This window comes from Lampetra fluviatilis, chromosome 13, assembly GCF_964198595.1.
Source record: "Lampetra fluviatilis chromosome 13, kcLamFluv1.1, whole genome shotgun sequence".
Taxonomy (NCBI): domain Eukaryota; kingdom Metazoa; phylum Chordata; class Hyperoartia; order Petromyzontiformes; family Petromyzontidae; genus Lampetra; species Lampetra fluviatilis.
Window position 1 is genome coordinate 8,130,333 of NC_136287.1, and position 144,179 is coordinate 8,274,511.

The 144,179-nt window shown below is 43.3% G+C and overlaps 2 protein-coding genes across 2 annotated transcripts; one reads left to right on the top strand and one right to left on the bottom strand.

Moving 5' to 3' along the window:
* Window positions 1–240: 240 nt before the first annotated feature.
* On the bottom strand, window positions 241–71,812 carry NTRK2 (neurotrophic receptor tyrosine kinase 2; the record flags this gene model as incomplete). The annotated part of the gene is made up of 18 exons (XM_078862437.1): window positions 241–1,879; window positions 11,580–11,738; window positions 24,851–25,091; window positions 26,915–27,087; window positions 32,962–33,092; window positions 36,548–36,739; window positions 48,732–48,831; window positions 50,653–50,708; window positions 51,236–51,268; window positions 54,518–54,811; window positions 56,918–57,053; window positions 58,779–58,918; window positions 62,879–63,036; window positions 63,831–63,899; window positions 65,519–65,590; window positions 65,880–65,954; window positions 70,328–70,597; window positions 71,685–71,812. Coding segments are annotated over 18 exons (2,613 nt in total), but the record flags the coding sequence as incomplete, so codon positions are not given.
* Window positions 71,813–87,267: 15,455 nt separating this feature from the next.
* On the top strand, window positions 87,268–111,834 carry SLC28A3 (solute carrier family 28 member 3). Its single transcript, XM_078861892.1, has 17 exons — window positions 87,268–87,428; window positions 88,826–88,896; window positions 89,721–89,812; window positions 92,679–92,868; window positions 95,108–95,252; window positions 96,854–96,967; window positions 97,759–97,836; window positions 99,332–99,412; window positions 100,672–100,752; window positions 100,862–100,987; window positions 103,447–103,577; window positions 104,515–104,683; window positions 106,580–106,777; window positions 107,645–107,726; window positions 107,809–107,907; window positions 108,026–108,143; window positions 111,062–111,834. Exons 1-17 carry the CDS (start codon window positions 87,285–87,287, stop codon window positions 111,177–111,179), a joined length of 2,037 nt encoding a protein of 678 aa, XP_078718018.1. The 5' UTR covers window positions 87,268–87,284; the 3' UTR covers window positions 111,180–111,834.
* The last annotated feature ends 32,345 nt before the right edge of the window (window positions 111,835–144,179 follow it).

Here is a 144,179-nt window from a genome sequence, read left to right on the forward strand (position 1 = left end):
GCGACACAATGCGGCGGGCATCTGATTATATTATTCGCATATCGGATGTCTCATTGCGTGCCCTGGGCTCCTGCACGTTCAAAACGCTCGCGGTGATGGCACGGCCGTAACCCAAAGGGCGAGCTAAGCCACGGCCGCCGGCGTGCCCACGCCCCACGCCGGCGGCCTCCTTGCGATGGCACCACCACCACCACCACCCTCCCCACCACCACCACCCACCACCACCCTCCCCACCTCCCCCAAACCGAACAGCCCTCACGTCGCGCGGCCACCAAGATCCGCGGGCGGAGAGTCGCGCGACATTTGAGTCTGCGACGCGGTGCCAAAGCGCACTCTTTTACGAAATAAAACCAATCGATAAATATATGCAGGGCTTGCCATCCTCCCACCACCACATCCCCCCCCTCCACCGCCGCCCATTGATCTGTATGCATCGGCGAGCGAGGTGCAGTCGATTTGGCTGGCTGGCTGGCGCGCACGCTAAACGGGGTTCTCGTGTTTGTCACGAGGGTGGCACGGGGAGCGAGGGCCTCCCCCACGCTCGACCATGACCGAGGGGGCAGCCGCTTGCTTTGTAGAACATCTCTACGAATGCTTTGCCGTTCCCGCTTGGTGAACGAGGTCACCCGGGAGAGGTTTTTTTGTATCGACTTTAGATACTCATGGATGATGACGGCGACGATGATGATGACTATGCCCAAGAGAATCGGACTGATTATGCGTGATGACACTGATATTCTCAACGCATAACTTGTCTCTTAACAAATATACACGAGAATATTTTTTGTTATCTTTTGTGCATTCATATCGATATATCCAATCTGAAAATGAAGTTTGCAATCCTACACCCACCCAAACACACCTAGTTTGATCATTTGCTCGCCTCAAATTAGTTGTTCTGATGAAAGTGGAGATCTAACGATGCTCAAAGTTCGATGACAATGACCTTTTGCACCGATGTAGATAATGTGTGCAGGAAATTAAGCCTGATGGTCCAAACTCTGGCGAAGTCATTTACCATCGAGGATGGTCACTGTCGACAAACAGTGACTGCTTAAATACTGACGGCAGCAAGTTTGAGCAGAGAGGCTTGCAAAGAGAATTCACGCTGTCAAGTTCCGTGCAGTGTGGTGCCTGCAATGGAAATTTAAATTTGAAATTAAATCCGAAACACTGCGTGCAGCAAAGGTATTTTGCTCTAACGTAACATTGGAGCAAATACCAAACCTTTTAAATAAAGTCATATAAGGCTCGTGAAAATGAGCCTAAAATCTGCCCAAACTTGTCTCCTGCAAATTATGTAACCGTAATGTACTTGAACATTTTAAAGATTTTTTAAAAGGAGGGGAATTTGAAATGTGATGACAGCATTAATATCTCATGCATCGTGCCTCAACGTTTGACCATTCATAGCTTCTCCCAAGAAGCCCGTTCCCCTTTTTTGGGAAATACATTTTAGGGTTACGTGTAAGATGATCGTAATATGTACTTTCTTTTACCACATTCAATTCTAATTCTCTTACTCTCTCACCCTGGACACGACGAATGTGATTACCGATTCCGCACAACAACAGACTTTACATCCCTTCACAATCAACAGAGGGAACCCATTTAAAAAAAGAAACAAACCCCCCCCCCCCCCACCAATAAATACAAAAAAACACATTGCGAAGCGAAGGCGAGAGGGCACTGGTCACCCCAAGATATCGAGATAAACGGGGGACATCTTGGCCAGGCTCTCGAGACGAGCCAAGATGTCCTTGATGCCCAGGCGGTGCTGGGGCTCCCGGTGCCAACAGCCCAACATCAGCTCGTACACCTCCATGGGACAGCTGCGTGGCCGCTCCAGAACGCGGCCCTGGCAGATGCAGTCGATGACCTGTGTGGCGCGCGGGGAGAGATGCGCGCACAGCACAGCGCACCTCCGATTAGCACAGTTGGCTACGTACGGTGCGAAAGAAGTTCAACATACAATACATGAGACTATCCTGGTCTCTTGAGTTCTCATCTGATGAAACTAATTAAAATTGACGAAGTGGGAAAACTTTTAGGCATTATCTCTGTACGTCCGTATGTCCATGATCGTGGGGGGGCGGGGGGGGGGAGTGGCAGGATGGGGAGCGGGAGGACCCAAATTCTTGTAATTTGATAACGAGTTTCTTTAGAACTGCTTTTTGTGTTTATTTTGTTGTCCTCCTGCATCCTCGATTAGCGCGGTTGGCTACGTACGGTGTGAAAGAAGTTCACCATACATACATAATTGTGATCCAATACGAATGCATTTTTAGAAGGTTGTGTCTCTGTTAGGGATATACCCAATTGAAAACCGGCCAACTTGATGAAGGTGTTGACAAAACCTTGGATACGCAAATCAGAGTAAAAATAACTGCTGTATTTGCAAATACAAAAACACGAATTTATTTCCCTGCCAGCTAGCCATCAGATTCCATGCCGTAGATTAAATACTTCCAAGCACAAACGCGTTTGCGTGATTTATCCAAACTCGTTTTGACTCGACCAGTGACCACTGCTCTGACCAGCAGGGGCAGAGGCTTTGATGTGTTTTGTTATGTTAACCACAAAGCCACCTTCAGGTCACTCCATTACAAACGCATCCCACCGCACACGACAAATTACAATAATTGCAATGCAATACTCGAACAAGTTCGACCAAGACATTTGAACAGCGTGGAAGAGTAGGCCAAAAAAACCTCGTAGAGGAGCTCTCCACCCTCTAGCGGAGGCCCTTCTTCCAACGGAGGCGTGGGCCAGAAATTACAGAGCTGCGCCTTTTCCATTTTTGCCCTTTGACGATGACAGTAGCTCAGTGCGTACGTTCTCTTGACTAGCCCCTTCATTTTCCAGTTGGCGATGAGACGGCTGTCTGCGAAGCTGCCCTCTGCCTTCGGGTGTCACCTGGAACGCTGATCAAACGCTGAATCAGCCCCATTGATCCGAGCATCGGAAAGGCTGGATTAGACAGGCCTGATGCGAGCGGGTCAGAGGCCCAGGGTGGGCTTGACGGGGATGGCTCGCTCAGCAATACGGACACGCTGCAATCGTTGCTCCAAGCTTTCAGTCTTAATCAAAAGACTTGTGCCATTTTTGCCTACAATTTCGGAGATTTTATGGATTCTCTCCGTCATTGCACAAGATGTAATGGCAACGACAGCAGATATTGAAAAAAGGCTTCTTTTCCAGGTATTGGCAGCATTAAAAGTGAATTTTCATGAAGTGTTGTTGGTACGAATCGGCGTGTGTAAGAGTCTTTGGGCTGTGCACAATTGTGTTTGATTACAGCTAAAATGGAGCTATTGTAGCAACTTGAATTGAAGATCATGAAGTAACAGGCCTTGCTGGACCAATATGGACTAATGAGCATAGCAAATGTATCATGCAGTTACTCTAATAACTGGGTATATTGCTATTTAATGCAAACGTAATTGCCAAATAAGGCACAGTTTTTTCACACGCATATTTAACATATCAAGAAGCTGTATGTAAACTCATGGGCAATGCAGCGGTGCAGTGGTTAGCACACTATGGTGGCTAACATACGTAGCGAGTGAGATCTGAGCCCGTCCTGGTCTCACCCCTTAACCTACACGCATTGACTAGCATGGTGAAGTATGGTCAAACATACCTATGACCGAAAAGCATTGGGAAGCTGTTATCCAGTAGTGGATTGAAAAAGCGCTGTAAATTACGACCATTATTCCGTCTAGAAAAATCTCCCTGCCAATGAACGCATTCTGTACCGATCAAAACATTTAGTTTCCCTTTTGCATCTCAGGTTATTGTGTTTACATGACGTCATGACATCTCCATGATAATTAATAAGGCAGCGTAAAGAATACCCAGCGCAGGGCATCTTGACAAAAGCTCTGATGCTCTAAAAGCATGTGGAGCCAATTCAGTGTAAAGTGTCAAACAGAGATGAGGCAGCTTCATTATTTATGACATTTGGCTACCGTTTTTCCTCCGCGTCGCCTTGGCATGAATTCCCCTGCACCATGTGGTGTTTTTAGACTCCTGCAAATGCATCAAGAGGACCCAGGGTCTGGTTACCATCACTCTATCGGTCGTTTTAAGAGAAGCCGGCACTTTTGCTGATGGATTAAGGAAGCCCAAATTCTAGATTTTGTGGTCGAACTACTGGACCAGTAACAGCTGATTTTCCAAGGCTTAAATAGCTCAGGACAAATAAGACGAAGACTGCCATGTAGCCTCAACATACTTTTGTGACAAGTGCTGTTTGCGAGCACCTATGAAGGCCGGCACGGTACACGAGGGGGTGGGTGACCAACACAACACCCGGCCACATTTGTCTCCCGAGTGGCAATATTTACACACTGCACCAGGTACTCATTTGAGGCTGAGTCGACCTAGGGGATGCCCATGACCCGTTCAGAAAATCGCCACTGATGTCGGCCATAAGCGGGAATCGAACCCGGGTCGCTGGATTCGTAGTGCAGCGCGCTAACCAACACACTTCCACTCCCTACACACACACACCAATAGGCTATGACTAAATCACCTGTAATCTGCCTGATTCCATCCTGAATTTGACAGCTCAGCAAACTTGAGCCTGGATAGTTCTCGGATGGGCAACCACTATGCGTGAAACAGGTGCTGTTGGCTGCTGCAGGGCTACGTTGTCAGCAGATGGCAGTGCAGCAAACTCCACTGTTGTACTCTACTGTGCTCTGATGTCTACGCTCCCCACCTTCACCAACCGGCACCGATGAAGTGTGGTGAAGCACGGTGAAAACCCCCCAACGACCCAGGCGGCCGTGGGGCGGCCCTCATCCAGCAGCGGACTGGCAGAGAGGCTGCGCGAGGCGCAGTCCGTGCAGAGCGTGCGGGCAGTGAGCGGTGCATAAGCAGGTGGTGGCGAATGATGCACGCGCCACCAAGGGCGAACGAAATCCCGAGGTGGAATCCCGTCAGCGAGGTGTCAGCCAATGGGCGCATGTCATTGGAAATTTGGTCAAGGAATGACTTTTGCATGTGCTTTGTTATCTTCTTAATTTATTGCTGACTCAAATGCTATTCATATGCAGTTCAAATTAGGTTGCAAAAAAAAATAGATATCACGTGCACTGAATTTGAAGGCATTTGCAGGGCTACACGTTTTCATAAATAGGTGGTGCAATGTAAACCTTAGCAATAACATTGGATTGTATGTAACTTTAAAATGATTACATAAGCCTCATGCACACAACAACCCAACAAAACCAATGTTTCCGTAGTGCTGCTTTATGATCCCAAACCAATGTATTCCATGTCATATTTACTGTAGAGCTGCATATCATATCGGCCGCACGTGTTGGCTAATGAACTCTCCAACGTGCACAGTTAGCACGGTCCTGCGTTGTGTCCGTGCGTGTGACTCGGCAGGCGTGGTGGTGTAGCGCTTAGCGTGTTGCGCAACAACCCGAATTCGATTCCTGCTCATGGCCAACACCAGTGACGATTATCTGAACCGGTTATAGGCATCCTCTAGCTTGACTCAGCCTCAAATGAGTACAAGGTGCAGTGTGTAAACATCGCCACTGGAGAGACAAAGGCGGCTGGGGGTGATGTTGGCCACCCGCCCCCTCGTGTGCCGTACCGTCCTTCATAGGTGCGCTCACTAACAGCATTCGCCCCAACAATCTGTTAAGATTATACAGGGGATCTTTGTCTGACTCGGGGTGACCTGGCTGTGGACATCAAGGTGACTCGCCCTGCCATGTCTACCGAGAGCCCAGCTCCACTCCCCCGGGGTACGGTGCTCCCACGCGGGTTACGGTAATTATTACCGACTGCTACAAGAATTCCATCCATTACACCAGGAGCCCTTTCTTTCCTGTGACCTCGACAGGAAATAATACCGCTTCTTACATTGCTACACCAGATACGAGTCCGAAAAGCCTGGTTATTGGGGGGAAAATAAATGACGTTCAAATTTATTTTAACACAGGAAAATATTTTCCCTCCTACAATGCCCATAGCTAGACTTGAGTAGATTTAACAAAATACACACAGGTACTGTATATGTGTGACCGTTATCGGATAACGCAATGGAAAAAAAAACTAAATTCATAGAAATATATATTTAAAATCTCTTTCTGAGCCTCACAAATTAACATTGCTGCATGGATGTGGGTAGTAGGTACGGGGGTCTTCTCGGGCTGCTCGTGTGGTTATTGGAGCCCTCCCCAGTGTGTTATACGATTTGACAGCATTAGTGGATAGTGATGTTTGACAGGGGTTTATGGAGGGATTGGCCAGAATTTCTGGACATTCATTCCCTTGCAATTAATGACGACAGCACATCTGTGGGAATCACTCTCCCCTCCCCCCTGTAAGTGAGTGTTGGAGGCAAGGGGTCTCGTCCCTGATTGATGTTCTAGAATTTTAATGATCAAGTTATTAGTCATACAAGTCAGACCACAATTACCCTTGCCAATATGAGATAACGGCAATCCCCGTCCCCCTTCTTTATTGCAAGTCTTTGCGTATGCATTTCCCCGGAGGTGCTCTATAATCCTGATCAGAGAGAGTTTAAAAATATACCTGCAGTGCAGGTAACAGACTGCATAATAATCGGGGTTTTAATATTAATCGTGTCTGCTTTTGTCAAGTTGTCTCTCTGCAGTAGCGAGGGAGCGCTTTGCTAATGGGTGGCAAATGGTCAAAGGTATCCAGGGTGTTCGTCGAATGATGCAGATGGAAAATCCCACGACTGCCAAGCGAGTCCCTCCAGCTCTACTGCCATAGCCATCAACCTTAATCCACCACACATTTAGAATGCAGCATTTTAAAATATCCTCATTGCCGTATCAACCAATATGGCACTCTGTTTGGTGACATATGGCTACATATTAAAAAGGTAATTATACTGCCCTGCAAATTGCTTGCTTATGTCACTGCTGGCAGATGGGCCTACACTAGAGAAACCTTTCTATTTGATCCACTTTTTTCCACGTTGACCGGACTTATTGGAAGAGGTGGGCATACCCACACTTCACCCCACCACACGCAATCTACTGATCGACTAATTTTAGTGTACGCGTACATCGCGATGGACAGAGGTGGGGGGAATTTGAGAAACCCCGGCCCATTGTTTTTTTTTCAACTGTCATGCCAGGAGATGAGATCGAACTGCCGAGCTCTGGATTGCAAGTGCAGTGTGCTGGATTTGAAGATTTCGTGACTGCAAGGATTCATACTCTTAGGTTTTTTTCGGTAAAGTCACGTAGGTAAAATTTTGTAAAAAAAAAATTACTGAAAGTAATAATAGAAATAAAATAAAATAATAAATCACGACGTTTCGGAGGCAACACAAGTCTCCGTCATCAGGTGGGACCGTCACAGCTAGATTAGCTGTATCAATGATACATTTTTTTACCTACGTGACTTTACCGAAAAAACCTAGGAGTATGCAGTGTGCTGCTATCCATTACGCCATGGCAGCTCACTTTCTACATATTGTTGCACGCTTAATTGTGCCATTTTGAAAGCTTTAAGTGAAACTTTGGCTAAGGGCGGGTACACCCATCAGAGCATGACTAATACGGCCAAGGCGACGTTACGTTTTCCACGTGTGTGCTGGCTGCACTCTACATTGGCCGTGGCCTGCATTGTTGTGTTGTCTGTTTGTGTTGGAAAATGACGTGTTCTCAGCTTCAAATTGTAACTTTAATTTTGTTCGCACCGTACGTAGCCAACCATGCTAATCGGAGGTGCGGGGGAAAGACAACAAGCAACAGCAACAACAAAAACTTCTTCCCCACTGTACATATTTTCAAATTGTAGTTTATAGCTCTCGGCTTCTGGTTATATAAATGTGTCCCATGACATTACGGAGTGGAGCCGCGGGCGCGGTGGCTTGCGCGCTGTGGGATGAACTCGGCGACCTGAGCTCTAATTCCGGCCACAGCTGACACCAGTAGCGGGCTGGAGGGTGCCAGGTGCCCTCGCGGTAAATCGCTGTCACATATTGCTGGCTGCTGAAGCTGCTTGAAGGGGGGGGGGGGATCTGCCAGGGACATCTCGGATGGATTAGCACAATTAAAGTCTCTGCAATTATTTTTTTGAAGAGTTGTTATTTTGTGATTTGCTTGTGGCGTACACAAGAACAATTATCACCTTTTAACGGCCGTGTCTCCCATGGGACGAATCAAAGACTGTGGCCACCTGGCCTCAGTTCCATTAGGCGCTCTGGTCCAGATTGCCGATGATGATGATGATGATAACGACATAGATGCTGATGATTATAATCGTGGCAATGAAGGTGCTGTGCGTGTACAGCCCTTTTGACTATCCACTGCTGGGTGAGGGTTTTATCACTTTTTGTGGTCATGGGGGGTTATTTGACCATACTTCACCACGCTGGTCAGTACGGGCTGGTGAAGGCGGGCAACAGAATTGCTTTATTCTTTAGAACTGCTTTTTGTGTTTAGTGTTGTGTCCTTCCCCCGCACCTCCGATTAACATGGTTGGCTATGTACGGTGCGAAAGAAGTTCAACATACATACGTATGTATATAACACTATATTATAACTGCATTATGACAGGGTAGTCGTGTGTGTGTTATGTAAACACGTCCGTATGGGTAATTACAAAACTCGTCACAATGCACAATGTTTCACATTGTATGTACTGTATACTATAATGTAGTCTGAATGCAGAACTAACTAACTATACTGCCAAAGACTCATTTAGGGATTTGGCCAAACATTGCAACACACCGCCTACTGAAAAAAACATTGGTTTAAGTCGCAGTGAGTTCAACATACATACATTACATACAATGGATGTTACTGCCACTGCCCTTTGCTGCCGACAACATAACCAATGGCTAATTTAGCACTGTAATGAAGGTGTTATGACAATAATGAGGAAGGAATGATGGTTGTCGCAGCAGTCCATTCGGCCTTTCTTTCATCTGGAGTTCATACAATAGGTATGTGGGACGTTAACAGTTGTTGTCCTGTTTATAAATTCACCCCTGCCAGCGGAAGTTGAATTTCCAGCACTATTAACGTGAGATTAAACCTGACACTTGCTTGATTGTGCAACACAATACTGTGACGGTATACGTGTAAAATAACCAAGTTGCAAATACATTGCTTAGTTTAGAAAATGTAAGAATATATTTCGAAATATTGTATCGCATATATCATCGACACCACTTTGTAAAAGGAAATTATACCAGGTTGACATTTCGGATTAGAATGGTCATTAACTGAAAATTAAGTATGTTTTATATATGTATTTTGATCATATTCGAGGTGGGCTTTTTTATCTAAGAAATATATATTTTGACCAATTTTATTCCAATCGTGCGATGGTGCCCCGTCATAAGATGAAGTCATTTTCATTTTGAGCAGAGCATCATCCTGTCAGGGAATGGCTTTGGAAGATGACATCAATGAACTTCTGTACTTGTGTAGCCCCTTCATTAGACCTCTTTATTCACACGAGAGACACACCTTTTAATGTCTTGCAGAGTGTCACGTGTGGATTAAACAGATTTTTGTAAGCCTCAGAGCAGGGATAAGCCAAATAAAGTGAAACGCTATTTTATGCAGTTTTACTTTTTGAGAAGTCAGTGGTAACCAGGTTGATACTCCGTCCACTCACTACAATTGAGAACCCAGTTTAATTGTGGGGAGTTGCCCAGATTTGCTCCAGGCCCTTAGTGATCCTGGATTGGTATTCTGACCTTTGAGCCACCCAGCCACCTTCAGGGTGATGAAACAATACATTTTTTAAAGAATGTTATGAATTTTGTTGTTGTTCAATCAATGGTGAGCACAATGCACTACAAATCTAGCCACCTGAGTTCAATTCCTGACCGCAGCTAATAATAATGGCGAGAAATATCTGAACTAACCCGCACTGACAAACGTGGTCGCATATGGTCATGAAACTGCCGCGACCTGCATGGTGAGGTGAGGCCTTCACCCAGCAGTAGATTAAAAAAGGCCTATAAATTACAGTCAAACTCCGTTTATCCAGGATAAACATGGGAGACAGGAGCTCCGGTTCCCAATATATGGGGTCCCAACTGGATAATTGGAAAAAAAACGCCGAATATCTCTGTTCATCCGTGGCCCCGGACCCTGGATATTTGGAAGAGCCCTGTCTACGCGTGACACGTGACAAAAACGTCACTGAATGGGGCATGGACCAGCAGGCAAAGGCGTGGGGACACCTCGAGGGCTTTCTGTGACGAAGATTTACTATCACGGGAGGAGGTCGCCATCATCATAAGGCGCTTGCCCCTCAGGCACCAGACCTACGGGGTATAGCCTACCATGAGATGGGTAGGTATAGGAAGGGGGCTTGCTTGCTTTTGTGTTTGGAGAGACGCCCCAGGGCTAACACTTCAACAATGCAGTGCAGAAAGCGCCGTATCGACATTTGCACCCTAACTTGATTTGGTGTTCACCCACTTTACTCTGGATAACGACGGATATTTGGAATTATTTGCCAAATAACCTCCTTTAGCCGTGGTCTGAACCTCGGATATATGTATGGCCACATCCCCCAAATATTTGGAAGAGAGAACCGGGTTTTGCTGGTCCCGGATAAAGTAATTCACGCATAATCAGTTTAACTATACTCTAGTGTTGTGTGTTTGTTATAGTTGTATTCCCACGTGTCCAATATGTGAAACTTTTGTATTTTAAACGAGTCATGTTTATTTGAAATGTAAATGATCACCTCGGAAAGTAACTGGAAATTAAACTGAGGGAAGTTGCGACAAATTAACTTCAGTTAGAGCAAACTTTTTGCAATATTTCAACCCAATATTTAAAGAGCCATTACGTACAAATAAATACACGTGATTATTTTTATTATTTTTCTATCTACGTGGCTTGACCGAAAGACCCATAGAATATAATACACATACAGTATGTTCCAACAACATGTTTGTTTAATAATTATTTTAATAATAGTAACGATGATCAGATCACCTGTAATTCGTCCGATCTCAGAGGCTAAGCCAGCTTGAGCACGTATAGTGTTTGGATGGGCGACCACCATGCATACAAAAATTATGTGTTAGGCTGCCGCAGGACTAAAATGCATTAAAATCCATCGTTGTACTGTACTTCTATGCTCCCACGTCTATGCTCCATGCTTTCGACATCCAGTAACGACCAGCATTGGTGAAGTAGGATCAAAGAACCGCCACGGCCTGCATGGCGCGGTGGGAGGGGGTGAGAATACTCCACAGAGACCAGGACAGTCCCATTTGCAAGAGTGACTGCAGAGACGAATTTGCTGCGAGAGTGGTGACGGTTGTGGGAAGTCTTCTTGGTTCTTTCGGTGAAGTCACGTAGAAGGGAAATAATAAAATAAAACATAATAAAATAATTCTCACGACGTTTTGGCTGCTTGCGTTGTGGCCGAAACGTCGTGAGAATTATTTTATTATGTTTAATTTGTATTATTTTATTATTTCCCTTCTACGTGACTTCACCGAAAGAACCAAGAAGATGAATCCCTGCAGTCAGGAAAGGTTGTGGGAAGGTTACGGTGGCGCAGATACGCGCAGGCCGGTCGGCCGGCGAGCTCACCTCCGTGTTGGAGAGCTGGTACCAGGGCTGCTTGCCGTAGGTGAAGATCTCCCACAGCACGACGCCCAGGCTCCACACGTCGCTGTCCGCCGTGAACTTGCGGTACATGATGCTCTCCGGGGGCATCCAGCGGATGGGCAGCATCGTGTGGCCGCCCACCTGCGCATCCCACGGACGGCGCAAGGTGTTCGGATTCACGTTGACAAATGATCGCCCGAATAAGTTTGCCACCTGTCCTGGTTTTCCCCACGATCATCTTCTCTTTGGAGGTAGCTTTCCTGGGAAATCGGTAAGTCTTCGCTGGACATTAAACATGAAGTCAGTGTTTGTCGGTCGCATGGAGGTAGTTATCCCCTCTTCTGGGATTGTGAAATATCCGATAACATGTCCTGCTTTTGGACCTGAGAGGTGGCAACTCTAACCCAGAATTTGACCCAGGTGTGTTTTGGCATCATAGAAAAGGCTGGCGCGGTGAGGACTGCATGTGGCGCGAAGCAGAGGCGGGGAATGCGAGTGGGCAATGGCAGAGCAGCGAACATCAGACAAGTAATGAAATGCTGAGATGCAGCCAAGAGCGCCACCAGATACACCACTGATTCATATTCACAAGTTAACATGCAGAAAAGACAAAGTTGCCCTGTATCACTGTATAGACCACAGAGGCAAGTGCTGTTAGCAAGCACATATTAGGTGCGGGCATGGCACACAAGGGGATTGTGGTGCGGTGAACACCGCGCCCGGCAATCTTTGTCACCCCCAGTGCCGATGTTTGCACGCTGCACAGGTGAAGTCGGCCTAGGGGAGGCCGAGGACAAAGATTTTTGCCACGCTCGAAAACTGAACTGTACAACCGCTTCCCACACGAATACGCACAGAGACAAATGCATGGCACAAACACGGGCTTCGCTGGAATGTGCGTGGCCTCGGTCCTGTGAATCAGGTGTTCTACAACACAAACGTTTACAATGAGACTCGATAACTTTTTGACAACACGTGCGTGGGTTGTAAGGCGCGAGCAGTGGAGAGTGCAGAGACTGTGACTCATGTGATGAGTCACCAGAGTGAAGGGGAAGGCATCACGAGGTCAAGTGCGAGGAATTGCCGATGATCATTGGCATGAGACGTGACTTAATAGTGCGCTCATTGCTCCGTAATGCGGTGTGCTCCAGTGCTCCCTGCGGTGTTACGGCAGATGTATGAAGCGGTTTAGCAGCGATGGGTCCTGCGGTGTGCGATGCGTGTTGGGATAGTGGCACCACTGGGTTCTTTTGTGCGTGATTTATGAAGTGTTTTAACGCCTATGGGTTCTGTGGTGGCTGACGCGTAATAAAGTGATTGAGCGTCGTGTGGTTCGAGTGGTGTGAGGTGGCTGAGTGCCAAAACCAACGGTCGCATTTTTTTTTCCACAGCGGCCACTGTGGCCATCAACTCCGAGATGAAGCAGCTTGTCTTGACTGCACGCAGACATTTGGGGCTTGTAAAGAACAACATCAGAAACATTCCAGATGCACTCCATGCAAGACTGTAACTATTACCGTCAACGTGATTCGTGCAAAAGTGTACAGCTTGGCTGAGTGGTGCCATGGGACAGTATTTTACGTACATTTCGAAAGTTGGTAATTCAAATCCTGGTTTAGCTCAACTCAGTCGAATATTCCTCTGGGGTTATAATTTTTTTGTTAAATCTTATTATAAGATTAACTTTTTTCGTTTACCTAATCCATACTGGTATTATTATTATTGGCACTAATCATGATCATAATCATCATCATAAGCTTGCGGGTTTAATTTTTGGAGAAAATCTTCTGCCGCGAAGATGGAGCAAGTAAATCAGCTCGCGCGCAGAATCCCGACGGATTTCTGCATCACCCAGCAGTGGAGAGACGCATCGAGGCTGTTGATGGGTGATGATCACGGAGAACATTTAAACCGTAAACAATGCACTTCCTACGAAAGTCATATATATTATTTTATTATGTTATATTTTTATTATTTTATTATTTCCATTCTACGTGACTTTACCGAAAGAACCAAGAAGATGAATCCCTGCAGTCACGAAAGCTTTAAATGGAAATTTAAAGTCACTCCACTTGTTGCTGACGATGCAGGAGGAATAGATGAAGGATGAATAACAGTCGCGAGCAATGCGGGGTGAGCGAGCCCACGTGGCCGCGAGCGAGCCGCACGCCACTGGCGCCGAGCAGGGGCGACAGCGCGGCCTCGTGCTCGCTGCTGCTGCTGCTGCGTCAGAGGTCGCAAACGGGTTTTGATTCCTTACCCGTACCCGGCCGCACCAGGGTCGCAAATGGGTACCCATACCCGTACCTGGCCGGGTACGGGTAGCCGGGTATAGGGTAGGGTACCCGTTCCCTACCCGTACCCTACCCGAAATGAGTGACAAACGGTGACTCACCAGTGACTCACGGCCTACCCGTACCCGGCCGCACCAGGGTCGCAAACGGGTACCCGTACCTGGCCGGGTACGGGTAGCCGGGTATCGGGTAGGGTACGGGTATCGGGTACCCGGTTGCGACCTCTGTGCTGCGTTGGCTGCCTCCACGTGCGAGCGTGGGGGACAGCCAGCACCGCACGCAGAGCGCCGTGGGAACAGCAGCAGTAGCTGTGGGGGGTGGGGGGGCAATGCTGCGGAGTGGCGTGGAAGGTTGACGCGCCGCGCCACGAAATCCGGCCACCAGGGTTCCATTCCCGCTCATGGCCACCAACCAGTGGCGATTATATTCTTAGGTTTTTTCGGTAAAGTCACGTAGGTAAAAAAAAATAAAAATTAATAAAAGTAAAATAAAAATAAAATAAAAGTCTTCACAGCACGATAGCTGTATCACTTGATACAGCTATCGTGCTGTGACGGTTCCACCTGAAGACGGAAGCTTGTGTTGCCTCCGAAACGTCGTGATTTTAATTTAATTTTTTATTTTACTTTTATTAATTTAAATTTTTTTTACCTACGTGACTTTACCGAAAAAACCTAAGAATATGAATCCTTGCAGTCACGAAAGCTTCAAATCTAGAATCAGTGGCGATTATTTTCACCGGTCCTGGGACTCCCCTAGATTGACTCGACCTCAAATGAGTACTTGGCGCGGTGTGTAAACATCGCCACTGGGGAGACAAAGGCGGCCGGGCGTGGTTGTTGGCCACCCACCCCTTCGTGTGCCGTTGCCGCCCTTCAAAGGTGCTACTCGCTAACAGCACTTGCCCCAACAGTATGTTAAGGCTATACGGGGGATCTTTGTCTTTGTTGTTGGAATGGTGGCGATGGGCGAGGAATTTGCAAATAACGGGGCAACAACATCCGTCCGCAAACCCCAACGAGGCCTCTCTCGTTTGAACAATTCACCGCGTTCTTCATGAACGTTCTCTCATCAAAACGAATGCATGTTCGGTTGAAAGTTGGGGCAAAGGTCCTTTATTCATAGAAGGACTGACTCTCGCTGGATATTTCACTTAAAACTGTGGTGCTCCATCAAAACATGGCACGTTTTAAAAACGTTTACGAATAAACAGTTATTTTCTTGTTGTCATGAGCAGGTTTCTCTTAGGAGATGCTGCTAATTAATCAAATTAACCTTTAGAAAAGTAAAATTACATGTGCAGACTGCATATACATTAAAATGATCGAGCGTGAATGTAGAACTGCATTGTGGTAAAGCAAGTTCCTGGGGCCGGGCCCGTAAAGATGTTAAATCAGCTGCTTCCGCGCAAAGTTCGACGTCACTGCACATCATCGGCTGCGAAACGAACCAGTCGGTCTTCATAATTCCGTGAGATTTACCAGTTTATGACGTTTATAAAGGCTGAACAATTTTTCTTTCCATGTAGCTGAGCGTTTGCTCCACATTTTTATTTCTTTCCGCGAAACAAAATGTACTTCAGCGAGGAAAAACAAAAACCTATCTCGAGTGTCTGTTGGGAAACTCACCAACTTTGTGCGGAGCACCGCGGGTCATCCGATGAAACCGCCTGACATTGCAGGTGGTTGTTTGAGATTGAGTGCTCTGAAGAAGACCCACTGGCCAGCAATTAGCAGCAAAGACTGATATGGATATTCATAACGGCTGAATTTGTTACAATCTGATGGGCGGCGCAATACGAGTGCAGGTTGCATGGAGCGATGCATTATACAAATGTCACACACCCATGGAGCAGGTCAAGAACGTCATATTTCAATCGTTATCAGTGGACGTTTCGTGTCTTTTATGTTATGCACATTGAAAATCGCATCACTTCAATGCATCTCCATGCCTTCTCCGTAAACATACTAATTTTGTGTTGTTTGTTCAGATATAGGTTAGAAAAAAAAATCTAATTTTTTCGTGAAATGAGTTAATGTGGAAGAAGGCTTTGGCTAATTAAAAATTTACCAGTTTACTCAGACTCACACAGCTGCCTATGAGACTCACTTCTCTCCATTTCTTGGCCGTCAAATATTAATGAAGCCCATCTCTGAGACGGCCTTGAGAGCGCACCGTGGAAAATGGTTTCCTGCTGCTTCATTATTAATGAGGGCGACCGAGCGCTGCGCCTTACATGACTGTCTGACCCTTAAAAACGCACAGGACCAGGATGATCCATATTGTGCATGTTGCATGAAAAAAAAATCTACTCTGTATCACATTACACCACAAAAGGGGTGGTCAGGTTGAAAGACGGCTCTGAAATGATTCTCTAATTCATGGCAAAACTTCACTAGAACTGAACTTTAGTTAGTTTTTTTTTGATCATGGTATTATTAAACCTATACAAAGGCCTTATTTTAGCTTGTATGAAACATGACTTTTATTAAAAAGGTAGTTTTTTTAAACATATGGTTTAGGCCTGTTTGTGTTTCAAAAAAAATTGATTTATGATTGAAAGAGTCACTGAAATGCAACTACCTCTTTTAATGGGGACATCCAGCTAACATTTACAGAGGGGGAATTGATTTTGTTTGAATACAGCAGGTATGGGGGTGGGGGGATGTTGCCACGACAGGAACTGTAAGTGGATAATATTGCACATTTTGTAATGCGAGATTTGTTGTTTTTTGCCTTCTGGATATTCCATCGTTATTTCGCGTAGCAGTTGGCACATATATAACCCACTTCTCTGGTTTGCCCAAAAATTTTAAAATAAACATCCAATACACGGCGACAATTGTACCAGATCATGACGAGCAACCCCTTAACTATGACAAATAAACATTTAGGAGAGACTAGAGTTGCCACGAGTTGGTGATACTCCAATAAATCAAAGGGTATAAGATCCACGATAATCCCATCGTCCATTTTGAACAATTCCACCATATTGTAAAATGTAACATAGTATCATATCTTATCATGAAAAATGATGCTACAACCCGGTTAGGATACCACATGGAATGCACCACAATTTGAAATGTCTTTGTCTGCGTTCAGCATACGAATTCACCTTCAAACACACGTACCATCATATGTTTCACCCATACATCGGAATGTATAGTTCATTGTAATTTGATGGAACTCACTTTCAGGTAGATCTTGTCATCTGTCTAGCAAATGATCCAAGGTGATGTATCCACCTTAGATGGATGCTGCGTTTCTCTCTCATTATTTGTCATAACAACATCGCGCAATGGATGCTAGACTTTTCAAAACATGCCTCATGTTTTCGATACTGCTATTAGCACTGAATCAGCTCGTATTTATGTGTCAGGCAGAATATTACATTGCAGCATCATTAGAGATGGCAGTGGCTTGCCGATGTTTTCATCAGCAGTGGATTAATCACGGCTGATGATGATAAATATCCCTAATCTCAGCTCTTTGTAAAAATCTCAACACATTCGTCGGAATGTTCGCTAATATGATAAGGCTAATTCAAGGATGCGAAATGCTCGGTCGTCGGTAGAAATGTATTCTCTCCTTTTTTACTTGAATCTGTCGGCTGTGCTATGTAGCCCTGTGCTTTGTGGTTTGTTACCTGTACTGGGAAACCATTAAATATGATAAAATAAGCAAAAAAGCACATAAATCATCACGCCCTGGCATACAAATGCATCGCAGTTTAACACGTAGGCTTTCGCGAGCAACATAATCCATAATAGAGTTATTTGTGGGTTAGATCGCGTAAATATATAAATGTGTCGTTAAAACCCACCACCACCCGACACAGCCAACTAGTAAGGGTTGTCACGTGAACAGAACATGACAATTCGTCACGAGTACAGCACGCCGGTTGTGTGTTGGAGAGCCAAGCCACAACAGCCAAATTTGACTGTCGCCTGATGAAGCTGGTTGCAATTACTGGCGAAACGTCGTACTCAGATTGAAAATGTATCACGCAATAATTATTTGTACCTACGTCGTGCTTGCTATAATGAATTTGCAAATCTTTCGAGCCGTCCTTCTGCAGGTTAGTTGTGAGTCCTCAAATAGTCTGGCGTTGCGATGTCCCCAGGCAAATCTGAAATTGTCAACCCAATGGTGAAATAAAGTTCACGAAAGTAATTTTGCAACTGTAATTCTATGCCATGGAGCAAAGGAGGTGGCTGCAGTGACCCAGAACTTAATGTGCTCTGCTGTCGCATTTACATTGGTCCTCATGACCATTTCTCAATCGAGCATATGAAAATGTAAATAACTATGCAATAAAAGAAAATCTAAATGTACAAATATTGTCGAGTACGGGTACTACTGGGTGTTAGAGTGGATTAAACATTCTTTGATGTGTAAATGTTGTATTTAGACTGTATTCATGCACACTGACTCAGAGTGGAATGGTGGTGCGGGAGGATAGCGAACTGCACGGCGGACCGAGTAAGCCGAGTTTAATTCCAGGCAATGACTCTCCCCAGTGATGATTGATGTATTTAACTCGTTATGGGCTTCCTTTTCGATTTAAAGCTTTCGTGACTGCAGGGATTCATCTTCTTGGTTCTTTCGGTAAAGTCACGTAGAAGGGAAATAATAAAATAATAAAAATAAAAGATAATAAAATAATTCTCACGACGTTTCGGCCACAACGACGTTTCGGCCACAACGCAAAACGTCGTGAGAATTATTTTATTATGTTTTATTTTTATTATTTTATTATTTCCCTTCTACGTGACTTTACCGAAAGAACCAAGAAGATCGTTATGGGCTTCCGCTACTTTCACCTGCCCACTTCGACCAGCATGGTGTAGTATGGGCAAATAACCTCTGTGATTGAAATGCACGGGACGGCCTTTAGCCAGCAGTGGATTGACAATAGGGCTCTGTATTATAATTGTTTAACTAAACTTAACGGAAGTTAACAGAGCTGAATTGTATAAAATATACGTATTCTGATATATAATGGTAAATATAGTAACGAATGAAAAATCATGTAATTAATAGATTCATATTGCTACGGTGAATACCTCTTTTAGTGTTGCATTTTCTCTTTAACATAAACCCAATTAACACCTGCCTGGTGTTCCCAGCCACCCTAGGGTTATCATTCTACATATATCAGAAAAAAGAAAATACATTTCCCACATTGATCATTAATGTGTAGTTGTCTTTAGGTAAAAAAAAAATATCTTCAAAATTGATAACTGTAAAAATTTACTTTCAAATAATAATTTTGTCGCTAGGGTTTTAGATGTATCCTTTTACTATTTTCTCATTTCCTTTTTGTTTGTATTATTATATTTTTAATTGCCTTTGTAAGATGACTGATCCAGTCACCCAGAGTGTGCATACACGTGTGTTTCTATATATGTCCTTGTGCCTTTTTGGGGGATATTTTTTCTCCTATGCCTGCTTGTAAATGATTTCTTTTGATGCAGTAAACATTGATAATAATAGTGTGCTGGCACTGGGTGGAATGTTGCATCACGGAATCAGGAGAGGTGGTGTCAGCTTGAGGAGGTGTTTATCCAGCAGCGGATTGATCATGGCTTAATGGTGAATGATAACACTGATCAACACACTTTTTCTGGCATAAGGTATTCTAACGGGTTTAATGTAATTTTGGGGTGCTGATTCCAAATCTGGCATCAGTTTTTGTCTATCACATCAGGTATTTGAGATATCAAATATTGCATTTTCAATAAGAACTGCAGAAGAAAAATATTAAATATATGTGGATATCTACATACAATGATATTATAAACACACTATCCTAAAAATACAGCACCATATTTTAACACTAAAGCAGTCACTGACTCGCAACAACTTGCAATCATAAGTGACGGAGTTAATTTCGGGTAAAATCAATGAAAATGGGGTATGCCGATAGCATAAAAATGAGATGTGATAGAGCAAATCTGAGGTCAGATTTGGAATTAGCACCCTGAAATTAGTCTAAAACAGCTGCAAAAGTCCAGGCCAGAAACAAATGTATTCTTTGTTGTTGACCAGTGTAATTTGTCAAGAAACAGCCTCATTAAGTTGCAAAAACTCCACTTCAGCCGGGAGGGGGGGGTGCTGCATTTGGATATGTCACACATAACTATGCTCAATGTGTTGTGTCCATATTGTTGCTCTCGAAATGTTATTCAGCGTCAGATTTCTAGTTTATTGATTTGTTTTAAGGAGTCGACGCATTGCACGGCTACCACTCCCCCATTGAAATGGATTTAAAATCTACCTTATACATCATCGCCATTGAGATTTTAACAGCACTAAGGTGGCAAAGATCGCCAGGTATGATGCCATAACGGATGAAACGTGCCCGAATTATCCCGTTGTTTTCTCCGATTAACATGGTTGGCTACGTACGTTGCAAAATAAGTTCAACATACATAGACATATACGTTTAAAGATTGAGAGGACATCATGACCAATGCCATCGCTTCCTTCAGTTAGATCCCGTAGTTGTAACACGCCTGTTTTAAAAAGGAGGATGTTATTTGGATGTGTTATCAATATTATAAAAATCGATGCCGTGCAAGAAGCATCGTCATTATTATCGTCGGTATGTGACGTATCCACTGCTGGATGAATGCCTCGCCAAAATTCTTGCCATCCTTCACCGTCTTGTGATGCAACACTCCATCGAGCTCGTGCGCATGAGCCACTCTCATCGCTCATCTACGCAGTCGCTGTCTCCTCGAAGGTGAAGAACCCTCCCGAGGCTGCAACTTCATCTTCACCAGCCATTGTGCCTCCTAGCGACGTGTCCTGCCCAAGCCGTCTTACTTATCTGACCAGTCAACACGATGTCTCTAATTTGCGTTTGCTCTCATCATCATCCCACGTGCTCCTCTCCCCCGTCTCCCGGTGCAATCCCGAGCGTGCGCCGGCCCCATGCTGCTTTGGGCAATTTTCAGGTTGTCTCCCCGTTGTCAGCGTCCAACATTTCAGGTCCAGGTGTCGTTGCCTCTGATGTGCGCCGATTGACTAACATCTGCAAATTATCACGGTTCCTGTTGCAGACGCGTGCGGCGGTGCTACGTTCACGCGTCTGTCTGTCTGCCCGCGTTAGGAGCTGCCAGCCGAAAAGTATAAATAACGTAGGTGTCAGCGATCCACCCCACACAGCGGAATGACAGGGGTCAACGATCGTCCGCCGAGGTGCCCGTGCTCTGGAACGTAATTGTCCTTCTTTCGGAAGCAATTATACAAATCAAAGCGCTGGCCACCGCAAGATTTGAACCGATCTAAATGCTGTCAAGTGGAGGCGGTGGTGCATGCGTGTGAGTGACTGAGCGGGGTTAATGTCACGTCGGCAAACTGAGCTGTCAGTCTGGACGTCTGGGGTGAAAACCTTGCGGCAGTGATAAACACGGCACTCTCTGCCTTGAATGCTTTGTGTGTGCGGTGAATCTGATGGTGTCAGCGAAGTTTTCTGTTGGATGTGTGAGACAATAACTACTTTTAAACCTGACGCTGGCTTTTGATTTGGCGGAAATAGCTTTTGAGCATCGTGAAATGTCCACAGCGCAGACCTCTGCCGAGCCCAGTGAAAGCTTCAGTCTGGCTGCACGGATCAGGAGTATTACCAGTGCAATCTATTGGTGTTGCCCTATTCTCAAGATTGTATGATGCATTTTTTTTAAAATGACCTCAAAGTTTGGGGGTGCATTGTATGGTCTAGAACATCTTGTAATCTGGAGAATATGGTACATGCGTGTGAAATGTATGTATGCGTATGCATATATGTATGTTAAATTTCTTTCGCACCCTACGTAGCCAACCATGTTAATTGGAGGTGCGGGGGAAGGACAACAAACTAAACATAAAAAGCAGTTTGCAGAAATAATTTTTCTATCGAGATTTGAAAGTGGCTTACTAGGAAGAGGGATCCAGACCGCCCTTGTGAGGATGACCGGAGTTTGCGTGATGGTTTATGGTCCTTGACGAAATCAGCAAGGTGTTGTGTCATGAGAATTGTATCCTTGCCGTGATATTTTTAAAAAATAAAATGAATAAGCAAACTTTTTTTTACATCCGTCCATGTAAATATGAAATTATGTTTTAGTCAATTCGGAATTCAGTCTTCCAGACTACGGTGAACCAGCAGCATTTGGTTCAGCGAGTAAACTCTGGACTGGTTTCAACCTCCCGGTCTTATCTTGCTAATTGCTACTGTGTTGTAAGCTGTAATATATTTTGTTAACAATCAATAAACAGACCTTCATTCAACAGCGGATTTACAAAGGAGCTGTAAATTACCATAATGCTCTGCAACAGGGCATAATGCGTTTTTCATACAACATCCTTATTTGACATTATTTTTTTGGAACAGGTTTCTCTTGCGATGTTATATTCACGAGTCCTGCGTTTTTTTTTAGACCGGGGGTACTATTCATCAACATTAATTAATGCAACGATGATGCAAAAATCACGCAGAGATCTTTAGCGTCCAGCAGTCATGGGGATGAGACAGTTGGCGAGGCATTGGTAACTTTTATACCTAAAGGAGAAGAGTTTTTTTTTTAAATCAAAGCATTAGGGCGTGCATCATAAATTCGACATGCTAATCTGCAGCCCTACATGCGCATGACTGCACAGTCGAGTCACAGACTCAAATATGACGCTCAATATATATGGTAATTGATAAACGCAGGGAAATGTTAGCGCAGTGTTGAAAACGCTGCACAATAATCGAGTGACTTAAGTTCGATTCCCAGCCAAGGCAAACATCAGTGGCGAGTGGCATTTCCATCCAGCAAACGGCCTGGTAACAACATCCTCCACTGTCCAAACCCGTACTGCCCAGGATGGTGAAGTATGGTCCGCAATCCTCATAACTGCCATGGCATGTGGAGGCCTTCATTTGGCAGTGTATTCATGAAGGGCCTGTACATGACGATTGTCATCAATGTCTATACATGCATGCGTGGTTGTCAAGCTCACTAAAGTGCCAACACTGACGTCAAGTTTGATTTAATGCTCCATCTTTCAATGATAAAAAAGATATAATATAACAACCACATTCACGTTGTATATTATTCTACTGAAATGTAAAGTATTAAATAAGAGACCACGTGTACAGTACTTTAATATCCGTTCTGGGAAAAAAAAGAGATAATTCTATATATATTAAAATAACTATCCTCGTGCATTTCTTGAGAAATGACAGCTGGGAATTATATGTAGTCCCAGGATTAAGGTTGGATCAGGGGTCAAAACGGACGGATTCAAGCTGTTGGAGAGCATTACACCAGAGCTTGCTGTGTGTGGACTTGGTGTGTTATTGAGATCGCCTGCCCCAAATGAGTCCATTCACCCACAACCAGTTTCCCCTGCACCTGCTTTGTACATCCGCTCGCTGTTCTGCATTTGGCTTTTTTGAAAACCCCCGTCAGGATATGGCGTTCCGATAAAATCAAAATAATAAACCCAACATGACCGCCAGCATTATGAGTGGGAAAACAAAATGTATTCGTTTTTTATGATGGATTCGCTTTTGAATGTGCTCTGTTTTGTAAGCGAAAGATAACGCTTCTTTTGTGCGAGTGTATCCACTGCAGGTTTGACATTTGTGCAAAGGTAGTTAGTTTATCTCGTTTAACCAGGCGAGAACGCAGAAGATCGGGATAGCGTCATTTGACCCGGGTCACCGAAAAGACAAAGAGAGAATAAAACAAAATACAGCAAAGGAAATGAAACAAATCAGAGAAGAACAACCGTATTAAAAATGAGAAAGAAAAATACTGCGCATATATATCAATATCAAATGAAATAACATTGCCTAGAATATAAGTTGACTGTAAAATTATTTCCAAAGCATTCATAGTAATGCAATTCTGCAAAGCTACCTGGGCATATATGATGTGTTAGCTCATGACCAATCAATACTCTATTGCAATATAAAGCCCATGTAGTGCAATTGCGTTTCCTTTTTATTTCAAATGTTTCGTCTGATGTACCCGTTTCACTAAAGTAACCAGAACCAAACTGCTACTAAGATATTATGTTTAATATTTACTGTATTTGTGAAACAATCCTTTTCATAACTTAAAGGCTGTTCTAAATATCAGAGTAAATCAAAACAAAGCAGACTTCAAACACATAACCAGACAGCCGCCGTCTGTTTATCCACATACAAATGCAGGTGTTTACAGACACATCTGTTTTAGCAGACAACACTAAGGCGCACTTGTAAAGGGAAGAGCAAATAAGATAGAGATGTTTTTTTTCCACGCGGTGTGGTGTAAGTGGGTCTTCAGTGTGCATCGCGTAATGGTTCCAGCACGTCACAATCAGAATCTTAATCCAGAATCAGAATCCTGATTTATCCTGGAGGATTCCGATAAACGACGAAGCTCTTTTTTCACCGATGTCCAGTGCGTAATTGTGCGGCGCGTGATTGAGCGCTCTGCAAGCATAGAGCGCACGCACCTGCGGCGTGCAGGGGCGCAGCACGTAAGGCTGCTGTGTCACTGGGTAAGCGCGCCTCGTGTGTCGGAGCACGTAACTGTGCAGCACCCAAGTGTGCAGCACACACAACCGCAGCGCGTACTGTGTAAGTATACGCATGTCGCACCCTGCGTGCAGTACTTAGTGTGCAGCACACACAACCGCAGCACGTACTGTGTTAGACACACACGTGCAGCACTTAGTGTGCAGCACACATCAACTGCAGCGTGTACTGTGTTAGACACACACGTGCAGCACTTAGTGTGCAGCACACATCAACTGCAGCGTGTACTGTGTTAGACACACACGTGCAGCACTTAGTGTGCAGCACACATCAACTGCGGCGCGTACTGTGTTAGACACCCTGCGTGCAGCACTTAGTCTGCGCCACACATCAACCGCGGCGCGCACTGAGTAAGCACACCAGAGTAAGCGTGCGTCTCTTCTCCCCCGCTCGCTCACCCTGTAGTAGTCGGTGCTGTAGACGTCGCGGGACATGCCGAAGTCCCCGATCTTGACCACAAGCCCCGCGCCCACGAGGCAATTGCGCGTCGCGAGGTCTCGGTGCACGAAGTGCTGCGACGCCAGGTACGCCATGCCCGCTGCGATCTGGCTGCCCATGTTCAGCATCTGGGCCTGGCCGAGCAGCCGCGGCTCGGCCTGCGGGGCGTCCCCCATGAACACCGCGTCCGGGCCACGCAGCCTGGGATGGAAAAAATCAACCCGTAAAAACAAAGTTTTTCACTATAAATCCTTTATATGCGTGGCATCGGTTTTATTTTATTATTCATTTCTGTTTTTCTTGAGTAAGAGTTTCATTTTTATCACATTGGTATTTGAAATTAAATATGAAAAAAAATTTTCCCTAAAAAGTGGAAAATTTTGTAAAAAAATTTTCACGAAAATAAATTGTCACGCACAACGAGTCTGTGTGCAAAATGTCAGCTCGATTGGATCACGGGAAGTGGGTTAAAAAACGACCGAAAGATTTGCACGGTCGTAAGCGCGCAAGCAAGCAAGCAAGTGAACTTAATATAAAGGATTTAAAAACCCCAGGGTTAGGGGCATTCGCCGTTCAAATTGCCACGGTGGCGAGATGTTAACTACCTCGCCCGGTATACAAGAGGTCTTGGCTTTGATCCCGAGGCTGACGCATGCTGTATATTTGGAGTTTGCGTGTCTCTCTCTCTCCGCGTGGTTGCGTGGATTTTTCTGCAGGTACTCAGGGTTTTTCCCTCCACATTTAGAATCAACGTCATGCGTTTAGAGTATTTGGCTGCTATACATCTACACACGCCTTGGAGTATACATTAGGTGCAAATGCAATATGTACTGTGCTATTGCCTCAATTTAAACGAGCATCTTGCCAAGACTGTTTGTGTTGTTATCCCACCATTGCTATGTTTAGTAACTTGCGCAACTGTTTTTGGTGACAAGAAGGTAACAAAGGCATGGCGTGGTTTGGCTCCTGTAATAATACTCTTTTTTTGCCCATGTTGTATGGGGAGTGGCGGTATAGTGGTAAAGACACCGTGTTATGAACCTGGTGATGGGAATTGAATTCCCAGCCATGCAAAACATCGGCAGTGAATGGTATGAACACCAATTCTGGACGCCTTCACCAACCCACAATGACCAGTGTGGTGAAGTATGGTCAAACGATCCTCATGAGCGACATGCCACGTGGAAGCCTCCATCTATCAGTGGATTGACAAAGGGCTGTGAAAGCTGGCCCATGAAAACCTCACAAAGCTCAATTCCGGGAAGATTCTGCTTGGATCTGAATCCAATTTCCCGATTGAGAATGTTTCCCTTTTGTGTGCATTAATGGAATTATTAAATCCATCGTTCACCTACTATATATACAATCGGAGTCAAATACGCTTCTGAACATAAGACGAATGTGTTTTTTTAAATCTTGTAGCATGATTGTTCTGCTCTGACTTTTGTCTATTTCCCTGCCGGATTTCGTTTTTACTCATTTTTTTCTCTCATATTGGTGACCCAGGTCACTCTTGCAAACGAGACTCACGTCCTGGTCTCTTGAGTTGTCACCTGGCTAGAAAAAAGAGTTAACTGCTGTCCACTGAAACGAAAAGCCACGCAGGTTTAGGCCTTATACGGCCAAATGGAAGTTTCAAAAGCTGCCCGCATTGTCGGGGCGTTGGGGGGGGTGTTGTTGGAACGTGCATTTGGATCGTTCAGATGCTTTGGCTGCTATAAATGTCCACGTGATGATGAGTCACGACGCTGAGCTATGATTTGTCACCAGGTCGCTGCTGAAAAAGAGACTAATAGCTCAGTGGGCTTTACCTGCTAAAAAAAAAGATATATACTGCATAGCGATGTGCATACCTTTCCTATACTTCGCACACCTATCGTGTTTTCCCATCGTTGTAACTTTCTGACCCGCCCCCCCCCAGACTGGGCATCTGTGAAAAAAGAGCTTTATCGCTCATCGGATTCCTCCGGTAATCAATGAACATTCCGATTCTGTCGCGTCACGTTCGTCGAGAAGGTTCGCACCTGAGGAACTTGTTGAGGTCGCCGTTCTTCATGTACTCGAACACCATGATCAGGGGTTCCCCCTCCACGCAGACGCCGTAGAATCGCACGATGTGCTCGTGCTGCAGGTTCGTGAGAAGCTCCGCCTCGCGGTAAAAGTCCTTCCGGGCCCCCTCGCTCAGGTCTTTCAGAGTCTGCCCAGCGGCAAGAGTTTTGTTTTTCTTTAGTCGCGACAAAAACAACACATTGAACGACGGCGAAGACAACAACAGACCTCCGATTTCCCCGCATGCACGTACGTATGTTGAACTTCTTTCGCACCGCACGCAGCCGACCGCGCTAACCGGAGGCGCTAATCGGAGGTGCGCACCTTTTGACTGGCACAGTTGGATACGTACGGTACGAAAGAAGTTCAACGTGCATACATATTGAACGCGGCAATAAACAACAGCAAGCGAACAACATTATGAATGACAAAAACATCAACAGGAACAAACTACCACAGTGGACATAGCGTCAAAACGTCTTAGGATGCTTTATGAAAGTACAACAGTGAAGTACGTGAAGGGTAGAAGAAGAGTTGGGGAGTCGGGGCAGGAGAACCAACTCTAAATTATATTTCATGACTTTCATTGAACTGACCAAGATTCCAATGGAATTAGGATTTTTTATCACACAGTGAGATGTCGACAGATGCGTGTAGATCGTAAATACAGTTTTTTTTCGCCTTTAAATTATTTTCCAACATTTTCATCAATTGGGATTTAAGCTGTGGCACACTAACACAACACTAGCTTCGAAAAAGATAGAATTGCCAGTGTCTCTTTTCTATTTATACGGGACAGATTAGCAATCCAAGGGGGTTTTCGGGTTGTTCGGCGTCGGATGTTTCACTCCACGTTCTGGGGGGCCTTTTTCGCGAACTGAATATTTCATTCGTGCCGAACCACACGCAGTCTACAACCAGTAAACACATCGGCGATCTCATCCAGCACAACCACCGACACACCGCGCAATGGACTCGACGATTCCAAGTTTAAATCACTGCTCACTTCCAGGAACCGAATTGTTTGACGCCGTCCGAAATTGGAGGCTGAACGTTCCACACGTCGCAACGGCGGCAAGTCTCGTGATTCCGGGCACGTGTTTGTAATTACCCGCGAAGAACGATGCGTTTTAATGGGAAGACTGTCATTACATCTGCCATTGGGGTTTGACTTTATCCAAAGCCTGGCCATTGTTCAGTCCTGGCTGATGCAAGTGAGTATTGTTACTGCCAGCAAGCTCCTGGCTGCTGCTTTTAGCACTCGTTTCTTTGGTCGCCTGCCGTGGAAACAAGACGTTGTCTCGGCGCGCCTTGCAAATGCCAATTGTGGAATGCAACATTGTCGAATCTAACATCGTCGAATCTAAAAACCGGAATTTCTGATGCCTCCTATGGGATTTTCTTTAACTACAGTGTTAATATAGTCAGCGTTTTCATTGTATTTTAGTCATAGTCTAAATCTAGTTAATAACAAGCTGTGGATGTTTATTTGAGTCTTTGTCTGTGGATATCATTCAGTCGTTCTCTTAATCCAGTCAACATTTAGCCAAACACTCTTAGTAAAAAAATGTTGGTGTGAGGGGAATGTAATTTGCCCCCTCCAATATAATCAGGAGACAGCTGTCATTTCCATGCTCTTGTCACGATTGTGTAATCAAAGCACCCAAACTAATCTCGGTTTAAAGTAATAAAATGTCAAGGTAATGCATTGTGAGTTTTTATTTTAATATCATCTAGAATTTAAAGAATATTTTGGCGAAATAATTACATTAACAGGAACATAAATCAAAAAGTTATAGCAACCGTGTTCGCGTACTGTTCGATGTTGCAAATTATTACACGTCTTCCGGACGTCTTCCACCGTTTAAAGTAAATCCAATGTTTATTTGTTACACGGACAATCCCGTGTAGTCAGTTACCCAACTAGTTGTTTCGGTGGCAACGGCCCCGCAGCCACTAACAACAGAGTTATTGTTGAGGAGCCCAGCCAGCAGCCAGCCAGGAAACTCGAGGCATAGAATATATAATTTTTTTTTATCATAGTGTGAGAGATATATCTATCCTATTACCAGTGTTGGTCTTTCTTAGGGCAGTGCAGCATCCAATAACGTTACTAATGTATCTTCATTCCTACCACTGTAGTAACTTCTCGTCGTGCTCAGCCACGCTTAGTTCTTAGGTGGCGGTCGCAGTCCTTATCACGACCCCGCAACTTCCCTTCGCTTGCAGTCGTCGTTGGCTAAAAGAAAATAACAAAAAAGGCTAGATTTGAAGCTTTCGTGACTGCAAGGATTCATATTCTTAGTCACAAACCGTACCTCTCCATAACAAAGGCACAGCCTCTTAAGCCTCACCTTACCATATTAATAATAAAAAATGTGCCGTACTTGGCCCTTCCCCCTCTTTACTTGATACAGCTGTCGTGGCTGTGACGGTTCCACCTGAAGGCGGAAGCTTGTGTTGCCTCCGAAACGTCGTGATTTTTATTTTATTTTACTTTTATTAATTTTAATGTTTTACCTACGTGACTTTACCGAAAAAACCTAAGAATATAAAAAATGGCCTTCACTGAAGATTATTTTCGTCACTATTTCTGTTCGCAAGATTAACACTGCCGCGATGCGATTGTGCACGGAGTGCGTTGAGACGATTGAGCGATTCTCTGTGAACACGTGGCTTGTGGTCTGTTGGTGGTCTGCGATGTTGTGGAAAAGTAGTCATTGGCGCTGTTCCATGTAAAATACTTTTGTTCCAATGTTTTCGCTCGTACATGTTAATTTTACTATTGTAGTGGGCCTGCTAATGTGTGCATCCGCTCATCGGGTTTCAGTTTCATACATGGACCCTTGTATATATGTACCATCCTTATCAAAGCTACACATGATATTGTTAATCCACGAATACGCTTTTAGATAATAAACTATATATGTGATTGTCAGGAAATGTAGTTCTTAGCAAACATATTGTAATTGGCTGCATATATCGCGCATTTGTGTTAATCCACGGGTCGATGGAGTCCTCCCCCGCGCCGTACGACTTTACCACGCTGGTCAATACGGTGAAGGAGCAGTAGAATCACAGCACAACAACATTGCACCACCCTTCTACTTGCCCGAAATGTAGCCCAGCCTCGAAACTACCTATGGCAACCTGGCACGCACGCTGGTTGTCCATCCAAGCATTATCCAAGCTCAAACCTGCTTAGCTTCGGAGATATGACCGAGATTGGGCGCATGCCCTGTGATTTGGTCAACCTTGTTGGTCATATTTCAGAAATGACGTTTGTTAAAAGCACAAGGTGCTCGTGTTTTATAGTACAGTGCTGTAAAGGAGACTTGATTAGAACGAGGTTGGAGCGACGCTGCCGGGTATGACTGCTGCTGTGGTTATAACTCTTCCCTGCCCTGGGATCGTAGCACGGGGTACTCCGTGCCACTACTGTTTGTTCGCTGTTCGCGAGCAGCTGCAGACGGGAGGAGCCGACGGTGTCTCTACTCTGCCTATTAGGGGGGGGGGGGTGCAGGCTTGGCTGGAGCAGTGAAAGCATCTCGCTGGTTGATGGACGCGTTGCGATGTTGTGGGCCGTGGTTACGGGATTGCACCTGTGGCAGCGCTGCAAACGGGCAACACAAGTTCCAAAATCCTTTGACACGATCTTTCGATTCACCATCGTTACTCAAATAAACAGAGCCAAAACGTGCGTGTGTTTTCACTCCAATCGGAAAAGGAGACGTAATCCAAAAATAAGAGACCGCCATTACGTAAATGAAACATTCTACTAAATATGCCGAATGTTGTTCAGAATTCTCGCCAGCGTCCGAACGGGGCACGCGGTAGATCTTTCTTACTGCCCCGGGTTCGAGAGCGTGCGTACATCATGCTGGCTATTTTACATTCAGTCCTCTTTATTGTTTTCATTAAAAGGGTTCATGTGGTGGCTTTCAGATGCCTCAAATGGTCTTTTAAGTAGGGGTAATCAGATTTGTATTGGCTTTTTTTGTATCAATGCCACAGTAAGTGTATTGGGTATATCATATCGCTATAATTAAAATGTTTGTTTTGTCAGACTTCTGTTGACAGATGTTGTTTGTCTGCGGTGCTCTATTTTTTTGACAAAGTTCACAGAGTGAATTGCATTGTTATAGTTTGATTCCCAGACACGGATAACATTCGTACTATCCAGCGCAGTGAAGTATGGTCAAACAATCCCCACGAACAAAACAGCACGGGTAGGCCTTTATTCAGCAGTGTATTGACAAAAGGCTGTAAAATGTTACATTTGTCATCATAATCAAGCCAAGCTTATTTGCTTAACCAGAGTAAACTGGGTAAGGTATGGCAAAGTGGTATGCCGATTTGTCCCATCTTTAGTATTTCCCACTAATCGTGTTTATTTGAAATGTCAGTGGAAATGATCACCTGGCAATGTGACCGGGAATTAAACTGTTGCGGAAAAATGTCAAATGCCTTCAGTTGGAGCAAATATTTTCGTTAACGGGAACAGTCACATGCAGTGTCTCAACCAAATAAACCCATCATTTCTAAAAATACACACAGTATGTCCAAGAACATGCTGTTTGTTTAACAGTGACTTTGTTGTGTTGTCATCAGTTTTGTTAGGGGGATAACGTTCAGGATGACGAAGCGGCCGGTCGGTTAAATATTGGATCGCAAGAATGCTAACGCTTATCATGCCTTGCTTTTGTTTGCGAAGCAGTGCTCTGAAGTCTGACATATATCCAAAATGGATGTTGACTTGCTAGTCACATCGTCTGGAATAACAACAAAGGAGAGGGTGGTGGGAAAGATACTCCCACAGAAAACCAAATAAATAAATGGATTCCATTTAGTTTAGAAAAAAATAAGATCAGACGGAGAAAATGCAAATGTGAAAAAATGTATCATGTGTCTCTCCAACATTAATATGCAGGCCTGTGAGTACACATCCATGTTTATCTGTTGTATGTGTATTATTGTATCCTGTGTTTTTATTTGTGCTCCGCAAAAAGTGGTAAAATGTATTACCCACCATGACATTCTAAATATTTAGAACAGCACACTTATCCATTTGAGCACATGGTGTCGATGTATTTACATTAATTCTCAGCTCGTATGATCATATGAACCCTCTGTTAGAATAATACACCACTTCTCAGGGATCCAAGAGCAGAGGTCAGAGGTTGTGCATGGAATTGGACCTGTTCATAAAAGTTTTTCTTGATGGATCATGTGCTGGGCTCCTGCGCCAAGTGTGCTTCGTCTCAGAGTATTCGAGATACCTTTAGAGAATTGTGCCAATGATGAGTACTTAGTGTATTGCATCCGAATAGGAAGTTCTGAGTGTGTGTTTGTCCTCGTATGTAGTTTATGACGAATTGTCACATTGTTTGGATTCCTCAAGCAATGAAAACCCCAGAGCAACATGAGAATAAATTATGATTTAGAATTGTTTTATGATTATACTTGTTCACCCAGTTATCCAGGAAAGCCTCACTAAGTCTCAATACTATTTTTCAGGAGGGCCCTGCAAAAATTTCAGGAGGACCCTCCTGCTATGTGCCATCACAATTGAGTAATTTATCGGTAATTCTTCAGCATTGGGATGTTTAGCCAATACCAATTACATTGTATGTTTCAGCTTATGGGAGGAAACTGGAAAATCTGGAGGAAAATCGCGCAGAACCGGGGGAAAACGTACAAAACTCCACGCAGAAAGGCGCTTGAGTTGTCCATCAAACCCAAGCCCTTCTTGCTGTGAGGCACAAATGTTACCACTGCGCCACCCTACCGATGAACGATCGATTAGTCAGTAGTAACAAGTTGTGTGTGAAGCAGACTCCCTCCATTCAAAGTGTTCGTGCCAAGCGCCATTCTGGGCACGCATGTCGGCACGTGTGCTTGCGTTAACCGCGGTGACGGTAGCCCATTGTAGCGAAGGCAGGAGGAGCGCGCGGTGCCTCCACGCGGCTCGTTGTGGTGGGAGAAAACTGGCAACGTAGCACCCCTCCGGCGGTGGGCTCACCTTTGCGGCGACGAGCATCGGCTCCTGGCCGACGTCCAGGCTGGAGCACTCGGCCAAGTACACCTTGCCGAAGGCACCCTCCCCCAGCTCGCACATCAACGCGATGTCCTGCCGCTTGATGTGCGGCACAACTGTGGCGGGCAGGGAGGAGAATGGAGGCGAATGAACAGACATACGTAGACAATAGTGAACACAAGCTCATACGGTCGTGTGTGTGTGCGTGTGTATATATATTGTATGTGAAAATAAGGACGATTAATAGCTCTGCAATATTCATGACATGCGATTCTGCTCTGGACTAATTGTCACCCTGCCAAGTTTATTGAAATGCTAAATGCAGCTTCGCTTGAACATCGATAATTGGCACCACAACACACGGAGCTTGGCTTGCAAGGCGTGCATCCACAGTAGTTACAATGGCCGTAGTCAACGTGTGCACAAGATGGACTGCTTTTTGCATGACGTATTGCCTTTTGTGGTAAACCAGGCTAAACCATTAGCTCTCGTTAAGTAACCTCACAATAGTGCTGTAATTCCCACCAGCGTAAAAAAAGAATCGAGTGGAGGTCGAGTTACGTCGTAAAGTTTGCGTGCTGTCTGTGCGTTGCTTGTGGGTTGACAGGTTGTGTGGGGAATACAAAAAAAAGAATGGCTTGATCTCACGGACCTCACGAGTGGGATTGCTGTGGCCACGGTGTAATTGTGCGAGTTAAGGGAAAGGCCCCCCTGTAGGTCTCACCCAGGCTGAACCCATGCAGCTTCAGCAGTCTGGCCCCAATGCCCTTTCCCCCAAGCCCAAAGCCCCCAAAGCCTCAACCCTTAATCAATGGCTGTGGGCCCGTTAAACCACATCCCTGGGCTCTCCAGTCTGTACCTGCCACAGTTGCTCAAGGTTGTGGGGCATATACGCGTTATGTGTCACCACTTGATTCTCAGCAAAAAGGAGCTGCGGCATGAATTGCAGTTTTGGGGAAAAAGCGCACTTTAAAAAAAAAGTTGGATTTGTAAATCCAAATCTGGACGATCGCCTCCCCATACTATGTTGTCCTGGAAGATTGACCATACTTCAACAAACTGATCAGTAGTAAAAATATTGATTTGCGTTAGATTGCGTAAGCATGAACGTGTCGTTAAACCCGCCACCAATTAGCCAGGTTTGTCACGTAAACAAAACGACACATTTATATTCACGCGATCTAACCCAACACCCCTCCCCCCACCCCCTTTTATTATTTACATATATTGGGCACGAAAGCTTACGACGCGTTGAACGGACGGCTCGATTGCAGGTTGCTGGCGTTGGTGGCCAGTGGCTAGGACCACTCGCCGCTGATGTTCATTGCAACCAGGAAATGAAAGTCGTCGTGTCGTTTGCTTTTAGAGTGCATCCAAAAAAAGACGCCGTGGACTTTCTTGTTAATATGTTTGATTGTTAATAATCCTGTAAATTGTGAGTCAGTGTGGACTTTCACATCTCAAACTCATTTTGACCTTCCGGCATACGTGTGCAGTGTATTAAAAAAGCAATTGTAGCGCCTCCGTCTGAAGCCTAATTAAAAATAAAAGCTTTTGCCTTGCAAAAAAATACTCAAAACTCAACAGTCATTAGTCTCAACGCTGGCTCATAATGTGTTAATTAGAGATGCGGAGCTTGTTACCACAGAGACCGCAAGCACGGTGCCATGCAGTCTGACGCGTGCGCTATTGTGAGGTTGGTGGAAAGTGCCAGGCTGTCGGAGATGTTTAATCACGACTGTATCAGCTTCCAGCGCGAGAGAGGCGCGCGTGCGCCGATATAAAATAAATGACGTCTCAAACCTGTTGGTTTCTTTTGCCTTGCGATATAACCCGGGTTGACAATAAAGCCATCGCCTTCATTGTTGTGAACGCAAAAAGCACACTCGAGGGTTTGCTGACCAGTTATTTTGAATCACCGTTGTTGATTGATAGTTGTTATTACTGAAAACCTATTTTTTTTGGGATAGATTTTCTCGATAAAGCGTTCAATATCCACTTAAAAAGAGTTCACTTTAAAAGCACCGCCACCTTTTAAGCACTCACGTTCAACCAAACTCCAAAAACTTACAACCACTTTTTAAAAAAATGCGATGTCCTACTTGATCCATGCCACAATCACACCGACATGTAGATATTGTTTGGATTAATTTCACATTCTGTTGCACATTCCTAAGGATCATTAAGTAAACCCGTGGGTTATTAATAACGATTCCTCTCCACCCGCATCCATTATCACAAGAAATATCAGAATCTTTATCAGAATCCTCGACTGCAGGAGGAATCCGATGAGCTATGAAGCTTTTTTTTTTCACAGATGCCCAGTATGGGCGCGTCAGCAAGTTACACAAATGGAGAAAAGGGCAAGCAAGTCACTAAATGTAAAAAAAAAAGATTAAATTATATAAGTCCGATTTATCAAGCTTGGGGAAGGCAGCAAAACAACAGAACAGTCCCTGGCCACACCAAGATAACACGAAACATTTATGCACGTGGAATACGAGATACCTCTTGAACGTTCAGCAAAGTCGATGCAATCGTGCGTGTTCGGGCGCGCTTGTGCCTGCGCGTCCCTGTGAAGCTGGGCGTGCGTCGGCTTTTTCACTTGTGCAACGTGAACGTCACTTAAATGTAATTTGTAAAAATACATTCACTCCGCAGCAGAAAATCTTGATGCAAAAGGGTCCCATGGCGTGTGACAATTAAAAAAAAAATTATTTATGAATTAAAAAAAAACTTGAGAGCCCTTGGGTCTGCTCCCTCTGCCCTCTGATTGACTTGGCAGTCTGCTAAACACATCATATGCATTTGTAAATTAAAATTATGGCACTAAGTTTGAGCGTTGCCTGTGTATCTGCCCGATGCAAAGCCCTTGACGCAATTCTGTTTTTTACGTTACGTTAATTTCTATCAGGAATTTCGGCATGAATCTCTTCTTCGGGTGCACGTCACCTCCTTATTACTCTTCTCACGCTACTACCGCGGTTACCGTTCCCGTGAACTTCACTCAGCGGTCGCACTGTTTAGCCACCACAGTTGCGGCTCAGCACCGCACTCACTCTTCGCACAGCAGCCCACAACACACACCTTTCCGCTTCTTCCCATGCATTGCACGAATTCGCCCTCCCATAATCTCCTATCACCGAGTTTGTACAACATTACTAAAATTCAGCAAACGTATCAATTATACTCTTTGGTTCTTTCGGTAAAGTCACGTAGGTAGAAAAATAATAGATCACGACGTTTCGATCGCAACACAAGCAATCGTCATCAGGTGATCTATTATTTTTCTACCTACGTGACTTTACCGAAAGAACCAAAGCGTATGGATTCATGCAGTCACGAAAGCTTCAAATCAAGATTGAAACGTATCAACTGTTTCACCTAAAGACGGCTGCTTGCGTTGTGGCCGAAACGTCGTGAGAATTATTTTATTATGTTTTATTATTATTTTATTATTTTCCTTCTACGTGACTTTACCGAAAGGACCAAGAAGATGAACTGTTTCAATCTTACACCTTCGACGGCTCCCGCTTGTTGCGCGCGTGCACGCGTTCGACAAACAACTCACACATGTGCGCGTCCTTGCCGGGGCCCAGCGAGTCGCTGAAGTACTGCGGGTTCTCGATGACGGGGATGCGCGTCATGCCGATGAGCACCGTGTCAGAGCCGCCGTCTCCGGACGACACGGAGCCGCCGCTGCCGTGAGCCACGTGGTGCAGGGGACTCGCGGAGTCCTCCTCGCCCACCACCATGCTGGAGCCTGGGCGGGCGAGCCGGGGTTTGGGACGGCGGGGAAGGGGACAAACGCGCACCCGGGGGGAACAGGGTTGGAGGGGTAGGACCGGGGAAGCGAGGGGTGATGGAAGGGGAGCGGTTTGGGGCAGGGGCAAGCCACTGGGTGTGTCGCCAGGTGGATGTGAAGGTGCAACCGTGGCGGCAGAAGATGCGGGAGCCTTTATCGGTCATCTCCTCCCAGGGTGACGTGATTCCACTTTACAGGCGGGTTTCACGCGCAGTTGCTGCATCGGCAGTTGATTATAGTCAAAATGTGCCTTCATGACGTGATTGGGAACAGTTTAGAGATGGTAGGGAATGCAGTGATTCAGTTCTGATAGGCTAGGCATGGACTAAAACATGAGAATGCTCTCGAAGCACAGCATTAATGTATTCCTTAAATCACTGGACATCTGTGAAAGCATTGGACATCTGTGAAAAAGAGCTTCATAGCTCATCGAATTTCTCCAGGATAATTAAAGATTCTGTTTCTGGTACTTCTAGAGGACTTTGCATTCATGCTAATTTCAAAGCCGCAATTAGATGAAAGGGAGGCAACGTCAATTGCTAATGACCGAGGCCATGGCTATTCAGCACTAATGTTGGCCTCCTGTTACTCTTACTCTCTCTATGGTTATTAGTACTTATTATCATTAGCCATGGCTAGGTGGTCCAGAGGTTTAACCTGATCAAATACAAATTCCCTTGGCAAAACCTCTGAGCATCATACTATATTAGAATAAAGTTTTATGGCTGGCTTCCTGCCTGGATTCCTGGCTGCGTTGCGTGCATGCTGACATCACACTCTCCCCCCCCACACACCCTCCCTCACAGCCGTAGCACTCGCGCAAATGCGACAGAGATAGAGGAGAGAGGTGAGGGATGGAGATGCATAATGGAGTTGAGGGAGTGAAATACAGGAGGAAGAAAGAGAGGGAGAGCATAGGGGTAAGGAGAGTGAAAGGCCACGAAAGGAGAGGAAAGATAGAGGGAGACGTTGAAGAGGGGACAGAGCAATCGATAAACAAATATATAAACAAATAGATAAACAAATAGATAAACAAATGTAAACAGACAAAGCCAGAAAGTTAGATAAATTGGGATTTACAGTACAGAGAAGGTAAGAAAGAGGTGGAGAGAGATAGGGCTTTATATAATATTCAAAGTTTTGCTGGCTGGCTCGGAGGGACGGTCACGTCCAAAGGACATGGAGGTTGCTCGTCTAGCAAAATATTTCACCCTCTGCTTGCTGGGCAATGTTAAATACTATACGTACTGAATCAATCGGGGGATATTTAATCCCAACATTATGAACATACTTTTCTCCCTAGAGGAACAGGACCTAATAACTCAACGCAACGGGGGAATTTATATGAGAGATATAAAATCCCACCAAGTTTAATTTACCCACCACCTAAAAAGTTAATAAATTAGTTGTATTTGTGACATGGCTTGTTGTTGTTGTTCTGGTGTTGCTTTGTGCCGGATGACAGAAACAATTGTCTCTTTGTGCCGGCATCGTCTCCTTGCGATCGAAGAGAACATCTCATCAGGAGTTTGGCATTAGCGCTAAGCTCTTGGGGGACGATGCTGTCCGTGCAGCAAGGGGACGGATTCCTCCCAGGAAGGCCGTGGGAACCGTTGACGAGCGGGGGGGGAAGGGGGGGCCCCCGTGGCTCAAGTGGATTGGCGGGCTGTGGCGGCGAGGGTTAGTGGGAGGTGATGTCTACGGGTGACGGGGGTCAACCCCTGTTTCCCGTCACCGTCCCATTCAGCAACAGAATGGTGTTGGCAGTTGCACAAGGATGTGTGTGTGTGGGAGGGCTCACCAAACGACGGAGCACAGAGTCTCCTTGTCTTTGTCGGAACTACGGAAGCTTTCAAAGAAGAGCTGCGCCCCAAATACTAATCAACATTTCCACAAGGCTGCGACAAAACCTCGCTTTTATACCGTGTTAAGAAATTGACCTTTGGATCCCTAATTCTGTTTTCTTCCAAAATACTTGTTTTTATTATTATTATTTGTTTTAGCAATTTCATTCAACAGCGTGTTAGAGCCTCTGAATTCTAATGCAAGTTCTGGGGGGAAATGTTTTATTCTGTCCGTTTTCACCGCGAGTCTCGTTTAATGATATACAGCGATGTGAAAGAGGAGGGCACTTCAATAGGTACAGACACTTAATAGTGTTGTAACCTGTCAGTGTGATTTCAGTAAAAATTGCATCGTGAATGGGGCTTGACCCTCGTGCTGAACTGCAATATTATTCTTTGAAATGTCCAGGATATGTGATAGAAGATGATGACGACACCCAAACGCAACTTGCACGAGGTGTTATTTTTCGCATCTCCTGACGGTGGAAGTGCGAGTCAAAGCGATCACGGAATGAAGCTGCAATCTGGTGACACCTAGGCAACGTTTAGAAATGGGTGTTTTTGTTGCTGTTGCATGTGAGAATGTTTGTGAAGATGACAGAGTGGGGAGCGGTGGCGGAGTGGGCTGTGAACCTGACGACTCTCGAGCCGATTCCCGCTCAAGACCAATAACAGTGGCGAATATTTGAACCAGTACCTGGGCATCCTCTAGGTCGACTCGGCCTCAAACGAGTATATCGTGCGGTGTGTAATCACCAGCACTGGGGAGACAAAGGCCGCCGGGCATGGTGTTGGCCACCCACCCCCTCGTGTGCCGCGCCGGCCTTCGTAGGTGTTCGCTCAACAGTCTCTTAAAGGGTATACGAGGGATCTTTGTCTTTGAGGATGACAAAAGTGGCAGGCAAAGCTGATGCTTTAATCATCGCATTCGGGTAGAGTCATTTGTATTCTTGGCCCGCGCTCAGCGACGTTGGGAAACGTTTGAGAATTATTTTGAAAAGGGCAGCGACCGTGTGGATCGGCTGGGCAGCTGGGTTTGAAGCTCTCCTGTTTGGGAGAGCAAGGTGGCACGGCCCTTAACATCTGACACGAGCAGAGGCTGCCGAAAGCCGTTTCACTCTGGCGGCTCCAGGAGGATTTATTCATGCGTTACGTTCGACGGCCAACGCGTCTTTCACCCACGCGGGCACTGCATTCCCGTGACACAAAGCCATCGCTTCAATGTAACGCAGATAATTTGCTACAAATCCGCAGCTGGGAAGGGTTTTATAAATAAACAATGAAGGCAAAAAAGGGAAAAGGGATGGCTTCAATTAAGCGGTCCCGCTGACCTCCGAATGAAGTTACAATGAAAAGCTTTTGGTGCAAAAGTACTGAGCTGGAAACGTGATGCAGTTTCTTCCCTCGGACAATATTATGTTAGTGGCCATGGAATAGTTGTTCGCTGCGTCAGTGCTTTCATAGTGCATATCAATAAATATGTAAAACAATGTTGTTGCGATGTACAGGGTTGCTGATCAAGGCAAATTATCGAAGGCTGCCTGGCAATTTATATTTGTTCCCTGCCAAAACAGTCACGATTTGCTGTCAGCCTGGCTAAATGTAATGGAGTCATTTTCCTTTGTGCAGCTCCGATATTATATAAGCGTGTTCGTTGCTAATGCATTGTTGTGTTGTTCATTAATGCAATGTTTTCTGGATTGTAGTATTTTTATTTTATTTTATAATAGGTATGTTGCCAAATGGTACCCATGTAATGGACGATCATTTTTCTGGGATTTCTCTGCACAAGAACAACGCAATCAGTGTTCGACTGCCAGCATTGGTTGCAATGCAAAACGTGAAAACGTTTGTACTGTTATTAGTGCGCACACCACAACTGGCTTTTCTGTTACGCTTTCGAAGTGATTGTTGAATGGCTTCATTTCACCTATGCATACCAATATGCACGGGTAGTACACATTGAAGCCTGGGGAGGGAAAGTATCCAGTTTCTTCCACGCATAATGAAGCCATATTTATGGTAACTCAACATTTTGAATGGATTCGTTATTTTGATTGTGTTCAACTAATAATTAATTATGATGACCTTTTACAAGGACATCAATGCCTTTAAATGTGCCATGATTATACACTCGATCCTGTTTACAGATTGTACAGATTTTTACTGCATAATTTTACCAGCACGTTCCTCCAAATCAGCAAAGGTCATTGGTGCTGCAACCACATTGAAAACGTGGGGACCGACTAAGTGTCTAGGTGGATTTTCTTACCGTCTCGTAGTTTGCAATTCGCAAAAGCCAGGAACGTTGAACTTAGTTCATAGCAATTTTTGTTTAAATACATTAGGATACTCTATAGCCCTTTGCCAATTCACTGCGGGACGAGGGTCTCTCCGTCCTATGTGGGTTATTTGACCATACTTCACCGTGTTGGTCAGTGCTGGTTGGTAAAGGGGGTGTGCTCATGAGCGTTTCAGATATCACTCGACACCGACATAAGCCATGACCACGAATGGCACTCAGGTGCCCAGGATTAAAGTGCTATTGCACTAACCACTGTGCCAAGGCAATGTAATATTGAGCAGGAAAACAATATCTACCAATATGACGTTCATAGCAGTCTACCATAAATCTCCGCACGATAACAGCGTGTCATGTCAGTGACTAACTAAATCTTACACAAGCTGAATGTTAATATAAATATCATGATTCACTTTGCATTTGTGTTCTTTGCACAGTCATCTTGCCATACCATTAGCTACAGTTAAACCTTTGCGCGCAGTGTCAAGCATGTATCGTCTCATCCTACTGTAACCATTAACCATTCCTGGTGCATATTTAAGTCATTACCGCGTATTGATTGACACCCTCCTCCGATTTGAGCGTAAATATTTTTTCCGCAGATTGTCACTCTCATTAACTCCTGTTTATGTTCGAGGGAAATTAACCTCTTGGCCCACAATCACGAAGCGATTGCAGAGAAACGATCTCCACGGCCACTCCACCCTCCCCCTCCCCCTTCCGATGCTGCCCCTCCGTTTAACCTTGATGGGGCTGCCGAGTGGCTGTCGTTGCTGACTCTCAGAAATTCAAGCCCCCGGCAGTGGTTGAGCCTCTGCCTTACGGCCGACATGTCCGATAATTCTTGTTTGCATCATCCACTCTCATCGCTCTCCGCCCCCGGAATTTTGCCGTGCGGGCATATTTTCTGTGTCACTTTTACAAAGAGGCCGGGCACTCGGCTGCCGACAATGTCAAAAGGACTCCAATGTCGCCACTGCCTTTTTGCATATCCCATCCGTATCGATCGTGGTGGCGGAGGTGAATACTTTTTTCAAAGTGGATGGAATGGAATGGGTAAAGTCTGGACGGCACCGATGTCTGACATCAGTGCGGCATCGTAGCGCAAGTCCGGAACGATTTTTTTTATGAGAATTAATTCTGTGCACTGATCTGTGCCGTTAATATTTTTTCACAATTTATTTTCAAGTACCCAATTTTATATGTTCACACTAAATTGATGTATATCTGTAAATTTTGGGGAATAGACCCAGCAATTAACTGTTTATTTTGGACAGTGAATGGCTGTGCAATATTGCATTTTCTGCTAGTTGCAGAGGTTCGTGGATCGAGATCAGCGGCTGCCCTAGTTAATACTGCGGGTGTATTAACCAAACATTTGAGACATCTGCTTCAGAGTAGATGTTAGAGATTGCGTGACATTAAAAAAAAGTAGTCGCCCATCTGTGCCAACGTCATGATCCACATAATAAAAAAATATCATTATTACATTGGGTAACACCATATAGCAACATTGCCTCTTATTGGCATAACTTACTCATCTCTCAAACATAGTGCCGTTGTGATAGCCTGTGTGCAATAAGAATGGTGCAAATGATCCTTATGGTGGTACCCTGGGGTACCAAATAATACAAAATGTCCGAGGTAATTAAATATTTTATTTCTGGGACACTTTTTTCCAGGGGTGTACTTAACTCCGCGACTGGGGTACCAATCAATCCGAAATCAGTGCCACTCCGCGATGTCGAAACGCAGCGATGAAACCCTGAACGCTCGCGGTACGCACCATAGTGGTGCATCGTGTACAGCTCGTCGAGATGAGTCGATTGCCAAATCGCCGACCATCAACAGACTAAAAATTACTGCATCACGGACATTATGCGAGAGCCGGGGTACTATGGTACCCCGGGGTACCGCCATAAGGTTCAAATACCAAATGTACAATGTTTCTTTTATATTTTTTTGTTCGGAAAAATTGTTTTAGAATTTTAAATCTGGCAATGTGGATAGCTGTCTTTCCACTTTTAAATTAATCGCTTGAAATGTAAAATTAATATGCAGCTTTATTGAACACAAACAAAATATTGTACATATTTCGGTGTTACAAAGACCATAAACAATAATGCACTATTTTTCAATTCCACAGTTATGGGCTGAAGAAGCCGCTCGTGTTTTAAAATGGCAGAATAAAATAGACACAATTTGGCAATCATTCAGAGACTGAGAGTGTTAAGAATATACATAGCTAATGCTCCATCAAGGTTAATAATGATTTTTCCATCGATTTTCACCTCCTACCTTCCATTTGCTCCCCGTACCTTCAGAAGGCACTGCGATCAGAGATGCCCAATGAAGTGCAAATATCAGCTGTTGTTTTAAGGAAAGTGCCCCAGCTAATGCCAAAACTCACATTTCCCCTAAATATCAGAAAACTAGCCTCGAAAAAATACCACTTCTTATTACACGTGTATTATTACATCTGATTGGAAGTGCAGTTAGTAGAACCTGTTCTTGATTTACTAGAAGTGTTTGAATGGGTACTGATTGAGTCTCTGTACTTTGTGCCCCAATTAATTAATTTGAAATTACCAAGTTTTGCATCCGTCGTTGTAAATCTGTAACTTTTTTATCGTGGTAAACCTACATAAACGTGACCTTATTAAGCAAATACACGACTGATTTATGAGCATAGTTTTCGCGAACATACCAAACTGGAATATAATTCCAGTGATAACCTTGGAAATCCAATGCGTGTGCTTACTTTGAGATTTGCATGCGTGCACGCATTAATCCAGGCTCGAGAATCCGAGTTAAATTGTGAAATTAATGCATTCATGATGCTGCACATTTAATAATATCACATTTTATTATGCTAATACTATCAGAATAACAAATGTAAAAAACACATTTTGCCTACTTTTATGAAAGGGCTCATTATTTTCTTTTCATTACAGATGGGTTTTTTTCTTATACTAGAAGAAACCACATTACATGCCTCAGTTGTTCGCCTTTGGAAGTGAATGATACAAAAATCACTGCTGATATGTGTGGCATTCTGCAGTCCTAATTAAGACTCCATCAGCTGATATGTCAAGCAAGTCCCATTGTCTCATTTTTCAGCGTCATTTTAATTTCTTGGCATTTTTGCCATTTCACGCCGAAAGCTGCTGCAACAGCCAGGGATACAATGTGGGCGCGTGCAGTGCACTACAAAAGAAGGCACAGAAATGCCATCACAATCTCACTGTGCAGTCCATCGTGGTTCGTGCAATGAGTGAACATGCTGAGGTGGGGGGGGGGAACGGTGTGAAGATTAGATTTATTGCCTTCAGAATTCGTGTGATTTGTGAAAATTCCTTAAAATTGCCTTCCAAAGTGTGGAGCCCTGGTGAGACAATAGTGCTGCTTGTTTTTACCCAGCCGACTGCTCTGAGTTTATGCTTGCCTCTAATGCCACATTGGTCAGATTGAGTGATCCGGAAGGATTTGTTTAGATAGTGTAAATTCTTTTTTTTCCATCATAAAAGCTCATCGTCCGAATTTGTTGGGCAATTATAAGTTTCGTGCTTCACTTATTAACCTCCAGCCGATACATCGCACCCATGAATTAAGTATACGGCAGATTCACGTTAAACTGGTTGAAATGCTTCAAGGCATTTGGGCTGGCTTGTCCGTGCCTGTCCTGAGCGTCTCACGAGCCTCTGAGCGTTATTCATCGTTTTGTTTACGACAACTGTGACTAATGTGCGCCTACAAAGAGACGGGGGGGGCTGGCTGGGGGGGGGGGGTACACGCACCCTACAGTTGAAGCTCGCCCGTTATGAATCCTCAGGGGCTTGTAGAGGGTGTTGCCTTCATTAGCAAGAGAGATGTTTTGTGAAGATGCACCAATAACGTTGCACTCCCAGCCGTGGCTGTGAATCATTTCCCCTGTTGGCTGTTTCACCGTAACGCGCCGTTGAGTTTGGTCTCTTTAGGTAATGAAAATCTAACGCGCACGGGAACCGGCAGGTCCTTTTTGTGCATTTAATTACAGCTTCAGGCTTCATTAATTTACTTGTAGAATGAAACACTGGTGAAGAATGGCTCAGGGTAATTCGTTTTTTTTTTAAATAAATGTATCAAAATGGAAAATAATAAAACTACAGCACAAAATTTTAGTTGTCATGCAAATAATGTACATTTTAAGACTTTTTTTTTTATAGCACATTTGATTTGCATGGTTGATTTTGTTTAAATTTACTCTGTAGGTAAACTAGGTAAATGCATGCTGGTGTCAATTTAGTTGCATCGCTTTTTCAAACATCTTTCAAATTTGCCTTGTGGTCGAGGGTTCATTTTCTTTAAGTTATTTTAATTAGTTGGCCATTTAATGTTTATATTGCTGCAGCGTTAGCAAACACGAACAAAAAGCAAAGCAATTTAAATATTGACTTAAAGCTTTCGTAACTGCAGGAATTCATATTCTTTGGGTCTTTCGGTAAAGTCACATAAATAGGTTCAAAGAAACAATGAATGTTTGTTATTTGTTTGTTATTGTCTTTGAACATATCTACGTGACTTTACCGAAATACCCAAAGAATACAAAGCAATTTGTTGTATTTTCTTTCACATCTTAGGTCAACCTTGCCCACCATAAATCAAAGCTTCAATTATTGCTCCGAGTTTAATTCTGTTAAGTGAATAGCCAAAGACATATGGCTACCTGCGACACAGATAAGTTGAAAGCATTTTGGCCACGCAAATCCAATTTTGTACAGGGCCAATTTAGCTCTCCTGGCTCCTGAGCTGAAATCCGCTCGCCTCGCATCCCTCCCTCACCGAAGCCCTCCGCTCTGCATTTAAAATCCCTGGGCTAACGCCGCTGCCTGCCGCGGGCAAAAGTGGAGATGCCGGCACCAATGTAATGCCTGAATCATTTAAATCCTCCGGTTGATTGGCACCGTTGGAAGCCAATGATAGGATGTCTCCCAGTTGGGAAGGGGGAATATTTGAGGGGAAATGTTTAACGGCAGTTCTAGTAGCCTCAATGAGAAACAGACGCCACAAGTAACTAAACATATTTAACTCTATTTGGGTAATTATTATGCTTCCAAGAAGCTTGTGTTTCATTAGCTGTATAAATATCTTGGGGATTATTGATCAAATTTGCAGTAAAAACGACTTGGAATTACTGTATGTGCCTCCAACTCAGAACATCAAGTGATACTTTATTAATAATCAGCTCATGTGGTAGTGGTAAATGCAGTGTAGTGAGATCATTAAATGTTCCACAGGTTTAGTCTTTATCTCAGGATAAACAATACAATACAACTTTTATTTATATAGCGTTTAAATGCAACTGCATCTCAAGATGCTGTACCAAAAAACACTTATCTGTAACAGTATAGTTTGGAATGTTCGGGACAAACTATATTTTAAAATTTATACAAACCATTTCCCCCAAAATTGTAAAGTTATTTGTTACAGAACGCTTGTTGAAATTCTGTAAGATGATGGCTGTTGTTTAGAATTAATATGTTAATATTGGATATTTCCAACTGCCTCACAGCTCAGATCGTTTTCATAAATTATTCTATTGGCAGTGATGGATACAAAAATTAAATTGCATGTCAATCACACTGTATAACCTGACGCGCCTAATTGACAGTTATTTGGTCTCATATGAGTTTATGCATTTGCATTGGTTTATAATAATCTACAAATTCGATCTTTTAAATTAACATTCTAAATTATAAAAAAAATATCTGGACAAATAAAATAAAAATCAAATCGTGATAAAAAAAGTCTTTATTTTATTCAACTTATTAGATGGAAATCAAAAATAAAACAAACATCTACAATTCGTAAACATCAAATACAGTTTTTATCAAATATATATGAAACTTATTGGGCAAAATAGGTCAGACAAATTAAATATGAGACATATAAAATTAGTTCTTGTTATATATTATATAAGTATGCATAAACACCATGTGTGCGTTTAGCTATACAACCCAAAATATGTTCAATTACAAGCTGGATAATACATGGTGCATACACAGGAGGAAGATGGGCATTGCAATCATCATGGCAGCCTAATACATCTCAGCGTTTATAGATGATTTGACACATTCTCAATTTGAGTACCGTACAGCACGATATAGGTCACAGCTACGCTCCGGTGCAAATCGCCACGTTATTTTGATGAGCCTCTTAATTGCTGTTTGACAATAATAATTAAGAATTTGCGTGGTATTTTTGACGTAACATCAACTTTTTTTGTAAATTCTTGTCCTTGTTTAAAATGTTACGTGCGAATGTTTACGCAGGAAAAAAAACCACGGATAATTGGGCACACAATGATACTGAGTTAACGTATTTTGTTCAGGGTATTATACACACGTGGACAAATTAGACGTAAATATGCACCGTCTACACTGAGTGCAAACCCATAGCCTCTCATATGCATTCACCACAACATTAAATGACTGATGCGCTATGCAGTCCACACAGCCTGGTATTCGTATTGGTCTCTATACATCATTGCATTGGTCATGAATTCACAAACACACAACTTAAAAAAAAAAAACTTTTGTAATGAAGATGCAAACAGTAACCATATGCAAAAGGACGGTTTAAACTGTTGAGCGAAGGTAAATGCATTGTACCAGCTTGCGATATCACAAACGTCTGTTGTAATGAAAATCTTGATAACCTGCATGCTATGTTATTGGATAAGGCACTCCGACATTTAATACATATATTACTGAGATAATGTGTCTTTAAATTATAGTATATCCATTCACTTTAGGTCTGGTGTGTATTTGTGAACAATGTCTGATCAGGCGTTACCTTTATGTGTTTGTATGACTTTTGTTATATATTTACACACACACACACACACATATGCGAAGACGAAGTTTAAATATATACAATTGTCTTAATCCTAAAGATTGGTACATTGTAACTTTTCTAATACTTAAAAATGTAGTACTGTACATTATTTTAGAAAAAATATTTATATTAATTTCAGCACCCTGGTCAGCAACACTATGTAAAAGCCACCTCCTGCTATTCAATGTAAATTAGCTAATACATTGTATTAATATCACACTATTGTTATCACACAATATAGCACGTATATTTCACAAAAATACGAATGATTAGACGTGCACTCAAGATAAGCTGATGTTTTAAGCGCCTATAGTAGAGTACATGCATTTACGTGTAGACATTAGACACGTATAGATGATTACTTTAGTTTGGGTGTTTAAAAATATTGTAATTTGTGGGACGCAAAATGTTGTAGAATATGGTAGACTGTATGAACTTTTTTTATTTTAGTATTTTTTAAAAATGTAGATCTATACTATTACAGTTTAAAAGTAATGCGACTTGTTAAAAAGACCTACAATAATACACACAAAACAATATTCCTCCAGAAAACCGACATCTATAACGCCACCTCTCATGACATAAATGACATCTCTCACACAAGCCCAGAGCTGCGTTGTCCCTTCGAGACTTTCAACACTGCAAAAAGCAACACATTTTCCTCCACATTTTCCTCAGAAAAGTTCCTTTAGCACGGGGACAAAAAGGAAAATAAAACAGCAACGAGTGTTGGTGAGTAAGCCCTCTCGTGTGCCTAAACCGCACTAGTTGAATTTTTTGTGCCATCACAGTCGGGACAACCACACGATTCGACCTGCTCTGGTTTCTACGGAGAGCAATTATGTCCCGCACTACTCTGCACAAGACGTGTCTTGGGCACCCGCGCCCTTGGCAAAACATGCGTGCATGAATGTCTGAAAATTGGTACCTTTCATGTTGAATTTGGAACGTCCGTACTTGTTGATTAGGACGATCATTCCAGCGAGTACGATGCAAGCAAATGCCGCAATGCTCACTGCCAAGTAAACCTGCGTTGACAAATGCACAGTTAAATTTCGATTGAAAGCTTTCGTGACTGCAGGGATTCATCTTCTTGGTTCTTTCGGTAAAGTCACGTAGAATGGAAATAATAAAATAATAAAAATAAAACATAATAAAATAATATGAGTCACTTAGAATGGAAATAATAAAATAAATAAAAATGCACCACAATACATTTATTATATTATTTTATTATGGTTTATTTTTTTATTAAATAATATTACTATTTTATTATGTTGTATTTTTATTATTTTATTATTTCCATTCTACGTGACTTTACCGAAAGAACCAAGAAGTTAATAGCACAGTTCTTGATTCAATACAAGTTATGAGTACAGTACTGTACCACAGCATTAGTCATTTCAGATCAAGTTTAAGCTCAAGTGTCTCCATACACGGCAAAATAAATTAAGTGGGCACTTATAAAGTTAATCTGATGTCAGCGATGTAAATTGTTCCTTCCCATGGAAGGGACCAGTCTTCACACTGAGGCTGCTTTTGACTTCCCGCAAAGCAGTACCAATGTTATTGACTCCACGGGCATGAGAGGTTGAGTCAGTCACTCATCGGTAACTAACTGACAAGCTTTCAGCTGGCGAGCTTTGGAGGGTCGATTGAGTTCAATCAGCGGCACCACCTAGCCATATCGTAGTTACAGCTGAAAACCCGTCAAAAAATTAACTGCAATATTTTGGTGTGGAAGATAATTGCAATGTATATTTTTTTAGAAATAGTTTCGCAATTTTATTCTTTGAAAAATAACTAATTTCCTTCATACCTTTTTTTTACAACAATTGCTATGATTGCTGCTATCATAATCATAATAAAAAAGCCCCAATCAATATTATTACAAATGACACCCGCTTAAAATGAGAACATTAACCAGTCTACTGAATGACAATGTTGCAATTACAAACTGTTTACATGTTACTCCTGTCTGGTTTTGGTTAAAGAGCCCAGCCAATGAATGCATATCAAGCACCCTGAGTGGATGAATGTCACGCAGTCAATTTATAGGAAGTGATCCTGTCCACACTGCATGTCAGATGTTGAGTGCCAGACTTGCAGATTAATTTGATGCTTGGGGTTTCAAAACATTGCGCATGGCAGTAAGACCACATTTGTATTTCATCATGCAAAGTGCACGCCGTACACATTCTTCAGAAGTGATATAATATGAACAAGTTATCTTCCAGTTTAGTGCAATTTTTTACAATGAAAACAGTTATTGTCCCAAACATGCAATGGAGACATCAGCGTGTATTTGCTAACATTGGTCGAACAGTATCATTTGGCAAACACTGTACATCAAACCTTATCTTTAAATGCGATAAAGTCATAATTGCTGTCGTGATCACCATCTTAATCGTTACAGTCGAAGCGTTCGTACAACGCCCTCACTTACCACTATTTAGCATTTGCATCGAGATGAAATCTGGAGAAAATGTGCATTTTAAGCACAATTACGTTTAAACAACTTTTAATTGCACCTTTCTTTTCACAGCCACCACCAAAATAGCCTGACGCCGCTGTTCATGCGCGCGCTGCTCGGTTCGTGCGCTGCGTGGTACGCGCCAGCGTTAATTAAAACTGCTCAGCTGGCCACATGGCCTCATGTTATCGGTCTCGTGCAGGCACTGCCCCGTGATCAAACCACCCCACCCCCACCCCCCTGCCAGCGATTCTTTTTTTTGTTGTTGCAACCAAAAACCCCGACAGCTTTGTCGACTCTGCACGCCTTGCGGGGAAGCTGAATTATTCACAGAATCCAAAGGGGCCGTGATGCTAAGCAGTGGCAACTCACTCACCCCGTATGCCTCGCCCTCTGGCTCCTCCCGTGTCGCGTTCGGTGAGATTGGCCCGTCTGTGAAATTCGTAATAAAATAAAGAGTGCACGGTGTCACAAAGTCACAGGGCTCCAAAATAACATGTATAGTTTAGTTCTCTTTAAACAAAAAAAATCGTTACCCTCCTGTCTAAAAAGGGCTTGCGTTAAATTGTGTACAGGATTCACTTTAGGTTTGGTCACCGTGTAAGCACTTTTGTTACATCTTTTGTGAAGTATAGTTTTATTTGTGAATAAGGATCTTACAACGCTTTAATTTTGTATACGTGGGGGATGGTTTTAAGGTTATCAAGGTCCTCAGTCGGGGCCCCAAGCAACTGCACACACGAAATATTTTTAATAGTTGCTGCTTCAGTAACTCTCATAAATAAATAAAAAGCTTGTAAATTAATTGCCTATTTGGTTAATCCGTAGCTGTGCATCAATCTGGGACCCCCTTCAGCCACACGGCTCCCTGCAGCTTAAACGTTTAGTTGATGGATGAGATTGCCATTATGAATTTGTGTAAAAAAATGACTAAGTTACAAAAATATATTAAGCATTACCGCTTTTGATGACGACTTCCTCCGAAAGGAAACCTATAAATTGAAAATGCAAATAATTAGACTCAGTTTTCTACATGTCGCTGATGCTGTAAATTAATACGTTTATGTGCATGTGCATGCCTGTGTTAGCATATGGTTATCTTGTCCTGTTCCTAAGACATATACAATTATAGGTAAGCATTTAGAAATATATATCTGCAATACCCTAAAATGTTGTGTAGATCAAAGGAAATAAATTACCTTAACCGACATTAAAATATGCAGGATTGGTGCTTGCCATAACTCTGGTTTTATTTTGCTATATTTTTCTGAAAACTATTGACAAGCTATCATATATATGAGACGCAATGTTTAAATAACCCTTGAATTTGGTAGAACTGAGATGGTGTCTAAGCAAGAGATGTTTCGCAGGTGTGCCTATTGATATTCTTCAACGTGTTTCTAATGCAAAAGGCGGTATGGTGGCCAAAAATGCATGAAAACCAGTGTTGATTTCCCAGTGGTTGATTGCTCAATTGATGGAATCCCAACATTAATACCATGGGAACAGGCTGAGGTTTAATTGAATGTGTGGCACTGCACAAGATACATTTGTTGGAATAGGAATAAAAAAAATCACGTATATATATAGAATGCTATCTTTGACAATTATATTCCAAGTGTGTTGTCTGCACGTTTTAAATTAAAAAGCTCCATTTGGAACTCGCACAGAGAGATTTGGGCACCATACTGTGCTACACAATGGCTCACAACGACTTTTGAAGTGAGCTGTATAGGTCTCATTATCCACAACAGGAATAATTATTTTATATGTCCTGAAAACACTGTTGATCGTACGTTTAATGATCAGAGCTGGAACAATCCAAATTTAGTAAAAAATAAAAATGTCTGATTGTGGCTATTTGTGGCTTCATACAGGTGACTGGGCTGCGACCATCAATGTATAACAAGAAAAACCCAGTTTAATGACAGGGACCTGAGATTTTGCATTAGCCTCTGGAGTCACCCACCCACCTCAGGATATGCACACTTCGCATGCAAATACACTTTTGTAAACTAAAGCCCTGTCGTATCTCACACTATGCATTGCGTTGATAGAATATCATCTATACGTAGGTTTTTGAGTGGACATTTTCCCAAGGTTTTTCATAAAAAAAAATCTGATAAAGTGGCATGAAAGTGATAACATTTACACTGACTCTCAGCACAAGGAAGTAATGTCCACAATTAACACTGAAATTCAATTAAAAATATAATATTATTTGTAGTGTGATTTAGGTGATTTTTTAAAAATTATTGCTCGAATTCCCAACGAGGCATTTTTAGCACAGTGTAATTTTAGATGCGGCTCACGTGTTACAAATGAACAACTACACTGGGGTTGATAATTTGCACGGTTTTAAAATATATATGCATGGCAAATATTTATAAGATATGAAAAGTTGGGAACTTTCTCACTTATTTATGAATATATATGAAAAGAAAAAAAAGTCACGTAAGGGAGAGTTAATTATGAGAAGCTCGTGCTATAATGGCATTCATGCGGGACGTTTGCAGCCAATTGCCTATGCGCGTGCCACACCATGCAGTGTGGCACGATTAACGCATTTATCTCACCAACATTAACTGTCAATACATTTCGATTTAAAGCTTTCGTGACTGCAGGGGTTCATCTTCTTGGTTCTTTCGGTAAAGTCACGTAGAATGGAAATAATAAAATAATAAAAATAAAATACAATAATTCTCACGACGTTTCGGCCACAACGCAAGCAGCCGTCCTCAGGTGGTGAACAGGTCTGTCGGGAAGACAGAGTCTGAATGCTGCCCTCAAACACCTCTGTCTTCTCGACAGACCTGTTCTCCACCTGAGGACGGCTGCTTGCGTTGTGGCCGAAACGTCGTGAGAATTATTTTATCAAGTTTTTATTTTTGTATTATTTCCATTCTACGTGACTTTACCGAAAGAACCAAGAAGATGTCAATAGGTTCTTTCTATACGGATGTCTGCTCACCTCGCCAGTGGGGCACGGCAGCAGCTGCCTGTTCGCAAATAGACGGAGATGGGACTTTTTTTGCATGGTCTCTGAGCTCGCTTTTTGGGGGGGGGGGCGGGGCGGGGGGACCGTCGTGATGAATGTCGTGACCATGACAACATAGTCCAAGTGTGGCTCTGTGGAGCGCACGGGCAGAATAGTAAATCGGCTGCTTGGAATATGGGTGGCAGGAGCTCCGGCGAGATGTTTGAGGGCAGCGTGCACAGCGCAGGCCTCCCTCCAGAGCGATTCATGTAGCATAAGTGACTAGGTGTGCGCGTGTCAACGTGTGTTTTACCCCCTTGAGTTTTGCCCATCAACAAATATGCTAACCGCTCACAAATGCATTGTTGGTGTGCAGTAAATTACTATCAAAACAGTAATTGTGCCTAACATAAAGCTTGGCAATACGCTGCCAAGGAACACTTAAGATAATTTACAATTTATTGGCACTACACTAAATAAGGCCCCGTAGATACATAAACAGCCTCAGGGTGATATTAAATAGGATCTGACACTTATTATCACCTTGTGAATATAAATATAACTCGAGTATAAGATTTAGTGGACACAGCGAGAGATTCAATTATACCCAACATCTGACACCCATATTTTTCGCATGACATTGAGTGCAGTTTCTGGTTTCTACCAATGCGTTGTGTAACAGTGCTGCCATCAGATCTGTTACTCAAACAAACCTAGACACTAAACAATTAATGAAATTTCTATTCTTTATTTGAAATATGCAAATAGTGGTACCTTGAAAATCTAAATATGCCTCCTCACTGAAATTATTTTCTATAGAGTTACAGATAATTTTCCCCATTTCAGATTTGAGGATTGACACCGTGCACACAATTGTCCACTCTTGAACAATATCCTTTTGAAAAATGATACCACAGACTACTATTAAACAGCCAACGGACAGTTTTGTCTAATCTCCTGCAGAAATTACTTAACTGCTTGAAATGAACTCCGACTTTCATGCACACTGCCTTGGGTGACGAAGTCGCTGACGACCAGCTTGCGTTTGCATCGAGTTGAATACAATCAATGCGTTTGATCGCAAGTGTGAATTATCATCATCGCCATTCGATCGCCATTGGCGCTGGCTGTCAATGCGCATCGCATCTCACCCAGCTTTCCCTTTTCGACCAAACGCTCCTCGGGTTCGCCGCTATCCGACGTGCGCCTCGAATGCTCCCCACGATTTGCCCGTTCATCCTCCGCTCATTTCGCGTGGCCTCACCGGAGCTGTTCATGAAGTGGCAGTAGACGGTGCGCGACACAGTGCCCAAGCTGTTGCTCGCAACCAGGGTGTAGTTTCCGTTATTGTGATGGGTGGCCAAGTCCATGTCCAAGCAGCCCTCCATGCCGTCCTGCCCCAGCGGGTGCACGATCAGCGAGACGAAGCGGCTCTCGTTGAGGTCCACGCCCTTGTACAGCCAGCTGAGCGTGGGCAGCGGGTTCCCGCGCACCATAAACGGGATGCACCACACGTGGTACTTCTCTGCCTTGTTCAGGTAGATGATCTTCGGAATGTCTGTGGCAGTTGCGGGGTGAGAATGCGAGACGGCGCGGTTGCCCAATGAGAACGCACACCGTGCAGCGGCGCGTTTCTTTAACAGTCACGTGACAAACGGGCAGGTTGGCACATGGTCACGTGTCAATCTGGAGATAACGCTACCGGGGTGTTGGGATGCTCGGCCTTTATGGATTTACCAAAACTCAATGTCTGTAATTAGGAAATCACTGAACAATATATTGTCCGGTATAGCATGCATTTGTTTAGCCCCTTGAGATTGATTGCTAGCCTTGGCTAACATCAGTAGCGAGTTATATCTGAATTGCTCCTGAGCATCTCTCCTTTAACTTGAACACCCTCAAAATTGTGAAGTATGGTCAAACAACCGCTATGACCATTGCAGTATGGGGGAGGCCTTCGTCCAGTAGGGGATTTGCCAAAGTGCTGTCAACTTATTTTTTCCCAATCAAGTGCAATCTGACAATTGCACATTGCCTTCGACCATACAGCTTGAGATCATCTGCTGCTGCAGCAGCAGTAATGGAGCTGTTCGTGTGTAATTGGAAGAGTGTTCAGGAATGCCAAACTTAGTTTCACAAAAAATATTTTTTTTACTCAAATTTGGCAGTGGTGTGAAGGAAATGGCCAGAGGCTAAAAATTGGTTGGCAGAATAAAAAGAAAACTGTCATAAGACACTTTATTGTCCTGAGAGTGAGTGACGTTTGGTTAAAGGGAGGCATTGCTTCTCAAAATGGCACCGCTCTCTGCTCATTGTCCAAGTAGGTCTGGGCACAGACGTGATTTTATTGTGTGTCTTTCGTGATAAAGACCATCATTCATTTCTAACTTTGCTTCCTCAGCATATGTACAAATTTCGCCGGTCAAATATAATAATATATTCTACATATGCAGTAACAATGACAAGTGCATTGATATGTTCATATAACTTGGATTCAAATTAGAATGTTAATATCATTAATTTAACTAAAAAAAAAACAGAATTCATTATTGTGTATATTCTATGACGACTCATTACCCTTAAAAACTAAATAATTAAGCAACGTTGAGGTTTGTTGGTCCATAATATAGTTGGAGAAATGGTGAGGGTAATGGTTTAGTCAAAAAATGTGAATTTGTGGTTACTTTAAATAAGCAAAGTTGTCTTTAATAACATTCACGGCAAAGTAGGCATAGATGCTCTCTTGGAGGGTAAGGCACCATGTTTTGATAAATCGCACATAAATTGGGAAATAGTATAAAAAAGTTGCTGACATCAATAATGCATAGGGCTTGCACTACATAGCAGTACGTGTGCGTATGTATGTTTAACTTCTTTTGCGCCATATGTAGCCAACTGTGATAATCGGAGGTGATTGTCATTTTATTTTTCGTTCGCCACGTTTTCAAATTTTATTTCAAAGCTATTTTCAAATGTGCAGTAAATATATCAAAAGGACATTAAAAAGAGCCTTTCGAGTTTATTGATGCCTTATTTACAGCCCGTAATGGAGTGTGTTCCATACAAATTATTGGCTTATAATAAATGCCCTTTAATGACATAAGGCCAGGGCCACGCCACTCCCGTTGCTCTAAAATGACAGTGGAATTGCAATATGTGAATTGCAGCTGCGTGCTGTACTGCGCCATTAGGCTTTGAGACATTATGAATGCAAGCCGTGTGGAGAAACATTGCATGCCCTCATAATTCATTGCAACATCCTATTTTCATGTAGACACATTACGACGCACTAGCAGCAACAATGCAGAATAAGCGAAGGGAATGCTGTACGAGTGGAAAAGCTCAGCAGCAGGGTAGAAAAAAACCCTCCCAAAGAAAATATTCTTAAAAGTGACGAAATTGCTTCATCCAAAACGAGAGAGCACGATTGCATTGCTGCTATGTACGTATGGGCCGCTGTCTGATTATTATTCATTCTGAAGAGGAACATATTAGCTGAAACTAATAAAGGGGCCTCACAAGTCATATCTAGTAAGCGGTGTTAAGATTACGGGCATAAGATTGCACGATTGCACAAGTATTAGACACCAGAGATGCCTGTTCGGAAAAAAAAACAATAATCGTGCTTCAAAGGTCTAATGGAGTCAGGGCAAAGCGCTCTTACATTGGACGGTGATTTGCACCGAGACGTTTGCCATTCCCACCGCATTTTCGGCTGCGCAGGTGATGTTTTTGTTGTTGTCCTCGTACGAGATGTTAAATATGCGCAAGGACACCGCCGAGCCCAGCTGACTCTCCTCCTGGGAATGAAACCGCCAGAGCAACGGGGTTAGCGCACAGTTTGTGAGTGCAACACATGGCCGCGTACACTGTAAATATACTCACACAAGATTAGACGGCACTTATAATCTGCAATACAATAAGTCTATAGCACATATATCATTCATCGGTATGAACGTGCACTGCTGTTTAGGATGGTGTTCAACTGGCAAAGGTGATAATTGTGTAGACTCACTAATGAATGGGCAAAACATTTGATTGTTAGATTGATTGAAACAGCCACTGCACGTTAAAAAGCAATTAACTTCAATTCCAATTGGCTTAAAGAAAGTAAAGAACACGGATGGATTTCATCTTGGGAGAACTTGCTTATTGCACTCATGTCCTCGGCATTCCCATCGGCTCCCTCCCTCTCTCTCTCCACCATGCTACGCAGCAGCACATAGTAGCACGGGCTACTTTCGGCTTCCCAGTTTAAAAGCCAAACAATGGACAATAATATTCCCGATGCATCAACGGCGAATTAGTGAGGGTATCAAAATAATGTAAATCAAAATAATGTAATTCATCCATTTGCCAACAGACGTCTCTCGCAAGCAATCACAACCGACAAGTTGTCCTATTTAAATATTGTCCATGCCCTCCAGGTCAGGTCGTGGCCTCTGATGATTGTTGGTGTATTGCTCACCCTTGTACAATTTTTGGTTTTCAAGTGAAAAGCAAAACAACAAGCATCTCTCACTAAATCAACAGGAACGTGATTATTTTGGTCAGGCGCACAGTGAACGGTGTCACTGTGAATACAGCATCATCGTAAACACGATCATTGTGAATGTATTGGATGGCGGGGAGCGGGGGGCAGGGGACAGCCTGGAGACCCCTGCGATGGAGGGGAGGTGGAAGTCGCCCCATCGCGTCCGTGGGAGCTGGAGGGCCCCTCCCCCTGTTGAAGGCTCAGCCCCCACTTTCGAAATTATTGGAGCGAAGTCATTTCATATGCAAACGGTCTGCAGTAGTTGGAAGGGGCTGTACAAAATGAAAAAAAGTACAATTCAGCAACTATGAGAGTTGAAAGCAGAATGAAGAATAGGCAAAAAAGCATATTGTATCGTTACTCATCCTGTTCAGAGTTTAACATTTGTTAAACGTTTGTTTAACAGTGACTGTGTTGATGCCCCCTGCGAGCTTTTGTATGCTCCCAATGTTTTTTTACTTTTTGCTTTTGCCAACACCGCAGGACTCAGTCGGCAAAAACGTGCGAAAAACAGCCGTGAACCCCAGCCGCGAACCCCAGCCATGAACCCCAGCCGTGTACCCCAGCCGTGTACCCCAGCCGTGTACCCCAACCGCGTACCAGACCACGAGCGAGAAGGGGGGGAGGGGCAGCGGAGGCAGGGGGGGTCCGGCTGAATTCACACAATTGGGGAAAGGATCGGATCACATGCGAATCAAGAAACGGGCTACCAGCATAGGCGGAGTTTGACTTCTATATTTAGGAATGCGTATTATTTTTATTTTCATTGAAAACTATTGAAAATAAATGAATAAAGGTGTCCAGTTTGGGTGGGGGGGGGGGACATTGACCCCTCCGTGCCCCCCCCCCCCATGGGTACCGAGTCTTCCTATACCCTGCCAGTGATTTCTGCAACGGAGACCTTCCCACCCTCCCCCCCCCCCGCTGTTCCAAAGTGGATACTCCTCGCGTGCAAAGTCGCGGCAATCCGCGGGTCAGTAGGAGATCTCACCTGCGGCTCACACGCGGAGCTCAGGTTTGCGAACTCCCACCGCAGCAGCGGAATGATGCCCGTGGCGCTGCACGTCACCATGTCGTCCTCCCCCTCGAACAGCGAGATGTTGCTTTTGCTCACGCGCACCTCCGGAGCGTCTGCAGCACCGCCGCCGCCGTCGGAGAAAGGCAAGAGGACGTGGACTCATGACGCGGCGGGGCCAGCGCTGCACTCACACACTGAACTTTGAAGCTCTCGTACATTTGGTGGCTGTTTCCGAATATATTAATCGATCAATCGACCGATGATAATTGGTTTTTTACCGTTCTATCTGGCAACAAAACTGACACCTTTTTACAAGGAGTCATGTTTGCATAGACCGCAATACCTGCAGTCATAATGCAAACAAAAGACATAACTCTGATAATGTGCACTGTCCTTGAAGTTGATTGGTCCACACCCGAGACAGCTTTCCTTGTAAAAAAAGGTGTCAGTTTTGTTGCCAGATAGAAGGGTAAAAAAACAATGATCATATTTTTACTGGCAAATGATGTTCCAATCGACCGATGTTTATTTGTTACACGGAAAGTCCCGTTTAGCCGGCTACCCAGACAGTTTGCAAGGGAGAGCCATGGTGCAGCATCAGGAAAGAACAACAACGTAAAGTTGATGCGTGCCGAGGAACAGGCAGCAACGGAACAAAACGCGTAGCAGGTGCAGGCAAAAGTAGTGCTGAACACAATTTTTTTTACAATGTGAACAATATAAAACGGGTATATTGCATGCAGTCGAAGTAAATTCACTGGGAGGCAACACCAATAATAATACATTTTAAAGAGGTTCCATATTTCTCCGTCAGTGATAATACATTGATGGATGGGCTCCGCCCCTGTGACCAAAACCCGCGAAGACCGTATCGCGAATGTCATTTTATTCCTCTGTTACACGGCACACTTCTGATGAGAGGTGAAAAAAAGGGTGAGCCTTGCCTGTGGTGGTGGGAGGGGGGTTCGTGCTGGCCACAGATTTTTTTAATGTCTCTCTTTAACAATGTTTTGCATTTATATGACTCCCTCGTTCATCTCGAATGGCCTTCCCGCCAATAGCGGAGCACATTTAATTAGTGCCACTCCTGAACTTCTCAAACCAATTCATGTTACATTTCCTTTGAAACATTCAATATATTCTTGAAAGGATACTGATATTCATTGCTGCCCTCCCCACAACCTCATCTTCAGAGATGCTCTATATTTTCACTTTGTGCAGAGGACAGTTTGCTTCTAATGTCAATCAAACACTTTCTTTTGTCACCCCAATTCCCGTCTTCACTCCAGCTCCATGGCCAAACATTTAATCAACACATGCCACTGCCTAACTTGTATAAAGCAGCATCCCCATCTATAATCTCATCACACACGGCCTTTTATTGCCCATTTTTATATTTTCCTTATCCCTTGCATCATGAATTTATCAAATAGCACCATCCCCTTCCCACTCCAAATTTGTATATACAGCTCATGATCTCATCCCTTCGCAGTTGTTTACAGAGCACGCATTTATATCCATTTCTGAACGTGGCCACGTCTTGATAGGACGCAAAGACAAATATCCTCCCCATTGCCTTAACAGTATGGCAAGTGCTGTTAGCGATCACCTATGAAGGCTGGCACAGCACAGGAGGGGGTGGGTGACCAGCACCATGCCCGGTCGCCTTTGTCTCCCAAATGGCGATATTTACACACCGCATTAGATACTCATTTGGGGCTGAGTCGAACCAGAGGAGGCCCAGGACCGGTTCAAATAATCGTCCCTGGTGTTGGCCTGGAGCGGAAATCGAATTGGGGTCGCCGGGTTCGTCGCGCAGCGCGCTAACCACTACACTACCGCTCCCCGCGGTTTATATCAATTTCTGATGGTGGCCATGTCTTGCTACAGCACACACACACGCGCAGTTATTTTTGTGCTGTAAACACTGCATGTTGACCCTGCGAAAAATGTGTATCTGTAGCTTGGAAATGTCTCTTATACAGCACTGCACAATCTCGCAGAGAAAAAAAACAACGGTAGCTTATGCACATCACTCTCGTGATCCGCGAAGCTTTATTGTGCTGTTGTTGTTGCATTGTATACGGCATGGAAGCTTTCACGATTTCTTAGTTAATTTAGTGGTGCGTTTTAAAGCCAAACCACAAAGCAACCATTGGGCTCCAATGTATTTCGTTGCACGTAGTTTGGAGTGGTATACTCTCGACTGCCTCTAAACAACAATTTTTTGACCACCACCCCTGCATTCTAATTATCTTCTAATTCTTATATATATACAGTTTACATTTTCATGAATTTCTTACTTTGTGCAGTGGGATCACCACAAGTGTCAACATACAATAATCCAACAATATGGATGCAATATGAAACTTTGGTTTAACATGAATTATTTTATTCTGGTTTGGTAAAGTCCTTTTCAATCAACAAACAAATATAATTTAATTTATAAATTACAGCCATCTGTCTATCTTCTGCTGAATGGAGGCCTCTCCATGTTGTGTCAGTTATGGAGGTTGTTTGAGCGTAACGAAACACGCTGGTCAGTTTGGTTTGGTAGGGGGGGGGCAGAGACCCAGGACAAGTTACTTCATATATCACCGTTGTCAGCCCTTGGCTGGGAATCAAACTTAGGTCACTGGGTTCATAGCTGAGTGTGCGAACCACTGCGACACTGTTACACGAAAATAATTTGAGCAGGAACAAAAGAGCACAAGCATCGTCAGTTTACTAAAAATGTTCGCATGCCGTATGAAGGGTACAATAAGCGTCACCTTAGAGAGTCACTGCCTCAATTCAGCTCTCTGTTGATTTCCGATTTTACTCCCTAATATTTTAACTCAAATAATCGATTGCAAGTTTTCCACTGTAGATAGTTTACATTGCATAAAAATGTTAAATCAGTATTATTCAAGCGCATGTACATATATAAGTATAAGGCAAAAAAAATTCTGTCAGCGAACTTTTTAAAGTTAATTAAATATAATAACAGGTTTTTGTTAACCATCAGTTTAAATGATGAAGGCCAGTGAGCCAAAACATCAAGATCTTCCTTGCCTGTCAGTGACAGTTTAATTAATACGTTGTTTCACATGCTTCCTCAACACACACATCAACACACAAAGCACATCTCTGTTCGTACAATTTTAAATTAATGGCAGATGGAGGCTAAACAAAGGGAAATACAGTATTAAAAACAGGTATGGCAGTGTTGTAGATCCATAGATATACATCATTATAATTTCACATTATTTTTAACTCCCTGTAAACGAATACTATGCTCCTGCTATAAATCTGCCTCCAATGCAAGTAACACATAAACTGCTGTGCGCGTGTGAGGCGTAGGCTGACAACGTTTCTACGGCAAGGCATGGTTCAAAAGTCAACCAAACCTGACACTTAAGCCCAATCGTTGTACTGCTTAGGCGCGAGTACACGCATACACACAAACTAAATAGATACGAACGATTGCATCATTTACTATTGGGCGGCTGATTGCTTTCGTGGGTTTGAATTGTATTGACTCATAGGCATGAAAGAAACAATAGGAAGAGGAATGTAACTCATTGTCAACAATGCTGCATTCAAGAGAATCACACAATTGATTATGGTGATCGAGTGAGATGGATGACACTTATATAAGCGTGACTTGCCCGGGGTCACTAATAAGCCATGCGCTTCTTTGCCCAACCGCATTATTTGCATTATTTTCTGCAGTGCAGAAATAAACGTTGCGCAATATATTTTTGTTTTACAGAATTACACATTGTGCATGTAGTTTGAATTGGAGTTGAACAAGCATTCACAATGGCATGCGATTATTGAAAGTGCCCTGCACCTCCGATTCGCATGGTTGGCTCCGTACAACGCGAAAGAAGTTCAACATACATACATCTACGGGAAATGTTCTTCCAGGTTTTGCCATTTTTTTTATATTTCCTTATTTTTTGTATACGCTTGTAATGGTGCCGACTATTCCTGTCCTCCGGTTACCCATGGAGCTATTATTTATGGGCCTGTCACAATCCGGCTCCACCCACACCCCCCCCCCCGTATCACACTGGGGTAGCGCTCACCACAGCCCGGGGCAGCCCAGCTCGAGAGAGGAATGACTCTGTCGGTCTCCGCTAATCTGCAGCTGGGTTGGCCCCCAAGAGTGCCCGGGTTTCTCTTCAGCCAGAGCTGCAGCCACCAAATGCCACAAGAGCACACTAAGGGATTCCCGGACAAATTCCTGCGTGGATACAAAAAGAATAGGTCTGACATTGCAGCGATGCAGCAGTGGACGCATGCAACACACGATTAGCGCTTCAGTAGTCAGTAGCGGCCGGTTGGTATCGAGCAGCCTGTTCAATGATAATCTCACCAGGCGCACAGTTTTCAAAGTTTTATCGAAGCATCTGCTTCTAAAGTTGGAATAGATTCAACCAATTACTCTGTTGCTGCACGCCCAATTACGCATCGGCATTGCTGCCAGACTGCTGCCGCTCTGCAGCCACGGTGACTCGTAAACAAGAGTACCTGGTGCCTTCATATCATTATCTCACACAAAACAGCCTTGAATGACAGCTGCGATGGGTGAGCAGCAAATGAGCCACTTATGTGTCCTGCACGTCAGCGTCTCCCGTTCCCAGCAGAGTTGCTCTCGGGAGATGTGCACGAGGCAACGCAGCAGCAACAGCAGCAGCAGTATTTTTATTTTTGGGCCACGGCAGATCGTGAAAGATGTTCAATGCCAATGACGGAGTTTTGTGAAGAGCACGCAATTGTCGCGTAGACGATACATGGCTCTTAAACCAGCTCGTTTTATATTGACCAAGATCAAAGAATAGTCTTAGAACGTGTAGACTCCTTCATATGCCAGTACCTTGGTCACATTAACCACTCTTTTACACTATTGAAAAACATGATATTGTTAATCACAGCAAAGGCTATGAAATCAAGGCGTCGAGTGGATACATGTACCTATTATTAATGGTTTGATGAATGTGATTTATATGTATTAATTAAATTACTTTTGGAACTTACAGTTGGTTGAGCTGAAGCCCTTGGAGCACCTTCCATGAGATGCGAGTCAATTTGTTGTTAGCCAGATTTCTGCGAGGACAACAACAAAAAATAACGTCAATGTTCTCCAGTTAAACCTGTACCCCGGGTTACCGTAGTACCCCGGCTCTCGTATAATGTCCGTGATGCAGTAATGTTTAGTCTTCATAATCAACGATTTTTGGGTTTAGATCGCGTTATTTATAAATGTGTCGTAAATAACGCGATCTAAACCCAAAAATCGTTGATTATGAATAACATTGGTCGCGAAAGCCTACGTGTTAAAATGTTTAGTCTGTTGATGGTCGGCGATGCAGCAGTCGACTCATCTCGACGAGCTGTGCACGATGCAGCACCACTACGGTGCGTACGAGCGTTCAGGGTTTCGGCACAATCGTCCTCGCTGCGTTTCGACGTCGCGGAGTAGCACTGATTTCGGATTGATTGGTACCCCAGTCGCGGAGTTAAGTACACCCCTGGAGAAAAAAATATTGTCCCAGAAATAAAATATTTAATTGCCTCGGCCATTTTGTATTATTTGGCAACCTCAGGGTACCACCATAAGGATCAGTTGATGAAAGTTCTCTCCGTGTTGCAACGCATTCTAGAGCATTTTTTCATGGCAGCTGAGAGCTGTAGAGGTCTTTAAGAAAGTGGTCACCACGGTGCACTTCTGGCACAAAGCCTCCAAGGCGGAGAAGAAATATATAACTGCGTTGGGCTGCATCGAAATATTTGTTCCTGCTTTGTGTATGCACACACTACATTTTTATATTGAATCCAGCTGATGGTTGGATGGCACAGAATGAAAATGTATTGTCGAGATCTGTGTTTGTTCAAATATGTGATCGCATGCACCAACAAGGTCAAATGTTCGACCCATCATAATTGCAGATAGACTGTCTAAATATAAAATAGAGCATCTCTGTAAAGAAATTTTCTGTAGCTCACCAAAAAAAGCTTATAAACGCAGATGAATATATGGGCTCAGCCGCAAATGGTATGCATTCAGTGTGCTAGTATGGATACATGCCATACATACAAACTATCCATGCTAACAAATTACATTGATGCATTTTTTTGTATTTATAATTCTCCATAACGATTGTGTTTAAACAATGCTGGCAATAATTTGTCGTTTATTAAAATCCAGATACATACAATTGGAATTAAAGTTGAGCAGAATCCTGTGGGATTTAAGGATAATTATTTAACCTTTTTTTTCTTACACAAATGGAAAGCTTCCCCTCTCTCTAGCTGTCACACACTTCAATGTCTGAAAAAAAGAGCCACTTTCAACATCACCCTTTTACCGACAACACGCTATATACGGGACCTTTGAAGGCATCTCAGACAGCTATTCATTTCAAGCTGATATTTCAACATTCACAAATGACGATGCTTCAAATGGCTCCAGATCTGTGCATACCATCCACCCATACATGGCAGCCAAGGAGATTTGATGTTGTTGAAATATGCATGCGCACATATTTCACCGTGTAACTGGTAGCTCATCAATTGTAAGGATGCTCCTATAGTGGCATAATTATATGACTCCCAACTGTGAATATTTTAATGGACGTATTTAGGTGCCTCTAATTACAAAACACACACGCACAAATGCATACACACGTTTGGTGAAAAGGAATAAGGAAAGCAAGTAGACTTACATATATTTTAGACGATTGTTGTTTCGGAATGCATCTTGTGAAATACTCATGAGCCCGGTATTGGTTATGGTGCTGTAATAATAAAAATAAAAGGCAGCAATATATGCAATTACACAGGGAAAAGAAGTGACAAACACAACTGTCAGTTTGCAAGATTATCGCGACCGTGTCTGTCGTCGTTGCCAGCGTTGGTCACCGTCATTGTCGTCATCGTCTGAATAATTGCGGTTTAATGATTAGTCTCCGTCAGCAGGGATGAGTGCATGCCAAGGACTTTAGCGTAAAGCATGGGTGGTGCGGTGAGAGCGAGTGACAGTCCCATTAGGTCAGGTAATGCAATCAGTGCGAGGCCCACACTCACAGGTTTTGCAAAACGGTGTATTGCTCAAAATCACTTTGGTTGACGCTTGTTAATCTGGGTTGGTTCTTTATAATTCTGCAAAGGAGCGACAGCAAAAAAACACATCAGCACGGTCATTAATGTGTTAGATGCAGACAGGGCTTAATTTCTCGCTCGATATTTTCTGCAATGCTGCTAGGCCGGTTTGGAGTTACGGATTATCAGCGTAAGGCACTACCACGAGAGTGCAAGGTACACCTATCCATGATAATCCAATATTATTGTACCCTGTAATCTTATGGAAAGGTTTATAGAAACAAAAAATAGATGCATGGACTCATAATAGTTGTAAGTTTGGCTTTTGTTCATGAAAAAGGTGAGATAAATGTGGCGTGCCAAAATCATTCCCAGAACAGTTTTCCGGGATTTTCCACCGGATGTAGATGACATATGTGAACTGGTTCATAAATAGTAATTATAATAACAAATCCCTTTATTTACTCAGCAAAGGCCTCCTAAGTCTCAAGACAGTTTGCCAGCCAAAATGACTCTTTCGATTGTGAGTTTAGAGTTTGTTCTGTTGTTGTCGTGATAAGCAGAACTCCACTATAGACGAGCTTAGCTCGAAAAGAAACTCTGCTCTTCTTGAACGCTTAACATGGATTCATTTTCCTCGTTTTTTTTCTTCTTCCCTTGGACACGTTCGCATTTAGATGCAGGAGCAAGAGGCGTCCCACGTTGCGACAGGCGCCCACGGTATTGGTGAGAAAGCGTTCCCGCTGTGTTCATGGCACACCTGCAGCACGTTTATAATTGTTTGCCTAATTTCCAGGCAGGGGAGCAACGCCTCTTAAACAGCAGCACCGCTTGCTTTGATGCCTTTCGTTCCCCACTCTGGGTTTGGGTTTCTTTTCCCGTCCTCGATTTAACAACCATTCCTCCCCCCCCTTGCTTAGAAACACCCTGGAAGTGCTTATTCAGCCACACAACTGTCTCTCGTGAAAATGAGTGTCCTGCTTTTTTTTAAACAAAGCGGGTAATATTCGCGTGGGGAGACAAAGGTGGCCGGGCGTGCTGCTGGCTACCCACTCCCTCGTGTATCGTGTCGGCCTTCATAGGTGCTCGCTAACAGCACTTGCACCAACAGTCTGCCGAGTCTATACGGGGGGTCTTTTAATACTGCAAATGGATTAGTCAACATGTTTTGAGAATGGGATATTGAAAGTATGCACAGCACCAACATTATTACGAATATCTTAATAAACTGTATTGTGTAAATATATATTTTTTTAAATTTGTGATGGTATGTTAACAGTATGTATTAGTATGTGGCTTGTGCACGTGAAATTAGGTTGGTAGGACATTTCATGTATCATATTATCAAACATATTTGTAGTTCATCGTTTAGTATATAAAGTGAGCCCTCTGGCCATTCAATGAATATATACAAAGGCAAAGACGCAACCATTTAACTTATTCAGTACTAACAATGTAACACTCGGTACTCACAACGTAAATGAACATTAGACACCCTGCACAATTTGCACTTTGATTTCGTGGCATATGAGAATCTCCTTAAGGGTGGCCAATTATGTGCATTTGTCAGCGGTGCATTTAATTAAATGTATCTCATTTCCCCAAACGTACAGCAGAGCCCTTCAAATTGTTCCCACCCCATTGATGTCACCAGGACTGTAATTGTACATGCTCAAACGGGGATAATTTCATGCCTGCACACTCTATGGCTAATGCTTGGAAAACTAAGCCAAAATTAATTTTAGCACGGGGTAATGTGGGTATGAAAAGGTGATACTCCCATTTTGCGCAATAATGAGCATTGCACTGTTGACCCTCCTTAAACTGTCATTGGTCATATGTGCTTACCACTAACGAACGCTAATTTTGCATGGAAAATGCGTTTTTTCCTCCCATGTCATGTTATTTAAACGCACCGGGAGACAATTATTAACGAGTGTACCGAAACAATTATCACGACCATTGTTCTAAAAAAAAACATTAGAATATCAGGTCCAACGGGAAATCGGCTTTTAAGGATAATATATCCGCGCAAGTGCAACCAGCACTTTCAAGTAAGCCACTCGCATGATGCCCCGCGTTCTGATTTCACGTACGGCGGGCGGCATGAAAATAAGCGTGAGGACACTGGTCTGGCAAGGCCATCAGGATCGGGCTCACAGGATGCACAGGAGGTATGCACCGGAATGCTGTAAAAGCGGTCCATTATGCGTGGATTTACTCGCCTGATACACACGCCGGTAGCAAGCATGACGACGCGCAGGTGTGCATGCGTACACATCTGCTCAGCACATTGACGGGGAGTTGTTTTTTTTCTCTCTCTCTCTCCCTCTGCTATGTCATTATCTTGCTTACGACATGCCGCCGCATTGCCATTGTGTGCACGTATCGTATTGCAAACTTTATGATTGCTGATTAAAATGCAATTATCTCCGTGTCAGTCTGAGATATTTTCGCGATGCTAATTCAAGGCTCCTTGTTGACGACGCGCAAACAGGGTGATCAAATCTTAAGCCCAAACATTATGCAACTTGTGTTGAGTGGTGTTTGTTCCGTGTTGTTATTTTTGCAATGTCCTCCACCGAGTCAAGCGCTGTGTTTTACGTAACGACACTGCAATCGGCTGCAAGCCACTCGCGTGTGCAAAATTTCTCAAAAGTTCCGCGCAACAACAGAAGCGATCTGGTGTTGCAACTAATGAGAGCGAATGTGATTAAAGCCGGGCGCAAGACTCGTGCGTAGAACGTGCGTAAGAAACCCCCACTGTCCGCGCGCATGCCGAACGCTTTCATTTTTTGAGTAACTGAGCATGCGTTCCCGCATATTGCGTGACCTTTAAAAGGCGAAGGGAATATGATCGGGAAAATGGCCTTGCGGGTCACGCCGAGGTTGAAGAAGCCAGATTCAGACGAGCGCAAAGGACCGCGCGCGCGCCGTCTGTCTCGTCAGTCACACGTGACGGACTTCATAATACACGCACGCCAAAACACGACGACAAAATAAAAAAAAAATTACCCGTAAAAACAAAGTTTTTCACTATAAATCCTTCATATGCGTGTTCAATGGGCCACAACCCAGCCCACATTGGTCTTTGAAACGGACGGCTAGAGTCCTCTCGTCCTCTGGCTTGAGATGGCTGCCACCTATGGGTCAGATGATTGCCTGCCACCATTAAGCAATTGGTAATTAAATATAATTTGTTTTTACCTAAAAAGTATCAAATTTAGGAAAAAAATTTTCACGAAAATAAATTGTCACGCACAACGCGTCTGTGTGCAAAATGTTAGCTCGATTTGATCACGGGAAGTGGGTTCAAAAACGACCGAAAGATTTGCACGGTCGTAAGCGCGCAAGCAAGCAAGCCGGTGAACTTAATATAAAGGATTTTAAAAATAGAAACATACCCCGTGTAGTCACAGCGGGCTGTTGGGGGCAAGTGCTGTTAGCAAACACCTCTTGTGGCCGGAATGGCTCACGAGGGGGTCGGGTGGCCAAGTACCACTTGCGGCCGCCTTTGTCTCCCCAGTGCTGTTGTTTACGCACCGCACCGGGTAACTAATGAAGACCGAGTCGTCGGGTTCGTAGCCGACTGCGCTGATCTCATCATTGTCGCTCCCCGCCACGGGTGACGGACTTAAATAAGTAAAGTAATGCACGGACATTACACACTTGCGCGCGCACGCACGCGTGAACGAATTCACTCGCAAACGTGCCACTTTGAATCTACTGTGTACAGCATTGCGAATTGCAAATTGCCCAGCCTAGCGACGTTTAATTCAGTACTGCGTTATATAAGGTTTCCGTATAAAAAAATATTTGCGGATGTTAATTACATAACGAGCATTGGCAACCGTGCGTCCGTCATCAGCGAAGCGGCTCACGCACGCGCGCGTGTGTGTTGTGTGTGTTGTGTGTGTGTTGTGTGCCCTGTGCGGCTGGGAAGCGCAGCAATCAATTAGCGCGCCTTTGAGAGGCAACAGAGCAGGTGCCGTGTGTTGTCATCGGGCATTTAGATGCGTTTATATCCAGTCAGATGCGCGCCCCAGGGTGGAATTGCCTGCGCTGGAATGTGCTTAGGCAGCTGCCAATTCATTAACATTTGCATATATATATCAGCTGCGCAGGCGCATATTTATAAAAAGAGACAACAACAAAAAACAGCCAATGCAATCGTGCCTCCGATTGAAATTGAAGGTGACAGCAGATTATAAGCAAGCGTTACATCTAAATTAAGGACGCTTTGAAGCTCCGTTTCGCGCGCGCGCACGAGGTGTGTGCCTGCGCGCGCGTACGTGCGTGTGATTGCCGTGGTGTGAATTCCACCCAGTCACAGACAGTCTGTACTAAACACTGTCCGTGGCAAAGCCGCGGCCGCATACAGCTGATGGAGCTCGCATGCGTGTGCCCGGCGCTGGCGAGCAGCGTGCACTCACATCTCGAGCAGGTTGGCCCGATGGCTCACGGCGGTGGCGCTCGGGAATGCCGAGAAGCGATCCTTGCGGCTGCAGGCGAGGCGGCTGAGCGTGCAGGCGCACGCCTCGGGGCACGACCCAGGCGCTGCCCGGGGTGCTGCCACCAGTGCGCCGGCCGCGCTGCCCAGCGCCAGGGCGAGGATGAGCAGCGGCTGGGGCCGGCGGCGCCGTCTCTTGGCCAGAGTCCCCGGCATCCCGCGTGCGGCGCGACTCGGAACGCTCCCGCACGCCCTGCAGCAGCAGCAGCGGCCGGCAAGAGAGGGGGAGAGCGAGCGAGAGAGAGAGAGAGAAGGATAGAGGCGAGAGGGCAGATTGGGATTGAGCGAGGTAGAGCTATAGAGATAGCTGCAGGCACAAGGGGCTGAGAAATCTCGTCGCTGCCGCTGTGTCTCGCGCTTCCACCACCTACTCCTCCTCCTCCTCGTGATTCTGTTCCTCCTCCTCCTCCACCCTCCTCTACCCCCAACCTTCCCCACCTCCAATCTCCACTTCACTCCCCCGTGCCGACAGCGGTGTAGATTTGCAGTAACGGAACGAGCAAAAATTGGAATGCGCGAGCGATTCTGAAAGCGACGCGAATCGTGCAGACACACTCGCCTGGACCTCGCAGGAGCCGCTGCTCTTCTCGAGCCTCTTGCGCGAGCGAGGCGCTGAACGTGATGAGTCTTAATTCACTGCTCCCAGACCGTGACGCACATGCGCATCAGCAGTGGCGCTTCGCCTTTCTGCCGTCAGTCGCTCGAAATGAAACACGTCACGGACGTTCTGACGGCGTTTAAGGTGTGCGCGTGCGTGCGATAACAGCACTTGCCCCAAGAGTCTGTTAAGGCTATAGATGGGATCTTTGTCTGTGCGCGTGTGGGTGTCTTGGGTGCGCGTGCGTGCGTGCGTGCGCGCGCGTGCGCGTGTATGTCGCCCACCGCCCTCGTACGGACACTCACTCACCGGGGGTGGGGGGTGGTGGTGCAATTAATTTGTGAAAACCAGGCGAGCGCTTGGAAGCCTTTGCAATACCAGCAGCAGCGAAACTCCTACGGTGGAGACTGCAGAGCTATCCCGCGCTGAAAGTTGCAGGGCTGGCTCAAACGCAGCGAATCAAGGAGACGGTGGTGGTGGGGGGGGGTCGGAATTGGGGAGGACGTGGTAAAGCGAGCGGCTAAAAATCGCGTTATGCAGACAAATGGAAGCTGTGTGAAACCCCGAGAGGCGATATTGATCCCGTGCGCGCTCTCTCGCGGCACCTCTCTGCGAGGCCATCCGAGCTCTTGGGAAGGAAAAGACGCCGCCAATGATTTAATCGTTTGCCATTAATTGTCACCAGAGCCCTGATGCTGCTGCATCCCGTCCAGCGCAGCTCCAAGGCTCCGTAGCAGTCGGCGCACGCGCGCGCGTGATTTTCTTGCACTCTTCGCTAGTGGGTTGGCGTGGCCGGGCCCGCTTTAATTGGAGTGGGAAACCAACAAAACCCAGTGAACGGCCCCCAACATTGGGCCAACGTCGGCACGTGGTCGGAACCGTTGGACCAGCGTTGGGCCCACGTCACATATTTGCTGGGAAGTAACCGTTTTCGTGTGATAAAACTCGCCTCTCGCGGATCTTTAACAACAATTCTTTAAAAACTCAGACATTTTCGACTCGGTGGATGCAATGAAATATGTATTAACTTCAACAATCATGAAGTTCCTCCGGGAAGACATATCTTGGTAATGCATTATCGCTAACGTAATAAATACAGACGATCGTTACTGAGTGACTGATGTAAATTGTAACGATGTTCTAGAAGGGCGAGAAAACCGACATTTTCCATGAATATAGATGGTAAGATGCTTACCAACTAGAAACATCCTCATAACTAGAAAATCAACATTTCCGATTTGAATCCACAAAAATTATGCGAATATTTATTGGTTTCACTCATAGGGCAGGGGAAGCCTACATTTTAGTTCTACATTGCTCTACTTCTTGTGATAAACACCTACATATATGCGTGCCCATTCGTTGTGTTTATTACGATTGTTTAAGCAGGAAAGCCTCGCAGTAGGGGGCGATGTTGCTGCTGCGTGTAATCCCAATTGAGTAATTTGCAGGTACATTTTGAGCATAGGAATTTGGCCAGGACCAGTTACATTGTGTGTGTTTTTTTTAGCTATGGGGGGGGGGGGGGGAAGCTGGGATTCGGAGGGAAGCCATGCAAAACAGGGGGAGAACATAAAACCCACACGTAAAGGCGCCTGAGTCAAGGATCAAACCCAGACGCTTCTTGCTGTGAAACACAACTGTTACTGTTACCGTCGCCTTGCTGCCAATAATCGGTCATCCTCATAATTTGCCTTCTGTGGAGTGTGGCGTTTAAGCCCCGAGTAGAGTATACTGCCATCATTTTCCAGCTGGTGTAGAAATGCAGTTATGAAGCGGTGGCACATGGTAAAGTGTAGTCAAACTACCCATATTCATAATTGGATTTACAAAGTGGATTGACGGAGTAGACATGTCAAACAAGAAACCTACAAAATCGCCCTACAAAGATATGCCTGTTCCAAAAAAAGCCATGATTTGGAAACCCTGCATAAACACGAATACTGGGTGAGGATTCGCTCGTGATGACCATTACCACATTGTACGCATTATAAGACGCACTCTTCCCCCGTTGTATCTTAAAAGCAAACGGCGGAGGTGCGTCTTAGAATCCGGTGTGTGTGTGACCAGATCATTTTTTTAATTTTTCTGACAATGTTTGGAGCCTCGCTCTCGGGAGTGTCTTCTAATCGGGGGAATACGGTAACGGTGGGGCGAACTACTCTCAGTGACTTTTTCCTGCGCCAGAACATCACCTTCATACGCTGCCCCTCCACCTTTCACAATCCGCTATTGTGCAACTGCATACATAGCATAAATGAGTGAAAAATACATTAGTTACCGCACTAACTTACTTTGCTCTCGGCTGTTTTGTCAACACTGCAGGGCTGAGTGATTTGATTGCTATGAATGTTTGATCGTGTTTGCTACAGTAATGGCTCTATTTTTAATTGTATTTGCTTATGGTGCTGCTTTTCCATGTATCCACAGACGTGGATTCATGTTTGGGTGTAATGCCGGTGTAAACATTGAGGATTCAGTTTCGCGTCGTTTATTACAATCATTTTTACATTTTAAATGATCGAGTCTGGTGTTGACTAACACGACCATCGTCACAATATATCAAACAGCAAGCAGCTTCAACGGTTGAAGGGGTAGCAGATTAAGAAACAATGTAATTCACTGCTTTAACAAATATTTCGTAGTACTGTAATAAAGTCACACTGAGGGCCCATCTATAACCATAATAAGTGACGCCTCATGATCATCGTTGTAATTGTATATTTTGTAATTAAGCATCCTCATCATCATTATCACCATTGTCCGTGACTCATCCACTGCGAGATGAAGGCATCCACAACCCATCGCATCCCTCTCGGTGTCAATACAACAATCCCTCGATAGTGCCTGCACGCAACCTGATTTCGTTGCTCCATCTCCACGCTAGGCCTGTGTCCTTCTTTGGCTGCCAGTCAGTCATTAGTCTTGACCGTGGGCAATGTGTGGCGTGCCCAAGCACCCTTAACATAACTGAGGACATATCAAAAAGCAGGACCGGATTTCGGGGACTAGAATACCATGCCGACTCACTAAATGTTTACACAAAGGAATTACCTCGGTCGTGGAGTGACGACTCAATGACGTGTATATCTAAGAACGGTGAAAAACTGACTTGAAGAAGTATACACACACATGCACGAGCCCCTCATCAGATGCACACACATTGTTCGTGAAGATCACTGGGAACAGGACAAACACATCCAGCTGTTCATCAACCACGTGAGCAAAGTGGATTTAGGAAGGAGTTCTCTGCCATGCACACTTTCAATCTGATTCTGAAGGAGACCAATGAAATATCATACGATTATGATTTGCTTTGTAAAGGACAAAACGGCATTTTATTAAGTGGTAAGTGATGCAGTCATCCAGGCTTTAACAAAAACAAAGCCACAACTGAAAAATTATTTAGAAATTCGAAACATTGTTGAAAAGAGTTTAAAAGCTACACTGAGATTGATATTAATGAATATTGTATTTTATTCATCATCATCATCACAATATGTTATCTGTAATGATCTTGTCATCATAATTATCATTGTAATGATATGTTTTGGATTAATCACAACCTAATAATGAAAGACAATAATGGTACATTTTTTATAATAATTGTCTTGTAATTCACCAACACCATCATCATTTCACCTCCAATTATAACGGTTGGCTATGTACGGTGCAAAATAAATTAAACATACATACACCATTGCCAATCTTTTTATTCTAGTCATCACTCGGCTTCAGTATTAAGTGGCCCTTCAGGTAGTATCCATGCGGATAATTGTATGACTTCATGCTTCACTTATCCAGTGCTCATCAGCTGAGCCGTATGCTTGTTCCCACTCCGAACATATTCAGTAAGCATGTGTTTTTTTATTTGTATGCAGTTTCCTCTTATTCTTTACTTTAAAGTGTCTTAATCACTGCCATAGCAATACCTATGTACAGGATAGCATGCTATTGTAATATACTCGACAGCTATGAATCAATATATTCGAATGATACATTTTTAATTTTGGGATCCCTATGATTGGCTGCAAACATTTTTTTGATAACATAGATTTTAATAATATTCTATAAGGTCCGTAGAGCAAAACATTGGTATGAACATAATGTAACTAAAAATATCCGAAAGCCAACATTTCGTAATTTTCCTTCCACCATAAAAAAAACTATTTTTGAGAGCAAACATTTAAGAAAAATATTTAACACAGATTTTCACAGCCAATGTTAGAAACATAATTTATTTTTGGGTTTGGCCAGTAACGATCTGGCCACACGTATGTCATTAAGAACTCCACCATCCGACACAGCCAAACACACTAAATTGTCACGTGGTGTACAAGCGTTTAACGTACCAATTATTGTTTCAGCTCACAGTTGAACTACAATCCCCACAGGCCAATGTAGCAATTAGATACACATTTAGCTTTGTATTGTTTGACCTAGGCCTATGAATGGGGGGGGGGAGGGGGTGTAAAAAAATATATTTTATGTTTTGGAATCAAAGTTGAGCAAAACTATCACTGGTTACGTCATCACCTTTTTCTACAAGGGTGCCAAATACAAATATGAAATTTCGGATTTTAAGTACAAAATCCAAATGGTCTATTTTGGTTCCCCTCTTTTCTCATATATGACTACATTCTTATTTAACCTCTGAAAGTTTTCGTCTGGAGGATTTTAATTTATGCTGACACCAAATATGTCATGTTATATTTCCATAACTAAAATTTTGGGTACTTTTTGTAACAATCTCAGAATAAAGCTGACCACGGACAAATCCTGCCGCCAGTTCCGAGTTTTAAACTAAAATCTATCGCAGCCGAAGGCATTATTTGTAATGCCGTCGAGGGGTCAAAAATAATACATCATATAAATGGTCGAAACTCCAATAGTTGAGGCGCGGAGATTGGAAAAATTAAATAATTTGATCATTCATATTAAAGTGACACTGGAACACACCTGTGGCCATGACGCGTGGCGCGAATACATCCAACAACGGGCGGAAAGGTGACCCCATATTTCACCCGTTATGAATCAATGAGATCGAAGGCTGGGATTTCAATCCGTGAAATTTATCACAATTTTAAAATCGCTCTACCGAATGCATTGAACAAGCCCACGATTGCGGTGGAAGGTGGAAATCAGGCGGTCATTCTCGCAAACGTTACCCAGGTTCGATTCCTGTGACTGTCGAGGAATTGGATGACAATGTCACTTAGCCTCAGTGTGCCTCAAGGCAATTGTTTTACCCGGAGGCTCCTGCATTGGGATGTTTGGTAAATGCCATCGATGAACTTTTGGCATTCGGGAGGAATCACGCATAAAATAAAAGTGGGGTGGGGGTGGGTGGACAACAGCAATGCTTGTATTAGCACACACGCTATGAACCTGACAACCTGAGTTAGATTTTCAGTGACTGTTAACATCAGTGGAAAGTGCTGTTTGAACGGGTGCTCTCCCCCCCCCCTTGTCCATATATACTGACGGGCAAGGTGAAGTATGATAGAAAATAAAACCTCCATGACTAAAACAGCATGGGGGGCACTTTATCCAGCAGTGGATTGAGAAGGAATATAATATTGTATTATTACAAAGAGGTAAATAGATTACTCATCCGCCTATAGACGTAAGCGTAAAGGGCATGGGTGTAGTATGCCTTCTATTATCATCCAGGAATGTCTGTCCTTAACACTCGTGACGTCACTCCACATCGACCAGCCCCCCTCATTAATATGCATGAGCAGGTGACTTCTTCCAAATGGACACCCCCCTCACCACTCCTCATTAATAATCATGATCGAGTGACGTCACTCACTATGGAGTACTCCCCCCCCTCACTAATAATCATGCGCAAGTGACGTCACTCCACATCGAACAGCCCCCTCATTGATAATCATGAGCAGGTGACGTCCTCCAAATGGACCCCCCCCCATTTCATAATAATTAGCGGCTGCCGTCACTCCACATGGGGGACCGAGGCGCCTCCTCCCCCCTCCTCGGCGTCAACTTACAACCCTCACGACAAAGGCAGAACCCTCACGTCACGCGATCTCCGTAACACTGTTGAGACATCAAAGTAAAAAGGACGTCATGATGAACACGGGATTATAACCTTAAAATGAAATAGATCTGTGTCACCGCGCCCTTACAAATTGGCACAGGCATTAATGCAATGAATATCACGTCGCGGTCTGCTTTTCGCTCGCAAGTTTCAAATTTACCTCAATACACCCGTCCTTGGACGGGAAAAAGGCGAGTGCATTAAGATTCAGATTATTTTGCTGCTATAAATGTCCACGTGATAGGCCACTTTGCTGAGCTGCCATTTGTGGCCAGGTCGCTTCTGAAAAAGAAGCTAAAATCTCAGTGGGCTTTACCGGGTAAAATACAATAATAATCTTGATTTGAAGCTTTCGTGACTGCAGGAATACATATTCTTTGGGTCTTTCGGTAAAGTCACGTGGGTAGAAAAATAATAGATCACGACGTTTCGGGCGCAACACAAGCGTCCGTCACCATTTTTCGCCTGATGACGGATGCTTGTGTTGCGTCCGAAATGTCGTGATCTATTACTTTTCTACCTACGTGACTTTCTCGAAAGACCCAAAGAGTATAAAAAACACAATGTTTAATTGTATTTTGTGCATATTTTAAGTGATTTGTTTACCTTTCCGGTCGTGTTTTACTTTTTGCACTATGTATTATTGCAACGTTTTGACCCGTCCCCTACTGGACATGTGTGAAAAAAGCTTAATAGCTCATCGAATTCATCCAGTATAATTCTATATTCTGATTCAGATTGAACTGAGCCGTTGTGTGGTGCCCCACTGTGACTGCTCCTCCTCCTCCCACGCGCGCAGAATGATCGCAGGCAGCCAATGTCCTATCACTCGGCATCCTGGGGCCGGCAGCGGTAACGATCAGCAAACGAAACCTCCTCCTCCTGCTCACAACTTAACGGTTGCCAAGACGCCACTCCACGTCACGACTTGATGAATAGCAAACAAAAAATGTACGCGCACAGAAACAAAATACTTACAATATCACAAAATACTCACGAGATGCAATGCAATTGATAAGCACGTTTCTTGTCTGGAAGTATTAATACACGATCACCTCCCAGAGGTATGGAGACATCTCATCATGGACATGGAAAACGCTGGAGGTGCTTCCTCTCACACGCAGTCACCCTGAATGACTTTTCTTTACATTCTTGCTTGGTTATGGACACACTTTTCACGACGCGTCCACGCTCAATGTGTGTCGTATCCATGAGCAGTGTGGTCTGCAACGAAGGTGACATTGCAGTTATTGCATTTAATGGCATCAATCAGTCCCCCTCCTTCACCTCCTTTCGTTCCTCTCCCAAAGCCTCACCTCTTCTCTCTTGCCCACTGCCCTCCTCTTCCTTCCCCTCGCCCCTCCACTACTTCCCGTCCCTCCCCTATAGCCCGTTTATGACCCCGTGTGACCTATGTAACAGTCACTCATTGCTCGGCCCTTGCACGCCCTTGCCATCGAAATCACTAGATTCTTGTTACCACCTTTAAACTATGTAACGCGCCTTGAGCTAAGGCACTCTATAAATATAAAGTTACAAATAAGAAAGAGACCACCAAAGAGAGCCGTGTTGCTCGAGTGCAGCATATGACCGAATCTCCCGGCATGTGTCCGATCTCGTCACATCTGGGAAGATACACAGGATCGAGCCTGGGCAGTGCTTGAATGGATGACCACCAAACATCACAGGTTGTTACAGGCTGTGGGGCTTAATGCTGTAGTGTGGAGGCAGAGGACAATGTAGAAATATCCATTGTTATACTGTACTACTATGCACCCACATCTGTACTCCCCCCCCCCCCCCGCGTTCAGCAACTCGCACCGACCAGCGTGGCGAGATTCGCACGGCGTAGCGAGGCCCTCATCCAGCAGTGGATTGACAGAGCTTGGAAGTGTCTTCTTGGTTCTTTCGGTAAAGTCACGTAGAAGGGAAGTAATAAAATAATAAAAAGAAAGCATAATAAAACAATAGAAATATTTAATTATTATTTTATTATGCTTTATTTTTATTATTTTATTATTTCCCTTCTACGTGACTTTACCGAAAGAACCAAGAAGATGAATCCCTGCAGTCACGAAAGCTTTAAATCGAAAAGCTTGGAAGTGGTGAACGTGTTCTACTCGCAGTTTGCAAATCACGAGCGTCGATATGACATTCGGAGCTAAAGTTTCCCCACCAAATCGTTTACACCGTACATTCCATCCACCGTTACAGAACACGAGGCGGTAATGTTTGTGAACGGTTTTAATTTTTAAAGCAGACGAAGAACACCATAGCCGTGACCTTGGCCTCTAACCCCACGGATGTTGTCAAGCGAGCCGCTGCACCTCTGATGTACACACACACACAGACACGAGTGGTAGTGGGAGAGCAGCAGGTCTGTTTCAAGCTCACCCAGGGGGGTTATGGTGAGAAGTGTTCCATGAGGGTGCATTTGTAATTTATAATAAACTCGCCCAGGGACCATTCTGTGTTAGGAGGGGATTTATGCTGCAATGCCGGCTCATTTTTTTTTATTTTGACAAGTGTTACGGTGTTACGATGTCTGGCCATTCAGGTTGCTCGTGCGTGCTCCGTCAATCGGCTGTATCTGCGAGTGCGTCTTGGCGTGGGTAAATGCAGGAACCGCACGGCATGCACTCGTCGGATGTCTGGTGAATAAAGCACTTTGTGGCCTGTTGCCTCGTTTGTAAAGGTATTGGAGCTGCTGGGGTCTGGTTCTGACCTGGGGCCCTAACGTATCTCAACGTGCGTTCCCATGGGGTTGAGGTTGGTGATGTGAGCAGGCTGCAGAGGGGGTGGAAATTGTCAAATTTCCTGCTTGACGATGCTAATTTTCGTGTAAAAGAGAAGCAACTTCATACATTAACAGGGGTTTACAGTATACTGTAAATACTATTTATAATAACACCATGCGGATTCGAAAAGGTTTCAAGATGCTGTACAAATAGGAGGGGCATGTCACAGAGAGAGAGGGGGGAAGTTTTATTCGAAATAATTTTCAGTACAAAATACCTGCAATGTTAAAGCGTCTCGATATCTCAAAACTCAGTTTCATCAATGGAGGGTCCTGATTTGAGATGTTTAGTGAACTGCCCTTAAACGAGTGTGTAATACCGTTGTAAATATTAATACAAAAACAATAATACATTACGGTACTTTGTCCACCTACAGCTGGATGATGCCCTCTCCACACTGCGTTGGTTGTGGAGGTTGTTTGACCATACTTCCCCCATGCTGGTCGTTGTGGGTTGGTAAAGAGTAAGGGGAAGGTGGACGACAGGGCTAGTTCGGATACCCATCGCCACTGATGTCAACCGTGGTGGGGAATTGAACTCAAGTGGTCGAGTTGAAAGCGCAGTGTCCAAACCGCTGTACTGCTCCTCCTCCGCCATAGAACATTTTACGTTTGCATAAGCGGCGTTTCTGTATACTGTATATGTATGTCGAACTTCTTTCGCACCGTACGTAGCCAACCGTGCACGACTCCCCGGTTAATGTACGTAGTTGCGGGGTGCTATGCATATTCATGATACTTTGGAAACGTATTTATTCATAGTACGTTGATGCATTGTCCAATACAGCAGTGGGGTGGAGATGAAGGCGTGTGCTTTGCAAGGTTCACCTGAAATCCCATCTTGTTTAATGGGACACTGCAGAAGGGAAAGCGATGAAGGGGCTTTGATATTTCATGAGTACGTTATTCAGTGCATGAATGCTTCTGTAATCGAATATCTCATTTGCTTTTTTTTGGGAATTATACATTTATTTTTTACAAATTGTCAGCAACTGTGTATTTGTGTGTGTATGTATGTATTGTGGGGATCGGGAGTGTAGCGTTTAGGCGCTGCGCTACGAAACCCGGCGACGCGAATTCAATTCCCGCACACGACCAATACCAGTGACGATTATCTGAACCGGCCTTTGGCCTGCCCTAGGTCGACTCAGCCTCAAATGAGTATCGAGCGCGGCGTGTAAACTGGCCGCCGATGCTCTCGTGTGCGGTGTCAGACTTCATAGGTGCTCACTAACAACACTTGCCCCAACAGTCTGTTACAGTCTATACGGGGGATCTTTGTCTTTGGTATCGCAATACTTTATTGTAAGTATTATAATGACATTGATAGCAAAACAAACATTAAATACACATTAAAGATATATGGTGTATATTGTAGTATGAAATCATGTAGGGTAGTATATAGAGTTACCTGTGCATGAGATGGCTGTTTATTTTAACGAGTGTTTTGGGCTGATGGTTTTGTAACCTCTTTATTGGAGAATAAATACATTAAGGCAGGGCTTAATTTTGCAGATGATAAATCATCGTGGCAGTTTCTCACATCTTTCGCCATGAGTAAGTGTGAGCCGGGGGGTTTAAAATATAAGTTGTGATCAGGACCGACCCTCAAATTGATACAAGTGCTTTAATAAGGTACATTTTGTTCTGCTGAGAAATGGTGAAAAACAGCAGCTGTGCTCAATGTGTGCTGCTGCCTACATTTATTCAAGCTGAGTACACTTGACATGGCCGATGTGACACGTGCAGATCAACCGAGCACAACCAGCCTGTAAATGATGCTTGCCTAATGATGTTATTGAGATCATTTTGGGTCGGTGCCCATTATATTCGCGTCAACCATCTTCAATAGAAGTCCGCAGCCCTAATGGCACGAACTTAGCAAGTGCGTTGTGGAGTGGCCCATGTGGACATTTCCCATTTGGGATGAAAATACGAAAATACAGGGTGCTTCAAAAACATGTTAACACTTCCGAGAATGTGTAACAATAGCACAATAAATGTGCCTCCGGGCTCTGGAGACCACCTGGAGAAGATTCCAGGCACGTGTTGACAATGATGGCGAACAACTGGAGATTCTGACTTGTTGAAGCTATACATTTGTTATCATGTTACAGTGTATTATCCGTTCTTTGTCAACGAAAGTCACATATAAGTGTTAACATTTTTTTGAAACGATAGTCACATATAAGTGTTAACATTTTTTTGAAGCATCCCGTACTAACAAATGCTGTGCCACGTTGGCAAGCACATGGCCACAGCAACGAGACAACATGGATTAGACTATCACCGGGAGTGCTCTCGTGAAAGTCTGTAAAATACTAATTACAGAGTTTCTTTTGAAGCCACAGGGTGCGGTTATATGAGTTCTAATAGGAAATCAAATTATATAAATGGTTGAGGTTCACGGTCCGGGTTAGATCTACTGATTGACCACATCAATGCCAAACTCCCGCTAATAAGATGAACCGAACATCCAATTGCAGGACCATAAGAATCAGCGCAAAGTCTTTCCTAGACATAGAGTGCAATTTAGCTCTCCGATGTGTTGTGCGTTGTACCACACGTTGCTCCGCATGGTATCCAAATTCAGTTCCTGAAGAAGCTCCCGAAATATGGAGCTTAACGCCAGACATCACGCCAAACAACACGCAGTAGAACCCGAATATATATGTCGGAGAGCTTCACAGCACAGCCGTGAATACCTACGCAACAAGGGCATTTTCATCACAAATTTTCACATTCATCTTGCACCCATCACAGAGGATGGAACTCGACCCGTTACTGTCACGTGAGGTCATCTGTTGAAGGATGCCAGTAAGACATCGGCTCAAAGATAGATTCATATGCACGAGGACACCATTTATTTTCTCGGTGCTTTAAGGTTCTTTATTTAGTAGCTTTTAAGTGTATTCTTTGATAGCAGTTTACTCGCAGGATATGTATCGCACAATTAGAGTGCACAGTGACCACTGATGCCTCCACAACCTGCACTCGCCTCTCTACTGTGAGATGGCCAGGAGATGGCAGTACAGCGATGGATTGAAACCGTCTGTGCAGAGCGTCGAGTGTTATTTCTTGATATGTGTACGATTCCTGCCTGGATTCCTGTCTGCCTGGTTGGTGCACAAGTGAGCGTGTGCAGTAGGGACGTCACCGGGCTCGTCTGCGCGATGACGCCACTCACAACCCACCGCATTGAGCCGGGTTCGTGCGTGCTGACAACCCCCTCCGTCCTGCACCCCAGCTGTGTATCCCACGCATATGCAACAGAGGAGAGAGATAGAGGAAGGAGATAGAGACCGGAGGACGAGAACGGAGAACAACGGAGAGGAAAGGACGGGGAGAAGGTAGAAGGTGAAAGGGCGTGGAATGGAGAGGAACGGGAGCGCAAAGCGGAAGGAGTGAGGGCAGCAATACGCAGTGAGAGAGAGGATTAGGGAGAGGCAGAGCTCGAGACGAAACAAATGGAGAGGTGGGAATAAGGTGTGCGAGGGTGAGAGACGAGAGAGTGAAACGGGGAAAGAGATGGGGGGGGGGTGAGACGTAGTGGAGGACCTGGGAGGAATGTACAGAGAGGTGGAAGAGCGGGATAGAGAAACAGATAAAAACAGAGCGAGACATCGATATAAATTGGGATATAGAGTACAGATAAGACAAGAGAAAGGTGGAGAGAGACAGGGCACTGTGTAAGGTTAAAGGTTTTGCCGATTGATTGGTTGGCTGGGCGGGCGGTCACGTCCAAAGCACGCCTAGGTTGCTAGTTACCATTAAATACAATCCATCACGAAAGCACATAAAGGGTTTTGTACAATGTGGTCGTACTTCGTTCAACGGACCTCACCGTGGTTTCAGAGAGCTCTTGTCTGCAACATTTGGAAACCCACCCAGCATCATTATTGTTTTTACCGGTCACGCTGCAGATGAAACTCATGAAAGTAGATTTCAGCCAAGGGTTCTCCCCTCTAAAACAAATGTTGCTGAAAATGTAAAACAAAAATCTAGAAGTCACATAGCCTGACGTTCATATAAAATGACCGCTTATAATTTGTACACGGTGAAACAATCTTATTTATCATTGCATTATCTTACTGCCCACACTCCACCACTTACAAAGCGTAATGCATTTTTTTTCGCTCTCGATAATTAAACATAGCGATTTACCAAACGTATACTATAATGACTCAATCTGAATTCAGGGCGGCGAGCAGTTGCGAAAACCACAGCCAGTGAAAGAAGTCTGCTTCAATACGTCGTGAGAATTATTTTATTATGTTTTATTTTTATTATTTTATTACTTCCCTTCTACGTGACTTTACCGAAAGAACCAAGAAGATCAATATTCATTATCACGGACTTTGGTGGAATTCCGTGAAAGTGAGCGAATTGCGCCCTCTGCCGCACCGATTGAGGGATGATCAACAGTGGCTCCTTGAGAGAGGGAGCGCGTTTGCAACGCGTGCGCATTTCTCCCATGTCACTTTCACGCGACTCTTTCCTTTGAGTGTTGACATAGACAACGCAAACTCGTCTGTACCCCGTGCTACGAAATAACCAAGCGAAGCAATTTCCCCCCTGCTATTTCAACAGCCACAACTCGTGAGTTTGCCCTCAAAACTATCGTCGTGATCCGCCCGTCATTGCTTTGAAGTTCACGTTGCTTTGGCAATTGTGCGTTTAGAAATAATAAAGCTTCATATAATCACGAGGTACATTTCAAAGTCGTTTTGTAGTTGTTGATGTAACATCTGCGGTGGGGTCGGCGGTACATTAGAGCGGATAGGTCGGGTCAAACGGGAAGCGGTGGCGCGGTGGTTTTCGCACTTCCAGTCTGAAACGGGGCGACTTGCGGGCAGTTCCATTCGGCTAACATCGGTGGGGAGTGAAATCTGAACTGTTCTTGAGCCCCCCCCCAAACCAACTCGCATTGCACCAACCTGCCCTGACCAGCGTGAAGGATGGTCAAAGCAAGCCCCGTGGGGGCCAACACGATGTGGGAAGGCATTCGTTCAGAAGTGGATTGACAAACGGCTGTAGATTATTATAATTATGTTGTATTGTAGATTTGAAGCTTTCGTGACTGCAAGGATTCATATTCTTAGGTTTTTTCGGTAAAGTCACGTAGGTAAAACATTAAAATTAATAAAAGTAAAATAAAATAAAAATCACGACGTTTCGGAGGCAACACAAGCTTCCGTCTTCAGGTGGAACCGTCACTGCCACGACAGCTGTATCAAGTGGCTGTGACGGTTCCACCTGAAGACGGAAGCTTGTGTTGCCTCCGAAACGTCGTGATTTTTATTTTATTTTACTTTTATTAATTTTAATGTTATACCTACGTGACTTTACCGAAAAAACCTAAGAATATGTTGTATTGTAATTGGACGCTGTAAGATAAACGGAGCATCAGTGTAAGCGCGTGATCATGGAATAGTTGATAATGGAATGGTTTGAGACAAAATCTAAACCGCAGGACAAACATCAACAGCTCCCACATGCACACAACGTTCCATTGTCGTGCCGTATACATTAAATACGAGCTCTCGCCTAGTTAAACATTCTAGTTGTTGTAAAGTGTAATGCATTGTAAAAAAAAACCCACTCCACGCTTGTAAGCACCGGTAGCGTGTCAGACATTTGCCATGCTGCTCATATAGTCCTGAGCCGCCCACTGGCTCACTCACCAACCAACATCGGCACGTCAATGCAAACACGTTGCTGATTAAACTCCTCGTCTTACGGACGGAGAAAGTGGTCGCGTGGAAGTTTTACGGTGGCATTTTCAGGGTGTGTGTGTGTGTTTTTGTTACGTTGTGTTTTTTTTTCATGAACATCGAGTGCCGGCGATGTCTTGTCGCTTACAATATTTTCAATTGCTCCACCTTTTGTCAAGCGAATGCGAAATCTGAGCCATAGACAGATCTAGACACTACCTACAGAGGAGGGCTTTCTGAGTATGTCAACTAAAACAAAAATGAGGGGCTTACATTAAAACAATGAAATGTGTTTTCTCTGGTATGTAAAATATAAATGAAGTATAAATTGTTGGCTTCTCATTGGGACTGACGGGGCTCAATCGACCCCCAACGCCCACCCACCACCCCGGTTGGATTCGTCACTGAACTGAGCTGCGGTGAGACCTCTGGTTACAGAAGCAAAGTAAGTAACAACTACGAAAGACAGTGCACCTGAAAATCACACACACACACAAGTCACATTGCACGAAACACTTTAATTGTGTGAGATCAAGTTAATACATTTCAACGTGAACAAAAAACGCATTTCCACAAATCAAAAAACGTGATCAGGATAGCGACCACATTAGAAGGCAATGGCAAAACGCATTTACATTCATATTACACAAGTCATGAATCCAGTTTACCCACGACAAGCGATTGAGAGGGCACAGTCAGAGTCAGTGAGCAGAAGCAATGTTCCAGTTTCACGGAATGTCGAGAGATTTTCCAACTATATCCGAGTATGAACTGTCGGCACATCACATTTGGCTACATACATTTATTCTGACTGAAGGAACGTGCAAAGCATGTTCGAGAAGTTTGTACAAGCGTGTCCTTGCAAATGTCGAGAGGGCTTAGGCAAATCTAAGAAAGAAAAATATCCCCCGTATAGCCTTAACAGACTGTAGGGGCAAGTGCTGTTAGCGAGCACCTATGAAGGCCGGAACGGTACACGAGGGGGTGGGTGGCCAGCACCACGCCCGACCGCCTTTGTCTCCCCAGTGTTTACACACAACACCGGGTACTCATTTGAGGCTGAGTCGACCTAGGGGAGGCCCAGGACCGGTTCAGATAATCGTCACTGGTGTTGGCCGTGAGCGGGAATCGAACCCGTGTCGCCAGGTTCATAGCGCAGCGCGCTAACCACTACACCAACACACACAAACACGTGCGCTCACAAAGCCCTGTATGCGCCTACCGAGATACCACGCCCGGCCGTATTTGTCTCTCCGATGCTCATCTTTGCACACACCGCAACAGGACGCACATTTTAGGAGGAACGAATCGAAGGGGATCGGTTCAGATCTCAATAGCCACTGATGTTAGCCGTGAACGGGAATCGAACCTAGGTCGCCGATTTCGGTCGCGCAACGCGCTGATCACACACTACACGCCACCGTTCCACACATCAAACCTACACGGTGCACACGCCACCTTATGCGAACAGGACTGCCCAGTGCGCAAATCGGGTTCCAGAGGTATGCGACCCACAAGCGTCGTAAACGCACCAACATGAGGTCCACGACCCCGCGGAGCGAAGGCGCGACTGATTTCAGCCAGTGGGGCGGGCGGGGGGGGGGAGTGATGCTTTCTTGTCGGTGATGGTGACACCCACGCACATAGGCAGGCAAACCACACTCGGCACCTGCTGCCTGAGAAACGTCGCAAGTGTACCTCTCGGCGGGCATGGAGATGACATCCGACAACGCCAATGGAGAGGCGACGTCGGTCGGCGTGGACAACGAAGCCTACATGGCCGAATACGAAAATGTAGGCAGACACAGAAAGCCGGGCGAGGAGGAGGAGGGGGGTGAGGACGTGGACGAAAAGGTACAACAAGCGAGGCGCGCACTTTTGTCGTCTGAACGCACGCACGCGGTGCTTTGGACTTTGTTTGCTCTTTCCCCGCTTGCAGTAGTTTTTTTTTAATTCTCTCGTTTTCCTAAGTTTAAAAGTTGCTTTTCTTCTAGAATGCGGCGCCTCGGTCTAATGGTTTAGCAACGCTGGAATTTGCAACCTTCTGGCGAGGCAGTTGGAACGATGGACAATGTTTAAGCATCCTCTGTCCCCCCCCCCTCCAAAGGTATAAATGTGTATCAACCCACAGCGAAGTTGATCGGCAGGCCACGTGAGGTGGAGTAAAGTGTGGGCACTCCCACCTCTGTCAAGACGTTTTGGCAGTGGCGTGGAAGAGTAGGCCAAAATAACCACGACAGTGGCGTGAGAAATGAATTCCTAGGTTGCATCTTTGCCCTTTTTTTAGCTTCAATACGTTTTCATAACTGTTTTTTTTTAGTTAGGAAAACGTTTACAGGTAGGAAAAAGTTTCGATCTGGATAATGTACGGGGCTAGTTGAACTACATTTGTACACTTGGTCCCAAAATGTGTGGGTTCATATGATGTAAATGGTGTAAGCGCACTGCGCTACAAACCGGGCGACCCCAGTTCGGTCTCCGCTCATGACCAATAAGTGGCGAATATTTGAACCGGTCTTGGATCTCCCATGGGTCGACTCAGCCTTAAACGAGTACCTGGTGCGGTGTGTATACATCATTGGGGAGACAAAGGCGGCCGGGCGTGGTGTCCGCCACCCACCACATCGTGGGCAGTGCTGGCTTTCATAGGTGCTCGCAAAGAGCATTGGCCCCTAACAGTCTGTTAAAGTCATTACGGGGCATCTCTGTCTCTGTTTGGTATTATAACCAAACGAATAAACACCAGTGTTATGCTATGAATGGGACTTCACAAGACTAAACATTAACGCTGGTGTTTGGGTGTAATACCAGTGCCATTGTTGACATATCCTACAAGTGGGCGAGCCACACTTCCGGTGAGCATGGATGGCTACGTACGAAGCGAAAGAAGTTCAACATGCATATTCACAAACACTTGGTTATGATCAAATACGTGCACGTGCATGTGTGTGTGGGGGAGCGGTAGGGCAGTGGTTAGCGCGCCGCGCTACAAACCCAGTGATCCGATTCCCACTCACGGCCAACACCAGTGACAATTTTCTGAACCGGTCCTGGACCTCCCCTAGATCGACACAGCCTTAAATGAGTAACCGGTGCGATGTGTAAACATCGCCACTGGGGAGACAAAGGCGGTCTGGGCGTGGTGTTAGCCACCCCGCCCTCTCGTGTGCCGTGCCGGCCTTTCAAAGGTGCTCGCTAACAGCACTTGCCCCTTACCGTCTGTTAATTTGCGTGACGTTTGTTTTGGGTAGGGACATGTATCCGTGCACGTAAAAGACACAGACGACGACGAAGAATATGTCGCCACTGCAGCCTGGGCAAGGTGGGAGTCTTGCACACACGAATCTCCGACGCCGCAGTATGACACCACTGTGCCCACATTGCACAATAATAATGATCGTACTATAGCGGGCACGAATTAGTCAAATGCATTCCGGTTACCTACTATAATGGAATGCCAGGGTTGTAATAAGTGTGGTTTTTTCCCCCCAGCATGTAACAGCGTACATAGTGTATCTCGTATTATATTTCTTATTTTTTTTAATGAACGAATTCACGATGAATGATTAATGTATTAAGATGTGTATATTAATGTATATTAAAACAAATACCATCTCAATACTCCTCTCCCATATTTATGCTGCTGGTTGGACCGAACGAATTGTCACATTCAAATGTTACCACCTGCTTTTATTTACAATGTTAAGTATATATAATGTGGCAAAACACAGTTCTTACAATGACATGCTTTTGTCAACTCATTGCTGAATGAAGGCCTGCCCACATCGTATCGGTAGTGGAGGTTGTTTGACCATACTTCGCCTTGCTAGTCAGTGTAGATTGGTGAAGGCAGGGGACCCAGTACTGGCTCAGATATCACTTACCGCTGACGTTTGCCGTAGCTGGACATTTAACTCAGGTCGATGGGTCCATAGTACAGTGCCCTATGGTTCCACCACTCACCACCATAGAAAGAGTACGTAATATTTTTCATCCTTATTTTAAAAAGGTAATGTATTTATAGCCATTTATTTTTTCACCACATTTAGACAGGGTTTAAACAAAAATATTTATAAAACTGAAGTGCACTGTATACACTTTAAACAGGTGGTTTCAATGGAATGTTTGTCGTTTATGACCTTTCAGGAAACTTGACAAATCCAGAGATAAAATACACAAGCACTTCAAGAAACATGAGAAAATTTACCATTGGGTTGGTCTCGGTGTTCTTTCTGCAGGTAAGTTTGAGCTGATTTCTCAGCCTCCGTTTAAGACTTCTGTGATTCCTGTGATCACATGGGGTGGTTAAGGTTCCTGTGAACAAATTTCCAAAATAAAATTACAGTTAATTTATTCATATGCGTGATTGAGCGAATGTAAACGAACATCTTGCATCTAGTCAAAAATATAATACATAAATTCTGTATAGATGTTTTAAGCGCATTAAAATGTATTGAACTATATGAGAAAAACGTACAAAAGAGGTTATAATGAAGAAAAGAAGGTATAAAGGAGACATGTATAGTACAGGAAAGTACAAACAAGAAATTACAGAAACAGTCGACACATCGCACTCCCATCACACTCATAACACTGGTCAACAAAAAAAATATTTTTTTTCTGGCCTGCAGCTGTTTTAGACTAATTTCAGGGTGCTGATTCCAAATCTGATCTCAGATTTGCTCTATCACATCATTTTCATGCTATCGGCATACTCCATTTTCATTGATTTTACCCGAAATTAACTCTGTCACTTATGATTGCAAGTTGTTACGAGTCAGTGACTGCTTTAGTGTTAAAATATGGTGCTGTATTTTTAGGATAGTGTGTTTATAATATCATTTTATATAGATATCCACATTTATTTAATATTTTTCTTCTGCAGTTTTTATTGAAAATGCAATATTTGATATCTCAAAAACCTGATGTGATAGACAAAAACTGATGCCAGATTTGGAATCAGCACCCCAAAATTACATGCAAACCGTTGGAATACCTTATGCCAGAAAAAGTGTGTTGACCAGTGTAATCGGAAAAGGACGGCGACCGCATCGCGCACTTCCAGATGCTCTTCTGCGGCGGTCTGGAACGCTCTTCTGATATGAGGAAGCCACTGGAGCCATGCACTTTTAAATCCAGATTGAAAACTCATCTCTTTAGAACTGCTTTTTGTGTTCAGTTTGTTGTCTTTCCCCGCACCTACATATGGTGCGAAATAAGTTCTACATTTATACATAATAGCCGAGGTTATGAGAGTTGCGCATTTATAAATGGTCTTACTTCGAGGCTGCATTCTGCTCTCAATCCAGATGAGCTGGTGGGAAGGAGCTGGAAGAGAGAACAGCAGGCTGAGGTTGAATTATTGTCAATACTTTATACTCTTAGGTTCTTTCGGTAAAGTCACGTAGGTAAAAAAAATGAAAATAACTAAATTAAATCACGACGTTTCGGAAGCAACACAAGCCTCCGTCATCAGGTGTAGCTGCTCCAGCAAAATTACTATAGCGTGTGAAGAAAGCTATTCAAGACACGTGTTTTTTTTATATATGGTGCTATATAGGGTGCTATATAGGGTGCCCAGCACCCTATATAAAAAAAACACGTGTCTTGAATAGCTTTCTTCACACGCTACAGTAATTTTACTGGAGCAGTTACACCTGATGACGGAGGCTTGTGTTGCTTCCGAAACGTCGTAATTTAATTTAGTTATTTTTTTTTATTTTTTTTATTTTTTACCAACACTTTTTCAAAGACTCGAATTGGAAAACGATTCTTTGATTTCAAAACACTGATCACCACCGCCTTATTGATGTGATGTGTTGAATAACGAAGGGGACAGATTGTTCAACAATAACCGCCATTCGCCACTAAGTGGCGGTGACGTCACCACGACGCTTGTGCCAGGCCATGTGCACCTTGAGGCCACGTGAAGTGTCGAACGCCCGCTGGTAGGAGGTCACGGGGCAGACCTAGGTGCCACGGTTCGACTGACTGAGATGACCGAGATGACTGGCTGATGCACCACCTGTGCCCCCTACTGTGCCAACTTGCTGTGCTTTAGTCACTTTGTTCGAGCACTATTACACACACACACATCAAGGACACTTTGCACAAGGCACTCACTGGGTATTAATTTAAATTTTGTGGATTGTGATCTGGAAGCCAGATTGTTGAAGTGGAATATTTGTGGAATTGGCCTCAGTGGCAGGATTAAAGTAAAATCGAAATTAATAACCAGAGGTGTTCATTAGCCCACACATTTCTTTCAGTCAGTCAGCTCTCAATGATATTGCGATATTGTTTATATACTATTGGATTTGTATCTTGAAAAATGTCCTAATAGGTATTTAAAAAATGTTTTTATGCAGATTTCTGTTCTTACTCCACACATACATATAAAACAAAATCCCCTTTGTTCAAACAAGCAAACTCTGGCCTGGTTTTTATCTTTATCGTCTCATCAGCAGTCAGGCTTGTTATATACAGTAATGATGGAACCCTGTTCCATGCAAATAACAATACCATGTTTATGCAGATGATAATATTATAGAGTATCCACCGACCTTTTACTGAAAATATGAATGTGATTGCATTAAGGCAATGGAAAGGTACAATAGATCGACTGACAGACATCCTAAACACATTCCTGCGGAGGGAGCTGGTAAAAACATTGGGTTGCTCGGTCAATGGCCAGGGTCAACGGCGTCGTGGTGTATTCCGCAAATATGGCCGACTGTGAGGGCGGGAACAAGCCGGCGTGAGTAGGTTAAACGTTGAGTTTTATAAGGGCATCACGGGGTGACCAGCCCCTCCCCTTCCACCCCCCACCCAGCCCCACCTCTCCCACCCCCCACCCAGCCCCACCCCTCCCACCCCCCACCCAGCCCCACCCTTTCCACCCAGACCCTCCCCACCCAGCCTCTCCTCACCCTCTCCACCCAGCCCCTCCCCTCCCTCCCCACCCAGCCCCTCCCCACCATCCCCTTTCCACCCAGCCCCACCCCTCCCCTTTTTGGATGCACGACGGACGGACACAATAATCCCCTGTGGGCTGGTGGAACCAGGTGGTTCCTACCAGTAACAATGATGTGTATTGTTCTCTAGGGCTCCTGGCTCTGGTGATCGCCGCTTGCATTGTCAACTTCAATGCCTCCTTGGCCCTGCTGGTGCTAACATGTCTGGGCGTTTTCTTTATCGTGTGGGACACTCTCATGGCCAAGTATGAGAGTAAAATTGTCAAGGCTCTGCAGCCAGCCATCAGATACTTCAACAAACACTGGAACATCATACAATGGTAAGGAAGTGGATATTGATCAGGGTAAGTCTCAAAAACGATGTTGGAGGGGATAGGTTCCCATTTTTGTTTAGTTCATTAAAAATAGGCACGTAACAATTTAATCCCGCAGTTATACAAAAAACTGTCATGATTTGGGGTCACTGGCATTTTTGTAAAAAAAAATATATCATTTGGATCGTCTATTATTATTCCATCTCGTTCACTCAGTTGTGTTTGCTTTATTAGCTGAAATGTAACATCAACATCTAATTTGCAAGCACTGTAATAGTTGAATCTTACATGCATAAATCAGTGCTTGTGTCATAAGTGCAATATTTTACTTTAATCAATGAACTGATACATTGTTACATGCCCAATTAGGATGCTTGCACGTGGCTTAAATGCAGCTGCTGTGACATTACATATGAGTGTAAACATTACCTACAATGTTTATATGTGCATACATGTATTGATGACTAGCTTTACTACCCGGCTTCGCCCGAGACTTGTATTCTTGTCTTGGATTAATACACGGCATACGCGGAGGGTGTGGGGGGGGAATGCGTGACGTCAACAGGCACACTGCGTGACGCTGCCGCATACGGGTGACATCACAGATGTGACGTCACCGCTCACTTGCCGTGCATAATATATGCATTATTGCGCCCACCCCCCCCCCACCCAAAATATAAAAGTCTATTTTTATACGTTTTGCATTGTGTACAGTCTGGAAGCTACCCACATGCCAAATTTCAAGTTTGTTGCATGTTGGGAAGTATGCTAAACATTTCGAACAGACACACATATTCATAAATTCCCTTTTATATATATAGATCTGACCGCAACTATTTGCAGGATGAATTGTTTAGACTGATTACGAGGTATTTGCAATCCCATGTCAAATGTACGTCGAACCAAATAATAATATAAGTATTCGAAACTGATCAAGGTAATCATTGGTATTGTTACAACATTTTATAATTAAAGTAATTAAAAAAAAATACTACATAGTTGCTTGAAACCTTTATAATGCTGCTCAAAGAAACCAACAATTCTATTCGGAGTTATTTATATCTACATATATCATTTCACAAAACGCCTCCTTGTGGTTGAACCTTTATGAAATGGGCTTTGAACAAGAGGTATTGAGGACACTAACAAACACCTCCAGAAGAGACCGGCACTCGTTGCATGTTCATGTTTGTCCTTCTGGCAGCATTGAAATAGAGTGGAGGGAGTACGTAATGATATGGGCACGCCAGATGGGCCGAGTGAATCAGGATCAGAATATGTAGTTATACTGGAGGAATATGATGAGCAATAAAGCTCTTTTTTCACAGATGTCCACTAGGGGCGGGTCATCAGAAAGTTACAACAACAAACAATACAAAACCACGATAGGAGTGCAAAGTATAGGAAAGGTAAGCAAACCACAAAAAAGTATAGACATAAAACTAATTTTTATTTAATTTTACCAGGTAAAGCCCACTGAGCTATAAGATTATTTTTCAGAAGTGACCTGGCCACAAATGATAGCTCAACGAAGTTGCTTATCATGCGGACATTTATAGCAGCAAATAATTTAAACGATCCAAACGCATGTTTCTAAATATGGAGGGGAAAACCGGATGACTCGGAGTAAAGAAAAAAACCACGCTTGTTCTCATCCCATAAATGGTTTTCTTCTCATATTAAGGTCATGCCAGGAGTGTGAGTTTGGGTTACATGTGCATGCCGGTCGAGTTGTTGCTCTCTAAAAAATATATTGGCGTAAATGTGCATCACCACAAAATTAAAAACTGAAACAACAGAAACACATACGTAGGTGGCCAATGTGCCACTTAAGGCTGGTAAAAAGCACCTCAGCTGGATGTGTGTATAACGGTAGTCATAAATATGTTGCAGAAGCAAAAAAAAGCAAAGTAACCCTTTCGCAATTTACATTTGGTTGTGTTCATCGGTACATTCATGAGGCCACCGTCCAAATGAATAACGTGTCGTTATCGTGTTCCCCAGTAATCTGTGGAATCCCCCTTAATGTACTGGTACACCAAGTTTAGATTCACCATTTGCTAAAGGACAAAGAGGCCTAATGTTGTTTGTGTCACGTGTACCATATTCAGTTTCTGAGCAACACAATGTACCGTGGCCGTGTTAATGACTAATCGTCCCTCGGACGAGAGTGAATGACGCACACGAACACTTGCAGCTGGTATCTTGGACGTGAAAGCAAAGCGATCTGTTTTTTTTTACCTAGGTTTGTCTACGCAGCAGTGCTGATTGCTATTGTCCTGTGGCTCGCTCTGGATACCGCCAAGCAAGGATTAAATCAGCTGATTCCTTTCGGAGGATTAATCATGCTCATTCTTATCATGTTCATCTGCTCCAAGCACCCCACCAGGGTACAGAGTGCACGATCAACATCTTTCACACGTTTCAACACAGTCGTATGAATACTTTAATAACGTACAATTTCATGGTGATGATTGCAAAGATACATTTTGGTACGACCTTGTTAAACGTCTTTCTCTTAGGGTAAATGCATACAATGTAAATGCATACAATCCTGATGGAATACCACGCACACCTTCCCCACTGCACACTAGAGCAAAGCCCTCTTGTGCGGCAGCACTAAACCGGACAGTCTAACGTGGCACTTTTTTTTACGTGTGTGACCTAAGAAACCGACTGAGTTAAACTAAGACTGGTGATAACAATACTATTGATAGCTGATAACAGGACTATTGAAAACACCTTTGCCTTAATCAACTCAACTCATAGCAAGCTGCGCTGGGTTACAGAAGTGACATTAAACTTTTGGGAAAATGACAGAATTTGTGTATGAAATGTTAGCACAGTGTTTGACATATCTTTCTATAGGCCAGCACAGAAAGAGATGACATTTGGACTGCCACGTCTCTCTTATTATCTCGCTAGCTTCCAGCAGTTCCAGCGTTTCATATTGCAAGGCTTGCTGTGAAAGGCAAGTGATAGGCAGGTAGATGGTGGGTCATTTTCAGAGGTGAAGTTTAAAGGTGGGAAAAGCTATTTTGGAAAATGTGCAACCTTTTAAAAAAAGATAACAGCGAGGTTCGATGCCACTATGATTTTCTTGTCTACGGCTACATGCCATGCTATTAGAAACTGCGTTTCGTTATTTAATCATCACTAGCTAGCAATTTTGCGTTCCGAATCATGAAATGTTTGGGTTTTCGAGTAGGAATTCAGTATGGAGTAATATTACGCAGTGGGTTGTATATTTACTGTAATATATAGCATTTCAGGTTATCTTAGAAGCCACACTTAAACATTCTGCTCATGAATATATTAATGTATAGCCCTTTGCTAGTTAAAGGCCTCCCTGTGTGCGGTTGACTGCTGTTCAGCGTGAGTTGGTGGAGGGGCCACCCATCACCGTTTGAAATGTCAGGTCCAGTTCAGATGTAATTATTGTATATTATGATTGGTTCTGACTTTACAGAGATTATTCACATCAATCATGCTGCAAATGTTCCACGGTGACCAAGTCTTAAGTCCGATTCGGTCCTAATCTCTTAAGTTCAGAGTGTTAAGTAGTTTGTCTTTGTAATGATTAACTGACAACAAAGACTAAAGGTCAATTATACACAAGCATTTTAAGTAGCTTTCGGTTTTCAAATGGTAATACCTTATTTAAAGGGAGGCAATTAAAGATTACTGAAATGTTTGTACTTCTTATACAATATGTGCAATTTGCCTTTTTGCCTGTTCAAATATGTAATGCGAACAGCTTAGAACCTTTAGCTTAGTGCCTCGGGTGCTTCACGGAATACACAACTCCATTTTCCCAAACTTTGCTTGCAAACACATTAATCAAAAAGGTCCTTCTTCACATACCGGTCTAGCCTTAGCATAGCATGGGGATGAATTCGCATGTAGGTTCAGCAGAAACTATTAGGCCTATTGACCATCCCGAGCCTCACCTCACCTCCTCTTCCCTCCTCTTGTGTGCTTTGTTTTGCAGGTTAAGTGGAGGCCTGTCCTATGGGGCGTGGGCATTCAGTGGGTCTTTGGCATTATCATTCTCCGCACTGAAGCGGGCCTGGATGCCTTCGAGTGGCTGGGTAGTCAAGTGCAGGTAATGTGAAATGCAATTATATCGGACTCTCGTACATTTACGAGCATGCTCGCAGACAGTTCTAAATTATATCTCAACTAGCTACGTTTTTACATACTCCCCCCCTCTATTCTAATAATGCTATTCGTATCGTGTTATAATACACATTAATTCCCAATCAGAATTCTGGAGCTATTGGTTCTGCACAGTAGTTTACCCTGTGTCAGAGGATGGCTCTGGAAGGTGATATAACAGAGCTACTTACGAAGTAACTTTTATTGACCTATTTAGTCACACTAATGACACACGTTTTAATGCCCTGTAAATATTGTTTTTTCTAGCATATAAATCAAACGTAAAAAAAAAAGTTCATAGCTGGATCAAGTCAGATTAAGTTAAAAACAGAAGTTAACATGTTTTTTTTACTGACAATCATAACCACCGGTTATTAAACCAGATTAGAAGCCATATCTCACCACTAATTGCTTGTTAATTATATCTCAGTATGTGTATTTTTAGATCTGGAGGTTTATTCATCGTTGTACGTTTAAGACTGCGAGTGCTGAAGATGAATAACTTAAGGTTTATGGAAGAGGGGCTTGAGTTGGTTACACATAATCTCATGTAAAAATAGTACCTATTTCTTATCGTGGTTAACATTAACTTACATTTTCATGGACTGTATTCGTAACTGATTAGCCAGAGTTATCTCTAACACAGGGCGAAGTGTGTAACGATTCGTAGTGATGAGACATTTGTAATTATTAATCTGTGTGTGTTTGTGCTCTCTCTCTCGTGTGGACATGTCTAAGACTTTTCTAGATTACACTGATGCTGGATCTAAATTTGTGTTTGGCGACTTATACACAGATCATTTCTTTGCGTTTAAGGTAATGCAGCAACCATGTCACCATTTCGCTATGCATTGTGGGTTAGCTTAGAGGAGGACAATCGTTCTGTCAGCTCATTTTTTTACCTTTGAAATTATTTTTGGAAGCATAATACTAAAATGCTGCATATTCTTGGTTCTTTCGGTTTTAGTTGTATTTATTTTTATTATTTTATTATGTCCCTTTTACGTGATTTACCGAAAGAACCAAGAATATGAATCTCTGCAGTCACGAAAGCTTTAAATCGAAATAAAATGCTGCAGTTAACAAACCTCTGCTGTTGGCGATACTATGCATTGTGATAGAATTAGCGCATATACGTTGTGGTGTGGCTATATTTTAATAAAAACAAAATACAGCACTAACCATACACTTGATATTAGAGGCTCAAAACTTTGTTTACTCATTTGATATTATAAATAAATACATAATAGGTTCACAAAAGAAGGCCATTGTGTGCTGATGTTATTGCCAGCATTGCTTAAGTCATCATCACCGTCATCCAGTATGACAAATACAGAGACATCGCAGCGATACACTCAGCTACTCCTGACGCGGTGTCTGGCTTGACCACATGAATGTGAAATTGTAGTTGATGCTCTGCATCGGCATCAGCCGTACGAAAGAAGAAGAAGATTCTTATTATCACAATTATATGAACGTGATTCAAAATCTGTATGGATTTGTTCTCCTGTAATGTGTTAACTCTTGTTCATTGGAACGCCTCCGCACATGTTCGTTGAACTCTTTATTTATTTATCTCTCCTGGCATTTCATTCCTGGGTTTGCTCATGAGTGGTCACCCGTAATGAATGTGTCCCGCCAAAGCTGACTTGAGCAATTTTCCTGCAGCCTACATTTAGCTGAGATCAGATTCTAGAATTGTGAAACTAATCTGGTGAGTCATCTTCGGTACTATTATAATGAATTTAAATACCGTACAATCGACAACATATGCTTAAAACAACTTTCATTATCCTTACTAAATTGCAAGTTGTAAACGTTCTGTTAACACGTAGGATTAGCCTTGTGCATTTTGTGCAAGGAACATTTAAACATGAAGTCATTTTATTAAGAAAATAATAATTGCAGTGCTTTGCCAATCCGCTGTTGGATGAAGGCCTTCCCACCCTGCATTTCTCTTGGGGGTCGTTTGACCATACTTCACCATGCCGGTCAGTGCAGGTTAGTGAAGGTAGTGGGGGAGGGGGGTGCATAGGACAAGTTAAAATATCACTCACCTCTGAGGTTAGCTGGAGTCGGGAATCAAACTCAGGTCGTCGAGCTCATAGTGCAGGTCACAAACCACTGCACTATACACCAAAAACATTCACAACCATATCCCGACTAGAATAATGATGCAACTGTGCCACTTCAAGCATAATATCATTGCATCTGCAGACCTACGTGAGATAACGCCAACAACAAGCAACAGTTGCGTGCCCTTGAATCCACTGGTGAAATTGCTCTGCTCCCTATCCCATGTGCGTGTCAGGTGCTGCCCATTGTCATCTTCTTCAGCATGATCATGTCCATGCTCTACTACGTTGGCTTCATGCAGTGGCTCATCCTCAAGGTGCCCATTGTTGTACCAGCCCCGTAGTGTCGGGGTGGGGGGGGGGTCTGGAGGTGGCTGAGCCCCCCCCACCTTCCTCTTTGCTGAAGGCTCAAACCCATTCTAAATCCTGATAGCCGAGTTAAAAAGTGTTGGTACAGTGATTAACACTCGTGATGACATCAGTGATGGGGGTCCCAGCATTTCCTTTCAACATGCATTTGGGGTCATATCTAGAGCAACACTGCACGGTTGGGAAAAAAAACCCAGATTCTCTCGTTAATCATTCTCTTTAAGCGTGTAACATTTGATTAAACAAACATAAAAGTTCATCCAACGTTGACGGTGCAGTTCTCCCCAAGCCTCCAGTGAGTCTTTTGCATGCCCCCCTCCCCCACCCCTTCAGCAAGGTCACGCTACGGAGCTGGGGCACCCCAGAGTGGGCATTTGGTCAGGGGGCAGCAACGCCACGTCGAACACGAAGCCAGGGTCCCGTGCCGACGGGGGGAGGGGGGGAATCTTGCAATGACCCTGGTTTCCGAAAGTACAACTGCTTACTCGTGCAGTGCATTTGTGAGCTGATAAATAAGTGGCCACCTTTGCATTACGTTTAAAGCGGGAGTGTGATTCACGGTTGCAGGTAGAGGAGCCAATAAACTCCACCTCACGTAAAAAAAACAACGATTCGTTATTTCTTAAAAGATGGGTCTAGTTAAAATGTTATTCCAAAAGACTATTGTTTCAGAGGTCTTCATTTAATAACATTCACTGCCACTCATCCGTTTCTTCCAATGCTCTGTATAGTCAGTGAGTCGCTCAGTATGCTTTACTTCGCCAAGAGATTAAATACACGTGTTGAGGTTTAGCATTGCGATGACTCTTATTGTCTCATGCCTGGTAGTATGATGTTTCTTTGTGATGTTATTTTCTATGTGTGAGTATTTTTATTTATCATATCAAGCACAGGTTGGTATCCATTACCAATATCAGCATTTTCTCAGTGACAAAACTAATTTACGTTTCCACATGGTTCTGATTCAAACTTGCGCAAATGCCTTAAATTATATTCAACTATGGTTGAAGCGAACGCAACACAATATCTAGCACGAGCTAATTATTTGTTGCAATGTTATACTGCGTTCCACCAAACGCCATTGTGCAAACACCTGGCAGTGTGGCATATTCTGCTGCAGACAAATTACATTTTCTGGTCTCGAGAGATGATAGGACCGGTGGGGTCCCTTAGCCGAGCGATTTCTGACATCCTGGATGCTCGGCAGGTGGGCTGGGTCATGCAGATCACAATGGGAACGTCTCCGACGGAATCCCTGGTGGCAGCGGGGAACATCTTCGTAGGGCAGGTACGTTACGGAGTTCCCTGAGCCTTCATGAACTGTGAATGCTACACTTTGTAATTGTGAAAGTTCCTTGGCATATTGACGCACACTCAGCATTGCTTCCTTTCCGCAGACGGAGTCTCCACTGTTGATTCGCCCGTACCTCGCTGACCTAACGTTGTCCGAGATTCATTCGGTCATGACCAGTGGTTTTGCCACGATTGCTGGGAGTGTCCTTGGTGCATACATCTCCTTTGGGGTAAGTGAAGAGATATTAACACGGCAATTTATGCCATTTTGCTCACTCAGAAAAGTCTCAAAGGGCTTCAAAAATATTTTTCACGATGGTCTTTCTTAGGCTCTGCAAACATTTCCTTACTGAGTTTTTCTGTGTGCAGTAGGATTTTCATATATAAATTCCCGGAGAAAACCCATCCACAAGAGAGACAAACATTACAAACATTGTATAGATGGGTTAGCCAGTGACTTACTTGCTGTATTGTCATTTACTGGCGATATTATAAGACCTGCAGATTGGGAATGCATGAATATGGGTTCTGATTTGTGTAGCCGATAGATATCTGCCACGGTACACTTATGGTTGCCACCTGTCCTGGTTTTCCCAGGATGTTCTCTTACGAGGCCATCGTCCAGATTTTTGTCGGTTGCATAATAATACACAACCCAAGACAATGCATTTGTAGATGTTCCCTCTTCTGGTATTGTAAGACATTCTTCTTCCTATAATAAGTGCCGGTTTTTGAACCTCGGAGGTGACAACCCTAGGCACACTTTGGAAATGTAAGGGCGTGGCAGAATGCTTTGTTGGCTGGCAGAATCCATACACCATGAGGCCACTCGCATTACACGAGTGAGCCAATCAATGACTTCATGACACAAGCACTGCTCACAGGTAGGTGTGAGATATATTGTGGGGAGTGGTGGCACAGCGGTTAGCACACTATCTTATGAACTTTGTGGCCTAATTTAAATTCCTGGTCACAGATAAACGTAGTATCAGTGATATCTGAATTGGTTCTTGGTCTTCCCTTTGTTGAATAAGCCTAAAATGAGTATCTGATGCAGTGCCTAAACATCAGCTATTGAGAGACAAAGGCGACTGGGAGTGGTGCTGGCCACACTATCCTCTCTTGCATTATTTTGGTCTTTATAGGTGATTGCTCACAGCATTTACCCCAACATATAACTAACTAGACGAAGGATGAGCCCTGCTATCCTGCACATTAATAAAAATAACAACTTTTAATTTGGCACGAATCAAAATGAAGTGAAACACTTTACAGCTCTTTTTCGATCTCAGGAAAACAAGCGATTGAACATATTCGTGTTTTTTATTATTTGTGTTTAACTGACTTCTGTACAATGACTGAAACAGCAAAAATCTAATTCGATATACATCGTATAAATCCTGTGTGTTCAAAACCCATTCTTGTTACTTCACGGGTCACTGCAAATAACCCCAATAACTGTCAGCTATGGGGGCAGCGAGGATTTTAAAGTTGACAGATTTTTCTGTGTTATGGATGTGAGGGGGCAGCCGCATAGGGTTGAATATGACAAAACAACATTCACAAATTCGAATTTACCTTAACCCGAAGGGTTTTGCTGCCATCATTATGATTCATAATAGATGTTTTGGTAAGGACACGTCGCGATCTGGCCAGATGTTTGCCACATAACCCTCTATCACCTGACACAGCTAAACAAATTAAATTGTTACGTGTACAATCTTTGAACACGCGTATTATTACATTTTCAGCTCACCGGTAAGTAAAGAACATTTCCCACAACATAATCTAGCAATTACATATCATGTCTCGTTTTAAAAACGTGTCAGGCATCCTCAGGTAAAAAAACAAAAATTCATGTTGACAAATGTATAAATTGATATGTCTATGATTTTTAGCCTGTCGGCTCTCACATATAGTTGTGGGACACCATTCAGGATATAACCTGTCGGCTTTGATTATAATAAACGGCTTTGGTTTGGCACTCAAGAGAACAAATAGCACACACAATCCACGCTATCATCTGAAGCACATTCTGTACACAAAATGGACTTTAATCCCATACGTATTACTGAACCCAAGGTCTAGGGTGTGAAGTACACTTACATGTGTAGTATTCTCTCACACAGATAAATATTTGTTAGCCTTTGCTAGACTTTTGTACTCTCTGGACAACCCACGTTCAATTCCTGGCCATGGCGAACAACGCCAACTTGTTATCTGAAGCGATCTGGCGTGCCGCTTATTCATCAGTCTGTACTGACCAGGATGGTGAAGTATAGTCCAACACACCCCATGACCGACACAGCGAACGAGAGGCCATAATCCATCAGTGGATTGACAAATGGCTGTGGCTGTAAAGTTCTCTTTTGTAAATTTTACTTTCTTGAAAACACGCTTTCACAATCATCAAGATCTCAACGAAACTCGCCGATTCATATTTGAATGAAAATGTGTAGTCCATTTAATGTTACATTGAAAGTTCTGAATGAAGGAGTAAAAGAAAGCCTAGACATTAATGAAATCAAATTCATTGACGCTCACGGTAATTCCATTTAGGACTATGGTGGCACTTCATTTTTTGAGGTTGTATACACTTACTATTTAATTCTCAAACCCTTTGACCACTTGTGATATTCATTATGTTGATGACACGGGGTGCGTGTGTGTGCTCAATGCCGTTCCCTAGGTGCCGGCTGCCCATCTGCTGACAGCCTCCGTAATGTCAGCACCTGCAGCCCTCGCTATATCTAAGGTCTTTTGGCCTGAAACCCAGAAATCCAAGTTTAAAGTCAAGGGTAGCTTGAAGCTTGAAAAGGGGTAATGTGTTTGAGGAAGTGTTTTACCTCCACTCTCTGTCTTCATCATTTTACCTTTAACGTCATCGCACTGTATTTAGAGATGGCCTTCACAAGTACAGTTCAGGCATTTAACATAGTTGTCATGGTTTGTTATCCTGTGTTTGCCATTTGCTTCCAACCAGATGTGATAGGGGGCATTAGCTGAAGAGTCGTGTCGCGCATATATAAAAACAGAAACATATATTTGCGGAATATCGTTCGATATCCGTGTACAAGAATGCATTTTTGAAGTCTACCAGCCTTTTGGCTCTTCAGACCTATATGATCCACCCAGCAGTATTTGTTTATGCTTATAATCTCTGGGTTGGTTTTGATATTCTGGGGCCACCTAAGTTACTGAATAGTGTTTCTCAACTCGAGTCCTCATAACCCCCCCCACACAGGTCACATTTTCGTGCTCCTAAATATTTTCTATTTATGTCCAAACTAAGCCACTGCGCACGGCACGCACCTGATAGTTGGTAATTATGGGAAACTGAACACTGGTGGGTCGTGAGGACTGGAGTTGCAAAACACTGCAGCAGAGCAATATTCTGTGTTGAATAAGGAAGCAACATCGAACTGAATGCAATATACAGCAGACCTGGACAAATGCATATCACTGGCTTTTAATTCCTGTATGTTCGTATATGCATGCGTATGTGAACTTATACGTCGAATGCAATGTAAATGCAGCAGCAATCAACTACACTAGAAATGTATGGAGGCTTAGTTTAAAATCACAACCGCATATTGTTAATCTCAAACCAGTTCCTGAATAGGTTACGTTCGCTGAGAGAATGTAAACCTCAACACTGTCTGTTTGTTGAATGACAGTGGGCACTTATGTGTTGTCTACGATTACTGTCTCTGTTATGTGCACTGATGCCCAGTTGTTTTTGTCGTACTACTGACAGCACGGAGAGCAACCTTGTGGAGGCAGCTTCTCATGGTGCATCTGCTTCCATTCCCCTGGTCGCCAACATCGCAGCAAACCTCATTGCGTTTTTGGCCCTGCTGGCCTTCATCAATGCCATCCTGTCCTGGCTTGGTGGCATGTTCAACTACCCAGATCTCAGCTTCGAGGTACCTTCTCCCAGTGGCGTAGCTAGGATATTTTGTGCACGGGGACGAACTATAAAATTGGCGCCCCCCCCGTTTAATCACATACCAAAATGTAATTACGTGACATGTAGGCTGTGTGTGGCGGGATATATACACCTTTAGGTTGAGGTGTATATTTGTGCAGTAGTTTCAGGCTGCCGCGCCCACCGCAACAAGTTATAATGTAACGTTGTAAGCCTCATTTTGGCGCCCCTTTACCTTGGCGCCCGGGGACATATGTATCCCCTTGCCCCCCCCCTAGCTACGCCTCTGCCTTCTCCACCTTCATCTATGCTATAGCCCATATAAAGCAACCATTTGATATTAAGCTGCAGGTCATTTAGCCACCCCTTTGCTTTGTTTGAGAGTTGGCCATTTGCCATGCGAAGTTACGTGGTGCGCGGTTCAGAGTTCGTAGATTTATTTTAGGCTTATTGACCTCCAGGCATAAATTGTCATGACACTTACCTTATTTAGCCCGTTGCCAGTCCTGGTTTACTGATTTGCTTCACATAGATAGTGCCGTGGGCAAAGAAAATGTGTTGGGCCCCTAGCAGTTGCCAGCAAGCCTGGCGGGGAGGGGGTGATCTATTTCTCTGTCTACGTCTCTGCCTTTCTCCGGGTCTTTCGTCTTCTGTGTTTTTCCCCCCATCGGCACTCCGCATGTTTTCGGCAACCCTTACAGCTGTGCGCCCTTAGCGGCTGCCATGATTTCCCACTCCTAAGACCAAGCCTGGATTTGAGCCTGCATTTCAGGTATAATACCAATAGTCACATGTCACCGAATCATCCAGAATGCATCCGATCTTAGTACGTTGTGGAAGTTAAGCTGGGTTGATCCTGAAGAGTGCTAATAGATGAGTGACCACCATGGACAAACGGCTTGTCGTAGTGTTTGGGAGGCTGCGATAGGCAGGAGAGGGCAGCGCAGCAAAATCCATTGTTGTACTGTACTTCTATTCTTCCACATCTTTGCTGCCTGCTTTCACCAATCTGCGCTGACCAGCATGGGGAAGTGTGGTAAAATAACCCCCATGACCCCCATAGTGTGGGGAGGGTCTTATCCACAGTGTACTGAAAAAAGTCATCTACATGTTTATCAATAATCATACAATTTTCATAGCCCGTTCCAAAAACTGATATCCATGTGTGAATGGATACTTAAAACCTTGGCAATCTTTCCAAATTAAAGCTGCTATTTTCTGGTCGTAAAGTAATGTTTGCCAGGACGGATTTGATTATATGCACATCTCAATATTGTGCAGATAATTATATAACTCAGTGGATGCAACGAAGTTTTGCTTTCAAAAAATGCCGCGATAAAACAAATAGTACTTTCGTAAAAAAAACAACACCATTGCGGTGACTGTGTTTAAGTAAAGGAAGGAAAAAGACACCACAGTGTTTCGCATTGGCATTTATATTTAACATGATGTTATATTTGACTGCCTAACTAACTCCATACTCCTCTGCTATGCTCATTCCATCTGTTCATGTAATTATGTTTAGTTGGTGCCAAAATGGTCAGCACACTGGACTCTCAATCCAGAGGTCACTGGTTTGATCTTCCGGCATGGCAGTAGAAACAATGTTGAAAGTTTCTTAAATCTCTCTGACACCTATGTCCACTCAGCAATATAAATAGGTACCTGATAATATAATTAGTCAATGAACAGGTCAACGTGCGTACACCTGCCTCTTTCAAGACGCCCGCCAGCATGGAAGAGTTTGCTAAATGCCCTTTAAAGGGGCACCCTATGGTGGAGGCCATTCCAGCAACAGTGGCGTGATCAAGCAATTTGCCGAGCTAAAGATGCAACCAAAGCCTCATTTACCACCCCACGTGGCTCCTTCTTCCCTGTTTGTGTTTGTGTCCAGCTCATCTGCTCGTATGTGTTCATGCCGCTGGCGTTCATGATGGGTGTGGACTGGGCTGACGCCTTCATGGTGGCAGAACTCCTCGGAGTGAAAACGTTCTTCAACGAGTTCGTGGCCTATGAGAGGCTCTCCCTGCTCATTAAAGCGCGAACAGATGGCTCTCCCGAGTACGTGGACGGAGTGAAGCAGTACATGAGCGTAAGTTTATGATGTTGTTGGCAAAGCAGTGCTGTCCTTAGCTAAGAAATAGCATAACCCAATTGGACTGTTTACCTTCTGTTATAACCTTTTAAAATTTGTTGACGGATCACACCCGTCGATGGTTCAAGCCTCGCAATTAAGAAATCAACCTCAATATAAAACTAAGCGTGGATTGTGCAATGAGAATGCCATTTTTGTTTTCTAAAAAAAATAAAAAAATACAAAGTATAACTATTTTATAATTAATTATTTAATACCCTTTCCCCCACTTGAAAATTAACAATACAGACCTTGATCCATACAAAGTATAAACATTTGATGTAGGATATTTCGACTTGGTGTTTCCCAGCCTGTGGTCCACGGATCACTGCTCTCCACAAGGCTGTGGAAAGTTGTCCGCGGAACTGTAGCACATTCCGTGATTTTATTCACAAAACACATTGTTTTTGTTTACGGCTCATCGGAGAGCGATTTAGGTTTAATGTATGGATGATAAGCACAGCTGGATATTGACTGAATCTGCTTATTTGCTAAGATTGGTCAACAATGAGTAGTTTGAATGGAAAAATATAAATCAATGGAGCATGGCAGCCCACACAATTTTTTTTTAGGGTTGCCAATGATCCCTTTGTCCAGAAAGGTTGGGAACCCACTGTTTATGGAATTTTTCCTATCCAGTTCACAGCCACAACTTGCTCTGATATGTGTTGTTTATTGCCACGTTTAGTGATGTAATGGCACTTTGGGTGGCAGATTTGTGCCAGAAAGTGCCACATGTTAATGAAAAATGACTTGACTTCATTTTACTATTTGGCATTGATGTTAGCCCAGACTGAAACTGGATTTTTTTTTATCTCATTACAGCTACGCTCGGAGGCCATCGCAACCTATGCCCTCTGTGGGTTCGCCAACCTCGGTTCCATTGGAATTATGATTGGTGGCCTGTGTGAGTATTAGATTATATATATTGAAATCTCACTATCTAATACAGCAGATAAGAATAATGATGTAATTTTATGACTTTTCAGCTTCCATGGCCCCACAAAGAAGAGGTGATATTGCTAAATGCGCAGTCCGTGCATTAATATCTGGTACCGTGGCTTGCTTCATGACTGCCTGCATTGCAGGTGATGTACAATTGCAGTCTGAACATTTCACACTTGCAGTTATTTTATTTAGCCACGAGACATTCTTATTCACCTTTAAATTGTACTACTGTAATATTCTTGATGTTTTTATTTTCAGGCATTTTATATACACCGCAACCAACGTGCCTCGTCATTCTGGGTGACGCATTCAGTGGCGGAGAAGTTCCAACCAACTCCTCAATCATTGTCACCTGCTGCAATGACCTTTTCAATCGGTATGGCTGAGAATCATGTGTTCGTCCAGTCTCGGTCCAGTTTGTATTTGTGCTACGCTTGTGAACAGGTATCGTAAATATTCGTAAAGCTGTGCTGTGGACTTTGTGATAAGGGGTGACAGGCATACGGAGAGGCCATGGGAGCATGGGCCACACCCAGGGCCAGATTAAGATTTTGTAGGCCCCTGAGCTACAGGTACTGTGAGGCTCCCAGTAATATTTTCAAAAGGAACACAAAGTTAAACAAAAATATAATTCATTTTTACAAGGCTAGCAACAAATAAAATTCAGCATTCACAGGTGAAATAACTTTTCACTTCATCTCTGGAGGCCCTCCAGCTGGCGGAGGCCCCTGGGCTTGCAGCCCCGAAAGCCCGTGCCTTAATCCGGCCCTGGCCACACCCACATTTTCTAGTGGGGGGGGGGGGCACTGCTTGTGCTACAGCGGTGGGAGGGTAAAGATGCATTAGGGAATAAGGGAGTGCAGGTCGGGCTGGGGCTCAGGCTGAATCTGCAAACATTCAGGAGCAGTGAAGTCTAGTGCATGGGGAGCTGTAGCTGAGGTGAAAGAACGGGAGGTGGCTAAACTAAAATAAAATTGAGATGTGGCTTAATTCATTTTACAAGTAAATTAACCCCTGCCTCAGATTTCGTTTTTTCCCGATCCCTCAGTTACAGTGCCTCTCCATAGAGCAATGCCTTTTTTTACATTTGATAACAATTGGATATATTCTATACACATTATTTTATCATTACACAATATGCATTCACAACAATACATATTGTTTACCTTACTGTTGGAATTATGTCAATTGGCTCCTAACCCAATACTCCCAGAGACTTTTAGTGGGGAGCTAAAATGTATTTTTCGTCCCCCCTCTACCTCCCCATCTTCCTGAGGCACTTGCCATACAATAAACGTCCTTTCATAGACTCCCTGTGTGATGCTGCCCTGGTGTAATGGTTTTCACACTGGATATGGGCCTATCGTCCCGCCGAGGTAGTTGAAATTGTGTGAGTGGCTTAAATCCTCTTCCCACCTCTGTCCATCCAGCAGTATAAATGGGCACACCTCTTTTAGCCAATCAGCAAGTGTCACTTGTGCAGTGGGATAGAGTGAGGGTGCTCTTGCCTTTTCATAAACATCTGACTGGTTGTGGAGAAATTAGCGAAAATAACCTGGAGAGGCATTTCTCCTGAGTCCCTCTACGAGAGCCCCTTCTGTTAAACTATTTTAAAACTATTATATATTTTTTATTTATTTTACAAGCTAAGACCCACTGAGCTGGCTAGCTCTTTTTTAAATTCTTTATATTAAGTTTTCTTGCTTGCTTACGACCGTGCAAATCTTTCGGTCGTTTTTTAACCCACTTCCCGTGATCCAATCGAGCTGAGATTTTCCACACAGACTCGTTGTGCGTGACAATTAATGTTCGTCTGGGTTTCTTTATTTGTATGGCTTCGTGTACAAACCTTTGATGGTAGCCAGGAGGTTTGCAGAGCACCTTGGTCTCGAAATAGACAATTTCATGAAAAAGACAATTTCATGAAATTGTCATGATTTCAACCGTGATGATGGTTACAAACTGAGTAATCATTGGAAAGATGTGATTAACCATGCAAAAAAGATTTAACTAAACTTATTTTGACCATCTTATTTGACAGACAACTATTACAGGTTACTGATAGACAGCCAGTTCTGTTTTACCAGGTTTAGCTTTCTTTTTTCACACTTTTGTCATGTAGGCCAGGCTTAGTCACAAACCGAACCTCTCCATAATAAAGGCTCAGTCTTTTGTTATGTAGTCTATTACCATCTACATGGCAGAGGCTCGGTCTCATTTGCAGCATTTGTTATGTAGGCTAGGCGTTAGTCACAAACCGCACCTCTCCATAACAAAGGCTCAGTCATTTGTTATGCAGTATATTCTTAGTCTTAAGCCTCACCTTACCATATTAATAAAAAGTGTGCCGTCCCTGGCCCTTCCCCCTTCAACCATTATATATACGGAGTGGTATCTCTTGTAATCTCTCATTTACTTGATACAGCTGTCGGGCTGTGACGGTTCCACCTGAAGACGGAAGCTTGTGTTGCCTCCGAAACGTCGTGATTTTTATTTTTATTTTACTTTTATTAATTTTAATTTTTTTACCTACGTGACTTTACCGAAACAACCTAAGAATATGAATCCTTGCAGTCACGAAAGCTTCAAATCTAGAATTAAATTCCATACTGTATATATAGGCGTCAGGGTCGGGATCGAAACCATGACCTGCTGTATACCAGGCGAGCGAGTTAACATCTCACCACCACGGAGCCTACAGTGGCGAGATGCCAGCAGTTGCAAGGACTGTACATGTATCCCTACTCTAATAGACTACCTAATTACTGTGGCATACTCATTTGTATTGGATATTCATTTTAAAGGTGGAGTTCTCCCTTGCGTGGTGCTTACAATTCTGGAGATAGCAGCAGGCTTTGTTTTTTTTTCTTTCGGTTGCCTTCTCTGAAATGAAAAAAATACATTTAAATAAACATTTGAAATGACTCGCCTCAAGTAACATTTCCAGAGTTTCGCCTCACCTGGGAAGCTAACCTCATCACTCGACTGTGATATGTCCAATCCACTTGTATTTTTATTAAAAAAAAAAAATTGAATATTTCCAGCCCCTTGTCAATCTACTGCTGGATAAATGCCTCAACGCACCACCACGACCACGGTGTGACATCATCTATGTTGCAGCAGATAAATAGACTTGTTTATAGCCCAACATGTATTGTTAGGGCACCTCTTAAACTACACAAAATTGAGCTGTTAAGCTGTGTTAATTTAAACGGATTTAAGCTGAATTGGGTCAGTATTCGGTTGGCCTTTTGATGTTTAATCCATTGACGTCTGTTTATGTTGTCTTTTCAGCACTGAAGTCATTGATCCTGAAAACATTATCATCGGTGGGAATTATACCAGGGAAGCATTGGACGGCTGCTGTAACATGATGATCTCACCTTTTTTCAATTGCTCCTGGGTTGTATGAAATGCTATGATACACTTGCTCAGCATTGCCTTGTTAATGCCCAGATCTGTAATTACATTTTATTTTCATGATTCCACTACACTATTATTAGTGCAGTATTTTGTAAATGACATGAACACAAAGCTTACAGTTTGCTTATCCACTCATTGTGCATGGGCATTTAGGTTTCTTTTACGAAATATATACTCTTGTAAGATAAATATAAATGTGAAGAGTGTAAATGGTTGAATGGTAAATCTTCCTGTATTTGTAATATTACTTAGTAGCTCTTAGTTTTCAAAGCCTTAGCTATTATTTAAATGAAATGAACTGCAACATTTGTGGAAATTAAATAAATTACATGCAATTTTGGATGGCTATGCCACGTGTTTAATGATTGTACTGTACGGTAAACAATGCAATGCCTATTTTAGTATTTGCATCGGAAGTTCTCGCATTCTTTCAAATCTTTGAGAAAAAAATGCATGAAATCGCCTTTTTCACATTTATAAGTGAAATTGTAATATTTTTTTACTTAGCAAATTGTTTTTTTTTGCCTCTTCCACATGCGATTATGAATATGTAGATTTTTTAAAGCGTATTTTTAAAATAATGTTTAATATTAACATTCAAATAAAATGTAATTTACAGTCAAAACATTGTTTTATGTCATGGTTTTTACAATGTGTACCTGCATATTAAAAACAAATTATTATTTGACTTTTGTTGTGATTTCGTACTTCAATTTATCATATCTAATGATTTCTACGTGTACACATCATGAGATTATATCGATAAGATTGCAGAATGTAGTAGGGTACTGAAGCAGAGGTTTGACGCAGGTAGTCTTAAAATGACAGTGCATAGGCCATTCGCTGCCCTGATTCTGCACAACCTGTGATCAAGGCTGCTGCAATTTTGCACATGGCTCGATTAGTGCAGCTAGAAAGAATGCAACAGGGTGCAGAAGCCCGAGCCATACACTTTATATCGCAGTTGAGACTCGTGTACTGTGGGTGTGAGTGGCACACACAAAGACAAAGATCCCCCATATAGACATTAACAGACTGCCTTTAGCAAGCACTGTTAGTGCCTGTAAAGGCTGGAAAAGCACACACGGTTAAAGGTTCGCCAGCACCACACCCAACCGCCTTCGTCTCCCAAGGGGCAATGTTTACACATCGCACCAGGTACTCATTTTAGGCTGAGTCAACCTAGGGGAGGTCCAAGACAGGTTCGCAGATTGACCACTGTGATTGGTCGTGAGCAGGAATCGAACTGGGGTGGCCAGAGTCGTAGCGCAGTGCGCTAACCTCTGCGAGCGCAACAGCAGCTGTCGTTCGCCACGAAGTTGATGGTTGACATCACCAGGGCACTTTGTGCCAGGCTAGGTGGACACTGAGGCCACCATGGAGTGTCGAAGACTCGCTGACATGACGTCATGTGACTCACACACGGACACGCAAAGACACTCCGAAACAAGGATCTCCCGTGCAGCCTACGCATACTGCTGGGACTAGTGAGGTTTGCGAGCGCCTCTGAAGGCTGACAAGGCAGACGAGGAGGGTGGTGTGGACCAACACGCTCGCCCGCCTTTGTCTCCCGAGTGGTGATGTTTCACCGCATCAAGTACCCATTTAACGCCGAGTCTACGTAGAGGAGACTCAGAATCCGTTCAGATGTAATCACCATTGATGTTGTCTGTGACCGGTAATCGAACTCGGGATGCCGGCATTGCAATCACAGTGTGATTTCAATTTCCGACAGACCTGTTCTTTACCTGAGGACGGCTGCTTGCGTTGTGGCCGAAACTTCGTGAAAATTATTTTATTATGTTTTATTTGTATTATTTTATTATGTTTCATTTTTATTATTTTATTATGTTTTATTTTTATTATTGTATTATGTTTTATTTTTATTATTTTATTATTTCCCTTCTACGTGACTTTACCGAAAGAACCAAGAAGACAGTGTGATTTATTCCGTAATCAATTAATGATGGACTTCCCGAGCTGCTGCCACTTTCTACGAACCTGTGACGCAACTATCTATCCAGCAACATCACCTGAACTGATTTCATCATTCCATCTCCCCTGGTGGCCGTCCTCTCGGATGCGTTCCATACCTTGGCTGCGGTTCCGTTATTATTCTTGACCATCGTCCATCATCCATTATAGTGAGGTGTTCTGCCCAAGCCCTACTCACAGAAAAGGGTGTTTCCATACCTCTTGTCTTCACGTCTCTGTGTGTATCGCTATGTTCGTCTCCCTTTCTCTCTATCTCTGTGTCTTTGTGTTGTATTGTGCAGTATGTGATAACCCGCAGATAATAGGATGAATTAACCACGCGCATCCTTTTCCCCCGCGAAAATTGGAATCTGTCCACAATCACGGGGACAATTGTGGATGACGGCGGATAATAGGAAGATTAGGGCCAGAAGTAATGTAAGTTTTGTTGGACGCTAGAGCTGCTGAGGTTAAGAGGATGTGTGGGTCATAGGGTAATCAATTAATAGTTCTGCATGTCAATGATTACTCATGACGTTTCTAACAGTTTAAGCTTCATTTAACAATGCACTCCTACTCCAGGTAATACATTAATAAGCAGTTGTAATGAATAATGCATGTTCTAATAATTGGCGCAGATAAAAGAGGTTTATTTATTTATTCATTAATTAGTATCTAGGCTGTATGTGAATTGTTGTTCATGTGATGTCATGGCACATTTAAAATGTTGGATAAGGTTAAATTGTTCGCTTGACTCCCTGGATTTAGTTGCTTGAAACTGTTTCAAGCTTCCTCAGGTCAGAAACCAGGAAGTCGGAATTTTTGTTTTTTACTTTGAGTATGCTTGACTCAGTTTCAAGTGAAACTTCACATCTAACTGCTGAATGTTGGTTGAGAGATATGTTCTTTGACTTACGAGTGAGTTGAAGCAATAACAATTGGCATGGTAAACGATTGTACATGTTACTGATGTTCGAGGTATTGCATTTAAATCTGGATTACATCTTCTTACCCATATAGTATGTTCATTGTAGACATTGGCCCATAGGTGGATGGGTGTAATTTTAACCTTTGGCAGTGGAGCAATGGGTGCAGTGGGGGAGGATGGAGTGGGGAGGATGTCCAAAGATTGAAATTTGGCAATTGTTGAGTTGATAAAGTGAAAGGCAATTTAGGCACCCGGCAGGAAGTGTTCCAACTATAAATGTTGAAATCGTCAATCTACCCTATTACCTACAACGACTTTAACGACACTCAGATGAATATCTGGTCACATGTTTTAGTAAACTTGGGATCTGCATTTCCCTTTTTTTCTGAAAGTCTAGAGCATGGGTAGGCAACCAAAATAACGAGAGGCATTATTTTCGAATTCGGTAAAAAAACTCAATATTCCCAGAGCCATAATGCACGTGATCAATACGCGATGGTGGTCCTTAATAAATAACGTAACGGAGCAGTCGTTAAAGAGCCACATTCAGCTCCGGAGCTGTAGGTTGCCGATCCCTGTTCTAAAATAACTGTGGCTTTTGCTAGAGCACGTGTTCTCAATCTGACTCCATAACTGCCTTCGGGTAGTTTACTGTAAGTTTTTGGCTTCACCCTTATTCTAGATACGCAATTTATTTTTGCGGTAAAAGTCTACCGATAAGAGTGATTGTTGTTATGGCGTAAAAGTCTACTGTTGAACATCTTGTTTTGAAATTGAGTTTATTTCGACATAAAAACTGCAAAATCAACTTTAGTTTATTACCCTTTACAATACATGTGTAGAGATGCACTCAGAGACACTAGGAGTAGGAGGCACTCTATTTATTACACAATAGGTAACTACAACTCTCAGTCAGGACAGCTTGCAGACTGCCTGACTGACGATGTCGAGAAGGTGAAGACGGCGTGCGAAGACTCCAGCAGCACGACGAGGGGATCCCACTCCAAGCAACAGCCCCGAGCCTTTGCTCGGGGACCCCTTTTATCCTCCCAGCGTGGCCTCGCTCCGCCCTGGCCACGCCCCCTTCTAGAACCTACTATTGGGTTCCCGGGCTGACCTCACGCTGCCCCCTCTATCACCTTTCCCCTACATCCCTCTCTCTGACTTATCACGTGACCTGCTGACAAGACAGGGCTGCTGCAACTGCAGATCCCTTTCTCTGCCAGCAACCCGCGCTATGCTACGTAGTGACCCATTCCATGTCACTATACATGTTACAGTATCATGTTGAAACTATTTATATATATTCTTGGTTCTTTTGGTAAAGTCACGTAGAAGGGAAATAATAAAAGAATAAAAATTCTCACGACGTTTCGATTGCAACACAAGCAATGCCACTGCATTGGTTTTCTGCACATTTCTAGCCCCGCCCACTTTCCCCCTGTCCAGTAGCATTCCGCGCAACGCTACCCTTCTCCTCCTCCCCACTTGCCTTGCTCCTCCCCCCTCTCAAATATATATAACCCCTTACCACAGCATCTCTCCCACTTCAGCTAAGATCTTCTTGTTGTAGTTTTCACACCTGATGATGATTGCTTGTGTTGCAATCGGAACGTGATAATTTTTATTATATTATAATTTTATTATTTTATTATTTCCCTTCTACGTGACTTTACCGAAAGAACCAAGAATATGAATCCCTGCCGTCACGAAAGCTTTTAATCGATAATTATTCATACTGTATTTGGTACACCCAGAATAGTAATGATATTTAAAAGTATTCAGAATTATACTTGTAGCGCCTTTTGTAATTGTAATAAGACAATGTATGTATGTTAAACTTATTTCGCACCATACCTACCGAACCGTGCTAATAGGAGGTGCAGGTAAAGCTGTCCATTGTAGTGCTGGGAACCCTGTCAGGATTAATTACTGACGTTTGTACAATCAACATTGACTTTGCACTTGAAAAAAGCAGCTGCACCTCTTGAGAGTCACGCTTGCTTCTAAAAGCGGCAGCTGCTCCCACTTGGCAGCTCTTCTTGCATGGATTTTGCTAAATTGCAGAAATTCAGTTGACTCATAGTAGCTGGCTTTACATATTTTTGTTTCCCAGGTGGAATGAAGTTTTATTGATTTATTGCAAAATTGCTTAGCAAAGCTGCGTCATTATTTACGTGATGGCAGCGGACTTGAGAGCCTCAGCCTGTGAAAACCTTTAACGGTTTTGTAGCTACATGTTTAGGTTTAACATTTCGTTTTTTACTATAAAATATGTGAAATGTAATTTATGGCAAGTTGCGTATTTTCTTCTCCATTTTGTGTAATATAAAGACCAAGCTGACAGATTGTGAAAGACATAGTGTGCTTTTTAAAAATAACAGTGAACACTCTAATTCAATGTGGCTGAACATATTGAACATTTTGTACGAAAATTGATCCATATGAACAACATTAAGTGTACTTGCTTTTAATGGTACCGCTTTGAAACAGTTTACAGTTTAATGTGTATGGTCTTGGAATTAGTTTTGCGATGTTGCATTCTCGCTAACATGATTTGACTAACGGAGATGTGTGCACTTGACTTTTCATGGAGCTTCGGGGGCTCGAACTCCACTAACTGGTTATGTTCAAGTTGCGTATCCTTTGTCCCACGCATTTCCCGACCTTTGATGTCGTTTTACTTTGTCTCTCTTTTCTCTACCATTACTCTGTTCACACTGTAATCACGAGCATGTCTATACATTTTTGTAAATCACTTTGAGATGCATTTGCATTGAAGCACTTAATAAATGAAAATGCTTCATCCTTCAATTTTCAACTTTGGTGTTTGATTAAGGATCTATCCCACCCTACAGAATGATGTTTATTGTCAAACGTTTTTCTTTGGACTGTGATTTATACATATCCATCACTCTCCGTGTATTAACACAATCCAGATGCTACACGATGTCCCTGCTTGCAGGAATGCACGGTTGCATCTATAGTTCTGATTATTGGTATGGGCTTGTTCAGACGACTAATTGTACCAGGCCTGGGTCATATTGCCCTGTTACATGCAAATAATGGGGCACAGGAGTGGCACTTAGTGACAGATTAACTGGTCCATTTATATATGCACTCGGATGCTTTTTCAACAAGGCAAATGCTTTACCAACTGCAAAAGGGATTTATGCCTATTATCTGAAAGCTACGCATTGTGATAATCTACGATCATGATTAAATTAAGAAATGTGAGTGGTTTGGGGATTTTGTTTGTCAAATCTCCGTAGCAGTATCTGTACATGGGAAATGAAATAACTTGGGTTTTAACGACTGGAATTGACATGCAGTGGTTCAGTAAGTCTGAGGAATGTTATGCCTTGCCACGATATAAAGATAACGAGTATTTTGATTTATTAATCTTTTATTATTACTTACAAAGGATGGAGAATTACATAAGAGGCGAGGTTCATTAACAATTAAGATATTCTTTAAATATGTGGGTGTTTTTGATTCATAGAAGTAATAATTAGAAAATGCTTACCAAGGCTAATTTCATATAATCAACAGGTTACAAATCAACTCTTTGCCCCAAAATTTACCAGACTATAAAAGTAGGGCACGTAATTATTATTTTTCTTTCTGAAGTGACCCAGTTGCAACATGAAGGGTCATACAAATATTACCCCTTACCAGCATGTGAATTGTTTATTCCTACACATTCAGTAGCAATCTATAAACAAAAAGCACCACTGTGTTCAACATGAGTTTCAGAGCGTTCCGTTTTTACCTGATCAATACCTCCCGTGAGTGACTTCCATAAATGTGAGTCGGAGGTCACGTCTAAATGCGGCGTGGGTGTAATGTGGTGTTAAGCAGAGGGGGCACATCTCTGTGGCACACTCTCTCCATGTGTCTGCGAGTCTGCGCCAGGTCACGCAATTTTCCAAGGCAATGCTCTTTGTGATGAACTTGTCTTATCGAGCTAGCGCTCCGCCGAACGGTATGCTGTGTTATTCCTCCAGTAAAAACCACAGCAGGCCATCGTAAGGCATGCTGCTTTAATATAATTGAAATTGACTACAGCATGTGGACCTGCACACTAATCTGTGACTTGTAAAGCAGCAAAGCCTTTATACTTAACATCCCACTTGAATACGGGACCACCGGGATGACTGAATACAGTAATGAAGAAAAAACAAGCATGCAAAGCAAGAGCATCATGTTTTATATATATGTAGGGATGCTAATTTGGGAATGTATGTATATACGTTGAACTTCTTCTTGGTTCTTTCGGTAAAGTCACGTAGAATGGAAATAATAAAATAATAAAAATAACAATTTTCCCAAATAATATGGAAATAATAAAATCATAAAAATAAAACAATAAAATTATTCTCAAATAATATTATGTTTTATTTTTATTATTTTATTATTTCCATTCTACGTGATTTTACCGAAAGAACCAAGAAGATGAATCCCTGCAGTCACGAAAGCTTTAAATCGAAATTTACGTTGAACTTCTTTCGCAGCGTACGTAGCCTACCGTGGTAATCGGAGGTGCGGGGAAGTTGTACAGATGGGACCAATCGGTGAAAATATTTGCATTGAAATAAAGGTAGTTTATATTACAGGTCACTGCTAACCAGTGTGAAGCACTGTACTGTGCATTACATTGTGTAGCACTGCCTTGTGGTGTACGAACCTAGGGGGGGGTGGGTGGGGGTCAGAGATTTGTGACGACGTGTGGCGAAGGGGGGGTTGAGAAATGTGACGTCACATCAAAATGCGCAACCTTAAATAATAATAGACAATACGTTCTATTAATTAAATAGACTTTTTAATACATGTTTTCTCCTACAACATCAAAGTGCAGCGGCACATTAAATACGCACTACAATAACAATAGTTTACAGCGGTTTGAAGCATTTTTATATTTTGGGGGGGGGGGGCAGAGCTTTGTGACGTTATATTTGAGGGGGGTCTGACATTTTGTGATGAGGGGGGGTCTAAAATCGTCTAAAATCACGAGACGTCATTTCTGGACGGCCCCTTATATGTAAACAAAATATTTAATTCCTAAAAGATGTTCCCATTAACTTTTGTTAGCGTACTATTTAAGATAAATCAAATGCGATTTTGAATTGCCACCGGGGCTATGGCTGTTTTTTTGTTGTTGTGCATTTCAAAGTTACATTTTAACTTCAAATGACAGGCGAGGGCGAAGTCTAAAGTCTATACATTCCATCAAAACTCTCAGCGATTTGGTTGTGTGAGTTTTTTTAGGTGTACGCACATTGTCGTTTAGTCAATGTCAATTGAGAACAGGAAGGATGTACACAGCGACATGAGTTCAAATTTAATTAACTCGAGTACAGATTTTTCTCATCGAAAAAAAATTCTACACTTGATTCACGTAAAACCAAAGAATGCGTGACTCAACATATTTCGTCATCTTGGTCTGGTTAATTAACGTACATGGCGTCGTTCGTCACCGTACGCTTGATTTGAAAGCCTTCAAACTCCGCAGCGATGCCTCAGTCCGGTGTTCACGCAATACCGATGAACGAACGGATGGCGACACTGTTTGCCCACGTTCCTTACAGCGCAAAGAGCCGGTGCTGGCTGTCCCGTTCCTCCAGTGTAGACTGCACACCACCGACGGACTGCGTGGGTTATTTAGCAAACATCATGGATAGCGGAGCACCGGCAGTGTCGGTAATGGAACAAGAACTATTTCATTGAAAGTCGACCGCAAACTATAGGATCGGGGTTGGGCCTCCAGGAGGTAACAGGGGAGAAGCCTCACTCCCTTGAAACCGCAATGTCTTTGAATCTCTGTGTATTATAGATTTGAGATAACGCTCAACAATTAACATTTTCTGCGTTAAAATGCATACCTGCTGTCTTGTAGAACTGAAGGGGGAGGTGAGGGAGGAGGAGGTGGGGAGGGGAGTGTTATTTCTGGCAGTTGATATTTCATTAGAAATATTTGTGCACATTTTATTCTGCACTATTTACATCCATCTTTTAATTTACCCGATAACACACCTTGCACAAGCTTGACGTGTTCCTCGTTGAGCTCCTAATCTCGTGACACTGTTAGACACCAGCCATCACGAGGCAGCAAAGGGCAGTCGCCCCCGAACTGAAAAGAAATCCACGGACTCCCTGGTGGCTGCCTTTCCATCTCCCAACTCTAAGGTCTTCAGATGCAGAAATATGACCGCTCTTGGTGAATTAGATTGTGCCCTGGTTACAATTGGACTTGCCCACGTGGCATTTCCCCTCCCCCACACCAATGAGATTATCTGAACACCTGATATATCTAAACATATCTAAGACATCACGCCGGGTGCGATTTTGTGTTAATTAAGCATGACATGCAAATTGATTAAATTGAGTTCCTCCCATCAGCCCGCCTGGGTAAGGGCCACCGTTTTTTTTGTTTCCTGCATCAACAAAGCCGTACCTTTCACTGGCTCCTACTAGGGTAGAAGCATCGAGTGCAGTATGCTCCTGGGCAGGAAAGCAATCCAAAACTGTGTTCACAAGATCTTCCGACAGGAACATGGAATGTGAGAAGACTCTACAACACGGGAGCATTCGATTATTTCAACTAGGAGATGGAGTGCTTCTGATGGCGATATACTTGGGATAACATATATGTAATGGCTTAAAACTGAACTAATTACGGAAAAAGTACTTGGACCAGCGGTATCAAGCTCGGCACTTGTTGCAGGGATTGTGGTTCGATTACGGCAGGGTCCTCTGGTTATTACTGTGGGCGCATTAACCCTAAAACGTGCTCTGTCTTCTCGACGGTGGACGTTAAACATCCCCGGTGTTATTCGAAATGAGTAGGCCATTGTGTGCTGGTATCATGGTTACAATTTTGCCAAGTTTGATGCAAGTTCCTTGTCGCGTGTAGAATTATCTCCGCTCGTCCACATGCAAAGCCATTGTGCAAGTATAATCATCGCCATTGTAAAAGTATACTCATGATCTATACCTGCTAATGATCACGCAGTTAACAAAGTGGAAGAGTATTTGATACCATGGTTGCTAAAACACAAAAGGATATCGTGATAAAGCAAAGATAAATATTCCAGAGGAGGAACAAATGCATACAGATACTTGGAAAAACACGACGGGGAATTATGCGAAGGGCAACATAATTCAGTTTTGTCTAAAGCTCAATGAATTTGCTAAACTAAGCAACGATGGCATAGTCAGCAACCTTTGCCCCCGCACACCAATGAAAATATTCACAAGCATCTGCTTGGCAGTGAATATTGCAAACACACTGACTGCGGACTAAGGTACAAACATTTCCAGTCTTAAATTTGGATTTAAAGCTTTCGTGACTACAGAGATTCATATTCTTGGTTCTTTTGGTAAAGTCACGTAGAAGGGAAATAATAAAATAATATTTCAGATAAGATTTGTTGCAAGTAATATTTGAATTATTTTATTGTTTCCCTTCTACGTGACTTTACCGAAAGAACCAAGAATATATTTCCAGTCTTCTAAAAAGAACAAGGCTTGATATTTCTTAGGCGCCAACGTCCACAGAGATCATTCATGAGTTACTCATGATGACCATCAAAATCAAACATCGAAGGCATCCCCAAACAAAACACGACGTGCCTGTTTGGAGGAAAGTTTCCACCACTACTTCTGCTAGCATGATTCCAGGCAACATTTCAGTGGAGCGGCGTGGAAAATGAGGTGAAACAATGATGGGTGACCGACAGGATGGACGCATGCAACCAACGTGGATAGTTGAAATCAGTGACACCACAATGCAGAAGAAAATGCTAAAAAGTATCATCAAATGCCGTGAGAACTCACGCTAGGGGAAGCAAAATAAGAATGGTATCGAGAGAATAAACTCAAATTTATCTGTCAGGAAACTACCCAAAGAACACAAAACAAGAATATCAGCAAAGGTAGACAAAATTAAAACCTATAGATATCAAGTAAAACGGTCATAGAAATATGGGTAGAGTACTAAAACACTTTATACCTTTACCATTAACACAGACAAAACTATATTTGATAAACTGACACGTAACATAAAAGAGAAAGAAAGGAAGAAATCAAAGAGCCAGTGAGGAACATGGCAGCTGGAAAGGCAGCTGTAAAACATAACATTTAAGCTGAACTTGTAAAAGCAAGATGGATAAAAATTGACAACCTCCACAACATCTGCACTACCATCTGGCAGCCTGGCAAATAGCCAACCTAATGGACAAGATGTGTAATGATACCGATACTTAAAACAAAATTAACTGAACCTCAAACAATGTAAAAATTATTGTATAATTAGTCTCATCAGCCAACCGAGTAAAGTATGTGTCCTTTAAAGGCTCAATTCACAGAGAGAACCAATTTTTACCAGAAGAAACAGACATCTTTCAGTGGTGGAAGAAGTACAAGAGAGCACATTTTCAAAATCACAAATAGTGTGTGAGAAACAAAACCCAGAGTATCCAAATTATAATAGAAACTGTGGAATTGCTAAAATAATGCACACAAAGTGCACTTTCTGGTAGACAACACTCTTAGCGAGTGGTTCCATGCAACAGTTGGTGTGTAGCAATCATCAATGCCGCTGCCAAGTTGACCTGCGGCAGTCAGAAGCTGGTCACGTGACACGTCTCCTGCACGACAAACTACTGGGTGTTTCGGATTTTTCGTGACCCCCATTTAATCCTCTAAAACGTTCTATATATGTTTTCACAGTAGGTTATATTTAAAACAGAAATGAATCTGCAAAGGGGGGAAAAATAGTGGTCGATTTAATTTAATTAATTTACATTCAAAAAGCCCACTCAAAGACATCTGGAACACCCTGCACATTGATTGCAGGTCCGCTAGCGTGTCGACTTCAAACTTGACCTACAACTGCGCCAGGACGGTGAGCCCCCCCCCCCTAGTGTCAAGTCGCCGCCAATGAGTGCAGGCATCGCCTGAGATCTGATGCGCAAGGTGGGCTGTGCGTTCCAAAGAAGAAAACGATGTTTGGCGACCACCCCTTTGCCATTGCCGGCCACCCCCCCAGGCCTGGAAGAATCCTTGCCACTGCGTGTCCAAGCTGCCGAGTCATTCAAAAAGCCCACTCAAATATCACCTTTCAATAGCCACAAGTGACACTTCATCTATATCTCACTGCAATAGATTCATGACTGACGTTTAATGCGTTTGTGTTTTGTTCAGTGCCCTTTTAATGGGTGCCTATGGTACGGTGTTCTAGAAATTGTGATTATTATTAGGATTGGTTTCCCTTACCGCCAGCGCTATTTAGCATGGATTTAGAATAGTTCATGCCAGGATACCCTTGACTCATTTTATTATTGTGTATCATTCGGAGAAGTAATGATCTGCAATCTTAGATGGGCATATTTTTTATTGGATTGCAGGGTCAGCAGATAAACTGACATAACTACCATGTAGACTATACAGTGGCAACATCATGTATAATGAAAATGATTGGCTAGAGAGGAAGATGGGTGATTACTAGATGAGTGATGACACAGCACATTGGAACATATATGTCAGCAGGAAAAACACTGGAAAAGTGAGCTTTAAATATTTAAGGGCACACAGAAAACTGATGATGGTAGATCAGAGAATGAGGTTAAAACTAGAATGGCCATTGCAGCAGGAATCTTAGCAAAACTTAGATGGATATGGGTAAACAAAGGTACTACTATCGGGTCCAAATTACATGTACAGTACTACAAACAATAGCAATATCGCCAGCATTATATGGCTGTAAAAATTGGCAACCAAGACGAAAATCCAGGTTGTTCAGATGCAGGGCTTTCGAAGACTGCTTTGAATTATATATACCGCCCATCGTACAAACGAGTCAATATGTGCAGAGGTGACCAAATGAATCAGAGTACACGCACCATCACTGGCAACGACAAAGAAGGGGCATGAGCTGTGAAGGTTTTTCCATGGTCACTCGAAGATGAGAGGGACTTCACAAGACTACCTTGCAGGGTCCAGTGGAAGGGACGAGAACGATACATCGGCTGGTGAGTCGCTGGATTCTATTCTCTTCTATTTTGGATTTATAATGCGCCTTTCGCCAAGGCGCTTGACAATGCTCACCGACTACGGTACAAAATGGCAAAATAAGGGAAGGATGGGTAGGGTTTCGAGCAAGAGGTGGAGAGTGGATTTCCGAAGCATCACTGGTGCACCCCGAAACCCCATGGCGAATGGACTGATGTTGGTGATGCATCAACTGAATTGGGAATAGCATGCGAACACAACACCACTGCGTCAGTGGATATGACCAATGGACTACACACTGCACCTAGTGGACGATAGGCTACGTCTGCTGCACTTGGTTTATCATTGAGTTGCAGTCATGATATCATAACCCCGATATTATATTCCCTTGTCGACTGCAAAGAAATAGGGGATGTGGTATAGACATCATTTATGTTGCAGGTAACACTCTTTTTCAGTAGCCTTTGTGTTTTCACTTACCACACACGTAACAACAGCGGTAACCACATCGTAGTACGCTGAATATTGCAGACGCACATACGAATGCCTTAAAAAAATCAGCAGGGCATGACACTGCATGCAGCCGAGTCGCACCACAAGCGATAGGGCATAGGGTGACGACCGTTTCCCTTGATTGAAACCTCATCTGCACGGTCTTCTCAGTCAGTTTTCACGTAACGAAAATTAAAATACATTAGAGTATTTTGTACCTTTTTGATATATAAATATATTCATTGCCAAGACCCAACTGAAACATGATTAAACCCCTACGTTTGCATCACCCTGTGTTAACATCCCCACTGCCACTGTAGGCTTAAGTGATGGAGGGCTGAATTATACTGCGTATGGTGAGATTTTGAGCTCTCTCTCTTTGAGCTGCATGGGAGCACCATCGGGCAATGCTCACTGACTACTATTTGCATCAGCTGCTATGAATAGAGAGAGGTATGTGTACTGTTCACGGAACATGTTCAGATAAATGTAATGCTAAAGAAAATTCTACTCGCGTCGTTTTGGGCTGTTTGGGTGAGTTTCCATATCATTAATGATTTAGAAAAATATACGTTTAAAAATAAGGATTTAAATATTTACGTGACGTGAACAAATCACTGCAAACAATTAGTGTATATATTTAAAGATATTGAGTGTAAACAAGTACCCTATTTGCATAGTATTCATATTGGGAAAATTACCGTGGATCGACTGACATGAGTGATTTGCTTCTCTTGTGTATTTTAAATAAGCAACAGCTTGAGTTGGTGTATGTGTTCTCGAATTGTGCATGGACTTGGTAAACTGACATCATTTGTGTGTTAATTTTAATACATTAATATGCAAACTTGTCACTTTTGTGTTTAAAACAATACATACCTACTATAATCACCCAGGAATGTCCTTAACGCTCGTGATGTCACTCCACGTCAACCAGCCCCCTCATTAATATTAATTAACCGTCCTCCACATGGACCCGCCCCTCATTAATAATAGGTGACGTCACTCCACATGGGGGGCCGAGGCGACTCCTCCCCCTCCAGCGTCAACTTACAACCCTCACTACAAAGGCAGAACTCTCACGTCACGCGATCTCCGTAACGCTGTTGAGACAGATAAGTAAAAAGGACGTCATGATGAACACGGGATTATAACCTTAAAATGAAATAGGTCTGTGTCACCGCGCCCTGACAAATTGCACATGCATTAATGCAATGAATATCACGTTGCAGTCTGCCGTTCGCTTGCAAGTTTCAGATTTACTGCAATACACCCGTCTTTGGACGGGTAAAAGGCTAGTTAGAAATAAAGACCTTCCTAGAGCTTCATATTTTGAATGTAATAAAATTAATGCTGGGAATGACACATTAATTTAATTCCACTGTGCAATTTTCAGGGTGCGGGAGTGGTGTCTGCATGCACATGTGATCGTTTGTATGGCACATATTGTTTGGTTTAAAATCGGCAAATTTTGCATGCAGCAGAAATTAGGCAGAGTTGGGGAAGTTAAATTAGCGAGAGGCAAATGGTGGTTTCAGGAAGGTGCTGAGATCATGATAGTCGGTGATTTTACACTATAACGGTTTATATGTCTGAATTGCAGTCAAATCAGCAGTGCAAGGATACGTATTTGAGCCTTTAAGAAAGAGACTACTGCAGAAATTAAATATGCAATATTTCCATGCACCTGCATTCAAATGAGCGAGGTCTATTGTATGAAATTATGAGCATTCAATGATTTCTAGACGATTTAATTTAATCATTTACAGCTTTATAACACGAGCAAAATATGCCACGCAAAACATTTTACTATGCATGCGATGGAAGGACAAAACCAGGGTGTGTTTTGTTTTGATAGATTCAGAGTTGCTTTTATGGGCTGAAGAAAATGTTCAGGGTCAACAGTCGTTTTTTTTTGTTGAACAGCGATCTGTTCCGAGAAGTTGATAGACTGCAATTGTGATAATTGCTCATTTGAACTGGCCCCTTAGAGTACACTTGGTAGCAAAATGCCAGCTAATAACTCAGCCTGTCAAGCGAAAATTGGCTACGCACAATAAATAATATAAAAAATCCAACCCACCGCAGTTGTAATCTCACTGTTGACAATGATATAGCGGGGTATCAAAATAGTTATAATGCCGATGCAATATTTAATACTTTCATTTGCATTGTGAGTTTATTCTTCTTCTCTAAAGTGACTGCGTCTAACATGCACCCCATGAGTTTTAAGATAGTTTGAATTGCTCCTTTAAAACGTTGCACCCTGCAATCATTTAAAAACATGTTTATTGAAAGTTACAATTTCCTCGTCTGGTAAATTATGTTTGTTTGATGTGTGCACCTTGACCCACCATGGTTTTGCATGCGCATAGGTAAAGCACATATATTGACATACAAAACGAATGAAATACATTTGTAGGTTCATTTGTTTGTGTTTAAGATATTTGAGTTTTTATAAGATTGAATGAACACGAATTTTTTTTCACGTTACACATTGTTTTAACGTTGCGTATCAGAGAACGCCAGCTCTTATCATTCATGGCAGTCTTTTTAATGTGCGAATTGAAAATGTTTTTCGGCATTTTGGCACCACTCTTCTTCAATTCAGTGCCCTGTATTAAAGTGGTAGGCGTCTCCGAGAATCCACCAAACTGCTCTATATGAACCGCCAAATGAGTACAATCTGTGTACAATGTTCAAACCTGCTACTAAAAGCCTCCTGGTAAGTGGTCCAATAATCTTCACAACGCATTTTTTTTATTTAGGCACGTGCGGCATATAGACTGCATTTTTAGCCACGCACAGCATGTCGACTGCAATTTTAGACAATTGCGGTGTATAGAGTGCAGCATTAATGTGCAAGTATGGGCAGCATTTAAAGTACTTATTGCGCAGATCAGAGTGTGTAGACTGTAGATGCGACAACACACAAATGTAAAGACTGTGCTTTGATTATGTGCAGTTTTAATGGACTGAAGTTTTCCTGAATCTTTCGATTTAAGAATGCACATGTAGTGTGGAAAACAAGAGGCGCACACACTGTACTTGGAGGCACACGTTTAATAAACAACCGATGTAGCCACTCTGAGTTCTATAGCTAGGTGTGGCTATACTGTTCGCTATGTGCGTGTGAGTTAACTGAACGAACGGGCAAGTCAGCACACATGCTGCCTGATCAACGATTCCCAGCCAAGACAAGGAGCGAAGAGCGAAGACTTATCGAGTTCATCCCCACAAACGAGCCCCGATCCCTTTATTTCCCTGACCGCAGCCTTGCTCCGCCCTCAGCCACGTCCCCTATGGTATCAAGTCCGGAGCTCCCGGCTTCCGGTCACATGTCCCTCAAGCCTCCAATGGAAGTTCCCGGTGCTCAGCGGCACTTCCGAATTAGTGGCTGGCGCTAATAGTAAAGTGACCCTATTTATGTCACTACACTAACCCCCCTTTTATAAAATCCAGCCGACCTGGCATTGGAAACCCCTGAAAAATCGAAGGGGGGGGGGGGGGAGAGAAAAAAAACCCTCAATATTCCGAACAGCCATCCCAGCTGAAACATGCCAAGCTGTGAAGAGGGAGGGGGGGCCGTAAAGCCCGGCACCTGACAAGAACCCAATGCTTATTGTGGCCTTGCCAACCAGAACGTTTCGGGTGAGAGGAGTGTCAACCAGGCACTGCGAGCACGCCAACAAACATTAGGCGCGACGACAGTGCCAATTACAACAAAATCGGCCCCTCCAGCAGCAAGAACACCCGGGACATGCAGGTCCCAGCTGGTTTGTTCCGCATTGACCTGCTGACATAGCATGGATGTTAGGGTCCTGTGTAGGTGCTCCACCATGCTGTCAGTCTACGGGTGATAGGGCGAGGTGCCCAATAGGTCACACATTTCCTTGAACAGTTTGGATAAAAATGATTTGCCCAGATCTGTGAGAAGGCATTCCAGGGCTCCCTTATCCAATATGTACCCATGGAGAAAAGCATCCGTGATCGTCGCAGCCGACTGGTCCGACACTGGCCAGGCAATTGGCCACCAAGAAAGGTACTCTACACCCAACAGCAAATACTTATTTCCCCGCGGGGTGGTGGGGAAGGGACCAAGCATGTCAAGCGCGACGAGCTCATTCACACGGGATACACAAATCGATTGGAGAGATGGGCACGCCATTTTGGGCTAAGGTTTTCGGCGGGCGCATTCAGTGCACCCTCGCAACACATTGAGAACATCAGCAGCTATGCTAGGCCAGATAAAGTTGAGGCGAAGGGTGACAGGTTCTTTCAGACACCCAAATGCATAATTCGTCCGTGCGTTGCCCAAATCAATTTGCCCCGCAGGATGGTGGGAACGACCACATTGTACTTATGCAATTCCGTGTCCCATCTCATCAGGAGGTTCCATTGCAGGATTACCATGGATAAATCTCGTCGGCTCTTGCCCTCCTCGTAGTCACTAACACGGCGCCTAATAGTGAGTAAGGAGGCGTCCTCCACCTGGAGTCACCCCCACTTGGTGTTGGTGAAACCGAGCGTGTGGTCACGCATGTCAGCTGCATCCCTGTGTGCGACATCGGCTGCAGCGACAACAGTACGGGGCGGAGCTGAATCAGATGGCTTGCACCGTCCTGCACCCGAAATGCACATGCACTGGTCACTGGGTGGTAATTGTAATAGTGCGTCAGCATTCGTGTGGCGGACGCCCTTTCTATAAGAGACTACGAATGCATAGTACTGAAGGATTTCAAGCCAACGGGATAGCTGGCCCGACGGCTGCTCGACATGCAGCGCGTACTGCAGAGCCGCATGATCCGAGCACACCTCAAACTTGAGTCCATAGAGGTACAGGCGGTACTGCTGGACGAAGTAAACTATCGCCAGCAACTCTCGATGCGTAATGCAGTAGTGCTGGTCCGCCGGAGACAGCACCCTACTCCCATATGCAACCACATGCTCTACCCCGTCTACAACATGTGATAAAACGGTGCCAATGCCCATGTTGCTCCCATCTGTATCAAGGATGAAGGGCAAAGAAAAATAGGGGTACCAAAGGGGAGGCGTGTTGACCAGGCCATCTTGCAGCATGGCAAATGCAGCCTCCTCCTCCCCCCACCGAAATTTCTGACCCTTGGCCATGAGGACGTGGAGCGGTTTTGCGATCGTGGCAAACCCGGGGACGAAACGTCGATAATAGGAGGTGAACCCGACAAAACTACGCACTTCACCCACCGACTTGGGGGCTGGCCACATACACACGAACGCAGTTTTGTCAGGGTTCGTTGATATCCCAGATTCGCCGACGATGTGGCCGAGGTACCTGACTGATCTTTGCAACAGGTGGCACTTCTGTGGCTTAAACTTCAATTTAGCAGCCCGCATTTTGAGGAAAACTGCCCGCAACCTCTGTAGGTGCTCCTCGAACGTACGTCCGAATACAATGACATTGTCAAAGTAAATTAAGCACGCGTCCCATTGTACGCCTGCCAATAGCAGCTTCATCAGCCATTGGAATGTGGCCGGGGCTGAGTGAAGTCCCATCGGAAGCTGGTTAAACTCAAAAAGGGCTTGGGGCATGCGAAATGCAGTTTTTGGCCTATAACTGTCATCCAAAGGCAACTGCCAAAATCCGGACAGCAAATCAAGTGTGGAGAAATCTATCCAACCATGCTTCGTCACAGTCCTCACCCTGCCCTGCAGCCACTGCAACATCCATATTCCCGCCGCTTTTCCCTTCGCAAAACGCGACCGACGCATGAGCCAAGACGGTGCCCTCTTAGATCACCGATGCATCTGGACCGATGTTCAGAACCTGAATGAAAGGTTGTCGATCGCTTGCCACCGACGTTTGCGCGTAGACTAAATTTTGGGTGCGAACCGCCCTGGTGGAGGGGACCAGCAACAACCCTTGCGGAAACGTTTGGTAATAAAGATGTTTCCTCAGACACAAAGGAATCAGCATCTGTGCACCGGAGGGAATTTTTACTGGTTGGTTGGCCATCGCAGGGACCGAAACATTCGCTGTGCAGAACAGTGTCGGCGATGATGAGAATGCCATTCGGCAGCCCGACGGTAACTCAATGCAGCCCTGATCCACAAGAATCTTGAGCGGCATTTTACCTAGAAAATCAGTCCCTAAGGGGCAGGGCACGGCTAGAGATTTTGAAACGAGCACCGACCCCGTCAAACAAATGTCACCTATGCAAATTGTAGCCGAAATCTGCCCAATAATTCCTAACGAATGTCCGTTCGTGGCAAAACAAGGAATTGAAATGGGCAAAATGGTGCGTGATATTGGCGGCAAGCACTCGAAAATCAATTTGGAAATGATAGTCGCCGACGCACCGGTGTCGACAAGGACCCGCACCTCAACTTCCTCTACGGTCCCGACAACCGTGGACGAACCCGCCGCCGCAGCGACAATACGGCGTGCCAGGGCCGTCAATTGCGTGGGGCTTTGCAACACGTTGAATAAACTACCTATGTAACCACTCTGAGTTCTATAGCTAGGTGTGGCTATATTGTTCGCTATTTGCGTGTGCATTAACTGAATGAACGGGCCAGTTAGCACACACGCTGCCAGACCCACGATTCCCAGCTAAGACTCGATGCGAACGAAGAGCGAAGTAGGAAGAGCTTTTCCCCACAAACGAGCCCAGATCCCTCTCGGGGCTCCCCCTTTATTTCCCTGGCCACGGCCTTGCTCCGCCTTTCGCCACGCCCCCTGTGGTATCAAGTCCGGAGTTCCTAGCTCCCATCGCTCAGCGGCACTTCAGAATTAGTGGCTGACGCGAACAGTGCAGTGACCCTATTTATGTCACTACACACAGACGGAATTATTGATTGCCAATTAACAAAATTACTGAGGTAATCAATTTGTTTTCAATCAATAGATTTTTGTATAATGTTTAATTGTGCATATTCTTAAATATTGTCCACCTTATATTTTAAAACTACACTACCCATAACAGATGTTCTGATGCAAACGATTTAATTTCTGGGGTAAAGTGTGGGTACTTTTCACTTCTTCCAAAACACTTGAGCAGTTTGGAATAGTAGGCCAAATACCCTCTACAGCTTCCTAGTGGAGGCCCATGTGCCAGCAGTGGTGTGAGGAAGACATTTCAGGGCTGCACCTTTATCTTTTACCATACAAATTTTTGAAACTTATTTATAAATAGTATAATTAATTTTATAAATATATTTTGAATAAACACCCCCCCCCCATATCAATCCACGTTCATATTTGCAGTTACAACAATATTTATTGAAATGTTTAACTGAAATAAACAAATACAGTGTTACTAAATAACATTGCTGTGTGCACTTACGCTAATGCATTGCTTTTTCAGCAAACTCTATAATTGCCAATGACCTTCCACCTTATTTATGATAAAACATTTTTGTCAGGCAATTTTTGAGTGCATGTGTAGGTATGTGTGAGTGTGTTTTATGTTCTGTATTTTATACAGTAATTTATAATTCCTACATGCTTATATGTAATTAGTATTCGTCCCCTGTGAAGTATAATTCATAATTTCAAAATACTGCATTTGCATGTAAATGGATAATCGATGTATACAATTAAAACAATTCCTTCGTAAGTAACCATTAATGTGTTTTAACTATTAATGTCTCATGAGAAAAGCCATATGTAGCCAATGCGTGCTTGTCTGTGACTAATCGCTCGTATAATTGTGCACGGAGTAGTAGCACGTTGCGGTCCACATGGTGTAATTGTGATGCAATAGGGATCGGATGCAGTCAGGATTGGACCGAAAGCCACACGTGGTTTTTGGGCCATGCCCAGGCAGCAGCTGTCGGATTCATGTTCACGGGCTCTCTTCAGTCCTGGCTCAGTGGGAGATGGGTAATCCATGTGTTGTTATAACCTAGCTGTATAACGTTAAAACCACCACTCATTAACAGTAAACATTATCATGTTTGAGATCATAATAAACGTGATTTGATTGTTCATGAATTGGATTGTGATAATAAATATATAGTTAAATTTGGTGTTAAAGTTTCATGTTTTTTTATGAATTAGTACTGTTTATAAAATATCTATGGCAATTTGCTCTATTCCATCGACAGGGGGATTGAGCAGTTGTGGGGGTTTGTGTCGTTGGGGCTGAGGTAGTGTCTCTTAGTTGCTGTTGCAGGTACGAGATGTTTCTATTTAAGTATGTGTAGTGACACAGCGCCGACTGCTGTCCAGCAGCAGTAACTGCGGTGGACAGTTAGTGCACATGCCGTTTGTCATATACACGGGTGTGCCGGCAAGGCGGAGGAACTGGGGCAAGGGTCACGGTACACCTTATTCGGGAGGCCCCTGGAACCCTCTGGTGGGTTCAAGAAGGGAGGCGTGGCTAGAGCGAAGCTCTGGATTTGGCATTGAGTTCCAAGTGTTTTGGTGCGAGCAGAGTTATGTCTGGTGTTTTGGAAGGAATTAATTTGTTATATTCAGATAAAATAAAACTAGTAAAGTATTGGTAAAGTATTATTTGCTTCATTTAGATATGAACATAATTAGATATAAAAAATGTTCATGATTACTGCAGGAAAGTACTAATTTAGTGTACATATTGTTGCAATGGTGGTGAATAGGACATTTAGGCTGAGATATATTTTGAGGTATTTTTGTTAAAATATGTATGTTATGTTGAGTTGTGGCTCAGCAGGCAACAGGAGGACTGAGCAGTGTGGTGTTTTGTGGCTAATGTTGGTGTATTTGGGTAAACGTTGCAGAGATACGAACATTACCCAGAAGAACACTTTTGAATAAAATTTAGCTGTAACGTGACCCACTGCCCATTTCTCGGAGTTGTCCAGTCATCTTAGAATTCCTTGTGATACGGAAGGAGACAAAAATTCGTAGTCGAATTCTTTTTTTAGCCGGCCTGTTCTCTCGTGACGAACACGGAGGGAGAGAGAGACATACCGACTCATACGTTTTGAATGCAATAAGACTGGCTGTATTGAATGCGCCCAAGTAATGCCACCGACACTCAGGATTGCTGTACAGACATATTAAAATAGCTGTGAAAGGGTTCAATAAAGGGTGTTGAACAAAAAACATGATTAAACTGTGGGATGTGTGACTCAAAAGGCTGAACACACCATGTTTTGGATGCTGTGTGGGCATTCGGATAAAGTCTGAATTATTCGCTATAAAAAAATCTATTATAGTTAATTCCAAATTTTGAGGTTGGTGCTATTCTACTATATATAAACAACATTTTCTGACAGTATTATCATTACTGAAAAGTGGTGGAGAAATTAGTATTTCTCACAATAAGCTATGTTCTGGGCAAATATGTTTGAGTACGAGCCTTTGAGGAAAAAAATATTCATTCCTGAACATCCAATGAATTGTAATAAGTGATCTTCTGAAGGTAAAGTCACGTAGAAAGAGAACATAATAAATAAAATAAAGTTATATAATTAGTTTATCTATTATGAAAGAATATAATAATTATATAATTCTTTTTTTATGTTCTCTTTCTACGTGACTTTACCGAAATAACCAAAGAGTAATTCCTGCAGTCACGAAAGCTCCAAATCAAGTTTGATCTGCAGAAGCACATAGGTTTAAAAAATATATATACACATTTTATATGGGAACTAGACGTTAACATCAATATGTGGCACATTAAGAATGGACCACTCTTTTAATAAGTCCTTATGTGCTGTGCAGTACATCAATGCACGTGTGTACACCAGCATGTGATGACTGAGTTCGGCCTGTGGGTGGCGGGCAGGGTTATTGATTAACCGGACGTGTACACCAGTCACGTGGTTAATGGCGACTCGGTGAAGATTGCTGTGTGTGACACACGTGCTGTTGCATTCTACAGGTAAAGGACCCAAAGGTTGTTTTTGATCGTTATAGAAATGTTCTAGACTTGTTATAGACTTCCAACTTGGCTTTGAATTGTTAGTTTTTGATATATTCAATTGGAGTGGATTAAGCACTGTGCATTGTAAAGGATGATGTACTGTAGTTAATACTTGTAATTATTAATTCTCTAACCCTAATACTGTTTGTTCTATAACCATGCCCATGCACCCAGAGTTTGACTACTTGCAATGCTATTGAGAATAGAACACATGTATAGTAGTAAGTTGTACAATGTTGACAAATACAGTATGTATATGCTACACATACAGTACAGATAATGGGTGTAAGTTACCAATATAAATGGATGGTATAAATAGACATACAGCTTAGGATTAAAGTAATATTCGAATAGTGAAATGCAAGGGTTATTGTCAAAGACAAAGATGGTTAATCAGTAGTAGAATTGGGTTAAAGAGAAACTATTGTTGATTAACCGGACGTGTACACCAGTCACGTGGTTAATGGCGACTCGGTGAAGATTGCTGTGTGTGACGCGTGCTGTTGCATTTTACAGATTAACCACAACAAATGTGTTTTCCCTCGATTTGGAGCACCTGCTCACGTCCTTCATTTCGAGTGTGCAACAAATATGTGTATTGCGCTTGTGTCTGTGCAAAACTTTAACGCATGGATGCATATTGAACTATGTTGTACGTTGAACTTATTTCGCGCAGCACGTAGCCAACCGTGCTAATTAGAGGTGTGAGGGACGGGTAACAAACTAAACACAAAAAGATCAAAGAACCATGCAGTCATAAAAAAAAGCAGAAATTGGAAACGCATTTTACAGTGTGATGGAGGGAGTGCTGGCGCAGTGGTTAACACGTGGCACTGTGAACAGAGCAACCTGAGTTCAATTCCTGACCACAGCCAGGGCCGGCCCGAGGCATAAGCGAACTAAGCGGCTGCTTGGGGCCCCCTGGCCACCAGGGGGCCCCCGAATCGTTTTTTTTTTACAATTAAATAACTTAAACAAGTGATATAAATGAATTAATGAATGAATGAATAAATGATGGTGGGAGGGGGGCCCCCAAATCAAATTCTGCTTAGGGCCCCCAAGAGGCTCGGGCCGGCACTGACCACAGCCAGATCCCACTCCCTTCAAATGACAATCCTCTGCTGGATGAAGGCCTCACCACGACACTGGGATGCCTTCATCTAGCGGGGGATTGACCGAGGGCTGATGTTTATTTTACAAGAAGGCATTGACAATAAATTGGTGGAAACCACTGGGAAAATTGTAACTATAAATATACAAGATGCATGAAGGGATGACCAAGGAGTAGATTTGATGGAACAGGGGTACATTGTGGGAGTGGGATAAATGGCATCTGCATAGGATCCTTGGCAGTGGTGTTAGCGTCAGGAAATAAGGACCTTGCCCAGGAGTGCATTCTGAACGGCTGATGATGTGTTAAGGATATACGCTTAATACAAAAAATAATCCAATTACATTCACACGAAGAGGATGGCAACCAATTTAAAACTTGAGTATGCGACTTGTTGATAATGGCCCTTGTATATATTGATTACACTTGCAAATGAGACTATGTTGGTTGCTTTGAGTTGTCACCTAGTTAAACAAACTAAACTTCTGCTAATAGGTGGCTGCATATTGCATTACCATGTTACATCGCAGCGACTGATTTATACTAAATTGAAAGCTGCCTGGAGCTGTTTATTGGGCATGATATATATCATCCTTGTTGGTTGCTTCCTGTCGAGAACATACTGCTCCTATTTAAGAGAACTGGAAGATATTTATTTACACACAGAATAATTTTACTGAACTAATCTAGATTTTACATATGCTGTATACATTTTATGCAGGATTTATCTTAAGAGTTATGTGAACTAACATTTTGTCTTGTTTTATTGCTATGTTATGTTGTATGTAGACCTAAAAATGGTCATGGAGAATGTAATGAGAACTTAGGCAGGACGAACATTTTTCGAACGTACTTAATTTGTTAGCCTAAATCAGCACTCTTTATCATATTTACCTTTATTCATGTAAGCACAGTGCAGTGTATTAATTTGTTTGTGGGGTGAAGCGGTGGATCGAAACAGGAGGATTTCTCCACAACTCTGGCTGTCGCCTGATGATGCTAGTTGTAATTACTGGCGAAACGTCATACTCGAATTGTAAATGTTGTGGGTTTACTCTCCAACACACCAGTGTGCTGTACTAGCAACGAATTTGCATGTTTTCTTTACGTGACAAACCTTACTAATTGGCGGTGTCAGGTGATAGCGGGTTTAACTACACATCTATATTTACGCGTGTGTCAGTATGCACTGCTGCAGTGATAGCAAGTTCCAGCACAGTCGGTTTGCACAGCTGCAGTGATAGCAGGTACCACCACAGTCGGTATGCTCTGCTGTATTGATAGCAGGTACCAGCACAGTTGGTATGCACTGCTGTAGTGATAGCAGGTACCACCACAGTCAGTATGCACTGCTGTAGTGATAGCAGGTACCACCACAGTCGGTATGCACTGCTGTGGTGATAGCAGGAACCACCACAGTCGGTATGTCATAGTAAATACTGCTGTCGAGTTGGTAGATACTGCTATATAGAGTTAGTAGATACTACAATACAGTCAGTAGATACTACTATGGTCAGTAGCTACTGATATAGAGTCAGAAGATACTACTATAGCATCAGTAGATACTGCTATAGAGTTAGTAGTTACTACTATAGTCAGTGGTACTACTATAGAGTCAGCAGATACTACTACAGAGTTAGTAGTTACTAATATAGAGTCAGTAGATACTACTGTAGGGCCAGTAACTAATAATACAGCCAGTAGTTGCTACAGTCAGTAAATACTACAACACAGTCAGTAGCTACTACTGGCTCAGTAGATACTACTGTACAGTCAGTAGATATAACTACAGAGTCAATAAATACTACTTTGTTGTATGTAGGGTGTGCACGTATATATACCTACGCGGGGGTAAAATATTTTTTTAAGGGGAGGGTCGACAATTTTTCGAAACCTTTCATATCAACTATTTACCCCCCACTTTCTATACATTTTTGGACTTCTGCAAGCATCTTATAATTTTGTTGGTGGCGAAATGGACAGACAAACGGGCCACCGGGCTTTCACAATAGCTTAGTATCTGTGTATGTATATGTCATGTTTTTAAGAGACGTTTTTAAATATATTTTTTTGCCCGGGCAACGCCGGGTACTTCCCGCTAGTCTTTAAACTATAAAAGACATTTTTTGTGTGTCTGTCTGTCTGTGAGAGGCCGACACTTGCGAGGGATTTGGCTCGCAAACCATGGGGTTTATGTTTAAAAAAAGTACCCAGGTAGCACGCCATAAGTCCCGTGCTGAGCCAGCACTATTCTGATTTTATTATCATATTTTGGTACTGGCAAAGGAGGTCCCATGAAAAACAGTACAGTACTAAGGGTCTATAATATAAATGGATGTTACACTGACATGATTCTGAATCGAGAAAAAAAACTATCCTGCAAGTTAGTAGCACTGATACATTATTTATAACTGCCCAAAAGTTATTTACAATATAATAAAATCAATAATACATATGTTTGCTTGCATACTGATATATCTGACTCGTTAAAGGTGTATTTGTTCTCTTAAAATAAACCTGAATAACTTCTCAGCTGCACGTAAAACTCACATTTAATGGAATCCAACCATTAGTACTGAAGCACATTTGTTGTGTGTGCACCGTTCATAATCGTTTACCGTTAAAATAAAAGCTCTCTACGAAGGGAGACGACATACGATGCCGTCAATCTCCCAACTCGCTGAGCAGTTTTCCTCCAGCCTGCTAAGTGCTGCTCGCAGCTGCACCTGCAGACTCACTCGTGCTGGGGAATTATAGAGAAGCGGGAAAATGAAGATGTGATAGATGAAGATGAGAGTATAATACATGGTGGAGGGAGAGAGGGCAAGTCCCTTGTTGCACACTGTAACATAATTCATACCGAGTAAAAGCTGTGTTTAATTTTGTCACATTCCCCACTGCTTTACTGTGCTTTTTCACATCGTTGAGAGATGTTTTTGCATTGTGGTGGTGAGCGTAGGCCCAGTAGTGTTTGCACATTACGCTGTGAACATGGAGACTTATAATCAACGAGCCTTTTGCCCTTTTGCAGACCGCGACGTGATATTCATTGCATTAATGCCAGTGCCAATTTCTAAGGGCACGGTGACACAGACCTATTTCATTTTAAGGTTATAATCCCGTGTTCATCATGACGTCCTTTTTACTTTGATGTCTCAACAGTGTTACTGAGATCGCGTGACGTGAGGGTTCTGCCTCTGTAGTGAGGGTTGTGAGTTGACGCCAAGGAGGGGGGAGGAGGCGCCTCGCCCCCCCATGTGGAGTGACGGCAGCCGCTAATTATTATTAATGGGGGGGTGTCCATTTGGAGGACGTCACCTGCTCATGATTATGATTATCAATAAGGGGGCTGTTCGATGTGGAGTGACGTCACTTGCGCATGATTATTAGTGAGGGGGGGGGGCGTCAATGTTGAGTGACGTCACCCACTCATGATTATTAATGAGAAGGGGTCGGGGGTGTCCATTTGGATGACGTCACCTGCTCATGAATCTTGACTTAAAGCTTTCGTGACTGCAGGTATTAATATTCTTCTCTCTTTCCTCCCGATGACGATCGCTTGTGTTGTGACCGAAACATCACTGTTTTTGTTGTTTTCTTTAAACCATCTATGTGACTTTACCGAAAGACCCAAATAATATGTTCATGAATATTAATGAGGGGGGGGGGGGGGGCTGGTCGATGTGGAGTGACGTCACGAGCGTGAAGGACAGACATTCCTGGGTGATTAAATAATCAATTCCCGATCATAGCTCACATCAGTTACTCGTAATTTCTGAACCTGTCCTGGGTCGGCATACCCACCCCACATATCACTAACTTGCAATGACTAACATGGTGAAGTATGGCCAAACAACTCCTGTGACCACTTTTGAATTCGCCAAAGGGAAAGAGCTGTAAAATATTGTGATTAAACAAAAACATACATACACGTTTAAAATCAAATACAGAAGGATGTGTTTATGTTTTCCATGCTGTGACTACGAAAGATTTGGTGCCTTGGCAGGTGTTCATGTTTTGTTCATAGGTTATTTGAATTTACATGTGGAGTATTTCTGTGTTGATAAACTATTAATTGTTTTCTGCCGTGTTGCGGTTATTGAATATGAGTGTTTAGATTGTTTTACACCAGGATCCCCTTTCAGTTTATCTTCGAAGGTCTTAGTTATGCATTCACATCTTTCAACCTTCAAAGGTGCACGTAAAAGTGCAACATTCTTAATGTTCCCAAGATTTAACTTAGCACTTCTTTTATTAATTGAAAATTTTAAATTGATGCTGTTAGATACTTTGGTTCAAGGGTAAGGCACATGTTTGGCATTCCTTAGGTATTGCCGTGGGTGCAATTTTAATCCACATATGGATGTTGTCTTATGTTATTTATTTTTAACAGCGTATTATATACTTGGGTAAGAATGGCGTTAAGTATGTGCTACTGCAATAGACTCGTTTATGCACCAGTGTATGCTCCCGTCACCTTTATCAAGAGTTGTGATCTGTGCACACTGGATAAACGCCTCCTGACATTAGCACCGTCCCTCTTGCTATGTGTTCTTGTGATGCCTTAATCAATCTCGCTCATGCACCTGAGCTGATCTCTGCACGATCTCACGCAGTGGTTATCCTCTTTGGCGCACGTTCCATCCTTTTGCTGCCATTCCGTCACCAGTCTTTGGTCCATCATCCTTTCTTGGCCAGTGTCCTGCCCAATGCCCACTCAGTTTTATGTCTGATTTATGTTTGTTCTCTGAATCATGTGTTCCTCTTTCTGTCTCTCGGTGTAAGTTGTTGGATCTGCTGGTTGTTCATCACCCCCCAGCAGTGTAATAGGCACACTAGCCAGCGTGTCACTTGGCCGGTGACGTGTGCTAGCGGTTGTGAAACGCCTGCCATTCTACCTCATTTATATAACGATTCCTATCAAAGGAGTGTATTACCCTCCAGCTGTGTATACTTTTTGTTCACAATGAAATGTACTTTCTAAGAAATATTGCTCTGAGTTAACAAAAGAACAGCTTTTACAATTATGGATGATTAATATCAAATACTTGTCAGTTTTTTTTTTATTCATAGCCGTATGGCTCCTGCTTATCAACCGTTGGCACCACTAAAACGCATAGGCTCAGATTAAATGTTAAGTGATTTGTTATCAAGCGTCAATTATAGCAAAGAAATGCTTGGACTGGTGTTAATGGGAATGCTGCTTAACGCAGATGTACTTCATGCTTCGATGCACCATTTACAGATGTCTGGCTCGGCTAACTAAACCTTTCGCCGCACGTGACTATGCCTCTCCGCACCATTGCTAATTTGAACAGTTCTTAAATGCGGATGCATTTACCTGGGGAATACTCAAGCAGTAATTTGTAATTATGGCAGTGAAGCGGATTCATCGTTCGGAGTAAGGAGGCACTTTGAATGATTTCCAACAAGCCCATGACTTGCTTCTGTTTATACCTGTTTACATATAGAAGCAGTACATATTAAAGTAGACAGCATCATCGGCCATGATTTATTCACTGCTAGATGAAGGCCTTTCCATGCGGTCACCATGCCTCATGGACCCGAGTAGACACTGTATATAATTTCATAGTTTACCTATGAAAACCTCACCAAGTCTCAACACATTTTCTGGAGGTAACTGCTTTAAACTACGCAACACAAATCAATTATAAGTGTCGTGGAGAATATAATTCACGAAATAAATAAGCAGACAGTATGTTTCCTTCACATATATGTTCCTCCACATGAAAACTAAGTTACGTATTTTCTACACATCCCATCAGCTATGCGGCCTTGCATAATTTGAGCAGCATTTGTTCAACATAAGCAAACTCTGGACCAGAATTGATATTCAGTGTCTCATCAGCAGTCAAGCTTACTTGAGCCAAGACTGGTGAACTGATGTTTATACGTAAGGACCCTTCCTGTTAGATACAGGTCTTATTTTTTATTGAAAACACGTGCAATTTTATCATAAAAATCCATGATGTGTGTCATTTTCCAGATTAAAAAAACCGCTTTTAACATGTGCAAATGAAAAAAAGCTGAAGTGGATTTGAATACAGCTGGACTGCACCGGTAAACTTTGACTGTTTCTAATTTTTGTACCGCTGCTAAAAATTATACGCCTTTGCTATTAACCTTGACAGGCCAATTTGTAAGAATGCAAAGGTTTAATGATCCTCAATTATGGATAATTGGTGTTTAAATGTATTTAATTGGACAGTTTTAGATCATTTGTTCACACTGCCATATTGCAATTAACAATAACAATGTGTCAGATGAAACAGTTTTCGGTATAATATAGCTACGTATGCTTATCGAGACTCGATTTGTATTCAGAATCCTGGGCACCATTACGTAGTTTCAATGTCTTAAACATGATTTTTTTAAACGATAATTGAATTCCTTTTATTTAGTTGTAAAAGAAGTAATAAAAAAAAGAATTGCAACTTTAGTTTGTTGTATTTGCTATTTAAATTACATGTTTTTCGCTAAACAATTGCACATTTACATGACTTCTTTTGAAACTGTTAAAAGTTTAGTGGAAACACATAAACTGTACAAATCAATGAAATTGCATTTAAACTACAGAAAACAGGGTAAATATTGGGAGTCATTGTATATATTTACAAATGTTTGCATAATTGCTTTGGCCATCAATGACAATAAAAAATAAAATTCTACTTTTATATCTTAAGTTAGCGAAGTGTTGGATGTAGTTAGAGCTTGCAGCTCAAAATTGAAAAGTTGCAAGTTAAAATCCGGGTTAAGGATCAACTCAGCCCTTCATCTCTTTGGTGTTCATAATATAAGTACACTCTTGTGGGAAGTTAACAGTGGCTGTCCTATGGATTGACTTTCCCCTTGCCCAGGGATTTTACACAACAAACGATAATAAACTAAAATATATTCTTAGGTTTTTTCGGTAAAGTCACGTAGGTAAAACATCAAAATTAATGAAAATAAAATAAAACAAAAATCACGACGTTTCGGAGGCAACACAAGTCTCCGTCATCAGGTGGGACCGTCACAGCCGAATTAGCTGCATCAAGTGAGGCAATGATTCAAGAAGTAATCCCTTATAAGCAAGTTGAAGGGGGGAGGAGGGGGGGGGGCTCATCAGAATGTGGTAGCCAATGAATGGAACGTATCGGGAGGGAGGGGGGCGGGGCTCAAAGACAGCACGGAGTGCTAAGTACAACGCATCGGGAGGGGGAGGGGGGGGCGGGGCCAAAACAATGGACAACGGCTTGGACGCGGTTGCTGCTGCACACGCCAACACAATGGACAGAGAGGGGGAGGGGAGGTCTGATGCACATGATAGACAAAGGAACGAAAATGCCCATGTTTATACCAATGCTGGCTGAACAATGAAGAGAGTACTGTTAAAAAATAACTGGGGATGTTAACACTCGGTAAAGTAAGTAAAATAGTGCCTGTCAGATAAGATGGTCCAAAAAAGTGTAATTAAGTCTTTTTTGCGTGGTTGATAACATCTTTCCAGTTTGTACCCATCATCACGGTTGAAATTATGTCTGTGTTTGTATATTTGTATGGCTTCGTGTACAAACCTTTGATGGTAGCCGGGAGGTTTGCAGAGAACCTTGGTCTCGGAAAAGACAATATCATGAGAGCCCACCGAGTTGTAGCAATGATCGGCAACGGCAGAAGAATCAGTTCTGCCGTGTTTCAGATCTGACTTGTGCTCGCGGACACGATCAGAAACATGACGTTTCGTTTCTCCAATGTAGCAATCACCACAAATGCAACTCAATTTGTAGACTCCAGGATGCTGTAAGTCAGGAACGACATCCTTCACAGATGGAATCAGATCACGGATTTTATGCACTGTACTGAATCGGACTTGGATCTTATGTTTGTTTAGAATTTTGGAGATCTTTTTGGTCACGCCTGCTATCTATGGTAACGTGATGGTTTTGGTCGGAGTTTCAAGTGTCTGTTTCTGTGTGGTGGGAGAGACAGCTTGGCGGATAGTACGGTCAGAGTATCCGTTCATCCTGAGGGCCCGATGTACATGTCTTAATTCACCGGTCAGGTGGTGTTTGTCAGAAATGCCATGGGCTCTGTGGTATAGCGTTTTGATGAGAGAATTCTTTTGAGATGGGTGGTGGTGGGAATCCGGTTTCAAGTAGGAATCTGTGTGGGTGGCTTTCCTGTAGACAGAATGTCCCAAGGATCCGTCAGGCCTCCTCTCAAACAGAATATCCAAGAATGGTAGTTTACCGTCTTTCTCCACTTCCATGGTGAATCTGATGGATGGGTGTCTAGAATTGATGTGGTCCAAGACCATCTCATCTTTTTTGGACCATCTTATCTGACAGGCACTATTTTACTTTACTTTACCGAGTGTTAACATCCCCAGTTATGTTTTAACAGTACTCTCTTCATTGTTCAGCCAGCATTGGTATAAACATGGGCATTTTCGTTCCTTTGTCTATCATGTGTATCAGACCTCCCCTCCCCCTCTCTGTCCATTGTGTTGGCGTGTGCAGCAGCAACCGCGCCCAAGCCGTTGTCCATTGTTTTGGCCCCGCCCCCCCTCCCCCTCCCGATGCG

Bases quoted from the DNA above. Each gene is read 5' to 3' on its own strand.
- SLC28A3 (XM_078861892.1), top strand. From the start codon at position 87,285: ATGGAGATGACATCCGACAACGCCAATGGAGAGGCGACGTCGGTCGGC. The intron at 87,429-88,825 runs GTACAACAAGCG...TGTTTTGGGTAG, and splicing joins GTGAGGACGTGGACGAAAAG to GGACATGTATCCGTGCACGT. The intron at 107,908-108,025 runs GTGATGTACAAT...TTTTATTTTCAG, and splicing joins CATGACTGCCTGCATTGCAG to GCATTTTATATACACCGCAA.